Source organism: Lingula anatina, chromosome 1 (genome assembly GCF_051362555.1).
Source record: "Lingula anatina isolate TDL-2025a chromosome 1, LinAna3.0, whole genome shotgun sequence".
Lineage (NCBI taxonomy): Eukaryota > Metazoa > Brachiopoda > Lingulata > Lingulida > Lingulidae > Lingula > Lingula anatina.
Window position 1 is genome coordinate 27,776,978 of NC_141767.1, and position 107,300 is coordinate 27,884,277.

Genomic DNA, 107,300 nt, shown 5'->3' on the forward strand with positions numbered 1-107,300 from the left:
TGTCACAGATAACACGTACACTACATTCCACATTGATTAGGATTTACATGAATATTGGTTATATTTTTAAAAATAATGGCATGGTCTTGTATGAGGAATATTGAAGAAATGCTCGTAGGTTAATGGCTTGAACAAAAGGACTCAGGTCAGCTTTCTTGAAATGCGAAATATATGCAGTAACATGTATTTCTCTGTCAAAGTTACACGTGCAAATAAGCAGACGCTTTGTAATTGTAGTTTACAAAAAACAGCGCCAGGCTATTCATGAAAATAGGATATCATGAAAACCGGTTAGGTAAAGATTTGAATTTCATTTTTGATAGGAATGAATGTTTCAAGCCAAAACGGTAAGTTGAAAATGAGATAGTTCACCTCTATTTGCGCTTGATCTAATTTTTCTGTGATAATTTCGATGCAAATATGCCAGTGGTGTTTAAAGCCTAAAATAGACTGAAAGCTACCTGCAGAGCTACTACAAGATATACTCATTACCTTCGGACGGATACGAGAAACCCTAAGGAAAAATAATGAAAAAGCAGACGAAAATTATTGAGTAATCAGGTATCATTGCATCACTTTCATGATTAAAATATGAGACAGATCAGTTGAGAGCTACTACAAAATATACTAATTACTCTCGGAAGGATACGAGAAACCATACACTGTGAATGTATTGGATAGAACCCTGAGTTAGGAAACATAATGACATTGCAGACAAAAATGGTTGAGTAATCAGGCATCATTGCATCATTTTCTTGATTAAAACATTTCATGTTCACAATTTTTGTGACATAAGAATGAAAATACAGGGACTATTTATAACATAAAGACAAATCGTTCAACAATTTTGTGGGAGTTGAAGGTTATTCGACAGACAGTTGGTAACAGTTCATAACATAATCACTTTATTCACATAATATTGTTGAATACCTGGGGAAAGCCGAAACATGGCGGATTTTGTTGCTAAAATTATTCTGGTGCTTGCAAAGCATCAACTTATTCACAGGTACCTATAGCTGTTGCGCCCAATGGACCATAACACAACTAATTTACTCCCATGCAGTTAATGAATAAATTCATTTGTTTTTTATTTTAGGTATTTAGACGCTTCAGCTGACTGCCAACCTATCAGTTTTCGAACTGAAAAAAAAAAGGGAAAGCGTTTTTTAGACGAAGTTAGCTGCTACAAACATATCTTGTACATGTCTAATAACAATTTGTCTTTATGTTACTCTTTAAAAAAAAGGAATATTCAGGATAACAAAAAACGAACTTTGCAAACACAGCATTAATATAAAATTCAATTCGACCAAGTATTATTTCTGAGACAATCATTGGAAAGACATTTTTAAAAAAGCACAATTTTTTATTTATAAGGTATTTTTTTTTATTTGCAATCAAATATTCTCTTTATAAAAAAATCATATGGATAAACGTTTCAGCTGTTCATCTTATTGTAACAAAGGATTCCACACCTGAAGAATTGTCATAATGGCATGACCAAGTGTCAATTCAAAATTGAAAATTACTTTTATCAACCTAGAGGGCAATTTCCCCGGAAATGAACATTTAGACTTAAAAACAATATTGCCTGTTTTGAATATGAAGCTGTCAGCAGCATCTGTCGTCGCCGTCGTCAGTTTGATAGGACCATTTTTACTAAAGTTATGCTGTTTTTTTTCAACATATTTTATCCATTGTTATACAGATTAAATGAAAACGGTGTCATATTTTGCTTTAAAACTTACAGGACTGACTCATAGGACTAATATACAGATCAAGTTTGAAATTATAAGCTAGTTTGGTTCAGTTTTGATGAAGTTATGCCTTTTTTGTATATTAGTGGTTTTACCTCAGATTCAATTTTTAGGCAAGTGAACAGTCTCATTACTGAACTAATTTGATACTTAGAAGTATTCTTTTGACATTTTCTGCATCTTTACGATATTGTTAGTTGAAGTTAGAAAAATGATGGTAAACCTATTATTTTGTATTGTGTAATAAAGTGTCAAAAATGGAAATAAACTCATGTCATTGCAGTTTGTCAGATTCAATCCTTTACTTTGTTCAGAATATCAGAATGGGGGGCATTGGACATTTGAAATTGATATGTCCCCCATCTCAAAAACTTTCTTAGTTTATAATGTACAAATGGCAATAAATTGGTTATTTTGTTTAATGTTCAAAAGTGTTGAAAAGGAAAATAGACTCATTTCAGTACAATTATCTCATTTACATTTGGGCATTTTCAAGGTGTAACTTTAAAGTTCCACGGGCCTGAAGACCTTGCCAGTCAATTTCTAAATATTCATGTTACTTGCAGAGCATAATTAAAGATTGATGAAGATTATGCTGTTAAGAATTATGTAATAAGGCATCAAAATTGAAAACGCTATTTTGGGCACTGTTGCCATAGTGACCATTTAAGGAAAACCACGTCACCTACTCTTCGCAAACTTATATTTGAAAAAAACATTCTGATTGGTTATTATTATTATTACATTTCTTTTGGGGGGGGGGGGGGAGTTATACATTTTTTATGAAATTTTTATTTTTTACATATTGGCATTTTCTAAGGTGTGACTTTGAACCTCCAGGTGCTTGAAGACCTTTGCTGGTCACATTTTCTGAATATCCATGGTACTTATATTTTACTATTCTAAATCGATGGTCATTATGATGTTCAGTTTTATGTAATATTGTATCAGAATTGAAGAAAATCCTATTTTGGACACTGCCGCCGTTGCTTTTAATTCTCAAACTGACAAAAGAGTAACTTAGGACTAAAATGCAGCCCGAGTTGGAAAGGTAATATAATTGGCTTCTTTTTCTGAAAGTTATTCATTTTTTTTGAAATTTTCATTTTTCACATTTTGGCATTTTCAATGCGGGACGTAGAACTCCCATAGGCATCAAGCTGAATAGTAATAAATGTTCTAAATGTCTATGCTATTTATAGTAGATAATTTAAACTTGGTGGTAATTATACCATTAATCATTATCATTAAATATTGCACCAAAATTGATAACTCCAACCACAAATGTTATGAAAAGAAAACTTGTGTTACTCATTTTTTTAACTTACAAGAATGATTCTTAGGATTGACATACAGCTCAAATCGGAATTTTGTGAAATTTTCATTTTTCTCATTCTGGCATTTTTTAAGTGTGAACTTGAACTCTCATGGGCCTGAAGCCTTGGATTGTTACACATTTTACTTACATTGGTATTACCTGTTAAGTAATTTAAATTTGATGTTGACTTTGCATTTTGTATTATTGCTTCAGAATAGATAGTAGCCTGTTTGGTGCACTATTTTTTTTCTTTTTGTCTGTACATTTGGTTTTGCTGCCTTGTTATCGTAGAGATTTCTAGGGTCCTTGGTTTAATGGATAGTTTTTGAAAGATCAAAATGTCCAGATTTGGGCTTCTTATATCCATTTGATATTACACAAAACACTTTCATTTATAGAAAATTTATTATACAACATGAAGCTGCAGGTGAGATACAGCAAGACTGTCCCACCAGGGGGTGGTAATAGTCCTTCAGGTGTCAAGACAAGACCAGTTAGACATAAGATCATCTGCTAAACTATAATTCTCTGACTCTAAGTACCACAGCTACCAAGAACAACAGTAATAAATATTGTGTGAAAGTGAGATTCTATCTTTGCCGTCAAGTTCCACAGAATAATTTCATTTACGTTACAAAAAGGAGAAAACCTGTTTTTCTTTAACCTGGCATTTAACCTGGCATTGCCAAATCTGAAGGTAGTTTACATCAAGGGCACAGCCCCTTTCACTACAAATACGTATAAATGCAGGCATCTAAGAGGAGTCTTAAAATCACAAGTTTAAAAGCTTGTATTAAAAATATAATAAAATGTGCGCTGGATTTGCTAGAGCTTTACAAAATACAATACCATAACACATAAGATTCTATTCATGAATCCAACACAACACTAAGTCTCAAGTTTCCCATTTTACTTATGGGACAGGTAAGTAACAAAATATCCATATTTGGCTAATAAAATGCAATTGAAGTGCTACAATGTAACATTCTACACTTTTCTAGAAAGAAAAAAAACTCAATCCTACATTACAGCACCACATAATGGACCAGTTTTGAATTTTAACTTAAAGTGTTAATTCATCTGGCTACCATGTGAAATTACCTATAAATTAGGGACTGAGGTCCTCTTGATTTCAGCATGTAATTTATTGGAAATAGATTTCCTCCATCTTAGAATTCACCACACTATTGCACATAGAGTTGCTTCAACATGTTAAGAACTTGCTAGTCTATTGGCATAATAAACTACTTTAATAATCAAACTATGTTATTTCAAATCAAAATATGGCATTAACTTTAAAACCTTTTTTCTTCAAAACTGACATTTAAAATTTATCACAATTACTGCTGAAGTCAAAGTCAGCACTGGGCCTTTTATTAGCATTTCATGGACCACTCATTTTAACACTTAAGCTGCACTATTAATTACATTTACCAGTAGAAAATGCGAGTCATCCATAGCTTAGGTCACTGAGTAACAAACATCAGACATTTATCATACAAACACTAAGCTACTCACTGCACAGGACCAATGCAGTTGGACACTTACACTTTTACTCACCATCGTACATACACAGACAAGTATACATTATATAAAAAATTTAAACAATATAGGATTTTGAAATTGAAACACTGCACAGTCCGCTGTGTTAAACCATGCTTGGTAGAATATCTTACATTCACAAGAATATGTACACCAGTGTATCACCGAGCTAGGAGCCCACGACTATGAACTAGCATAGGTAGGAAGGACACACACTTGGAGGGCAAGTCACCATTCCTGAAACAGAATACATGTCCCCATCATCCCCCATTATACTAATTTCTACTACTTATGTGAACACTGTCCTATACTTTGAGATGACAGTTATTTCTTGGTAATTTTTCTTGCCTATGGTGAGATTTTTATAAATAGTAGGAAATGAAATGCAATGATGTTATGATGAAATATATAATATATATGTTTATGTACACTGTACAAACAGACAGAATACTGTAGCAAATGTTCAGACTGCTGTTGTTACTGAGTTGATGCCTATTTGTTTTCTTGGCCTCTAGCTATCATTAACCCCCCCTCTACAAGTAGTATACTATAAATGCAAGACAAAGTCCTACCATTAACAATTATTTGATTAGAAAAAAAAGTTCATTGAACAAGTGATGTCAAAAACACATCACATTTCATCATTCTGGAATTCTGGAAATTTGATTCATGTCCTGAAGATTGGAATATCATTCTAAGAATCCATTCATCTCGTCTGCCTCCTGTGTCCTTGTCTTTAGGGCCCAGAGATTCTGATCTGCAGACCACTCTGCTGCATGTTTATTTTCCATATTTAGTCAGGGGTCCTGGCATATTCTAGGCAGGTATCTTTAATGCCCCAGGCTGTGACCTTGACCTTTGATCGTGCCTCTGACCTTGAATGATCTGTCTAGATAGAGAGTCCTCAGCGATCAACCCTTTTGGTAGTATTTTTTCCCTAGAACAACTCACAGACATGTTATGCCCTGTTATCCAATTTGTCCAATCTAAATTGGTTTTCTGTGTCTGGGTCTGCTGCTACCATATTTGGGTCCGACAGCATTTGAAGCCCGTCAAAATCTAGTGGATCTAGCCCTACTTTAAGGGCTTCGTCAGATGGGAAAAAGTCGGAAGAGTCAAAAGTGTCTGCTGGCATGCCACCTATAGCAGTGCCTATATCCCTGGCAAAATCCTGGCGAGACAGACTTTCATCAGCACCTGAAGATTATTTAAAGACAAGACATACTTGAAGGCATGACAGAAAATTGCAAAAGTATTACTTTTGTGAAAAGACTTAATTTCTTGTTATATCTACAGGGTGACTCCCCCCTCCCACAAAAAAAAAAAAAAAAAAAAAAAAAATCCTACAAAAGTCTACCAAATTTCACAAAATTTGTTGAACTTTTAACTGCAATATGTGCATAATCGGTTTTCTTGCATAAAAGTTATGTTCTTTTTAAAAATATAACCCAAATGGCTTCTGAAGCATTGGATGTACATATGCATACGTTGCGAAAAAAATTGTCAATTTCTCAAACACACTCCCTTTGGGATTTCCTTGATTTTTGCTGTGATTGCTCCTCACAGTTCAACAATCATTTGGGGGTTTAATAAAATTTTTATGGATTCTTTTTTTGTGTTTCTAAATCATTCTGTGCAAAGAATGAATCAATTTATTATAAGAATTTCTACATGTTAAACTTTGTACGTCAAAACCCAACCTTTCTAACATGCACACACAGACATGCATGTGCACATAAACCCACACATCGTGTATATAAACACTGTCTGTACCTGTGAGTATGATATCTGGAATCATGTTGTTCTGCTGCCCTGTATACTGAGACTGGACCATATTCTGCACCTCTTGGTTATGTGGATTATTGTAATACCTAAATAAATATGGGACGTTTTATTACTTCTTATGGTGATAATTTTCACAAATAAAGAACCGTTCATACAGGCCTACCATCTGATCTCTAAATAAAAGAACCTGGAAAAATAAAGTGGCTTTTATATGGTTTACCAGTAATATGCCATAAAAACTTTTTCATGGGTGTTATACTATGTTTTTGCCTGTTTTTTCTCCATGTAAAACATATCCAAAACAGTAAATTGGTTATTGTGAGCACATCTAAAATAAATTCTAATATCCTAATATGTTTACCTTTTTTCAAGAGTTGTGATGCAAAATAGTAATATTTACTTATCAACTCATGAGAAACAAGAGGCCTTTCTTGATAAAACATATTTCATCAGTGTGTGGCATATTGACAGACATGAGCCTAGGTTTAAAAAAAATTGAATAAAAAAAAATGAGTAATTCTGCTTTGCCATGGAAAAAGTTCATGTCTGTATTGATTAAATGTCTCACCACACATAAACCAACCTGTTTTGTTGAAATTCTTGGCTACCATGAAGACCATGCATGTTTGCTTGTGAAAAATGCATGTTGTTTGACTGCTGATAGATGCCTCCATTATTCAAACTTGTGTTCATGCTGCCCACTGAAGTAGCCAGTGATGTCGGGAGATTGTCTTGAAGCTGAAAGAAACCAAATATCAAATTGACTCGGTGTAAAAAGTGAAATAACTCATTTCATAGTCTCATCAAAATAGACAATAAACTGCTCCATTTGTATGATAATTGTTTGGCTTTAAAACTATTGTATTTATAATAAAATAAGTAAATGAAAAAATATCAATAACAAAAAATGACAGACAAAAACTACAACTTCTGTCGAACATTCCCTTGTAAGAGAAAAGGGAAACTAGCTTCAATGCTATATAGTTTTACAAGGTACAGAACTGTGTTTGTCATAGACCCTGTTCCCATAGGCACCGTCAGTCTATATACATCAACCTAAGTCTGCGGGGACACTTGCTAAGTGCAATCAGCTTAACTGAATGACACGCCTCCTCAGTCTTCGTATAATTTCCAGCTTTTCTGAATTCTACTTAAGGCAGCGTGTTGCTCCGTTTAGCCGATGGCACTCAGCAAGAATCCCTGCTAATTTGCTCCTCACAGACCTATGTGTATATGGGAATGGGTCACAGGAACTCAAGACCAATATCCTGTCACATTTTCAACATAATTTACATTATTTATCAGTTTGTGTGCATGTAATCACGGAACCTATCTGTTCATCACTTATATCAGTTTCTAAGGAAAAAGGGAAAATTTTCCCCTTTGTAATTTTGTACAGAACAAGCGCAAACGATATCTCTCAAACCACTGCTCCATACTACTTAATATGCACTAAAGACTGACATAGAACACAAAACAAACACCAAACATAGACATTTGATTAGTGCCCTGGTTCAACCCTACCGAGTTTTCTTAATGCCGAATGCTTTCCCCCCCATCAAATGTCTCAAAATGTGGATTAATGTATACTATGTTAAGAGTCACAAATATTGCTTCTCTAATACAATCCTGAAAGTACAACATTCACCAATTAATGCCATCTAAAGAGGGTCAGAATATTCTTAGTCAACCCTACTACAGGGGAGGCTGGGTAATCATGCTGAGAAATGTCCCTGATAATCTCTTAATTTCTCTTTTATGTTTTCTCAAGAGTCATTTCATGCAAATTACTTTTTAACTTACAAAAAAAAAAAAAAAAAAAAAAAAAAAATTATATGGAGTTTCTTCTTAAATTCCTTTCAATTTCTTCACTCTTTTTTTTCTCAAACACACACACACGCGCGCACACACACACACACACACACACACACATGCACACAAGGAAAAATCAACAGCCATAATTTGAATGCAACTTGCACTGGTCTTCATTACAATCATACTATCCAGGTCTCTCAAAGGTTTATTACAGCAAAGTGTGTTGGGGTTTTTTAATCGTAGGCAGGCAGGAAATTACTTATGGCATGTCCACACCAGGGCTATTTTGGAACAGTCAAGGGCTAAATGACCCCACTTGCCCATTTCCATTTCAAGTTCTTCCTGATGTGAAAATGCCTACAGGACACCATGGGAGACTGGACAGGAATAATTTGACTTTTCAATACTAAAACCAAAATTTGTTTTCAAACCAAAGAAACACATAAGAGTTAAGTGTTGGAGAGATATGGGGGTAGACTGAAAATGAAAATAAGTAGACACCGGGGATCCTCTTATTCCTCCACCCTGCCCTACCAGACCAAAGTACATACCAAATCAAGTCCTAGCAAGCTTTCAATTGTTGCTTCTGACTGTGATTGCTGAGGTACAGAATGCGCTAGTTGAGACTGATTCTGTGCGTGTGATGGAGACCGCTAAACAACAAAGGAGAGAACACATACACACTATATTTCATAGTTTGAAGGCAAAACAGTTGTCACTAACAATTTGACACTATGTATATATATTCATATACATATTAACACATGCACACAGATGCATATGTGCTCACGTGTTGGCACTATTCGAAAATTAAACAAAGAAATGGAAAATAAATATGTATTAAATATTCTTTGCACATTGCTAGAGGAACCATTTGCCTTGGAGATACAAAAACTGTACCAAAACAATCATGCTGTGGACTTCATCAATGTATATGTATATATATATATATATATAATGGGATGAAGATGAATCATGCATCAGGTGTCAAACCAACAAACTAGGGTCAACCCTTTGATCATGCAAAACAAATAAAATTATGCTTCAAATTAAAAAATAAATAAATAAATCCAGAAACCATGAAATGAAGCATAGCCAAGGACACGAGTGTAAACAAAAGTAACAATGAAATTCCATATTAAAAGACCACTTACCATGTTAAATTGTTCAAACTGGTGCTGCAGTGCATTTGTCTGCTGTTGCTGCTGCAGGTAATATGCATCCATGGTAAATGGGGAGTTACTGTTGTTGCTGTTGGTGGTGGTTGGCACCCCGGGGGACTGCGTTGGTGATAATGACTGCTGTGACAGAGGAGATGTCGGGGAGGACGGCTGACTGCCTCGGTAACCTAACTGGAGGACAAAAATACAGACATAGTACACACAATTTTTAATTGTGACTGAAAATGTTCATTTTAAAAAGATTTTACAGTTGATTTTACTGGATTTTAAACTTTGCCTTGTAATATGCACTTATTATCTTAATATTTAAGCTGTTAATTTATTTCATTTCATTTATCTTATTTTGTTAATTTACCTTGTAAAGTCTACTGAACATTTTAAATGAATTCAAGTCATTTTAAGTCATTTGACTTACATAAAAATGTTAATATTATTATTTTCACAAGTATCAAAAGTACATCAAATATGACTTCAGAGATTAATTTTAATGAAAACATAAGGGCAACAGTATGTTTTTTAAAGAAGGCCCAATGGCCAGGCTGTTCCCTCTAAATTATGATATGTGCAGGACCAGATTTTGCATAAATACAACTGAGCAAAGTTGAAAAGGAACAAGTGGTAAAAAGCTTTATTTGCCACCAACTGTGTAGGTTAAAAAGATACACCATGAGGCAGCAAGCTGTATGTGAAATAAACCAGTGTCAAGCATGACTCGATGGTCGATACCTCATACACCTTATGGCGAGTGGTATACCCGATTTATATCACTGCAGATCAAAAAATGTTCACAACATCAACCTTTGTAAAAATGAAATCAAGTATTTCATATCATGAAAGAAAATGGAATCATAGGACCTCATTTTTCTGCAAATTTTGGGTCAGGAGTACATGTGGCCTTTCATTTCTCCTAACCAGGGGGGGGACAAAGCATGGTGAGTGCAAACATCAATAGTACTCAACAATCACACCAGATGTCACTACCTACCTGCTGGTGGTTTACCATACGTGTTTGACTGTGATTTTGCTGACTTGATGGAAGGTGATTCTGTTGTTGTTGCTGCTGCTGCTGTTGTTGTTGCTGAGACTGTTGTTGTTGTTGCTGCTGCTGCTGCTGTTCTTGTGACTGGTGATAAAGCTGGTATGTATGGTGTAATCGTGCATCCCATGAACCCTAAACAACAACAGGCTACAGCTCAAAACACAACACTCAAGCTACAACAAAAATGACTCGGAGAACAGTTTTTTTTTCTTCGAAAGTTTCTTCTTCAAATGTGAAAAGAGATAAAGATGAATCATTTAAATGAAACAGATGCCTGTAGTGCAGTTTTTTCCTCTTCTAAGTTTTTATTTCCAAGAAATTGCTTTTCACTGAATTTGATAGCTATTATATTATAAATGTTGAGACTTCTCTTAATTTAAGGTTTTTTTCCCATGTAATTTACTTATTCAAATGGAATTTTCCTCAGATTAATAGGATCAGGGCACTCAAGAGTGCAATAAACATAATTTCTAGATTCAATTTCTCTTCAGTTTGAAAATTGCCCATGTACTGAATCTCAACACAATGGCAAAAGTCGCCTTGCAAAGAGAAGTGTGAAGCTTATTAACTAGAACACCTGCACAACAGAAATGCACAATTAGCATAATAAGAACAATAATCCACTCAAGACTAACAACTAGACCAAACTGAAATCTAAAAGATGGTGATAACATGCTTACATCATCCAATCATACATGCAGCATGCAAATCTAACAGTAGGCATCCACAACATCAAGTGCTTTGGACTCGACTTGTTATATTTTCTTGAATATTCGTCACTATAGAATTAGCATTTGTGGAAACAGGAGATGGCGAGATGGGCATTTTCTTTTCTTTTTTGGGGTGGGTGAAAGGGGACTCAGTAATTAACAGCTGGCTGATTTCCCTTGGCAGTAGCTTTGGCAGGTAAAACCTATAGTCACTTTCATTTTAATATCATCATGTTCTCACTCAAGTGAAAAAAAAAAGAAAAGAAAAAAAAAAGTTTTTCTTACCTGTGGTGGCATGGAATGCCGCATGTGTGTGGGACTTCCCAGGATAAGCGGACTGGGTGTGTGAGTGGGACTTCTCCGCCTCTGTGCCGGGCTCTGCTGGGACGGGTGGACCATGCCCCCCATGGGGTGGACCGATGTAGGCGATAAGCTCCCCTGCTGGGAATAGTTTTGCGGTTGCTGCTGATCTTCGGCATCTAGTGGTGTAGTAAGTGGTGGTGGAAAGTGCAGGTTTGTTAGGTCTGGGAGAGAACCAGTGTTGTTGGAGAGAGGAATACTTGGTCCGCCAGGGTCCTGGTCTTGTGATGGGTATATACTGTTCGGGAGAAAAAAAATAAAAATGTGCATAAAAATTAAAATATCAATTTGCTGTTAATAGATATGGCTAAGTTTCAAGATTTACCATCTGAAACTTCACATGCAAGATGGACACCAAAAACTAAAATATAAATCTGAAAAAAAAAAAATTAAATAATCTAAGTTAACTTGTATACAGATAATTTGAGATCAAAAGAACTCAACTGATGACCAAAGGTTTTAATTTTTACAGAAACCCTCAAACATTTTTATCAGCATCACATTGAAAACCCATCATTAGAAAATGCAACCAGACATGTATCAACAGTAGTACTTCATTGCAGTACAGGAGCAACATATGTAAGATAAATGAGACCATCACATTCTTATTTCATTAAGCTGTCATAAAAAAGCCTATCAAGTTGATCACTTGAAAAATACTTATGTATAGTCTTAATTAAACAAACCCTTTGCCATGTGTCAATTGAAAGAGACTTTTTACATGCAATTTTATGCTTAGCAGTAAAGCTGCAGACAATGGGCAATAGCCCCGTTCCAGTGGACCTCCTCTGATGCAGCCCTTTCAGCACATTGCCACTTTAAAAGTGCAAAATCTAGGCAAAGCCAGATCAATACCTGCCTAGCAGAGCACACACATACACTTTACTATTCAAAAATAATATATATCCATACATAAATATCTTCCTAGACCTATACATGCAAAATTGTGAAATCGTGGCAAAGCAATTCATTTAACAGTGACAGTTTAATTGCTTACATAAGAAAGAAACAATAGGAATTATAACTAGTTATTCCCTTTTTGGTCATTAATTTTGTCAAACTGTTATCATCAAGTATTTTTTTCTGTGAATTTATAGATGATGATATAATTCATGTCAACAATCTATATAAATCCATATAATTACTTATATCAATCTACACATATCCAGATATCAGTAAGCATACTCAGTGGATTAGCTAGTACAGAACATAAAGGGTGTGTGTATATATTTGGAAATGAAATTCTTAAAAAGCTCCCCAGGATTTCAAAAGTACCAGGAATTACATGGGAATACATGGTAATGTTGCAACATGTGGCACACAACCCCAAATCCCATTTCTATTCAAATAAATCTGGCTAATAAACACATCACATGAGGGGTTGGGTCACCCCCATACAGTTAGTAAAGACCTGTCCTCCGCAAAATATTACTAGTTAGACGACGACATGTCAGCCACAGCATACGCACACTGCACAAAACGCTGAAGAAAAACTGGTATCAAAACAAAACAACATACCAAACAAACTTGGGAATTAATCTCTGAAAACAAGCTGAATGGTGGGTTAGAGTAGCATTAGTAAAAGGCAGCCAGTGTCACACACACACACACACACAAGCACACATTCTTTCCGAGTCAGGTATTCATATTAGGCTACTTCATTTAGATTTAAGCTTGGCCCTGTCTTAAATGGGTTAAAGAGAGCATTTAAAAAACAAAGACATTTGTTTTGAACTTAGTAAGCTACAACTGATCTATGAAACAAAAATTTGTCACAACCTTAAAGCTGCATTTGAGGTCAAAATTTTGCCACAAATCCCAACCGAATGCCATCATATAGTTTCAAAAAGTATAACTTAGAGAAATACCAAAGGGCATCATTTTATATTATCTGAGGGGTGCATTATGTAAACTTTGGTTGTTTGGGAACTCATTTAATAAGTGTGCAATTGTGCACGCAACTTCATCCATCCATGAGAGTGGTGATCATGCAATGCGTGCATAGTACTACCTCATTTAGCAGAGTTTTACAAACTGGAGGGACAAATAAGAAATGTAAGTCAATTTACAACTAAAAATTTGAAGAAGCAGATCTTTTATGGTTGATAGAGTGATTAATTGGGTTTATCGCTTGGTATGTCCAAGTTATTTTAGTCCTATAAGAAACTAGTGGAAATGCATTACTGGGAATCCACATTCTCTTTGAATGTTATTCAAGTAAGGACAGCTAGGGCACATTTAAGGGGGTATGGTAGGGGACTACATATAGTTCTAAAATATTAATTATTAGCAAAATGAATAAGAATTCTTGAAAATTTCATGACTGTTAAAGAGGTGGTTTAAGAGTCCAATTCCAGGGAAGAGGGCACGACCTGGATGTAACATGTTACCATGAAACAATCTGAGTTCTTATGTAGCTGAGGAAAGGTTTTTGAATTCTTTGAAACAGCTATCTGTATCCTTTTACTAATTAAAAAAGTAAAATGTGTATGTTTTGGACCAAATCTATGAAGCTAAGTTCTCTTGTTCAAAGTTTGGGGTACTTTTGCACAGCCTTCTTTTTCTTTTCAAATGGTCAAAAGTGACTTTATAAAATGACATCAATAAAAGAGGCAATAATATTTTAAATTACGTTCTTATGCTCAGATTGGTTGAACTTCCCTGTACTGATAACTTAACTCCCTCACTCTGATAAGTGAGTCATGTTGTATGCCAACTAAAAGCATTATAGGTACTACACGGAACCTTCGACCATCAGGACCAATCACCATCTATATATAATAAATATATTGTGTTGATATTATATGGATGGTATACAGGAACTATAGACACATACAGACACACACACACACACAAAGATGGAGGAAAAAGTTTATGAGTGAGAAAGAGAGGCAGAGAGCAAGAATACACGGTATATCATGAACTGCAAGTCAGTCATTTACCCTCTTAAATGCAATTTCCTTAAATGCCAATGGTTCCTGCAAAAAGGGAATGGGCAGGTTGCTGAGTACAAGACAAACAGGTTCCATATACAAAATATCAGCACAAAAGTAAAAAAATAAATATTTCATAAGAAAATAACCGTGCAATTTTGCAGGATCAAAAAGCTAAATGACTTCAATCAGAGGCAAAGATGTATGCAGAAAAAAATATTGGATTTATATAGCCATTGGTGTTAGACATGGATACAGAAGAGCATGACCGTATGGTTTATCTAACAAGCATAACACAATAAAAACCATAAATAAAAACAGTATAAACAAGTGGTATCAAAATAAATACTTCCATCATTTCAAGGAAACAAACAACATATTACATATTTTGTAGTGGCATTTATCGGTGTACTTACTTGATTCCAGGAACTTCACATGACTTAGGCCGTGACTGCGAACCAACCTGCAAGGATAATGATTGAAAATGATAAACATCATTTTTTTTTCTTCAATCATGTTCAGCACCTTGATTCTCATTGACAGATTCCCTCTTGCTTCAAAGTACTACTGCAAGTCATTTGTCTCACACAAATTCAAGAACCATAAATTTTACACACCATTTCAGTTTCCTCAAAAATTCCCATTTTCAAATAACACAGCTGGGATTTTGTCCAATTCTACCGGGAATACACATACCAACAAAAATTTATCTTTCATGCAGTAGTTTCACTTACCTTTTTCGGATCCCAATAATTTTTCATAGCTGGATTCTCCACTTGCATCTCTCCTATTACTTCCACTACTGAAACAAAGGTATAATTAGACACTGGGAAGGCAAAAGGAACCTGCTTATGAAAATGTAATATAATTTTTTTAATGCCCATTTGTTCCTAAAATATGGAGGATTATTAGCAACCACCTGTAAATTTTCCCCTAATGCTTTTTTTTTTTTTTTAAACAGTCAACCCCAACGTACACCTTATATGTTTTAGTAAGAGGTGAATACATTAGTAAAAATTAAAAAATAAATCAACTTTAGATTGATTTTTTCAGGCACCAAAATTCCAAGAAGCAAAAATCAAAGTAGATATATAAACCTGTTTTTTTTTATACTTTAAAGTGTAAGGTATATGTGACAGGATATAATCAGCCCAATGTTTTAAATGAACAGCCAAAGTAACATGAGCTTCTGTGCACAAAAAATAAGCATACTGAAATGCAAATTTCACATTTCCCAGTTACTTTTTCAATCAAAATGTCACCAATTTAGCCAAAGTAACTGATATTTTATCTTCTACTTTAAATGACAAAATGAAGAAATACTTTGGAGACATGCTTAAGTGTTATAGTGAACACACTAAAAATGTAAGTCAAGTTACTTAAAAGACACTACTACCTGACAAACATGCCATTAACCATACTGAAATAAAAATAAAAGAGATCTTCCATCTACTATTGAGTATCCACTAACATGCAATACTTGGAGTCAATATGAAATGAAAAATAGAATAGAAAAACAGAAAAGGTACCTTATGAAACAAAAAAATATCCACCATAACAACAAAGTATATCCATTGAACAACTGAACTACAAAATTAATCCACTGCTGCACAGATATGAACTTTAAATAAGGGCAAAGCCCCATCCACAAGGAAAAAAGTAATACAATTAGAGGTTGCTTCCAATGTTGAAAGGAAATGCACGCCAACTTAGCATTTCAAAAAGAAAAGTCTTTATCTAAGAACCCATGCCAAAAAAGAAAAAAAAAAAAAGGTTAAATTAAACAGTGGACTCAACACATAAAAAAAGTAATCCCAAAAGAAAAATAAGGTTAGAACGTTCAAAGCCATCTGGTGCATTTTGAGACTCTGGTAATGTAAAACCAGCCAGTGCTGAACTAGGATACAAGTCCAATAAAACAGCATGCCTTCAGTCTAATGCCAAAGGTGGAATTCCCAACACAAACTTTGTTCAATAAAGAATACATACACATCCGCACTGTGTTGGATTTACTGAAGTCAGTGGGGCTAACTTTGCACTGTTTGAACACATATGTACAGCACAGTGGCAAGTTAGACACAGAAGTTCTAACCTTCAGCAAAACTTGTTAGAAGTACTATGCCTAAATCTCAGTTTGAGGTATTTCCGAAGCTAGTTTAAAAATGACTCTATAACCATTTTATTCATCAAATAATCCTTTCATATATGCTACCTTTTCTTTCCATTTCCTTTTTTTTTTTGAAAATCAACCTGGACAATAATTACTTTAAAAGGCCTGATTAATTGACTTTGGCAGTTAAATAGGTAACTTATCCATTTCTGACAAAAGCATGAGATTAATGAAACTAACCTGGACCTTGTGGACAAGTGTGCCAAGAAGTTCAAGTAGGTGAATAAATAACATTTAGAGCAAAGGGCTGATGCAAAACAAAGGCTATTTGCATTGTTTTCTTTTGTATTTACAGTAAATAAATAAATAAATAAATAAATAAATAAATAAATAAATAAATAAATAAATAAAAATTATGACAATAATAAAAATAATAATAATAATAGCCTAATTTTCCTTTACAAAGTTTGTGTTGAGCCCACTGTACAACAATGTTCACCACTTCATTTCAACACATTTGCAATATTGAAAAATATCAACAATCATGGGTCATCAAAATTGATTCCTTTTTTTATTTATTCTTTTAATACTTTTTTCATTATTTATCTCTGACAAGTTGCATATGGTTATCGAATGTGACAAAAAATCTTTTTTTTTCTTAAAAGTACAAAAAACTCCATGATTTAATCAATGTCATCAAAAATAATCTAATTTATCATCCCCAGACACTCCTCGCCACCTGTCTACCATCTTGAGACAGTTTACAATAGTGCACAACTTAGAGGTTGATACCCTTTGTGATGGCAGAGTTTAAAGAACCAATACTCAAGTGTGGGTTAAGGACAATTTAATTTTACCAGATTGTTACATAGTTATGGCGAGTGTCAGAGAAGGATGTAACAAAGGTTGGTAAGCTTATACTCCCAGAAACATGTTAAGTATGAGTTTATTGCGAGTAAAATCTAAGGCTAGGCACCTATAATTTCAGTAACCCCCGAAAAAGTAGTGAACACTGTTTTCTACTATCACCACTTATGGGCGGGCAGAGATAAAAAAAAAAGATGTACAAGTAGTAATTCTAGCTCAGCAACAGGATCAAGCTATACCTCCAATCCCTGGACTGGTGTCTGCTTGAGGGTGGGGAAGAACAAGAAGGAAACTTTAAATTACATAGATTCTTTAAATCATCATGTTAGTAATATACCCAGAACACCATAAGAAATACAGGGCAAAAATTGTGCCAAAATTTGATGAAACAAGGTTTATTTTATTTCTTTTTTATTTATGTTTTTGTGAGCTGACATTAATGACGCTGAAACCAAAATTATTTAATATTTTCTGCATAAAAAAGTCTCTTCATTCCAACTTTCCTTGATATATTCTTCTTTCCACAACTGATACAATTTCTTGCTAAAATTCATCAAATATCCTATGCATAATACAACACTTCGACAGCTGCTATATTGTTGTTTTTCTTTTCTTCCGTTTCTTTTTCTCTACTTAGATAAGTTTTACTCCATGTGCTCTACCATACACATACAGTATGATCTACCCCGGGAAAAATTGTCAGTTGTATGAGATATCAGTACTGCACAATGCAAGTCACTTTCACACATAACCTCTTCAATCTTGCTTTATTAACATTGGATCAATCTATTGCAAATGATACTAAACACGGTTCCAAACAAAAAGAAAGAAATAACTGGTATTGTATTTTTTGTATTCTTCATTCCACACCACTGCTGGGTACTGAGAGTGAATATCAGAGTAAAACAGGCCAGCAAAAAGATTATAATTAAGAGCATCCTAATCATCACACTTAAAATACGACTTCCATATCTACCAAAACACAGGACTTGTCCTAAACTCTGATGGTCACGGTATTTACTCCTTACAACGACTGGGGACCAGTAACCATGCAGTTTGTAAGGCAATCTTACCGCAGAGATACTTCCTCTTGATAATAGTCACCACTGGGAAATTAACGGGGTTTTGTTTTTGTTTGATTTGGTAGAAATGGAGATCTGGTTAGCCCAGTTTATGTGCTGCCTGCTGGCATGGCAGAGAAAACTGGCTTACTTACTTCGCCTGTGCTGTGGAGGTGTGTTCGGACTGAGCTGCTCGGAAGGGGGTGCCATGGCACTTTGGTGGAGGGCAGAATCAGAGTTTGTCCTGAAAAAAATAAAATTACTTAAATAAATAATATAACAAACACAAGAATGCTTTAAATGAATCCCTTCCCTTGTTTTCATTTGGTATATAATGGTATGCAAAACAATGACTCCTTTGCTTTGTCTATGCGTAATTATCAATAACAATAAAATCCAATATAAAAATTGAGAATAATTCTGGCACCTTCTTCAGGAACTACAACAGCGTTGACAATACATTATGTAAGCAGTACAAGTGTGCACCTGCAGTGGTACAAACAAAAAGAGCTGAATGAATAGATGAACAGTTGGACAAAACATCAGGAGTTCTTATCTCTTTCACTTAGCAAAACATGAAATTCTGGTTTCAAACAAGTAGCTAAAATTTTCAGTTTAACAATCTGACAGTGAATTGAAATACAAGTTTAGCCACTTTAGGTGAGTTTTTAAGCTACTGGCAAAAAGGTTATGCACCATTTCTTTATAATAACTATATCTGGTCTGATCAGGTATATGCGGAAATGATCTGCCTCCCCTTTGGTGCCCCCCCCCCCCCTCCAAAGGTAAGTCTACCTACAATATAAGCTACTGTAACCTAGATTACCATCTAACCTAGAATACCAGCTAGGTTATCTTTAGCTCAGAGATCAATACTCAGGTTTTCCTGTTCCTGCAGTTGCCCCTTCAGCTGATATATTTCTGTTAGAGGCTATTTACAGAGATGCTATATATATTGGGAACTTATATATAAATATTGAAGGCAGCACAGCCAACCTATTAGTAAAAAAAATCGATCAATCCTTTTTTTTTCCTGGTTTCCTTATTCCCATGACCTTGGGAAATGCCTTCTGTCTAGGTCTCTCTTCCAGCACTGCCGTGTAGATAAGCAGAAAGCTGGGTACTGGTCTGCAGTATACTGTGCAGAAACCTAAGACCATGGGATTGCATTGTACAATACAATACTGGCTCAGTGGCACTATTATACCACACATAGACCGCATGGTGGTCATGTTTCGCAAGCTTTTTTTTTTAAATGTTACCTGTAAAAACATGGGCATAAGTGTTTCTAATTGATGTATCATTTTACGACTTGACATGCAAAACCAAAGCTGCTACAGCTAGAACAGTGAAATCAGATTTGATCAGATTTGTATTCTAGAAGCAAATGGAATTGATTAGAGACTGTAACATAATCAACAACTGCTGAAAATATATTTTGCTCAATCCACCCCAAAAAAACTTGAGCTTAGCAGCTACTTACACAATTCATCAAAACCACCCAGCCCATTTTTTTATCTTATCACTAACACAATATCTATCAAAACTGCCTGCATATATCAGTGTCATATCATTTAGTCAGGTGAGCAAATGTCAGCTAATGGACATTACTCTATCTAAACGTTCCTTGGCCTATAGAATACATCTATAAACTACACACCAGTGATAATATTGTTTTTGAAATTTGTAATTTTCCAGGAATTTCCCAGGTTTAAAATGGTGCATATATGTAGAATTTCTAGACAATCAAAATGAGAAAATCATGAGAAATGGAGTTTGGAGGAAAAAAATCCACGATCACCCTTTTTGAATTCAATAGCTGCCCCAGTGAGTGTGAACATGAATAAATAAATAAATCAACTGTTATCATTATATCATCAGCAAACTTATCTTTTTTGTTTATTTATTTTTTTCAAAAAAGTCTAAAAAATTACAATATCATTTACCATTAGTATGCTTCAACTTGAACATGTGGCCAACAAGCTTGGTTTTAAAGTAACCCTCACCCCCTCAAACTGAAATGTGACACCTCATGTTCTCAAAAAGAGAATCCAATTCATGTGACAGATGCGGCACATCCCCCTTCTATGTTCACATGATCTTATGATATTATTCTTTTTATGATATATAATCTTTATAAAAAGAATAAATCATTAATCACCGACTGATAGTGCTTACCTTCTCCATCCTTCGCCCATCTGTGGTGGGGTTAAATATGCGTTACCATATGGCGAATGATCCACCTGTACACTGGTTAAGGTCATAATTACACAACAATGATCAATGTTACAAATTAAAAAACTAGTACAATAGTACACGAAACAAAAGGATAGGATGTCAAAAAAAAATATGTACAACATGCATAAAGGTATCGATCTGGTCACCTTTTATCAAAAGAAAGCAATCCACTTCAACCACAGTAAAATTTAAGGTCAGGTGAGTTCATGGCTGCTTTATTTCCATGACAGAAGGTACATCTTACGGAACAAACTAGCAAATTGGCACACTTTACCATATACTGAATATGCTTTATTTCCCTTTGGCTTCTAAGTTTTTAGTGAGGAGGGAGGTCAGAGCTGCCATTTTTAGGGGTGTAGTTAGGTAGGCCTGCAGTCAATATCTTGGTCACACCAGATCATTACTGCACTGAATGTTTGATTAATGGTAAAACAAAGAAATTATTATTAATGCACTGATATGAAAAAATATATCCTTGTGTGAATCATAAATGATCATACTAAAATGCTGTTGTAAATGAAAAGATTAATTTACTACTTAATGATTTTGAAATATTTCACCTTATTATCTCTTTTTTTTTAAGAAAACTCCTCTACAAAATATCCTACAAAAGCTCAAATTTACCATATGCTGTACAATATTACTTACCAGACTTAACAGACTGCATATTTTAAAATAAGCTTTCGTTTCCCAGAGGGATTAATACAGACTTCCTTATATCAAGAACCTTTTAGAATCCAGTGTGAACAATCTATAATACTGTTAACCAGGTAGTTCAAATGGAAGCACGTCCTAGATAATTTGGTTTTTTTTTTTTCCAGAGAGGTCATGGGCACTCTTGAAGGCATAGTGTTTTTACCATCTCGAACCTTTAGGCAGTTGGACTATTATATGACAAAATCCATGAAGTTGCAAATAAATTTATCGTTCATCATATTAAGTGGAGTGTCTATACCTTAAATAACCACCTTAAATAGTTAATCATACATGCACTCCCAGCTGATATAAGGATTTGTGAACTCAAATGTATATCCTCTTTTTTTATTTGACATTGGCCAACGATTCTGTGTATAATTTCTTGTCAACCTCTAAATTTTTTTATCTGCTTTTATGCCAATAAATAGATAATCACCAATATAGGGCATTGGTATTACACAAAGATATATATCTATCATATAGGACAAGTAGCCTTATCTATGTTTATCTATTAATGTGTAGCTGTTAAATTATATGTACAACTATGCCCAGATTACAAAGGCGACACACATGAGTACTTTGAAGAAAATTTGTGAATTATTCAATGATGCACAGGAGTGGTGTTTTAAGAGAAGGCATATTAATGATACAGATAAATCATCAATTCTCTAGCTGTAAAACATCACTGAACTTTCCCTGATTACCCAATGTAAGATATTTCTTTACAATTTCCCTGTGATCTTAAATCTTTCCAAGTGTGTCCAATAACCCATTAAGTTCTGTCTTTGGCATACCTGCAGGAAGTTTGAATGCAATCTACAGTCCAAACATTGCAACTACAGAAGCATGTGCTGTCACTGGGCTATGAAATTGAAATTCTAGACATGAAGGTAAGTGTGTACACTGCATTTGAACATTGCCCTACTCGAACCTATATAACCTGAATAAATTTTGTGGTCACTTAAAAAGTTTCATCAATTTGGTCACTTAAAAAGTTTCATCAATTCAGTAAATATCAGCAATAAAATAATCTTTTTTCACAAACTTATTACAAGTTTCACGTCAGTGATTAAACTTGTAGTTAATTTGTGTCAGAAGTTTTTTTATTGCAAATCCTTTGGGTCCTAAAGTGTCCAAGTGATGTGAAGTCTACTGCATACAGAAAAGATAAACCTGTGATGACATATTCATACCATATCTTGGCATGTTCTCCTAATTGAAAAGGATATCGGTGGGAATGTGGCACATCAGGAGTGTAATTTGATATCAAAATGTATGTCATATTGTTATAATGAAAGATATTGTATTGGCTTGGTACTCTAGGGTGTTGCCAAGGGCTACACATTTTATACGTGTTACTTACAGAAGATCATTTCTTTACTGACCATCTTCAAAAAAAATGTTTTGGTTTTACCAACAATGTGGAAGAAAGGAGCACAAGAAGAGGGTCCATGTTTCTGAAAAGCCAGAGGGTACTTTACACTGAGGTGGTAAAGGCTTCAGACCAATTAGAAAATAAATGTCTAAATAATAGATAAATACAGGAATATTTCATACAAAACATGTATTTTTCAACATTTTTCAGATGGAAAAACCATAACCTGTGGAAGAAATGCTTGGCACCTGCACAAAATTTGTCAATTGTAATAGGGTAAATTCATAAATATTTTCCAACTTGTGAAATATTGGATGCAGACAGGTCTTTTGAAAACAGCTTCAGTACTCTTGGGTTAAATGTACTTTTGCCTTCTAGTAAAGGATACTCTAGGAAAAGTTCTCCTATGCATGGCTAATTCTCGTGATCTGCTCCTATTGTGCAGTCGGTCCACAATTGTTTGTCGTCCATGTTTCATTTCATCCAGGCTGTGGAGAGCACTCTAGAAGAAAAGATATAACAACTTCAGTGTTAATATTAGTCACATATTAAATCAAATTCAATTCCCTACAAGCACTGGTTAAACAATGTACAAGGAGACAAAGCTGAATGACAGACAAGATCATGGATGCAACTGACTTTTTTATATTGACCAATCTTCACTTTCAGCTTTCACTTCCAATACATTTTAAACTATCCTATTGAAAAGTTAAACTTATTGAAGAGAGGGGATGAAAGAGGAAGAGAGATTGAAACAGATCTTTATATCAACAAAAGAGAAAAACAATCTCATAATCAGATCATGAATTAGTATCTATGGCAACCTGGTTCCAAGCAAACTGCCACATACTCAGGTTAGCAAACATAGTGATATTGATAAAAATATAAACTGTTTCATAATGGTTTCTCAGACAGCAAAGGCAAGATAACCACGCTGAATTAGCTTAATCAAGGTAACCAAGGTCTATGCCATCCAGCAGGATGTTAGCAATGACTGCCAAGAAGCAGAGGCTATTAAAAAACAAGGAAGTGACTGACCACAAGTGAAATCAAGCTGAACAGGGACTCCTGTACTCTCATCAGTCATCCTGTATAGAGCAGGCACTGTTTCTTTAAACAATTATCTTTGTTTGAAATAATAATAATAATAATAATAATAATAATAATAATAATAATAATAATAATAATAATAATACATTGTGCTGCATCACTCAAAACAATTGGAAAACAGATACATCTACATCTAAACAAAAAAGTTAAATAAATGAGATCAGTGAGATCAGTGACATTCCAATATATCAATGTATCATGCTGAGTAAGAATAATGATATTATATGGCACCTGAAAAAATGACGTGGAGCAACATATCCTCTACATAAATTTATCCTTTTTTAATTTCCAAAATATTGGAAGCCTTTAAGAATCCTGCTCTGTTGCAAGGAAAATTTGTAAGATTTATGACCTGAAAACTGAGAAGTAGGTCACATTTGTAAACCAAATCAAACACACATACAGCGCAAAACAACTAACACTGAAGTGATAGGTTTACTTTTGTAACATACTTATTCATGCTTCAGTAGCAAAATACAAGACAAAATATACTGATGCCTTTAATGATCAATGCAGAGAACCAGAAACTTCTTTTTTAAAACATTTCCACTGTTAATATTTGTGGTTCTACTGCAGTGTGCTGGGTCTGGTGGCTTCAGCAATAAGAATACACTTAATATTTGATAGGTTTAAAGAAACTTTAAGATGGAAACCTGTGCCTTTTATTCCAAATATCAAAACACAATAGCTGAGACAATACCACTGAAGCCATTAACAAAAAAAAAACTTACATTAAGGCCAAGCTACTCAAACACTTACTAACAGTACTGTCAGTGAGGATTCAGAATAAAAGCACACCATTCCCTTAAGTATACTTTATCTCTTAGGGTATATATTCATTGAGAATTTCCAGGTTGTTATTTGAATAGAATTATGGTCTATATATTATTGGAAATCATTGTTGACAAATAAGATTACCGAAAGTTAGCTTTGGCTGGTGAATATGAATAAAACAGATTTTGATAAATCTTCTTTAAAGCATGTGAATTATAGCAGATGTTATCCAATGTTTTCCTGATAAATTTTCACATTAAATCCCATTTCTATACACAGATTTGCCATGGACATACTGCACAACCTAAGTGAACTTGGATTTTACCTACATCAATTTTATCTACATCAATAAATAATAAAGGTAACAATATAACCTTCATTTCTGTGGCTTTGATAATGTTGTATGTATAGCTACTGATTACATGTAGGTTCTTATTGCTGGCAGGCTACAATTATAAACTTACAAAGCAAAGTGGAAAAGACATACCCCCCCCCCCCAAAAAAAAAGGACAATGTACCAGTCCATGCCAGCATAGTTATGGTAGAAGATATGTGTGGGCGTGGCTCTTCCCTCACCTACCCTATTTTCCAGATACTAGTATAGCCTCATTAACATACTAACTACCTCTTTCCCAGGCTGAAAAAAACACCTTTGGGTACAGAAAATTGAGGAGGAGGAATTGTGGAGGGCTGGTTACAGGACCCAGGATGTTGATGTCTACAGAGCAGGACCCAGGAAGTTGATGTCTACAGAGCAGGTATCAGTGACTGGCAAACTTGACAGAACAAGTGTGTGGAATTGGAAGGGGACCATGTTGAAAAACATTCCAGAATAAAAACAAAATATTTTGTCCTTTTGGTGTCAGGCTCAAACCCTTTTGATATCCCCATGTAAGCCCCGTGCTCCAAAAATATTAAGAATGTCCAATATTGGGTTGTATATTCCATGAAAATGGTCAACCGGTGTGTGAAATGAATCAGTCAGACACATTGGTTCAATGGATATTTATAGAACATTACAACCAAGAATAATCCCTTAATCTACTGGACTGGGCTATTTTTAGCTGTCTTATCTATTTGCCAATGTATTATTAATATTATTTTGTTAGTGTAACCATTCATTCCTCTGGTTTTATCTGTATTTTAAAACCACCTTTTAGAATATGTTTTAAGCATGTGGTTATATCTGAAAAGGCATTATGATCTCTTGAATCTGTCAAGAACCCAAGTACTGAAATAGCAGGTGGTCTGATAAATACATGTTAACATGTATAGCTTAAAGGACTGCATATTATATTCTAGTTGGGTTTTACTTCCCAAGTGTGTGTCGCTTTACAAAAAAAAACAATAAACAAAATCACACAAAAAATTCACACAAAACATGATCAGAGAAATCAAATGAGATCATTTGCCTTTTTATCAATGAAAAATAGAAACCATTTGACACTATCGATTAGCCTTCATGTGAACCACACTTGACATGACTGTAATGGAAGAGCAAGTTCTAACATTAACTTTGTTCTTTTTGCCATATCACATCAAACGAAAAATGCACTTGATCTCCTTTCTAGGACCTTGAATTTGCATCAACTGACTTGCCCTGGGCTATTAACTTCTTGTAATGTCTTAACACAGTTACTGTATATAAGATTCAAATAATTGTTAAAACTGGCCTCATAAAAAACAAAACTGACTCTCCTTCTCAGTGCAGCACATATTGTACATAGTTATATGCAAGTGCACAGGATATAATACCCAATAAATGAGTTTGGTATAGTGCCAGCTAAATCCATTACAATCTTCAAATTCTGACATCAGGGACCTTGACAAAAGAACAAAAAATAAATAAATAAACTAGAGGATCAGAGAGGCGATACCGCCTCCGAATATTGTACCACCAGCTGGAGCAAGCGCATTCGTATAGACCCCCACATACACAAAATAAGGGACACAGCCACCAGTTTTGTGCTTGACAAGCTGTAAAAATGCAATCAACAAGAATTTTTAAACTATTGCAAAAAACATATATGGTACAATCAAATTTAAGTTCTTCGTAAGGTAGGTCAAGGGTCAATTTCAAGGTCACAGTAAATTGCCAGTATATGACTTCATATTCAAGTTCAAGAATAACTATGAACCTATCTCTGTCAAGTTTGAAGTTAAAAGAGAAAAAAAGTTCAGTTCATGATAAAAAGTAGGTCAAAGGTCAATTTCAAGGTCACACTTATATTGCCAGTATAGGACTTCCTATTCAAGTTTAATAATAACTATGGACCTATCTCTGTCAGTTTTGGAGATAAAACGGAAGCAAAATTTGCAAAATTCAGTTCATGGTGAAAAGTAGGTCAAAGGTCAATTTCAAGGTCACATTTAGATTGCCAGTATATGACTTTCTATTCAAGTTCAATAGTAACGATGGACCTATCTCTGCCAGTTTTGGAGATAAAAGGAAAGCAAAATTTGCAAAGTTCAGTTCATGGTGAAAAGTAGGTCAAAGGTCAATTTTAAGGTCACATTTATATTGCCAGTATATGACTTCCTATTCAAGTTCAATAGTAACTATGGACCTATCTCTGCCAGTTTTGGAGATAAAAGGGAAGCAAAATTTGCAAAGTTAAGTTCATGGTGAAAAGTAGGTCAAAGGTCAATTTTAAGGTCACATTTAGATTGCCAGTATATGACTTCCTATTCAAGTTCAATAGTAACTATGGACCTATCTCTGCCAGTTTTGGAGATAAAAGGGAAGCAAAATTTGCAAAGTTCAGTTCATGGTGAAAAGTAGGTCAAAGGTCAATTTTAAAGTCACATTTAGATTGCCAGTATATGACTTCCTATTCAAGTTCAATAGTAACTATGGACCTATCTCTGCCAGTTTTGGAGATAAAAGGGAAGCAAAATTTGCAAAGTTCAGTTCATGGTGAAAAGTAGGTCAAAGGTCAATTTTAAGGTCACATTTAGATTGCCAGTATATGACTTCCTATTCAATTTCAATAGTAACTATGGACCTATCTCTGCCAGTTTTGGAGATAAAAGGGAAGCAAAATTTGCAAAGTTCAGTTCATGGTGAAAAGTAGGTCAAAGGTCAATTTTAAGGTCACATTTAGATTGCCAGTATATGACTTCCTATTCAAGTTCAATAGTAACTATGGACCTATCAGTTCATGGTTAAAAGTAGGTCAAAGGTCAATTTTAAGGTCACATTTATATTGCCAGTATATGACTTCCTATTCAAGTTCAATAGTAACTATGGACCTATCTCTGCCAGTTTTGGAGATAAAAGGGAAGCAAAATTTGCAAAGTTCAGTTCATGGTGAAAAGTAGGTCAAAGGTCAATTTTAAGGTCACATTTAGATTGCCAGTATATGACTTCCTATTCAAGTTCAATAGTAACTATGGACCTATCTCTGCCAGTTTTGGAGATAAAAGGGAAGCAAAATTTGCAAAGTTCAGTTCATGGTGAAAAGTAGGTCAAAGGTCAATTTTAAGGTCACATTTAGATTGCCAGTATATGACTTCCTATTCAAGTTCAATAGTAACTATGGACCTATCTCTGCCAGTTTTGGAGATAAAAGGGAAGCAAAATTTGCAAAGTTCAGTTCATGGTGAAAAGTAGGTCAAAGGTCAATTTTAAGGTCACATTTAGATTGCCAGTATATGACTTCCTATTCAATTTCAATAGTAACTATGGACCTATCTCTGCCAGTTTTGGAGATAAAAGGGAAGCAAAATTTGCAAAGTTCAGTTCATGGTGAAAAGTAGGTCAAAGGTCAATTTTAAGGTCACATTTATATTGCCAGTATATGACTTCCTATTCAAGTTCAATAGTAACTATGAACCTATCTCTGCCAGTTTTGGAGATATAAGGGACTAAATGTTATAATTTTGGAGTTACCATAATGTGCCTTAAATTTCGTACAGAAAAAATTAATTAAAATAAAGAAAATGTCATTTTGGTCAAAATTCTTGAAATAGGAGGTGCTCTGAAGTTTCAGAAGTTCAAGTTTGATGAAATAATGTCATTTTTGAACACAAGTTGTCTGCTTTGCCAAGCCTTATGTTTTATTTTTCCAGAGTTCAAAATTTATTATCCATTACCGTACTGCACATTTTGCTTTTACCACCAATATGTACTTTTTGATACAGCGTAACTCGAAAACCGTATGGAATACAAAAAAACCCGAGACCACCTCCAGTATTGGGCTTTACATGCAAAGTTCAGTTCATGGTGAAAAGTAGGTCAAAGGTCAATTTTAAGGTCACATTTAATTGCCAGTATATGACTTCCTATTCAAGTTCAGTAGTAACTATGGACCTATCTCTGCCAGTTTTGGAGATAAAAGGGAAGCAAAATTTGCAAAGTTCAGTTCATGGTGAAAAGTAGGTCAAAGGTCAATTTTAAGGTCACATTTAGATTGCCAGTATATGACTTCCTATTCAAGTTCAATAGTAACTATGGACCTATCAGTTCATGGTGAAAAGTAGGTCAAAGGTCAATTTTAAGGTCACATTTATATTGCCAGTATATGACTTCCTATTCAAGTTCAATAGTAACTATGGACCTATCTCTGCCAGTTTTGGAGATAAAAGGGAAGCAAAATTTGCAAAGTTCAGTTCATGGTGAAAAGTAGGTCAAAGGTCAATTTTAAGGTCACATTTAGATTGCCAGTATATGACTTCCTATTCAAGTTCAATAGTAACTATGAACCTATCTCTGCCAGTTTTGGAGATATAAGGGACTAAATGTTATAATTTTGGAGTTACCATAATGTGCCTTAAATTTCGTACAGAAAAAATTAATTAAAATAAAGAAAATGTCATTTTGGTCAAAATTCTTGAAATAGGAGGTGCTCTGAAGTTTCAGAAGTTCAAGTTTGATGAAATAATGTCATTTTTGAACACAAGTTGTCTGCTTTGCCAAGCCTTATGTTTTATTTTTCCAGAGTTCAAAATTTATTATCCATTACCGTACTGCACATTTTGCTTTTACCACCAATATGTACTTTTTGATACAGCGTAACTCGAAAACCGTATGGAATACAAAAAAACCGAGACCACCTCCAGTATTAGGCTTTACATGCAAAGTTCAGTTCATGGTGAAAAGTAGGTCAAAGGTCAATTTTAAGGTCACATTTAGATTGCTGGTATATGACTTCCTATTCAAGTTCAATAGTAACTATGGACCTATCTCTGCCAGTTTTGGAGATAAAAGGGAAGCAAAATTTGCAAAGTTCAGTTCATGGTGAAAAGTAGGTCAAAGGTCAATTTTAAGGTCACATTTAGATTGTCAGTATATGACTTCCTATTCAAGTTCAATAGTAACTATGGACCTATCTCTGCCAGTTTTGGAGATATAAGGGACTAAATGTTATAATTTTGGAGTTACCATAATGTGCCTTAAATTTCGTACAGAAAAAATTAATTAAAATAAAGAAAATGTCATTTTGGTCAAAATTCTTGAAATAGGAGGTGCTCTGAAGTTTCAGAAGTTCAAGTTTGATGAAATAATGTCATTTTTGAACACATTGTCTGCTTTGCCAAGCCTTATGTTTTATTTTTCCAGAGTTCAAAATTTATTATCCATTACCGTACTGCACATTTTTGCTTACCACCAATATGTACTTTTTGATACAGCGTAACTCGAAAACCGTATGGAATACAAAAAAACCCGAGACCACCTCCAGTATTGGGCTTTACATGCAAAGTTCAGTTCATGGTGAAAAGTAGGTCAAAGGTCAATTTTAAGGTCACATTTAATTGCCAGTATATGACTTCCTATTCAAGTTCAGTAGTAACTATGGACCTATCTCTGCCAGTTTTGGAGATAAAAGGGAAGCAAAATTTGCAAAGTTCAGTTCATGGTGAAAAGTAGGTCAAAGGTCAATTTTAAGGTCACATTTAGATTGCCAGTATATGACTTCCTATTCAAGTTCAATAGTAACTATGGACCTATCAGTTCATGGTGAAAAGTAGGTCAAAGGTCAATTTTAAGGTCACATTTATATTGCCAGTATATGACTTCCTATTCAAGTTCAATAGTAACTATGGACCTATCTCTGCCAGTTTTGGAGATAAAAGGGAAGCAAAATTTGCAAAGTTCAGTTCATGGTGAAAAGTAGGTCAAAGGTCAATTTTAAGGTCACATTTAGATTGCCAGTATATGACTTCCTATTCAAGTTCAATAGTAACTATGAACCTATCTCTGCCAGTTTTGGAGATATAAGGGACTAAATGTTATAATTTTGGAGTTACCATAATGTGCCTTAAATTTCGTACAGAAAAAATTAATTAAAATAAAGAAAATGTCATTTTGGTCAAAATTCTTGAAATAGGAGGTGCTCTGAAGTTTCAGAAGTTCAAGTTTGATGAAATAATGTCATTTTTGAACACAAGTTGTCTGCTTTGCCAAGCCTTATGTTTTATTTTTCCAGAGTTCAAAATTTATTATCCATTACCGTACTGCACATTTTGCTTTTACCACCAATATGTACTTTTTGATACAGCGTAACTCGAAAACCGTATGGAATACAAAAAAACCGAGACCACCTCCAGTATTAGGCTTTACATGCAAAGTTCAGTTCATGGTGAAAAGTAGGTCAAAGGTCAATTTTAAGGTCACATTTAGATTGCCGGTATATGACTTCCTATTCAAGTTCAATAGTAACTATGGACCTATCTCTGCCAGTTTTGGAGATAAAAGGGAAGCAAAATTTGCAAAGTTCAGTTCATGGTGAAAAGTAGGTCAAAGGTCAATTTTAAGGTCACATTTAGATTGTCAGTATATGACTTCCTATTCAAGTTCAATAGTAACTATGGACCTATCTCTGCCAGTTTTGGAGATATAAGGGACTAAATGTTATAATTTTGGAGTTACCATAATGTGCCTTAAATTTCGTACAGAAAAAATTAATTAAAATAAAGAAAATGTCATTTTGGTCAAAATTCTTGAAATAGGAGGTGCTCTGAAGTTTCAGAAGTTCAAGTTTGATGAAATAATGTCATTTTTGAACACATTGTCTGCTTTGCCAAGCCTTATGTTTTATTTTTCCAGAGTTCAAAATTTATTATCCATTACCGTACTGCACATTTTTGCTTACCACCAATATGTACTTTTTGATACAGCGTAACTCGAAAACCGTATGGAATACAAAAAAACCCGAGACCACCTCCAGTATTGGGCTTTACATGCAAAGTTCAGTTCATGGTGAAAAGTAGGTCAAAGGTCAATTTTAAGGTCACATTTAATTGCCAGTATATGACTTCCTATTCAAGTTCAGTAGTAACTATGGACCTATCTCTGCCAGTTTTGGAGATAAAAGGGAAGCAAAATTTGCAAAGTTCAGTTCATGGTGAAAAGTAGGTCAAAGGTCAATTTTAAGGTCACATTTAGATTGCCAGTATATGACTTCCTATTCAAGTTCAATAGTAACTATGGACCTATCTCTGCCAGTTTTGGAGATAAAACGGAAGCAAATTTTGCAAAGTTCAGTTTATGGTGAAAAGTAGGTCAAAGGTCAATTTTAAGGTCACATTTAGATTGCCAGTATATGACTTCCTATTCAAGTTCAATAGTAACTACGGACCTATCTCAGCCAGTTTTGGAGATAAAAGGAAAGCAAAATTTGCAAAGTTCAGTTTATGGTGAAAAGTAGGTCAAAGGTCAATTTTAAGGTCACATATAGATTGCCAGTATATGACTTCCTATTCAAGTTCAATAGTAACTATGGGCCTATCTCTGCCAGTTTTGGAGATAAAAGGGAAGAAAAATTTGCAAAGTTCAGTTCATGGTGAAAAGTAGGTCAAAGGTCAATTTTAAGGTCACATATAGATTGCCAGTATATGACTTCCTATCCAACTTCAATAGTAACTATAGACCTATCTCTGCCAGTTTTGGAGATATAAGGGACTAAATGCTATAATTTTGGAGTTACCATAATGTGCCTTAAATTTCGTACAAAAAAAATTAATTAAAATAAAGAAAATGTCATTTTGGTCAAAATTCTTGAAATAGGAGGTGCTCTGAAGTTTCAGAAGTTCAAATTTGATGAAATTATGTCATTTTTGAACACAAGTTGTCTGCTTTGCCAAGCCTAATGTTTTATTTTTCCAGAGTTCAAAATTTATTATCCATTACCGTACTGCACATTTTGCTTTTACCACCAATATGTACTTTTTGATACAGCGTAACTCGAAAACCGTATGGAATACAAAAAAACCGAGACCACCTCCAGTGTTGGGCTTTACATGCTCTACAAAATGCAAAAAAGAATGGGTCTCTAGCATTAACGGTTCCCGAATTAGAGACAGTTTTCAGTTTCGGTATCTTATGGCCGCTACTCCCGTGAAAATGCACCGATTGACCCCAAATTCATGGAGATGAAAGATGACCTGAAGGGTAACACTTTCCAATAATATTATTGGTTAAGTCTGTGTGGTGTCTGAATAACAGGGCAAAAAAATTTTTTTTCGTAAAAAATGAAATTTTTTTGAAAATTTTGGCCCATTTGACCTTGAAGTAAAGGTCAAAGGTCAAATCCAAGGGTATATTTGAAATCTACACATATGACTTTTGGAAAGCCGTCTATAGAAATTTTTCCCATAACTCCTTCCGTAGGGTAGATAATTAGCATTTAATTTTGCCATTTTTAGACAAGGGTGCATTGCAATGAGTGCCACACCCAGACCCCAATACCGACAAAGCCCAAATTTTACGTGGAACGAGTTGAGATTATAGGTGACCTAAATCCATGAGATGGGTATGGGGGGCCTTACCGTCTAGGAGGAGAAGCGGTAACGGTAGCCGTCCGGCGGAGCCGGCGGAGCCGGCGGAACCGGCGGAGCCGGCGGAGCCGGCGGAACGATCCGGACGAGACCGAAACCATGTGTACCGCCAGCGCTAACGCTGGTGGTACAATAAATGAAACAACAGGATATATGTAAATTTTTTACATAAACTCAGCACCAGACTTTATCTCTCCAGGTTCAGTTTCAGTCTTCCTGATGATATAGTTTACATGACGCAGCACATTTCCACTGACAACAAGCATGGTAGCTGATCTTGAAAATGGAACGCTTAATTCATGTTAGAATTTGACAACTGCCAACAAGAAGGTCTCCAATGGGAAGAGCAATCACATCAAACACTGACTTGATACATATTAAGATTTTCCCATGTGCGCAGGCCAACCACTAGTAAGTACATCAGTATACACTGCTTGAGAGCCTAATCATTAACCTGACTGAAATGTACACAGCAGCCGTAGAAGAAATGCTAAGAGCTCCATGCTGTGCTGACGTCCCTGCCTCCGACATTGTGGCAAACTACAAACCTTTTACAACCACAACCTGTTGTCATAGACACAATATAGAGAGTTGGAAAGAAACATTCATGATTTATTTTGTGTGCTTGGCACCTCAAGCTGCTCTGGTGACTACGTTTAGGTAACACTACATACTTTCTGTCTTTTCAGTGACAGCAAAAACCTATTTCACCTTAGAATTAATATTCTATTTGAGTGCAGCTGTACTATATCACTGACAAAAAAAGGTACAACAGCACTACACAGGTAAAACAATCTATTCATCAATGCTCTGTACTTAGTCTGAACATTCATATTACACACTTCTTGAACCTTATTGCAATAATAACTAATCACCAGTACTTAACAAAACCTGAATTGCCCAAACATTCTGTAATACCTTTTTTAAAAAAACTGCTCATGTGGCTCATTAATAATGTTTTACCAAATACTCATAGTCAAAATTCTCCTTGAATAGTATAAATATTGCAACACACGATATTATGTAAAAACTTATGTCATCGCTATGCATCATCCTGCCGTCTGAATGGCTGCAATGTTTCAGTCAATAACTGTTTAATGAAGCATTAAATTACAGTTCATCTGGTCATTTATAACAGCAATATCTGTATTATATGACAAGTTTTATGAATGGCAAGTCTGTAAATGAAATAATCATCTGTAGCTTCCATAATGACCCTGAGAAACATGAAAAATATCTTTCATGTTGGTTTTCCATTAAAAACCCCAGTTTTGAAAGGCTCTGCTGTCACTGTCTACTCCAGAAAGGAACAATATTTGCAGGAAAATCCCAAACAATTATACCAACTGTCTCAAACACAGTGTCTCACTTGCTCCTTATCCTCATCCTCAGATTTCTGACATTTCACACTTCATACAGTTTAAGGATTTTTTGAGGTTAATTCACTAGTGTAACAGACTGGAACAACACAAGACACCGAGTAAATGAGCCTTCCACCACTAGCCTCTCTTTTAGGTTGTCCAGTTGGCATGTTCATGTTCACTTTTTTATATGACAAAGTAAACTATAAGGAGGTGTACAATGAGCTGACATGTAGTACTCTGAACAAGGTGCCAGATTTTGAAAGCTGACACTGCATCATGTCCATCTTTATATATGAGAGACAGATGACTTCTTATGAAGCCTCTTCAGTCAATTATCCTGATATGGAGCAGTATATTACAGGAGAATATTTGCTTTTGTTTATAGATAAAATAACATTGAAGAAAGATATTATAATATAATGGCCAACTGTGAGGTTTTACTTTTGTCAATTTCCTTGTATCATTTTGTCCTGTATGGGATATTGAATCTATAAAGTAACAATATAATTTGGCTGCATGTCTAGTGATTCGTCCTTCAAGTGCTTTGCCTACTGCTTTTGAACTGTCAACGTACAATTTCGAAGGCAACCTTAAAAAAACATCACCGATTAACAGGCTTAATTGCCACTTAACACATTTAATATTAGGTATGTCCCTGAGACAACCACTATAAGAGGGCATTCAGAGCAAGTTCATCTGTGGAATAACAGATTTGCGGACTAAATATGGCCGACCCACTTAAAAGTAGCGCGGACTACTCCTCTGATGGCCTCCCCATCTCCCAATGAGCTGTTGCTGCAGGGCCTTGCAATTAAACCTAGGAGCCAAGATTGAATCCCTTTAATAGGGCTTGTGGAGGAGAGGAAACCATCAGGGGATTAAGCTGCGCTGCTTTTAGTGGGGTCGGCCATTTTCAGTCAGCAGATCAGTTAGTCTGCAAATCATGTTCTGAATACGCTCTAAGGTTATTATCAAGGAAATGATTACAAGTGAGGACTTTTTTTCGAATTCACCATTTTTGAAATTTTATTCTTCCAAAAAGTATATGTTAGGCGGTAATTAACTTTCGTGCGCACTCGGCTGACAGCAATTAAGAGTGAACCCCTAGGAAGTTAATTCGATCCAGATAGATCGATCTAAATCTGTGGGAACCCAGTCTATGTTATGGGGCAATTCGTTCACCAAAAATACTCCAGGAAGGGCCATGATCAGAGCTCTGATACTTACATTTCATGTGTCAACATAAGACTATTCATTCACTCAAAACACTCTGAGTGAACTTTTAAGATAATTATGAATATTTCAACCCATGGGGATCACATAATACGAATAAATCTACAATATAAATCTTCCAGTGTATATTAATAGAATTTTTATAAACATTCCTAAACAATATAAGAATGGCTCTTTTATCAGATGGGACAAGATTAAACAGATTAACATAACATCATTTTTTTATACAAAATAATATTCCAGAGATAAGAGATTTCTTTTTCCATGGGATAAACTAACAAACAAATTCCTTCACAAAAATTTGACAGGTGTGAAAATGCAAACCAGTAATGTGCATTATTCTTTAGATGTAATAAAACAATCTCATTTTGTAGTGAAATATACCACCACATTCTTTCTATCTGCAAAAGCCATTCAAACAGTTAACCTGCAGCAAAGATTTCATAGTTCTAAGCAGACACTTTGCCCTTAGCAAATAAAATATACCTATAACTTTGTTAATGAAGTACCTGTCATGTGTAAAGAATAATAGATACTTCCTTGTCCATTTCCTAAATGAAGCTGATTACACCAGTAATGCCATTATCTCCAACTTTTGTCAACTCATATCTCTTGATATTTTTGAAGATATGGGAACATTATCTGATACATGGTGTGATTCAAGCACTTCAGTGTCTTCAATGCAATATCTTTAAATACTACTGTTTAAAGTTAAAAAATATATAGCTTTTCACTTTTGCAACTACCTGTTTATTTATCATCGCAAAAGGAATGCAACCATGTGCACAGTGTTTTTGAAGTACATCTGTAATTATATATGTATCTGTATCATCTGCACTTATTTATGGTCTGGTGGTAAGCAGGGCTCCTTTCAGCTTAGGACTCTGCATAGCTTATAATCAGAGGTATAAAAGCATACTTGAACCCCAAATCAAGAACATTTATGAAACTTAAATAAAGTGTATGGTCTGACTTTTTAAATGTCCTTATTTAGGATATCAACCAACCTTTAAAATCACAATGTTTTATTCGAAAAAAAAAATTGGGAAAAGATAAATCTCATTTACAAACGTATGGTGCACAGTAAATAGTCAGGATCAATTGTGCAGATGACACATTCTGCAAAAAAGAAAATGCTCAAGCCCTGATGTCAGACCTATCACACTCAACAATATATTTTCTGCCATCTGACTTAATCAATGACCCATAAACACTTATGAGGCTCACCTAACCAGGGCATTTATATGTGCTTAAAAGTTTGGAGAATTATTACCATTAATTGCAAGGCACACATACTGAATTATATAGCTGGATGAAAAACCATGGGAACATATAACCTAAATGGTGGTTGCCAGTCTTTTGAATTCAAGAGATTGTCTGACACCGAACAAGTGGAAATACCTACCTGCAGATCTATGGAATTCCCACCAGCTAGCTGGTTTACATTTGGTAAAGATCCACCCCTGTACGCTCCGAGATTAGGATGAGATATGTGTAAATGATGCTGTTTTTGAACTATTCCAACCCCCTGAAGTAAAATGACAAGAAACAGGTAACATGTAACTGTCATCCTTTAAATACGTTTTTTACATAAAAATAAAATGATAAATGATGCTGCAGAGCAGATATAGATAGTATTAGGCGTTGTAATATTTGTTATCAGCATATCACTGTGACTCTAACGCTTACCCTAGTTGCTCCAGTAACTTCTCTCATAATAGCTTCAAAGGCAGCCGTCTCCTCGGCTTGCTTTTGGTTGTGTAAAGCAATCTTTTCGCTAAATTTACGAGGATTCGCCATGATGGCTGAAAACGACAAGCTTGTTGTGATTCTGAAATGATGCAGGGGGTCCAGCATATTGACCAATCAGAGGCATCCATTTTGTCCCACGTGATTTCTCCCACTTCCCACATGGTGGCGGCAACTACTTCCGCGTGAATGTATCAAAACATTAACATGTGCTGATCTAGAATTGGGATGTGTACTAGAGTGGGCGTGGCGCGAATTAAGTGACTGACTGTGGTTACTCAGGTGTTATTTTTTGTTTTCATAAAGTCGTGATATCCGGTATGTTAAGGCAGCATTTATCCAATTTGAAAGCCAATTCAATTTCTATATTAATACCATTTACAAAAAAGTAAAAATGAATTTTGTTTTAGGATATGTGAACTTGTGAAATCTTGTGATATGGCTTCTAGACACCATCAAAATTAAACTTCATGATAACATCAGCACTTTCATTTGCATTATCAGAATATAAATGTCTGAAAAAATTTTTTTTTTGTTCTTAACCTTTTTTGAGCTCAAAATTTAAAAGTTTTACCACTGAAAATTCCAGTAATATTTTGTAAGAAGTTTATTTGAAAAAACATGGCCTGAATTTTAATCTTAGGTATTTCAACGTAAACAGAAATGGGCGTGGAAAGGTTCAAGTTTAACAATAGAGGAATGCCTGAAAATATCAAACATGGTACTTTTTAGAACTTTTGACAAAACATTCCTGTGCCACTTTTTTGTGACCAACAATTTTGATCACACAATTTTTAACAAATCTCCAAGTATAGCTTGTAAAAATAATCTAATTATATTAGCATTCAAATTTGACTGGCATTTTTACCATACAAAGCATTCAAGTAAATATGAGGTAAGATAGAAATATCACTTGGCACTTTCAGGCAGGTCACCAGAAGAGATATACATTGACATTTACACAATCTGTATTTAAAAACACCCATGTTATTTAAAAGCATTTCAGTGTTTTGGTTTTGCCTGATCCCTCACCCTTATATTCCACATGAAAAAGTTAAATTTGGTTCAAGAATCGTCTATTATATATCATCTTTAGTTAATTTATATCAATTTGAAAGAAAAACTGTCCACAAATAACCCTCGATTTATCAGGGCCTTGCTGCATCAGTCAATGAACCTATTCATTATAGACATTGTGGACAGGTAATGCAAGTATAGGTAAATCATTCTGACATCTGTGAAATCATTTCTGTTGATAAAAGCCATTTATCTCAAATGTTGAAAGGCACTCCCGCCTGTTATTTTTTCATGATATATACAACCAAACTAAGCAAAGTTACAGTACAAGCTTTTATTCTGGCTGATACAGAATGACATCTATATACAGTGTATTTATTAAAATAGATGTATGCACACTAAATAGAGATCATGCCCTTTAAGCAGGACCCAGCTAGTGGTTCAATATAGAAACAAGACTTAGAGGATCATACTAGAATAAAGTCCCCAGACAGTCAGAAAATCAATAAGTACTTCCTACAATCTGCACTATATTCTACAGCTACATTGTACTGATGTGATTGAAGACTTACTGCTGCAATGAAATTCAATTAAAACCTGACAATCTGCCAAAATGTGTTGCCTTTATCCCATACTTTTAGACGGTATCAATAATTTATTCTAAAAGTCTGCAGATTCTTTGTCAATTTCCGCACTTTGGTCCCTTTTCCACTTCCAAATATTATCAGCTCTAGAAAAGTATACAATTTCCAAATTTTTTACTATCAGATCATATATCCTGCAAAATGGTATTAATGATACAGATTAGGGAGCATCCTTTGGTTTAGACATGCAAAGGCAGTTACATCCTTTCGTGCACATGTCTTGAATGCCACGCTCGAAAGAACAATCCTTCCATTTCAATGCTTCTACTTCTCTTTACCATCAGTCAAAACTGATCCAGGTCAATCACAAGTTAATTACATGCCTTACTAGGAGTGGAGCATATTCATCTTGTCTTAGGTTTTACACATGTAGTATGTGGCTTATTCAAATCAATTCTCTCAACGGTCACATTCACTCAGACAACAACACAATAGTATTTAGATGGTAAGCGAGGAAAAAAAAAAAGAAAAAAACAATGTTAAATGGCTGTTTGGAGCAAAACTGGAGTAAAACCGTGTGAATGTATTTGTCAAATGTTTCATTTGTGCAACAGCTCTTTTCAATCATGTAACTTTAAGACAAGAATTCTCAGAAAAAAAGATGCTCCAAGTTGTCAACAATTAACTGATATCCAAAACATAATTAACTAGCAATGTTATACATGAATAGAGCTATGTGCTTCTTAAAGCACCAGCTTACTGTAGCACAACACATCTCCCACATAGGTTTTTAAGGACTACTTTAAAGATTTCACTGATTCTCTGAATATTACATAATTAAGCTTATAAAGCATTCTTACAGTATGACATAGACAACAAAAACTATTATATTAATCTTTCACTTAATGACAATGACAGTGAATCTCAATTATTCTATATGTTGAAAAACAGGTTTGAGTTATTGGAAAGCACAGAATCTAAAATTAAATATTTTCTGTTAGATGGAAAACAAACTAAGGATAAGTACAGAATTCAGCTACATACGTTTATAGGAAAACTTTACAGAACATTTGGAAATGTCTATCAATAAGCAATTAATGCCACAACAGATCTTTTCAAGTAAAAATAAATAAATAAACAGATACTTGCATTAAAGCAATACAACTGATTTGTGTAGAGCTGTAGATATATATCGCAGAATATTAGAAAAACTTGGCATCTGGTCCCAAATTGGATATCTTGATCAACTTTGTAACCTATTCCTATGTAGAGAATGCAACAGCTGATCAGTGAAACACCATGAATGAAGAAGAATCACTGCAGCAAGTCCAGTGTTATATACTCTGAACAAAAAATAAAAAATGAAAAACTTTTTACATGTCATGATCCCATAAACCAGACAAAGTTCCTTTCCTTACTTTTATCACCCACTGAATATTATCACAATATACCAACTCCAAAGTGATCACATAAAAAATTTGCGTAATCTGAACAACAAACCAAATGAGCACTACAATGAACTACAAAAATTTCCCCTATTATCTTCTCTGATGTGATATTCAAAAATAAAAAAAGAAAAACATATATATAAATATCATAATTTAATTAACTAAACATGCAGATCAGCATGCAATCTATCCCTATAAAAGTTATTATCCCGCCATATATTATTGCTACAAATACATGTACTCATATATACCATACATAGTTTGCCCTCTGATCCCAATTCTGCTCAATATCCTAAATACCTATAAAAGCAATCACGAGATTCAGTACATTATAGTACAAAGAATACATACAAATACATTTGCAATTCATCTAAAATATAACGGATATACAACTACTGTAATGGTATATCTGTTTTAATATCATAAGAATGTTTTACATCTATGTGGAATGGTACAAGCCTGTTTTTATGGAAATAAGATATATGGTTTTTTTTTTTACAAATAACAAAGCATCCATCATGCCTAGACAAGCATCTTAGAATCTTGACTCCATTCCTTTTATTCAGACCTGACAGTTATTTGTATGATCCATTGAGATGTCTTTTCTTTCATTTCAGATTTATTTCCCGTAAAATTTCTTGTTGAGCAGAAAAATGAGGAGATTTACATTGATCTTTGCCCTATCAAACATTTTCATGACTGCTACACCCTCGTACTGCAGCTGCAGAAGATCCTGAAGAAAAACAAGACAGGCTGGGTTAGCACCACAATCTTCACATTTAACATTTCAAAGATGAAACTTTTTATCTTTTATCTTTTGTTGCTTGGTAATTAAAAAAAGAAGAAAAAAAACGAAGTGAAACGATTGCATGTTCACAAAAATACTTCACTCCTTGACAACTGTTAATAATTTTAAAGCTTCTTTGAATTTCAAAAAGAAAGTGCCAACTTCAGTTTTATGTATAAAAAGGTTGGTATGTGTATAAAAAGTATAATACAATGATATATTCTCCAAATACAAATACCTCAATAAGACAGCTGCAAACTAACACTTCCTATGTTTTTCACTGCTTGCGTCTAGATAAAGTTTATTTTCTCTCACTTTAGAAAGACCTAAACAGAATGTCTTTTCTAAGGCTAAGCCCGGTTTTAAAGATTATTTAAAACATTTTCATTTCTTTTCAACCAAACAGAGAGTCCTACCTGGAAGACCAACTCTACATTGTCCAACTGGACACCTAGCAGTTTGGCATGAACATCAAATGTTCCAGGGACATCTGTTGAAGCCAGCTCAAATTGGACATTTTTGAACCTGAAAAGAGTGAAAAGTGATGATATATTTTAACTTTCAATTTTTCTCACGTCTTCATTGCATCTCCAATACGAAAATGATACCTGGATACTCAGTGGTTGTTAGAAATCCTTCTAACTTACATAGAATGTTATCCTAATATTCACAGATTGGTTTGTGATCCTTCAGACTGAATTAAAATGTTCACCAAACACTCATCGGTAAGTTAGTAATCTTATTAACCTAACTAAAATGTTAACTAAATACTCACTGGTTGGTTGGTAATCCTTCTATTTCCAACAGGACTCCCTTTTCATGCAACTTGGCAGCGCTGTATTTTATACTCTGATGTTTCACATCTGACTCATTTCCACCAAACAAACTGAATCTTTTAGAGGTTCTCCTAAAATAATAATAATTTTTTAAAAAAACGATAGCAACAATTAAGTAAAATATTTCAAGGAACAAAGAGAAATTCCCTAAATACTCAAAACTTAATTAGCAGGTCTGATTTAAACATTTTCAATTCAAAAACAAAACTGTGCAATTCCATAAATTAAAATATTGACTGAATTCTAGCTTTTATTAATTATTTGAAGAGAAAAATGTTTCAAATCTCAAAAAGTGCATAAAATATTTAAGAAAAAAAAAGTTTAACTATATTGCTATCCAATCAAACTATACATTTTCTTTATGCTATCTATGAGAAATGACACTTACTTTCCCTTCTTGTTCAAATTGTCAAGACATGTTGTTACATATTTATTGTAGTAGTCGATCTGTTCTTCAAAGAAAGCTCTCTTAGTATTCAAAGCCTTAAGGGTTTCTTTAATTCGCATCATCTCTTGCTTACGCCGCTGGCGATAGATTCTCTGGTTGCGAATGTCCTGGCAGAAAAAAAAAAAAAGAATTTACTTTTTGATAGATTCCAAAGTGAATGTTTTGATTCTTCCAGTTGTTTTAATAATAAGATAATGACAGAAATGAAATCAACTCTACTAATGGATCTTTCAGGTATGACACCCAAAGGCCTTGTAATAAGGTCAAAATGTTGTGATCTCCATTTCAAAATGATCCAGTAGAAGAATCTTTTTGGTAGATTGTTCATGAATGATAAGTGCTTCTGTTATTATATGCTTCGGGGAAAATCCTTGTATATGTAAACTTGTATTCTGTTAAGCCATTTTTTAAAGATTCGATGCAAATATAACTGCAACAGAATTTAAAAGAATACAACTACATATATATATATATATATATATATATATATATATATATATATATATATATATATATATATATATATATAAAAATTGCATGTGTGGTATTTATTTATTTTTAATTGTGTGTATAAATATATATTATTTCAGCAATGTCATTTATTTAACTCATACCTGTACTATCATATTGATGATGGCCTGATAGTGATCCTTATGGGACACAACATTAGCCAGCACTAGATTGTGAAGATTCTTTTTTATTTTTGCCTTCATAGCCTCCAAAGGAATCCTCGTGTCGTCCATTATTGACTTTTGTCGCAGCAAACCAGCATCCTTGGCAGTGGCTCTTTCGTCCACCTTATCTCTTTTCCTGATCAGAGCTGCATGCTCCTCCTCTTGCTCCTCAGTGGCTGGAGTGTTCAGAATCTTGGTCAGCGTCTCTCCAGGCTGACAGCGGATCACATCCACTATCATTCGTTTTGTTCTAGAAATAGACAAGACATTTCAAAACTAAGGTGTCACATGGTAATCTAGAAAGGGATTAAACTTTACCATCACAAATGTGTATACTTAACAAACATCTTTTTACCATCGCCTCTTGACAATCTTTTAATTCCTTTTTAAATTGGTAAAATTCTTGAATATGTTTATCTATATTCTCAAAGTTATGAACAGACTAACACCCCATTTCCATAGATTAGATCGACCTACTTTAGATCGACCTAACTCCCTGGGGGTTCACGCTAAATAGCTGTCAGCCGGGCGGACGCGAAAGTTAATTATCCCCTTACAGCTTGTAGTAGGCGGGACGGACATTTAAGTCGGATTATCTGAAAGTAATCTAGTGAGACTCCCCCCGGGGATAGATCGATCTAAAATCTATGGGAACAGAGCCTAACTCATTGAGAGCTTACCTTATCAGTAAATTCTTAGTGTCAGTCTGGTCAGTGTCTGGCACCTCAAACTTATTGGACAGGGTCAGCAGAATGGTTTGTTTTGCTAACTGGGCTTTGTTGGCGCTGTCAGTTTCACCTTCCCCTTAAATAAATGAAACAATATGTACGAGTACTAATCAAACATATAATGATCAGTCATATAACTTAACCCTGATTTCTTCTCAAAGTACTTTGTCACAGCTAAAACCTTTCCTTAGTGATGATCTTGAAAATGATATGAAATTCCTGTAAAACTTGCAACTTACTTCAAATACTGATGAGATCTCTTAAACATTTCTTAATATTTATCCTTAGATTTTAGTGTTTCATTCAAAACATAATACCACCTTGTGATGATTACATGATTTAAAAATAGTAGTTATTTTACCCTATCCTACTTCATAAAAAATACATGGCCTTTCACTGCATTTAATATTCATATATAAAACAATGAATTAAAAGTACATTTTAACTTATGCCACAGGTAAGCTCTCCAATCTACATAAAGCCTTGTCTTATCAGCATTGCTGCGATTTCAAAAAGCAATGACAAAAAAGCACACAATGCAACATTACAATCCTACTCTCTAATCTCATAACTTCTGTTATGTTTGCTATCAATTTATCTTTTAATCTATAACTTCAGTGAAGATATGTAATCTTTAACTGTCAGACTTTGTTCCTATTCAAATCCATGCTGTTAACAACCTTCTACCAAAGTGCACTGTTTAAGCAGATACGGACAACAATGGAATACCAAGGAAGTGGAATGTCTTGTCTAAGGACAGTTGATATGCCTTTATCTATTTCTGTTCAAAAGTTGCAAATGAGGCCCACTTCACTAAAGAACTTAATTACTTTTCATAAAAGAACTTAAGACCAAAAATTTGTTTATTTCGAGTCCTGACAAATCAGAAACAGTCCACTAAATTCATGACCCCTTCCACAAAAAAAAAAAAAAAAAAAAAAAAAAAGTTTGAAATGTCTAATGTTCTACACCAAAATATAAAATATTTAGTGCAGAAAGAAATAAAGGTAACCATCATCCCTGATCAAAGTGGAATAAAAAATTTAGTCTTCAAGTGAAGACCAACATTCAACCTCCATTCCTTTGTGAAATAGGGTTCTGGTATAAGACCACTTCCTCGTAACACTGTGTAATCACAGATTTAATGAGAATCATCTAAGATAGCTCAAAGTCTAGCAATATTTTGTGGGATTTGGAGGAGAGTGTGGTAAAAAATAATGTCTGAGTATTGAGTATGATGTGGCAACAAGTCAAAGCTGAGTGTATTCATCCACACATTTTTTCCCTCTTAGTATTGTAAGTTATAGTCTAGTGCTAAAAAAATGATTTCTCCATGTCTTGTGTGTTGTTTTTGTATTGCTTTCTTAGAAGACATTCATAGAGTTTCATCCTTTTTGCTAAAATGTTAACCACACATTCCCAATTCTTACACATTTTCTAGTCTCATATGACATCACACAGTGTTGACAGTCTCACTTTACGCTATCTCAGATGATTTACATTAGTTACACTAGTAAGGGTGGGAATGGTTTTTCAGGAATTAAAATTAAGCAGTCTTGTACCAGTACTTCATATACACCACATTCATGAATCCATGCAGATATAATAAGGGGGCTTCACTCTCGCTAAGGTAGTTTTCTGTTTGATCTCAGGTTTAGGCACAATATGCTGTATGTACTTTTTTCTTTAATGAATTTACACTGTATATAAAAGGTTGAATAAACTACAATGTTCATTGGTAAAGGGCATCCTTCAACTAAGGCTAATACATAACATTGAACATGCAACATTAAATCATCTACATAACATCACAAAAATAGTTAGTTGTTTGGCCTCAGTTCAAGTATTTCCACAATTAATTGTGGGAAAACAAACATAACATGGTACAGTATCCCAGAAACTACATTTACATACAAATCTAAAATAATTAAATAAATAAATAATTTAAAAGCTATATTTTTATGGAAGTGTGAAAACATATTTTTATTTAAAAAATCTTAGCCCATATAAAACATTTTTAATAATACTTCCCAAGCAATGAAGCTGCATTTTCTAGACAAGCAAAAGCTTAACAAGCAAACATTTCTTCAGGAAATGAGTATAGAAAAAGAAAGTATGGGTAACATTGGTACAGTGTATTATTCTAGGTTTGACAAAGAAGACAACATAAACAATGGTGAAAAATGAACAAGACAGGTGCTTCCATGCAATAAATTTTTAAAATTTAAAACAGGACATAAATGTGTAGTACCTGGTGCTTTCTTGCCTGAAATAAAACAAAATATCTTAAAAATAATTCTTACATAAAATTGAAATTCCCAAAAGCTGTAGCCATGATTATTTTGTGCATATGTTTCTAATAAATCCTTATACCTTCTCTAATTGCCAAAAGCATTGTTGACCCAGCAATTTTGCTAGACAAATCTTGAATTAACACCTGCTATTCTGGTCTCAATAGAGAATCCTTACATCAAGCATAAACCACATTACATAAATAAGAACCTGTCCTTAACTCCAATTAATAGGCCAAACAAAACTGTTATCATTACTACGAGCTGCAGTCTGTGAGCTTTCACCAATTTGCAAGATAATTAAATATACCACCAAGCCAGTTATATATGCCATTATTTCATAAGTATGCTGAAACAAGTTCCATTTTTAATACATATACATTGTGGTTTTGTGATTGTTTGCATGTGCAGGTGCACATCTGCATGTGCAGGCATGTTTGTGCATACATATGCATGGATGTCTCATCATCGTTACCTAAAAGCGCATCCATGTCAGGGTTCTCCCCCAGGTCCTCCAAAAGTTCATGGATAGGGTCATTATGATCAGGAGCTATGGCATCTTGGTGCTCCAGCAACAGCTGAAAGTTCAGAAAACAATCATGGTCAGTTACACACATACAATACTTCTACCCATGGAACCATTTGCTGGATAGAACTTCCACTCAAATCTAATAATATTTTCTCTACAGTTAATCCTGTAATGACGGAGCATCCTCCCTCTCCAGGTGGTATTAGTACTATGTCCAAAACCTTTTTTCCTCATTTTTTATTGTACATATAACATAACCAACTGTACAGTAAAAGCCACAGACATTAAAATATACCTAAAGCAGTCTATTTATACAAGGGAGAGTGACACAAAAGAACTTAAAAGTTATGTATCATAAATGAAAATTACCAAACACAAGCTGAAAATATTTCATACCATCAGCTTACCAAAAAAATCAGGTGTACTTAAATATAAATCAGTAACTTAGTAGTAATCCACTTGATTAAATATATTTGATTTGTTTCACAGATTGACTGATATTGACATTGTTTTGTGATGAAAAGCTAAAGAGCAACTTTGAACATGTTTCTTTCTTTTTTTTTTTTGTAAAACTGGACCCAGCTGGTAATACAGAACCACAAATCATGTATAATTATAATATAACAAAAATTGTTTGGTCACTTACCTGGTGAGTGTTGATAATTTCTTGGATGGAGATAAATATGACTGGTTTGGACACCATGGTAACATCAGTGAACTGGTTCATGTTGAACCTCTCCTCTGGCTCCTCTACACCACACGCCTTGGCAAAGTACACTCTGTGAGGAGACAGAAACAGAGAAGAAAACATCAGTTTTAAGCTTATTCACAGCTAATGTTTGCTCAAATTGCTTTGAATTACCTGGACCCAGTGTTATCCCCAGAGAAAATCTTTTAAAATATAATATCAAAAATTTGCTATCAAAATCACTTATTTCTTTATAATATAAAAAAAAAATTTAAAAAAAAAAAAAAAAAAAAAACGTAGTTGTAGTTGATAATACCCACATTTGATACTAATTCAAATGAAACTGTAGAAAAATCAAAATATCAGCTTACTTAAACTTCTCATGTGCATCTCTGATATACGAGTTCAATCCTGCCAAGTGAGCACTATCTCCACCAAACTGAAATGCAAAGATGAGAAGTAAGTCAGGTATATCTATGTCATAATTTCTGTATCGTTTTCGATTTTTCTCAACATCTCTTACCCATTTTACAAACCTAGACTTACAAGAACATCAACAGAATAAACAACTTTTCAGTGTTAGAAATTATAACCTTTTTCTAAAAGGGAACATGAGCATTCAAGCATTCATATACTATAAATATCTGCATATGTGCTGTGCACAAAAATGCATCAAATTTCAAATAAATATGCGCATATCATGCTTCAAAGAAGTATACACACCCCTTTGTTGGAAGCAGCAAATTGCAGAATTTTGGCAATAGATCCCAAATTTCTTCTCTGGTCATTGGTCAGTCCTTTGTCCACTCCCACGTCAATAATGTCAAATGCATCAGGAGCCACAATGGCAGAGTTGATGTAGCGGTAATAAATAAGATTGCCAACAATCTGAAAAAATGAAGAAAGATAAACACAATTTTTTAATGTTTTAGAATCAAAATGTGCACTGATGTGTTTTAGATTCAAATAATGGTCACAGGGGATGCACATGCATCTGGATTTGATTGTGACAGATGAAGAGAAATATTCAATCTAGTAACTGTGTATAACATGTACTTTCAAGTGCATTTGATCAACTTAGACCTCAGTACTCACTTTCAGAACATCTTTTTCAGCTGCCTCTGGAAACTTGTTATGGAGTGCGTCTTTCATGACCTTGGCCATGTAGCGCATACCATAGCTAAAAATGAATGGTCAAAGTTGAATGTGATATATATATATATATATATATATATATATATATATATATATATATATATATATATATATATATATATATAGATAGATGAAGTTGACATACAATAATAGGCCACATTCAAAATCAATATGAAATGAAACTAGAGTGCATGAAATTCTGGAAAAGCTAAAATAAAACCTATTGAGATTCCCAAAAATTCTTTTGGGAAACAGGGTCCCCCTAGATGTGTTAGTATGGCTTACGGTATTTTATCTAGATTTGCCAAGATGTGCTGCAGGAACATATCAGTTGCCACCCTCAGATCTGCCACAGACTGCTCCAGCCTGGTTCTCACTTCCTCATGTTCCAGGGCCTGCTCTGTGGTCACATCATATGGCAAGCCACTGTGAAAAGAAAAAAAAAAAAAGAAACAATTTCATTCAAGTACAATTTCCTTCTGAGCAACTATGTAGTACCATTATTAAATAGAAAAAGGTTTATCGCTTTTCAACTTTTAGATTAAATCCAATTTTTCATTTGTTCTTTTGCCCACCTAGTTTCCCCAGTTTCTGTCTCCATTTGGTTCACCCATGCCTTGTACACCTCAGTTGGATTGGTATTTATGGCCAGCTTACGGTCCTCGATCACCTTAGTTACCAGTGGGTTCAGCAGCTCTCGGAGAGAAGAGCAGTAACCTCTAGCATTTCTATGGAAAAAAAGAGAACATTCATGAAATCAATATTCATATCGATTATTAGAATTATGGTAAGAAATCTCAAGTTACACATATCCTCTTTGAGGATGTGTGTTACATTTCCAGGATGGAGACTGTTAACATTTTTGAAAGCATACCAAAATCTAATGCAAAATACATGACAGACAAGGTAGGATGCTGCTCAAATATCATTCAATAACACAACCAGCTCTCCAAATGCATATAACTGAATGAAATTTAATGAAAATGCACGTCACTAATAGGGAACTCACCTGTTGAATGACACAATCATTTTGACTACCAGTGGGTTACCCGTAGCAATATCACTCATCTTGTCCACTTTGGATCTAGAATACAAAAAAGACAAAAAATCACACTCAACCACACAAAAAGATTTCTTCAAGTATTAGAGATTATGAATACATATCTTGTATATCAAAACTGAATATGAGGAAGAATACACGTAGCTACACCACATAGATTACTCCCGGTAGATTGTTATTATACATCTTACTATACTTACACGAAGCACAAATACAACAAAGACATAGTTGCAACCATGCACATTCCTCACAGAGACATCATATTCATGCTTTTTTCTAAGACTAATAATTCTTTTGAGCATACTATATCTAAAGAGAATTAGTGTCCAGAAAATAATTTGCTCCTAATGTATGATAAAAAGTCATGCATAAATCAAGTCACTGTTAAATTAAAATTCCACAGATGTTAATTCGTGCAACTTAAAACTTAAAACAGAAGCAGAAATGCCTGTATTCCCTTGCAAACTAATATGCAAAGCCGGCATTCTGTATGACAGCCTGAAAAAGCCATGTCTGATGCCTTCTTGATAATATTTTTTTTAAATCCAAGCAACCACATAGCAACATACAATTGAAGAAGACAACAAAATCTATTACTATTTCATTACAAATCAGCTAAGTTATCACCAGCACTACTTTCATTCACACAGGCTATTTTGAAATGTGTTAGTTTAATTAATATTTCCTTAATATATGGACATTCTATCTACAAACCAAAAGACAATGAACTCAGTGAGATCAGGTTCTACAAGACAAACATCCATTATGCACATTTGAACACAATCTACAAACAGAAAGTGACAAATATCACAAGTCGGATCTGAAAACACCTGCAAACTAAATCTAAGGAATGTGAAACAAAACATGAAGAAAAAAAGTCACTCACAAAATGCAAGAAGCTTATAAAGAGCAGCTAAAATAAACAAAATACTTACGATCCTCGTCTAAAGAGAATGCACAGAAAAACAAATGTTTAAATAATCAGATAAGAGAGTCAACAAATGTATGTGCACGAAATCATTTTTCAACAAAGCAAAATTGCACATTAAAATGTACCCCATCTAAATCCCAACTGACTAAATGGAAATGATAGACAAAATCAAGAACTGTTCAAGTGCAAACACTCCCCTCTCAATGTCTTATGTGCAATAAAGCAAACAGGCAGCCTCACAATTTTTCAACATTCAACCTGAACATCCATTTTGATTTATTTCACTGATAACATCAACTTTTAGCCAAAAGTCTTGCTCACTTATTTGAGTTCGAAAGTGTCAAAGCTTCATATAAGGAGAGGGGTCTACTGAGAAAGCATGCATCAATAGTAAAAATGCACAAAAGTGTGAAATTCCTGCTGTAGACACTGCTAGGTTGACATTTGCAATTTATATTTATCAAAGCATATTCAAAAGGATGGGCATTAACTAAGCTGTATTGCATATTACCCCAAATCCACATCCAACATTTCAAATACCTTGAACCAGGTAATTATATAAGCACATGAAAACCTCAGACACACAAAATATAGCAAAATTTACAATAAATACCTTATTTCCTCTTCTAACGCAGTCTTGAACAACTTGAGCAGCAGATACTCCTCCCGCTGGTTAGATGCATAGTTATACAGTGTAAGAATAACCGACTCCATGAATTTGGTGGTCCGGCTCTGTGGCATCTCAAAGATCAACTTAGCCAGGTAAGTTGGGTTGGTTTGTAACAGGTAGAACAAGTGCTGGTAGGCCTCGAGTCTTTCCCTGCTCTCTTTGCTCAGAGACTTCAGCCCTTTGCTCACTGCACCTGCAGGGTTTTCTTTGTAGTCTTTGAGTTTTCGGTCATGTGAGATTACATCCTGAAAAAGGAGATTTTCATTTTTAAAAATGCGTAAGTTAAAATTTGCACTTCTCATGCATCCCATTTCTGCAAGCATCTGGAGCCAATTCCTAAATGCAAACATAAAGCGTATTATATTCAACATCACACAAAAGATATCTATAAATTGGCAAATCATCACAAAAGTTGCCAAATGAAACCAGAATCAACAACCTCTAGCCCTGCCATGCGCCAAATCCACCGCTGAAGCCTAATAACAGAGTTACTGAAAACTGAAAAACATTAAAAAAAAGATAAATTAATCAAATAATGATATATGCATGTCAGAATCATTTGCCATGTTGATACACCATGCAGCTATACCTGCTGCCTCTGTGTTAGAAATGGAGCAATGAGGAGAAAAGATGCTGAAGCCATGGCTGGGACTATTGTCTGTAAATACAATCATTATCTACAACTGTAACCTAAAGGTAAACAGTAGAAAAAACACTGCTACATAGATAGAATACCGGAATGTGTATCAATAGAACAAAATGGCCACCAAATTTTGCTCACAACAACAATATAGAATCCTTCCCTATGTATTATAACAGACAAATATCAAAATAAATTCCATCTTATCCTCTTACCTGTAGTGTTATTCTGTTCTTCACTAAAAGTCCAATCTTAATGTCCATCTGGTCCAAGTCCTGCTCCAGCTGTTGATTAGAGCGGATAGCTGTCACCACTTGCTGGCGCAGATTCTGGAGTTCTGAAGATAAAGAAATAACATTATACGAAGATATTGTAGGAATTCTACCTTGCACAAATGACAATCACTACACTTTATAAAACAGATATATTCAATTTAAGCATCACAGCAATTATTTTCCCAGTCAAAAAGGGGTGAAGAACTCTATCTGATAAACCCTTTTTTCTATTTCTAACTCATCAATTTATAAACAAATTACTGATCCATGTTTTGCGTAAATTTGTTATATTACCAATCTCTTCACTGTAGTCTATATCACTCTGGTCCAGCAAGTGGACAAATTTTCTGACCACACCAACAGGAGGATTCTCAGAGTGCACTGAAATCAAATCATCAAGGTCAATTCATTTTACTGATAGACAAGTGAAACGAAGCAAAACTAAAATCAGAAAATATCTTAACATGAAGATGTTGCTGCCACTACTTTCAAATTGTCTGCAAATCTTAAATTTTCTAAATGTCATAGTAGATCACATATTCTTTGTGTTAAAATTGAATGTATGTTTGTAATTTGGAAAGAGAGAGAACTTACTGAGTTTATTATAGTCCTGTCTGGCCATACTAGATCTCCAGGCTGCTTGAATTTGGACGATCTTGGGTTCCTGAATTCGATTTAAAAATAATGAACAAACTGAACAATTATCTACAGTATATTTTAGTGATATAAAAAACTGTTTTAAGACATGTTATACAAACTCAAACAGAAGACTTTTAAGTTTTAGTAATGCAACCAAAAAACTTGAAGCGCTGACAGTTTTTTTATTCAATACTATTAGAATTTGTACACAAGCCCTCCTCACATTTTTCTTGTAATAGTCTTTCTGTTTTTGGTATTTCTTTCTGGCTTGGTGCATTCTCACTGCAGCTTGAATCTGAAGCAAAAAGACATTATAAATGCTCTATCTACAATGGACTTTGATTTCAAAGTTGCTCATGACTCTTTTTTTCCATATTTTATTTTTGCTAAACTTTCTTTTGAGACTAGCTGAAATCTATTACACCAAAGCGAACATGGTAAAGTATCATTTTGATAAAGACCCACCTTTACAGCAGCTGGTTCTCCCTCCTTCAGTTCAGCTAGCCTTGTCTGGTACTTCTGTTTCTGCTTGTTACCCCTGTACCAGGCCTAGAAATCCAGAGATTTTATTCCATTTATATTTAAACTAGAAATCAAATTCATTAAAACGGTGCTGTAATGTTCCCAAAAAAGTTTGAATCAAAATATATAAACACTGTGGCTCCTGGTGCTCTACAACTTTCTAAAAATCATTGAAAAGCATAGGCAAAAAACAACATGAACTCCACACTTGACCTTGAATACATTGCACCTTGTTTATGAATAGACAAACAACCAAACAGATCATCTTACCTGAATCTTGGTAATGGCAGGCAGTTGTGTTTTCATGAAGTCCAACCTATCATTATACTGTTTCCGTACCAAGTACCCTCTGATCTGAGCCTGGATCTTTACAATGAATGGTTCATTGGCCGCAAATAACAACTCTCTATTATGCCCTGCTGTAACTTCTGTTACAATGTTCTGAAATTCAATATCACAAGCATGTTATCATTTCTATGAATTTAAAGTTACATTAGTTGAGATGAAAGAAAACAACTAGTTTTTTTCACACATAAACACACATAACAACTTGTCGGCATATTTCACAAACAAAACTCAAGAGCACAAAAACCTCAAGGTAGATTCCATTAGTGTCACTTAGAATACACATGACAATTTCTTTAAAATTTCAATCCTATATTTTTACCTGAATCTCTTCTCTGGTAAGTAAGAGGTGATCTTTGACCACCCCCTCTGGCCTCTCCCAGGCATACTGCAGAGTGTCGGTATTAAAGTAGAACTTGCTGCCATCTTTCAATCTGTTCATCATCCAACCACTGCCTGTGTCACCTGGATTAAAGTAGAAAAATAAAATTTTAAGTTTATTTAAGATATATGTGATATGAAACGTATGTTTTGTTCAAAACTACTTATACCATCATATATGAAGAGTCACATACTTGTAAACAGTCATTTAAAAGAAGTAAATGTACTGATATTTGTTGACTGGGCAGTAGATAATCAGTACAAACTCACAACATTTTAATGTTATTTTAGACACTATACTTACCTGATCCTGCCTTGTTATTCTTAGCTTCTTGCATTTTACTGAGATATCCCTCATCACACTCTGCAGTGAGACTGTGCAGAGTCACGTCAGGGTTGTTTAATGTGTTCATCAAGTTCTTTGGATCTCCATCTTCTATGGCAATGTTAATAGCAGCTACGCCAACTGACACTGGAGATAGATAGAGAACAGGTAAGCTACTCTTAAAATATTAATCAGTACAGAATATTCATATTTCGGGCAACCATTCTAACACAACGAGTGGCTATATGTCAGTCTTAGTAAAAATCTTGAGAAACATCAACAATTATTTTGCTTGCTTTAGCCACAGTTGAACTTACTTTTCTGTCCTTCCTCTGCATTTCTATTAGCTTTTGAAACAGTTGTTTGGATGTCTTCATACCAAAGCTGTGCACCATCATCATCCATTTCCTACAAAGAGAAAGGCAAATCAACTCCCCGAAAGAGACCATGTTATGTGACAAAAAGGAGAAAACAGACATTTAATAAATTTACATCATTAATTTTCAAGTGATTATTTTTTCCATTTCCTGGTACTGACTTTTACAAAACATTGCCTCCAGTATCAAGCAATGAACAACTTGTGTCTAAAATTACTACACACCTTCGCTTTCTGTTTCTTCTCCTTGGCCAGCAGGTTCTGGTAATGCAGTGCCTGGGGAGCCTCCACCCCCTTCAACTGAGCACTGGGCGCCAGGAGGGCCTGCAAGGTGCCTTCTGCATCCCCTCGCTCAATGGCGTCATTGATCAAACCTACTGCTATAATTCCTTAAAGAAAACGATGTTGACAGAATAAGTGACTTACAACTTTAATTCAGAGTACTATGAATTTTTTCCTTTGATTATGAAGGTAATGGCTCCTCTTCTTTGATTAAGAAAGTAATGATGGAGTGCACTTGAGTTTAATCTGTTGTACTTACTTTCATGTTCTTCTTGAACCTGGCTATTTACATTGTCCACACACTCTTGTATCTCAAAGTGAGTCAACAACTCATTAGGAGCCTAAAAGAAATATAATTTGAGGGAACTCAAATACAAAGTGTGGCACACCAAAATTATTATGATACAACTAGTGCAAGAATGGATTTGTACTTATTGTCTAATACATGGTGTTCAGTATATGTGAAGAAAGCTGCAGAATTTTGAAGTCACATATGAGAAGGTTTGGGCATTTTCAAATAAAGAAAATCTTTCACTAATGAATTGGCTAAATGATGTTTTACTGATGACAATGCAGATGTCTGGCCCCATTATCAAAACTTAAATGCGTCAAAGCATTTAGAGTATTGGCTTCACTTTAGCTTACATCAGCCTTCTCTCTCTTTGCTTCCTTCAGATTCTCTTGATATTTGGTCTGGTTGTTTTCATCCAGGAACTGAATATGTGCATTCTTGTCCATCAAAGCAGTGAAGGTGAGAGGAGGATCTCCAGATTCCACGGCCTGGTTGATTTTGGCAATGCTTGACAGCACTATGAATTGAAAAGGAAAGTATTATACTGAGCAACTAATTTGTATCATTGAAAGGAGAACAAAATATTCACTACCTGTTTATCAAAGTGTTTTGCTTTTTAATGAATTAATTATGATATAATCTTCCCACCAAATTATAGTGCTTTCTGATACAGTAACTTTGAAACACAGACTCAACTTACCTCTCACTCCTCCAAAGATCTCCTCATAATCTAAGTCACCCTAGCAAAGAGAAACAATCCCTTGATAAGATTCATATGAAGCACTGAGAATTAATGCAATGCATAAAATTTTAAAAATCCCTTACTCAATGCCCAGTGATGGAAGTTGTGTTAATAGATGTCATACTGTACAAACTGCCAGTACCTCAGTCAAAATCAAGCTGGTTTGTTGACAGCCAGTGTTTTTTATTATTAGTATTATTATTACCATTAATTTAACTTTTAAATTCTTTAACCTCTTCAAACTTTATTTGTATTTATAATATAGTCTGGACTATTTTAGTTCATATGACATAGAATACCTCCCTAAGTAGTAACATATCTGTAATATGTGATTTTACCTGTTTCTCTTCCTTGATGTTCACAAACTCTTCAAAGTAAAGATTAGCTGCAAAGTCGTGCACTGGTGGTAGCATGGCTGCAGGGTTGGCTAGGGCCTTCATCAAAGCCTGGGGATCTTCTCCAGACAGAGCACTGTTGATGCCTTGGACTGCTACCATTTCTGATGAGGAAAGTGAAATAATTCTACTAAGTCTGTTTGGGAAGAATTATGGTTGGTATGAAGTTAGTCTGACAAAAACTGAAATTTCTTCAATGTGCATGTAATGCTCAGATGATAAAGTTTAGTAATAGCTTGATTTGTGTGCTGAAAAAAAAAGAACAAGGGCTCATCTTTTAAACTCATCTGCAAGGATTGAAAGAAAACAAAAATAAACAAGGCAGCAAAGCTGTCAAATGTACAGACAACAAACAGGAAATAGCTATGCACAAAATAGGCTACTGTCAATTCTGATGCAAAAGTACATTATGTTAAACTGCAAATTCAACATCAAATTTTAATTATCCTCAACAGGTAATACCAATGTAATTAAAATATGTGACAAGTTTACACTTTGAAAATGTATAACTTCCAGAAAAAGAAGTCACTTAGACTGCTTTTCCAACTCAGACTGCATTTTAGTCCTGTATTTCTTTTTTGAAAGTTCCGCAATCATAAGTAACATGGTTTTCCCATAATGGTCATCATGGCAGCAGCACCCAAAATTGTGTTTTCTTCTATTCTGATGCAATATTACATAATGGATTTTATTTATTGACTACAGTTCAGCTTTTAACACAATTGTGCCAAAAAAAACTATATTTGAAACTTTTAAACCATCTTAAGCTACCTGTTTTTATTTGTGACTGGATTTTAGACTTTCTTTTAGATAGAAGACAATCTGTTAAAGTCGGCTCATTTAGCTCAAAAATAACAGTCTTAAATACCGGTGCACCACAGGGATGCGTCCTTTCACCTTGTCTTTACTCCCTTTTTACTTACGATTGCACTAGTGTAAGCGATGGGACTTTTCTCATGAAATTTGCGGACGATACTACGCTGGTGGGGCTAGTCACTGATAATGACGAGAGTACATATAGAGAATCTGTTGAGTCGTTGTTAAGCTGGTGCGAGAGTAATGATCTTATCTTGAACGTAGCTAAAACCAAAGAAATGATAGTGGATTTTAGAAGGAATCAGAATGTAAAGGTACCACTCACCATTGGTAATGATGAAGTTAGTAGGGTAGAGGAATTTAAACTACTTGGTATACACCTTAACAGTAAATTGAATTGGAAAGATAACACCGTAAAGAGTGTAAAGAAGGCACGGCAAAGACTGTATTTTTTAAGATCATTGAGAACTTTTACTGATAGTGTGCCTATTTTAGTCAATTTTTATAGGTGTGTAATTGAAAGCATTCTAGCGTACGGAATTATAATATGGTATAGCGGAACAGCTGGGGAGGAAAGGAAGAAATTAGCAAACGTTGTAAAAACTGCAAGCAGGATTATCGGACAAGATCTCCCCAAGCTGGATGATATTTTTAAGGACAGGATGGAGAAAAGAATTGTCAACACCATAAAAGACGCTTTCCATCCTGCATCCTCTCTTTTTACTTTTTTACCAAGCAACAGTAGACTTTTAACTTTTAAAGGCAGTAAACGCTTTTTAAACAGCTTTTATCCAAGTGCAGTGACGCATTTTAATTTGATCTCAAAGCTAAATTCTTAATTTTATTTATTTATTATTTTATTATTTTACTCTGTATATTGCTCCAATGGAAAATGATTTCCGATTTTTTATAATTGGCTAAATAAACTCTTATCTTATGGTTAACAGCATAATGACCGTCAATTTTTAATAATAAAATATATGTATCATGGATTTTCAGAAAATGTGACTAGCATGGGTCTTCAAGCCCGTGGAACTTCAAAGTCACGCCTTGAAAATGCCAATATGTGAAAAATTAAATTTTCACAAAATAACTGTTTAACTGGCAGTAAGAATTACCAAACAGACTGTATTTCCTACTGAAGCTGTATTTTAGTCCCATGTTTCTTTCCTGTAAGTTTGAGAACAGTAAATGACATGGTTTTTCTTAAATGGTCATCATGGGAGCAGTGCCCAAAATAGTTTTTTTTTTCAAATTTTGATGCAATATTACATAATGTTTAACAGCATAATGACCATCAACTTTAATAATAAAATATTAGTATTATGGATATTCAGAAAATGTGACTAGCAAAGGTCTTCAGGCTCATGGAACTTCAAAGTCACAACTTGAAAATGCCAAAATGTAAACGAGACAGCACTGTTCTGAAATGTTTTTTTTTCCATTTTTAACAATTTTTAACATAAAACAAAGTTAACAGTTTTCTGCCGTTTTTATATTATCAACTAAGAAAATTGATGAGATGGGAAAAATATCAACAGAGCAGTGTTAAATGTCCAATCTCTTCCATTCTGAGATTCTGAACATAGTGAATGATTGAATCTGACAAACTGCAATGATATGAGTTTATTTCCATTTTTGAAACTTTATTACACAATACACGATAACAAGTTTACCATCATTTTTACATAATCAACTAATAATGTTGTAAAATTGCAGGAAATGCCAAACAAACACTTTAACGTATCTTATTAGTTCAATAATGAAACTGTTTACATGCCTAAGAATTAAATCTGAGGAAATGTGAAAAAACTGCATTTCTTTAAAATAATGGCCCGATTATGCTGATTTTTGAACTCAACCTGCGTTTTAGCAGAAATGACAACTCCTGTGAGTTTAATGACAATTGGCCTATCTGTTTTTCTTATATTGTGTTTACAGTGTTGCATATATGCTTAAAAGTGAAAAAAAAAGCATAACTACCAAAATAGTGGTCCGATCATGCCGGTTTTCGAACTTGACCTGCGTTATAGTAAGATTGATTACTCCTGTGAGTTTCATGACAAAAAGCTTATCGGTTTTCCTTGAAATGTGTTTACAGTGTTGCATATATGCTGAAAAGTGAAAAAACAGCATAACTTCTACATTAATGGCCCGATCATGCTGATTTTCGAACTTGACCTGCATTTTATGAATATTCATCAGCTCTGTAAATATACAGCCAAAAAGTAAAACTGCCTTCCACTTATCATGTTTACAATGAAAGTGCATGGCGCCAGCGACAGCGACAGTGACGGCAACGACGGCGACGACAGATGCAGGTGATGGCAATATGTACAGACACATCTGTACATATTAACTGTACTGTTTGAGAACAGTAAGTGACATGGTTTTTCTTAAATGGTCATCATGGGAGCAGTGCCCAAAACAGTTTTTTTTCAAATTTTGATGCAATATTACATAATGTTTAACAGCATAATGATCATCAATTTTTAATAATAAAATATTAGTATCATGGACAAATAGTAAACGTGACTAACATAGGTTTTTAGGCCGATGGAACTTCAAAGTCACGCCTTAAAAATGCCAAAATGTAAACAAGACTGCACTGTTCTGAAATGGGTTTATTTCCATTTTTAACACTTTTTTAACATAAAACAAAATTAATAGGTTACTGCCATTTTTAAAAGATCAACTAAGAAAATTGATGAGATGGAAAAAATATCAATAGAACAGTGTTAAATGTCCAATTTCTTCCATTCTGAGATTCTGAACATAGTGAATGATTGAATCTGACAAACTGCAATGATATGTGTTTATTTCCATTTTTGACACTTTATTACACAATACACGATAACAAGTTTACCATCATTTTTACATAATCAACTAACAATGTTGTAAAGATTCAGGAAATGTCAAAGAAACACTTTTACGTATCTTATTACTTAAATAATAAGGCTATTAACATGCCTAAGAATTAAATCTGAGGAAATCTGAGGAAATGTAAAAAAACAGCATAACTTCTAAAATAATGCCCCGATTATGCTGATTTTCGAACTCAACCTGCATTTTAGTAAGACTGACCGTTCCTGTGAGTTTAATGACAATTGGGCTTTCTGTTTTTCTTATATTGTGTTTACAGTGTTGCATATATGCTGAACAATGAAAAAACCCCATAACTACTAAAATAGTGGCCCGATCATGCTGATTTTCGAACTTGACCTGCGTTTTAGTAAGATTGATTACTCCTGTCAGTTTCATGACAACAGGCCTAATGGTTTTCCTTAAAATGTGTTTACAAGGTTGCATATATGCTGAAAAGTGAAAAAAACAGCATAACTTCTACAATAATGGCCCGATCATGCTGATTTTCGAACTTGACCTACGTTTTATGAATATTCATCAGCTCTGTAAATATAAAGCCAAAAATTAAAACTGCCTTCCACTTATCGTGTTTACAAGGAAAGTGCACGGCGACGGCATCGGCATCAGCATCGCCATCGGCATCGGCGACGACAGACGCAGGTGATGGCAATATGTACAGACACATCTGTGTCTGTACATAAAAATGAACACATCTAATAGATATATTAAAAATCAAAGAACTTTATATGATGATTCTTACTTTGATACTCTGAGTCTGCTTCTTTGTTGGCTTCATAGATGGCATTCTGAACCTCATCCTTGTCTAAGATCACCTCTTCTCCATTGTTATTGTTCTAAAATTAAAGCACACATCTTATGTTAGCAAAAATAATACAAAAGATAATGTCAAGGACATGACTGTTTGTTTCAACAATGTTATTCATCTCAACAGATTCATTGCCGCTAGTTCTTGTAGACAAGTTGTGTTCAATGGTTTCAATGCTATGTGAATTCAGAAATTTCCTCACTTTTACAGTATTGACTAAAATCATATGCAATTGTTCAAAACAAGGCAAACACAACTTTTTCTGTAAAAATAAAAGAAAAAAAAGTCACCATTTTTGTTTCTCTGTCATTGATAAGTCTGGCCATATAAAACTCCTTTTTGTCTGGACTGACATCTCTCAGATTGAGCAGAGGTGACTGAAGCAGTTTCATCAAAGCATCCATATCTTGTTTGTTCAGGGCATCATTAAGCCTGTCCAGTGTCCTGATGGCTGGAAATTCAAGACGCAAATATGATATTAAGTATCACCTTTTAACTGTTTTGATACAATAGATGTTTTGTTTTTAAAAGCAAGGATTTACATTAAAAACTTGAGTGGCCCCTCTTGCTTAAGCTCCATGGCTATACTTAACCTTTGGGGCAGCTAAAGTATGGCAACCTAAAAATCACACACTTGAATGGATTTTAAATGAATTCCATCTTTTAATACTATACACACTAATCGCCTTGTCAAAGATATGAAAACATCTTTCAGAATAGCACACAATCAACTGTCACCATATAATCATAAAACTCCTGACCATGTGAAAACTGCCCTCAACCATAAACTCATAAGGCAACAGTAGTACAACTATAAACTGAATACCTGTTGTTGATGTGTGTCCTTTTTTCTTGAAAGCTTTGTACATATAATATAATATTATCCACGGAACATGATAATAATAATAATAATAAAGATTTTTTTGTATATGCACACACTTTTTCTCTATTTTTTTTTTTTTTTTTTGCTATTTCCACAAACTATAATTTGCTATACAAAACCAAGAACTAAATTTCCTGGATACTGACAAAATACTTGGAATAACTTGACACTTGTAGATAACAGAAATGTAACTGATTATTTCTATATTTTCCTTCTGTCTACAATTACTGTTATCAGCACTCTAACAGTAGACAAAGACAAATTCATGTGTCTGTGGGATGACTTACTGTTCACTTTGTTTAAATTCCCTTGGATCTCTGCTTGAGTCAATAACTCATCATACACATCAGCTTCATAATCAGGGTCTAGGGACTGAAAGCAGATTTCACAATCAGGTAAAATCTTTTCCAGAAATGGTTAAATGATAAACCATTAATTCCAGGGGCATAAAAGGAGTTACAAAAAATTACTTTTTCATATGAAAGTGAGAGCACTTCAAACTGAATTAAACTAATGATATAAATATATGTAAAGCAAAACAGAAGTTCACTAATATAAACCAGTATGCATGTTCCATGGAACGTTTAATTTAAACATGTGATATGCAAGTTGATGAGTAATTAATGAAACATTTCCTTCACAACAATTTTTGGAACACTTCCTTTTCAACAATTTTTGGAACATTTCCTTCTAAACGATTTTATCCCCTACCTCATTTACAGCATTTCAGCTTTAATATGTAGTCATCTATTCAACACCTAAAGGAATGATATACCTAAAACAAATAAACACTCCACTGAGAGACAATAGGATACTGTACCCTGTTTCTAGCATTTTCAGCTTTGGTATGTTTGGCAGCATGCAGTATCTCCTGGTAGTCCTCAATGTGTTGAGGTATGACAGCAGTCAGGTGAGCCGCGGGGTTCTGCAGGGCAGAGAGGGTCCCCTTCACCACCTGGTGGTCTATGGCCTCATTGATGGCAATTACAGCAGCATGCACTGGAAACATAGTAAACAGTAATGTTAACAATAATGGCAAAAGTCAAAAGTCTCTACATACTTTTTCAATTTCAGAAACTCATTTGTCAAAATGTTTGAAGTATTTTCTTAATTGATTCTTAATTGTTGCCAGAGCTTACTTGTGTTCTGCACACAAAAAGTTCATTTTAATAAAACACAAACAATTTTGATACATCTATGACAACATCACACATACTGAAGTTTATGAATTAAATAAATTTGAGAAGACTCAAAAAGTTGTCAACAATCATTGCGAAACTATAAACTATAATCTCTACTACTCACATGCGGCTTCATCTACTGGCATCTAATGAAAGAAGAAAAAGAAAACTTGAGAAGAACATGCACACACATTAATTAATTAATCAATGGAAATCAGACACTGATACAACATTTAAGACAAAAATTATTTGAGAAAATAATGCACAGATTGTGCTCATTAGGCAATTGTTAGTCACCTAATTCTAATAAAAGTTTTACTGCCTTTAGTGCTTAATTCAGACCTGCAATCACCAAGAAAACCTATTCTTTCTTACTGAAACTTTTATATGCCAAACTTTGCAATAAGGGCTAATGCTTTATACTGCACTTGGCATTTATAGTAAGGTAAACTGCAGTAAGAACAGTGTGTGTGCTGACCGCCCTCTTTTCTTACCCCCCCCCCCTTTTACCCTTTTCCTTTTCCCCCCAAATTAGTAACTTTTTTATTTATTTGTTTGATACTTTCTACAAAATCCTAAGCTACAAGGAAATTGCCACCATAATCTACCAGGAAATGCCATCTCATAATCAAACATCCTCACTGCGCTATACTTTTTCAATTATACTTTAGCCCTGCAAAACCAGCATTCAGACAATGACTCATTTAAATCCTTTTCACAAATAACATTAATTGTGATATAAGGAATCCAGGTATCAAGTTAAGGTAGTAATATGATCAATAATTTAACACTGCATGTAGAATTTTAAGTACAGTATCTTCTATATATTATTCTCACTCCTGAACTAGCCACTAGTAATCCCATCAGAACACAGTGAAAAAGTGGGCAAATTATATCGAAATGGAAAGAAAAATTTACTAGAAACGTGTGATCATAGGAGTTTTGAAATTGCAGCACCAATTTATGGTCAAATTTTATCAGCAAGTCAAATGCCTTTCTTCATAACAACTATGATAGTTTAAAGAGAAATTTAAAAACCTCTGAAGAATAATTTGGGAGATAAATATCTCTTCTAGGTTTTATACCTATTTAAAATCAATTTTCTTCATGGTTATAGGTAACAGGTTTATAAGTCATAATATTTGTAAACTGCACTGAGATATCTGTGAGGTCTGTTTTGAGAATTTTTTTTATAATTAATAATTATCATTATTGATAATATGACAGGACAGACACGCACACATACACACACACCTTATTTTTAGATCTCTTCTGTATCTGAGAAAATATGCCATGAAATCTAAAAAGACCCCCATTTCATACTTAGAAACAACAGCTGGCAATTCCCTGTTACATTACCAGCAATATTTTTAGACTGTAATGCAATGCAGCCATAACACCATCTGTTACACAGACTCAGTATGATGAACAGCAGGACATTGTCTATTCCGTGAACTTATTGAAAATAAAGCTTTGATGCACAGTGACTAGCTACATATATATATTTAATACCAGGAATAATATATTCATTATTCTATTAAAATGCTTAATGCTCAACCACTAGTTCAAATACGTCTTGCCTATATGAAATTTTTTGTGCGAATGCCTCTAAAATAAACTATAAACATTTCCCAATTACAACCTCATCACAATCAATCAATATAGTCAACATTTATCAAATGGCATGCCCCTCTATGACCTTGGTCAGAAAACAGACTTTCTGATACATCATGCTACACACAAATTAGGGTCAATCAACTGAAGTTACTGGCATAATCTTCACTGAGTATTGGAATATACCTCATTAGCCAGGATTCCACCAATCTTACTGAATGCAGGCATCTGAATACCATACTTTTCCAATTCCTTTCGCATCGCGCTTATTTCTTCCTCTGAAATAAAAATTTTATAAAGGGTTGGAGTTTAACGATTGACAAATAGTATAGAATTCCTTCTTTGGGTAAGAATCAAAAAGAGCTTTATACCAATCGGTTTCTCCTCATCTACAACAGTTTTTCAAACAGATACATAAAACAATCCTATTGCTCCTTTTTTCATGTTACCACTAACATCTTTTCTTGTAACCTAATACCCAAATCAAAGAAAGATTAAATATTAATAATTATTCATGGGTCTTTGCACCTTATTTTCAACATAAGGTTAACTTTTCTATATGTAGCTTGAGCTTGTTGTTTTACCTGTAAACTTGATCTTGCCGTAAAGATCCTGAATCTGAGGCGCCAATCCCAGCTTGAACATGTACAAACTGAAAAAATAAAGAGGAATTGAAATACTTATACAAAACTTGTTGAACAGTTTGGACCAATTAATTATATAATTTGCAATAAGAACAAACTTAACTTTATGCAGTCCAGCTGTTTTGATTGTAAATATATATATTTTTTTTTCTTGAACTAAATGTATATTGTGAGCATTTGTAACAACCATGAAGATATGAGAGTGATCAACTTTTTAATCAACCAGATCCCTGTAGGAACCCTACCTAAGAGCATGTATACAGTAGATAACACGGGGCATGTTCTTTCTGTCATAAATGTCTGTGGTTTCTGGGTAGAATATCTGAAATAAAGCAGACAATTAAAACTCATTATTCAATCCAGTGCACATTTTTTTCTTTAAATTTTGTTTTTGAAAAATTGTATTTCATACAAAAAATCATGCATTGATTAGTTTTTTATATACATTTATTTCAACCTGGTTTCGCAATTTGTGATTTCTGGAGGGAAATGGACACAATAACAATTATTTAACAAGGTCATTATGTCATCATTAATTGTTCTGGAAAAAGGTACCAGACCATTATATTGGTCCATGTATTAAAAGTCAAGAAGGATCATCAGCTATGAAACTGTGCCCGCAGACTTCCAAATGTACTTTAAGTGCATGTCTCTAGTCATATATCTACACAAAAACACCAATCCCTCTTAAGGATAAAATAAAAAAACAATTCTTAAAAAAACAGTAAGTCGACAGAGAAAACAAGGACAAAGAATAAAGCAGTCCTAGATCCAAGCCTGTAGCTAGCCGACTGGAAAGAAATCTGACTGTTGGCTACCACACTGACAATAGCCCCAGTGTTTGCAAGCTATGTGATAGTTATTGATCTTTCTCACCCCTTGGGACAAGGGGTTAATTTACCAGTTGCACCCATATTAATCCAGCATAAAGTGTACCTGTCTGGCAATACTCTGGACTTCTTAAGTCAAGAACACAGGTTTCATATTCGCATGTTTATGTAGCATGAAGGCATTTTTCCAAACAGGACTGGCTCAATTTTATATGATTAATATTTTGAGATCTAACATTAACATAGGTGAAAGTTTGAAAAAATGAAAAAAAACTGTAGACACAGCTTGCAATTTCTCATCACATTAAGGCCATGTGAAAAAACATTTAAAATGAAATCTGAAAGTCCTGAAATCAGGTATAATTCTGAAAACTTTCACCAATGAATTATGAGCTATAAAAACATTATGCTGACATTTCTTTTTATAGAATGATTACTTTTATTAATGCATCTGTTATAACTTGAGCTCATGTTGCATAATTAATTAGTTATTCTATAGATAGATACATACATATTGCTTTGAAAAACAAAAATTCTGCAAAAAAATTGGGCTTGCTATTATTTTATTTTTTTTCAGCCAAATGCAGTTCAATATGTTTCACTTCCCATGGTAAAATTTGAATATATGTTTATGTTTTTTTGCCAAAATTCATCAGATGGAGTGAGCCAAGTAATCCGTTTCTTTCTGTCTCCTTCAGTACACCTACACTTCTTAAATGATATAACCACCGTAGTCATTTGTAATGGCACCGTCTCACATGTGACCCTGAATCATTTTAAAATTGCAGGTATACATAATGCATGTCATTTCAAAGGCATTATCTCTAAAAAAGCTTATGATGACATTTGACTAGATAGATACCATCAGAGGTTTTGGCATTGGGGGGGAGGGGGGGGTCAAAAAATTATCTAAGCAAAACACTACACTAAGACCTCTCTCTAAGTACAATGCAATCCGACACCCACTTCTCTTTTTTTTATTTCTGTCCTTTCTTCACACAAAACCAATTTAATCAGTTCTGATCTAAACTTACACCTGACCCATGACAAACATGACTACAACTACTCAAAACACATTTATGTGTTGAGATAACTCATCTTAATGGGTATGTGTTGACTTGACTGAACGGGATCAAGACTGTATAAATATCTGAGCAATGGTACTTCAGGTAGTTTTCTTTGAGGAAGAGGGCAGAAAGAAGTATTAGTAGAAGTACGGGAAGGTGACATATTTATATATATGCAGTTTCACATTCCTCTAGGTTCAACAGGTTGTAAGGCAAGGGACAGCTTAGGCTACATGTTTACAGACGGGCATTACAGTAGCCGACTACTTATATGCTCATCTTGGTAAATGGGTTTCTGTCTTCTTGGAGTCTTTTACCTAATACATTCTTATTTATCCTTATTCCATGGCAGTTTGTTTGTTTGTTTGTTTGTTTTTGCCCATCCAGACTTTCTCTAAACTGACTCAAATTTAGCCAATGGCAACAAAAGATGCATCAATGTTGGTATAAATCTTATATGGGGCCTTTTACATTCTAGCAAATGAGAAATGTTGCAACTGAGGTTTTTTGATGACATACCAGTTATAGATGAAATAGGATCTACATTTTGACCCATTTCTGCAATGAGTCACTTTACATCATACTGTTTTAAAAGACAGGAGACTCAAGGTCTGAAGTGGTTACCTTTCTTCTCTCCACTGGTTAACCACGAATACAAATTCCATTGTTTACAATATGGACAAAACCAAAATTGTCATGGACAAATACATGAATATAACCAGTATTCCATAAAACTTTTTTTTTCATGTCAGAGCTGCCAGAAATAAGCATAAGTGAAATAAAATGAGCTCATTTCTCCCTCAAATACCTGAATATTCCAAATTAGCAACAATTCAGTGAATTATTTCAACCAAACTGTCATTCTGCTTCGGGTTATTATATCAGCCACTGAATTCCACATGTATAGACAGCCACCGTGAACATAAAACATTTATGCTGTTGCAGCATACTTTTCATGGCTGCAGGTGATCACCATTTTATATATAGCTTTAGTTTGATATTATTTTTTGATATCATTTTTGGTCACTGATCAATGTGAATATTCCTATCACAATGCCAGTCACAAAGTTTTTTCCCATCACAAGTGTAACACTGGATGTTGTTTTTAAGCACATTAATAGCGCAGCACTGCAATTAATTCACAGTGGTTGTCAAAAACAAAGTGAATCTTTTTTATGAGCACGGGGAACTTATTTTAGTATGAACTTTGCTCTTGGGAGGGAGTATTTCCTCTCACACGTAAGTCTGTTGATTCATACTGATTATGAGAGGAAGAAAAATTTGTAGGACGCCTAGCAGAATAACCCTTCCATTATAAATCTTAAATCATATAAAGGAGAATCCATCTCACACACACTTGGAACCAAAATATCTACCATATTATCTAGATCTACACTTCTGATACTAAGGTGATTACAAGATAAATATTCAATGACAGACAATCTTCCATTTGTAAGAAAAGGTCTCTGGCAGCAGCATATCCCTATATCATACATCATCAATGAGTGCACTGGATAACAATATACTAGTACTGATGTGCAAATCTAAAAGGCTACCTACTATTCCTTGGATAATAACTTTCTTTTATCTCTCAGCCACATATTTATTTATTAGATATTTACAAAAGAAAAAGAAGAAGAAAAGGAGAAATGATGGTTTCAGAGAAGATTTATTGGCTTTTATATGCCCCATATCTACTGGTTTGGGCATTTTGCTTGAGATCTGTTATCCTGGCAACCGCATACTAAAAAGGGACATTAGTTAAATACCAGCTAATGTCTATCATTAAGATGGACGTGGAATGTAGATCTCAAAATCTTTTCCTGCATATCTCTACTGCTTATGTCTTATTTGGGTTTTTTCTTCAACTCGAGCAGATTTTGTATGGAATATCAAACCCATTATTTGTGCTACAGAGCATGAAATGCACGTGACAACAAAACATTCCTAATCACAATATCTGTAATTTTCTTTGGTGAAAAATATGCAACAGGTATACTATAAATTATAAAGGAACCTGCTATATATTTATCTCACTCTGAGGTATTTGAAGAACAATTATTATGACACACTTTTCAAATCATAAAAAAATGTGCAAACATTCAAATCAACCAGATAACATCAACTACACTGAAAGCAATATTGAAATGAAGAAACAATGAAATATTTCACCAGTTCTCCAAATAAACTAAAACGTGCATTCTTGTATTAAGGACATTCCCCTTGTGATTACTGTCACATGTTCTGCACACCAATGACAAAATACAAGCTGTTACACTTTAGCCTTAACCTCCATCATCCATAAATTCAGTGTGTATCTGCCCATACGTATCACGGTTTTGAAAACCTTATGATACCAAAGTTATAAGTGAAGACAACAATACAGTACATTGGTTGCATAGATGGCTGGCCAGATTAGGATAACATTCCGCGCCTATTAGAGTGTAAAATTTAATGTCAATAATAGATGCATCTCTTTTAATTAAGTTTTTAGGTGACGTTATCAGACAGCATGTGTATTTCAATTTCACTTTCTTCTTTTACAAATGTCCCTCACTCCACCCCCCATCCCCAAAACAAACACACTCAAAAACACATCAAATGCACTATGGTCAACCAGCCCTATTCCTCCTTTTACTCTTTCTATGTTGCTGATTATAATTATTAATATACATATATATCATTCAAAACCTGATATTAGATGTTATAGCTGATCAGTCTACCTATATTCCAATCCCCTTCAGCAGCATCACTAGCATTTAGAACCAAATTTTACTCTTCAAAATGCCCCTAGTTAAACGGTGTTTAAGCACAGGAATGCCTTATTGTTACTAAACATCAGTGATTCAAATTCTAATTTTTTCCACTGGTTATACAAGCTTATAGTTCAGAAGAGTACCTCCCACCAGGATTTAAATTTCCCAGCCTGAAAAATTGGAAGCTTAAATATTGCCTCATCTTTGGTGTGCTAATCTGTGTACATCTACATACTCATTAAGCTGCTGACATACAATATATGAATCATAACTGATAGAAGCCTAATTCTCTGCCACAGATAGTTCAGCTTGTCTCTAGAACTAAAATAATAATATGAAAATCCTCAAATTTCTCCAATTTACTCATCTTACATAAATAAATGAATGTGAGTCTATCACTGAGGTTTTGATATCAGAAATATATGAAAAACTGATAATACATTTTAACCCAAGCACTAGAACGAGTTCAAAGAAAATAAAGAGCAGGGGGCCAATATGAAATTACGTTTAGACCTATTTTACTATGAACAGAAAATGGGGACGCTGTTCAGGTACAATAAACCTGTTCTGAAAAGATAGAGATGGATTTTATTCCTATTTATAAGGTTACAGGGCAGCAAGCACATTGAATGGAAGCCGCATGCCACTGTTAACCTTCACTTCAGTTACCACTGGGGTGATAAAGTGTACTAAAGATGACCAATTCAGCGGGATACTATCTACTATAAGCTATAGCATAGTGGCAGGGTGTTACTGATGCAGATACTAGATGTCCAGTAGCTGTGAGAGATCAGAAGTAATAACATGGTGCCAGCCAGTGCCACATTTTAGCACCAATATTTGCCCTCTTTCTTTCTAGATAACCTATGCTGATAGGTCTCCATTTTTTTTGGTAATAAGTAGTTTTGAACAAAACATAGGTTTCATGTCACAAGTAAAAGAAAAGAAATACATCTGCCAAGCAGTGGCAGATATCTATTTTGGAAAATCATGATTCAATTTTTCAAAAGAAATTATTGCTGATATGAATGGTACAAAGTCGCTCCATTTGGTGTCACAAAAAACAATACTTTGCTGACCTAAATATGCACAGACTTAATTATCTAACTTATTGTAGTTGAATCATTAAACTTTATCATGTTAATGTGACTCATTTACAGCATTTAAATTCTGAAACGACCAGGGTTAACATGCATGCTTCTTCTTTAAACTCTAACAATTATCCAATACTAACCTAATACTTAATTCAAAGAAAACAGTTGTAAACCACTGAAATTTGGTAATAAAATTCTTAATCTCTTGTTTGGCAGAGAAAGAAAGGCCAATTCAGAATATCTTTTAAATCACACCAATTATGCATGTTTTTTCCCCCAATAAAAACAACTTCAGTTAAATATGTGCTGCATATAACAAGGCACTCACTGGTTGACCTCTTTTGATTATGGAAAGGGAGATGTTTCCATTTGATTTGAATGAATTGCAATCTAAACTTAAAATTTGACTTGTTTCAAATTCAGTCTCTATGTAATAAATAGAACATCTTTTAAAATAACCACTGGTAGTACTCCAAACTATAAGCATTTGCAAAGATCATCTGACAATGTCACGATCTTAGGTCTGTTAAGACAAAGTAATAAAGAAAGTGCTGCATTCAGAGGTTTGGGGAAAGAGAGAGTAAGAGAGAGATTGAGGGTGATGACTTACATTTGGTAGTCCCAGTTCCTCCAAGGCTCTCAACCAGTGGTTGATATTGTCTGTGTGTCGGAAATGTAATCCCCGGACCTATGTAAAAAAAAAAACATTCCAACAGATTATTGATATGAAATATTAAGTATCTATAATCATTTATTATTAAAGTGAGGATTATAAATTTATTAAGCGACTGATTTTTATACATTAATAAAAAATACTCCACCTTGTATCTCTCTTGATCTTTATCATAGATTTTCTTTAAAGGCACCAAATCTGGTTTCATAAAATGTGCCAATTTTGCCAAGTATACTCCATTTCTCAGTCCTTCTTCTACCTCAGTGGTAGCTGGCAACTGATCATTGATACAGGCTTCTATCCATCTAAAGAAAAAAGAGACAAAAAATTAAATTTCAGAATCATTCTTATGAACAGACAGCCAGAGAGAGAGAGAGAGAGAGAGAGAAAGAGGGAGAAACAGAGGAAGGGAGACAGAGAAATGGCATTTGAATAAATATCTTGAAAAATGTAAGGCTAAAAGTGGGAAAACACTTGAAGCAAATTGTGATCACTTCAGATTTCAATGCACCACTGATAGGAAACATTCAATATAGACTGAACTAGTGACATCATGGGGCCCTTTTGTTTATGACATATGACTGACTCCACTTTTTATTTTTTATTTATAAAATCATATTCTGTGAGCTTGACCTAATTCTTTGCAGCATCATATAATGCTTAAAATGCAATGAAATGATAAAGGTCCACTGCACACTTCTAAACTCTTTAAAACAATGGTTTTCTGTTCTGACCAAACTGAAATATTAATGATAATATGTTACCTGAAAATTGGCCCTTACCATGCTGCTTAGCCTTCTACAGGTACTATAGAAATACAATTTGCTCTTACTGTATGTATAGTTCAAATGCCACATATTTAACCCAAATAAAAATAAGGTGATAATTGAGATTTTCGGATTTAAACAATAGTGGTTTACACATATTCATTTATCCAATGCACAAATATCTTTTGTAAGAATTTTCAGTCATGGCTTTGTTGATTTTACCTTGCAAACACCCACAAGAGTATTAAAGCACGTTCGGATCCTGCAAGTCAGTAACAACAAGCATGCAAGAATGTCATCATTGTTCATCATAGCTGCTATCAGGACTCACTCCAATATATATACATTTTGTATTTAAGCCAAATTTCCACTTTCTAACTAACATGCTGGCAAAAACAGTAAAACATTTTTATTTAGAAAAAAAGCTAATTATACTTGAAAACAAAGAAATCAATTAAAGGACACAGGATCTAATACCAGAAAGTTTTTATGTCAATTGAATCATATAATTAGACTACTTAAAATGAGGAAGGGAAATTCCATTTAACTGATGCACAGGATATCAGCTTACTTTTGAAGTAAAAAAAGACATCCTCTAAATAGACACATTCTGAACATATTATAGTTTCAATGTTCATTCATTTCTTTCATGATATATTTCTGGATTCCAGCAGACTTCCTGATCTGAGCTGCGCATAATGAAAAATGTCACATGAAAACACCAAAGACCAGAAGTTTTCAAAACAAAACCCTATGTCTTCTGAATGATATTAATCTTTATGCAAAAGCACCTATCACAATATGATGTATCATGTATTTATAGCCCAATGTGCATTTCATTAGCTTATTAAGCAAAACATATAATGTGCCATATGATAGCAAACCTGACTAGGTCAGGCAGTATAGAGGCAATGTCTGCATATTATACGAGATGGCAAGCCCTGTTACATGCATTACAATAAAGACTTTTTAAGCTGTGATGCTGTGATCACAACTGTTTGTGTATTCAGCAGACTTCCTAGACCTCTAGAGCCAATGAATCACATACAGACCCACCCACATAATAATAGAAAACCACATCATCTGAATAAATCTCAAAAAAGGTTCAACAAAGCAAAAAGTTATCTTTCCAATCATTTGGTGTTAAAATAGAAGAAAAGACTTATGCTAGACAATGCAAAAAAAGTATAAATATAAGGTCTTATAATTTTTAGGGCTCTTTTTCTTGAATAATATCATACTAGTAAGTAGTCCAATCATTTCATCTGGTAGTCAAAATTCAAGTAGACCTGAAGATAAACTACAAAGTTTAAAACATATACACATTTACACACACATATACATGCACACACGCATGCACGCACACACACACACACACACTCTCACCACTGCTTTCAGACAAAAGTAGGACAAAAATAAAAGTTTATCTGACTGCATATTACAGACTTAATTTGCACATCCTGTTGCCTTGAAGATACCAGCATGTGGACACCAATCATTTGCATGATATATTTCTGATATTGCTGGTACTGAGTCACCATTTTTATTTTCATCAGAGAATTTAAACAAATCTATTTCTCATTATGGAATGAATTTTTTTTTCGCATACATCAAATCTATTTGGAAATTTTACAGCTTCATTATTACCTGTTTGCAACAAACTGTTTCTGACAATAACAAAATTAAATACTTTATACTGCCCTGAATCCTCTAAATCTGTGTGTTCTTTTGGGTATTTGGTGATGAATACTGCACGAGAGGGTTTATTATGTAAAAAAAGTGAGTCATATACATTTTCCAGCCTCAAATTGCCAGTCATGTATGTGAATTAATATGGTCTGGCTGCTGTGTGAATTTTTTTCAAAATAAACAACACATTATATCATATGCATACTGTTCAACAAAATTTAACAGTATATAATTCTTTTTGCCAACCAACAGGGAAAAATGCAATGTAGGACGCTGCTCATTTTACTTCATAACAACACATCATTTCATATCAACATCAATCTTTTACATTGAGTATTACAAGATCCAATATAGGAAAATACTTAAGCTCTGCCACTGTGTGTTTGGGATGAAAACTAATGTTAATTATACTCTAAATGTACCTGATGCACTTACAATAATTACAAGTATTCCCAACTGACAGGGACATACAGGTGGTACTGATAAGAAATCTACAGAATACTATGCGTTAACAGTGGGAAACCAACAATGTGATGTGGTCAGATAAAACACTATCAGAATATTCAAGTAAATGATTGATAAAATGAAAATTCTAGTTGAATGTCACAAACAATATAGCACTGCAATGGACAGTCAACTTAATGGGTTTCAATAACTCAATACTTGTATGCTATTAATCTTCAGGGGAATGGGTTCATACAGATTCTTTGCTGTAATAAAAAATGCATTACTCCACCAATAATTTTGGCTGCTGTGAACATTTAAGCACCAGTGTCATATGAAACAAGTTGACTAGAATAGTTTTCTCAAAGAAAGAGTGACATATTGATAAAATGCAAAAGTATTTACTTTCGATAGCCATTCAGCGAAAAATGGAACTCTGGGTCTCATTTTACAAAACCAATGACATCATATTAAATAAAGACCTCTGTTCTAATTATAGGACTATGCCTTCTATTTCTAGGACATAGCTACAGTATGATTTCAAAAGCCTGTTTACATATAAAATGACCACTATGGCTTCTGACAACAAAGCTATGCAACTAATGGGGCAATCATTTAAAACTTAAATAGCCTCAGAGAGTTTAAGTGTCACATGAATTGTTCAATTAAGTATTACATACTTAAGATATGAATGTTCTGAGATGACTGACCTATTCTCATTTCTGTCAACCATTAACACATTCTTAAAACATAAGACATCATTATACAGACACAAATCTGCTAAATATCTGATAACAAGAACAATTATCAAATGAAGCTATTAGTTAACAATCTGCTATAGAACAAAGGTTGTTTATTGTCTTCTTACCTTTGAAACTAAAGCTGAGTGTCATTTTAATTCTCCATTGTTAAACTAGAAAAATAATTCCCAAAGGAATTTTTTAATAAGTGCTTTATTCAATTCTACTTAATTGCCATTTAATATGAGAATGATAGAGAATGTCCACCTGAATGAGAATGTCCACCTGTAGGAAGAAGATGGGCCTCAAATAGTTTTACTTAAAAGCTGCATCATGCATAATACAACAGCAGTGGTTATTATCTACCAAAAGCAGAAACCACCTACGCTGTGTGACTCACACATGTAACAGCCTTGCAACATGGCACAAGGCTGGGAAAGGAAGCTCAACAGCCAAAGCCTACACTGCTACACAGAAAAAAAATATTATCTCAGGAAAATTAAAGTTCAGTTGTTGCTTCTCAACAGTTCGCACAAGTGCTTCAACAATTCACACAAGTGTAATGATGGTATTAATCATTTGCATCAGTTGAATAAATGTAAAAAAAGCATTCTCATAGAAAGGTCAAATACAGCCACTGCATTCGGTGAGACTGACATTTATGTGTTTTAACGGAATTTATGGTGGTTTAATTGTACTCACACTTTGGCTTCCTCCAAATGGCACAAGTATTCGTAGGCAATGTTCTCTTGCCGCTTCTCGTCCATCTCCTCTGCCGAGATTCGCTCATGGCCCTCTTCGACGTCTGAAAATAAAACAAACACACTGCAAAACTGTAAAGCAATCTACGGTAGTGCTGTGAAATAAATAACACTGAAATTGTAGCTTCAATCTGCATGGTGAATGTGTCATAGACTGAATGAAAAGGCGACCCACTTCCATAGGAAGCTCTGTGTTGTCCCCAGTCGACTTGGTCCTCCATTTTATGCGTTATATTAATCCGTTAATTTATAGATCCACACTTTGCGAAGTGTCTTCGTGGTGAGTTTTTAAAATACCATCTGAAAGTCACCATTCACTCCATAAGAAGTAAGTAAACAAGACTTTTCCTGGCGCGGCTCGAATTTTGAAACGGATAAGTAGAGCATTCTGGGATGTCAGGTGGCTGCTTTCGTCCTTCACATTGACCTTATATGTTCGCCAGCAGATGGCACTACATGCTTGTTGGTTTACAAATGGCGACAGTTCCTTAGCTGCATGTCAACAAGAAGGTGAGAAAATCCATATTTTCCTCTTTGAATTGTAATGTACACGATCAATATACGGCATCAAACCCATTGTTAAATGTGAATGAAGCACGTAGTTGACGTAATGTGCTAACTATGCTTTACTCATTCTATTGATAGTAGCATAAATTACGTTATTTTCCCCTTTTTTTAGAAATAACGTCACACTGACAGTGACAGTCAGTGAGTGAGATTGTGCCGTAGCACTAATATTTCTACTTGTTTAAAGTGCAAAGATCAAACTTAGTAATATTTTTGGCCAATGATAATTTATTGGGATGATATTTTGTCATATACAATACAATAGCAAAGTTAAACTGTGATCTTTGACAAATAATTTTGTTATTTGTCCTTGTAGTGATGGAATCATCTATGCAAATTGCTGCATTGAAACATTTTTGTGGATTTGTAGGTGAATAAATTTCATGAAATTGTCAATTCTATCAATAATTTTTTAAGTGTTTTTTTCTGTCTCAAAGCCAATGATCAACTCCCTTTTTATCTGCTTCCATTGTTTATGGTGCAATCATGGATATTTAAAGATAATTACACAATAAACGTAAAAAAAGAAAGTAAAAAAAAAAATCAACTCAGCTGCATTATTATCTGTTGAATTATCTTTTCTTTTCGTTATATTACTTACTTACTAATTGTAAGTTAAATGTCATAAAAACAATTATAATGTTTTATTGACCTAGTATGTATAAACAACATAGATTGGTTGCTGTTGGAGCTCTTAAAGAGAAATATATAGTTAAAAATGTGAAAATAAAATAATTAATTACATATTGCCTTTAATTAGAGTTAAAATTTTGGGTTCAAATGAGAAACAGCTTGAAAAACAGGCTTGTATAAACTATGTATGAACTCAAACATTGAATTATGGCTGGAATTTACTCTTTCGCATTTAATGTCTTCTGCAAAGTACGTACTTTTGGAGTTGTTGTTTTAAATTAGTATTCATTAAAAAGTTTTATGATCTTTTTTTTTTTTTTTTTGACTACGGTCTACAACAAATACTAGTATGCCGTTACCAGTAGAATTCCCCTACATTTTTTTGTTTAACTCTGCTATATTTTATTTACAGTGACCAATGGTGATATATGTACAGTAGGCAGATTTTTCACTGCAATCAGCACGGGTCAGCATGCAGCACCAAGTGAAAGAGCTTCCTGCCATTCGTGGAGCTAGGAGTCCTGATACCAGGATCCAGTATCGAGAAACAGATGCCAGGAGTCCACATTACAGAGACCAACCACAGTACGGTGGTTACGATTTAGTGGATAATAGATCTGCATCCCGCGTGGAACACTTAGAGGAAAGACTGGCCCATCAGGAAAGAACAACACAGGCATTGCTTGAAAAAGCTGTGCGTATTAAGGAAGACATTCTTGACAATACCAGTTACACTCATGGAACATGGCAAAATGAAAAAAGAGCCAGAGAGCTGCTGCAGGATCATATCAGGACCATTACTGATGTTGTCAAGAAACTGGATTGGGATATCAAGGTGATGATTTTGAATACTAACTAAGTTACAGTAGATCTAAATGAGTAGTCAGGTTTCTGCTGTCAGAATACGTAGGTATCATTAGTGCATAGAAAATTTTTTGCAAAACTTTTCTACATTTTCATGTTATATGCAGCTTTTTCATTGTCAAAAAAAAAAAAAAAAAAAAAAAAAAATGAAGTATGTGCTCCTAAAGGAAAAATATAAAAAAGAAAGTTGTTTGAAATTATATCTGTTCTGCTGTATTCATGGAAATACAATTAACAAGTCCTCTTACTCATATTTTAGATTGTAGAGGACCAGCTTCGTATGAAAGACTCTTCAACATCTCAAGCATCAGCAGCCGTTAAGAACCTAGAGGTGCATCATGTGGCAGGGTTGACAGACCTACGAGGGCGAGTAGCAAGATGTGATGCATCTATAGCAAAGCTAGCATCAGACAGTAAAGCTTGCTTTGAGTCCATTAAGAGTTTGAATACTGAGCATCAAAACTTGAACACTAAACTGATGGAGAAGTTACAGGATATTGAAAATAAGGTGCTGAACTGGTGATTACCAATTATGGTAATCAATTATTTTTTATATGCGTCAGATGAATATTTGAATACTTTTGGCTTTTTAGACATACATTTCTTTTTTTTCGTGTAAAATGTAGTCTTTTTAAATGCACATAATTTTATTAATTGTGACAAAATGTGCCTGACATTTAATTTAGAATATCAACATTTGATTGGTGTTTATTGAAATCCTGCTGCCGACACCATGTGCTTGCATGCCCACTGACCTGATGATGATGAACATATTTATTAGAAAAAAATTATGTAGATAATATCTTGTTGTTAGTTGACAATCTAGCAATGAGAAAACCTCAAACATTTTCTCATTTAAAGCAAAACCATGGACATTTTGTTTTGAATGACGGTATTCAATCAGTATAGATTGATGGTTACTGATATGATGATACATGTTAAGTTAGAAGTTGGGTGTTCTTTATCTGAAAACTAACTCTTCATGTCCCAGCACAATCATAACCTTGTACAACTTTTTGTGTGTCTTATATTTCAGATGGCTGAAATAAATAACAGACTGGATAAGGTCAATATAGAACACACCCTGAAGATAAAACACATGGAAGGGGATTCCAGTCAACAGCTCAGCCACCTTGACACCAAGACTCGGGCTTTGTTTGAGGAGCTGAGACATACGCTTACTGCCAGCAAGGCAGTAGAGGAGGCCGAGAGGGAGAAGATGGAATCCAGGTTGTTCACTCACTTAGACAGATCATCAACTTCAAGAGATGGAAGGCTGGTAATGAAATCAATTAACTGTTGCTGTAATATTTTGTGTCTTTTTCAAGGCAAAATACAACCAAAGAGGATTTCCTTCATTCAGTTGTTTTAACAGAATGTCTTTGAAAGTAACATTTTTGTGCCAGTTAACTTTTGGACTATACAAACCTCAGTCCTGAAATCTACATACTTTTTTCTTTTTGCAAATCATCTCCATCATTTTCCGATCCATGAATCTCATGGATCTGAGAATATGATATGATCTATAATGTAATATAAAAAAGAAAAAAAGCTTGATCATTCAATATGTAGTTAAAATGTAATCTTGAATATGTTACATGTTTGAAGATTTTTCTTATTTTCTCAGGATAAAATGGAGAAAAAGGTAGATGAGTGGTTTCATGTAGTAGAAAAAAAGTTGCAGAAGATGGAAGATGAGATGATCAGGGACAGAGAACGGACAATAAAAACAGAACAGGTGATCACATTTTTTTTTTATTCCAGTTTGTTGATGAAGTAAAAATTATTATTGCACTCTTTCCTATTGCTTAAAGGTTTTTGTGAAGGGAGTAATGTATATATGCAAAAATTTTAATTAATATATTTACCTTCCCTTTTATTCCCAAATGGCAATTTATGAAGAAAGCTACACTTTTTTTCGCCTTTTCTTTTTCTGTCCATATCTTCAATATTTTTAGTCAATTCAAACATTTTTAAGTACAGTCTTGTTGAACATTTTTCTTTTGGATTATTTTTGCTGTGTTATTTTGTATTTAACCAACAAACATTTACCTCTTTTCATTATTTAGGCTTTTGAAAGCAGATTCAGTCAGCATGTGGATGTATCTATAAGAAAACAAAATGAAGAAATATCAAAAGTGAAGAAAGAGTGCAGAGAAGCATTTGCTACTCTTCATGAAAGCATTGTGAGCATGAAGTCTGTACAAGATGGAAAAAGAAAACTTTTAGAGGAACAGATTAGAAAGGAAATAGGACAAATAAGAAAAATGGTGGTTTTGTTATAGTGCCATCTCTCTGTAGTTAATACTTTTGTTTTAATGATTTTTAATCTCACATATTTTTATGTATGATTTACTTACATTATCAAACATAAAAATACTTCAGCATCACCAATATTTTTTATGTTGTAGTTCAAAAACAGAAGTTCACTTCCATGCATTTTCGTAAATATTGCATTTTTGAGACTTTTATTATTTCAATTGAGTGTTCCATTGTGCCAAGTCTTCTAGGTAGGAAGCATTGTGTTTAATACATATAAACTGGCTTCCATATCCCTTGCTTCTTTGCAAAACTTATCACCTGAAAAGATACTATAAATTCTAGTGTAGATTTCAGTGAGAAAAGAATATTTGAATTCATCTGCTTTAAGTTTTATAAAGTACAATCTGTGAAAATACTTGAAAAAACCCCAAATATACTTATTCTTGACTACTATGTAGGTTAATACAGCAGGTATATGCAACGTCTTCCAAGTCATTAAAGGCAATGGGATGCAAATTTGTGACAGTTTTGTGATACTGCAGTAGACAGTATGGTATTCAAATATGCCATCTTTTTACAACATATAAGCTTCTTTACTGTGATTACTGTAATTGTTGTGTGGGATATATAATATGGAAAGGTTTTTCTAGAAACTCTTTTTTTTTTAATGAATGAAGCAGGTAGAGTTGCTTTTAAGAATAAGAGGAAAAGTATTGAAAACACAACCTGTACATGCTACATGCTTAAATGAAGAATTTTGTGTAAATATTTTTCTGCCTTTGTCTTTACATTTAAATGTCCGCATTCAACAGGTACATTTTAAGAAGGGGGTATATCACTTTCAATTTATAAATATTCCATAACTGCTTACAATATTTGGAGAAGCAGAGATCAATTTTTTTCTAAGTAGATACTTTCAAAAGCTGCATCTGTTATTAAATATTTTTATGGTTTCCAGCTGGTCTGATCTCAATTAAAATACATTCTAAACAATGAAAATAACCTTATAAGTTGCCACTGCTTATTCAGTGTTAGATTTAAGATTACAAACATAAACAATATATTTTAATATGTGTAACAGGGAGGAGGAGGATTTTTGATACAAGTTCTTCCAGTCCATTCACAATGACCCCAGCTCTCGTTTATTTCTCAAGATTTTATGTAGTCCAAAACAACCAGTACGTATCAGAATCGTCAACAGGAGTGCTAACGCATGTATTTTCGTGCTAATTCAGATACTGCTGTAGGTGATAAAAACTCAAATACTTCATGAACCTATAATGACCAGTTTCCTACAAAATGGCCCTCAACAGGATTGTGGTCATTTATGTACATTTTGAAAAAGAAGCCCTCTAGAAATGTTTAACACTACTGTTAAAATTGCTGGATCACTAGTTGAAACTACAGAACCGTAAAAATATACTGGCTACTTTGCTATTCTGGCTCTCTCCTGTTCAAAATTACATCAAATGAAAAAAAAACGTTTTTGACTTGAAACAATGCTTTTATTGTTAAATATATTTACAGGACACAAACATTTTCATGCATTAAAAACATATAATTTTGAGATTAAAGGTGCTTGAAAGCTTACAAAATACATTTGCAGGATCTACCGTTCAAGGCAAATAAATAAATAAATAAATAAATAAAAATGAATAAAAAAAGACATTTCCCCCCTCCAAAACTTTAGTGAAGATATGCGCTTTCCAACAGAATTTTACATTTGACTGAAGCAACTTGGTGAAAGAATGCTATGAAATAGAATTTATGGCATATTAATATAATTCTATCCTATAAAATGCAAAATAAAAATGCATTTTTAATCTACCATTACAATTAAAAAAAACCTACAAATTAATTCAACATGCATTTTACAAACATCATAACAGTTGGCAGCAAACGAATCATTTATAAAACTCCATTTATCAATTAATAGAAAAATGTTTCATTGTGACCATACCCAAGATAAATATTTGCTACTAACACTGTAAATAAATAGCGCATGGCATGATAAAAATAGATTTTTTTCACAGATTCACATTTCTCTTTAAATGGATTTCTTTTATACATAAATTAGGTAATCTTTACTACATCAAACCAGCTGACAAATTGACTGCCCAGTACCTGCACCAATATGTTAAGTATACACGTGCTTATAAACGTAGAAAACAGAGATTAATACTTCAACTTCCACTTTTTAGTAAACCCATGTGGGACTGAATAGATAACAACTAATACAGTTTAAAAATAAAGAAAAAAATCCTGTAAATTTAATGAAAATTGCTAGACAAATTGTAATTACTGAATACCTGCACCTAAACTAACAGATAAAAATTTTCTAGTAATTGCAGTAAATGGGTTTTCAGGGGCGGATTGAAGCCGTCTTCTGGGTCTTCCGGAAAATGGTCAGATTTTCAAGTTTACATTGACAGGCATCTAATTTTTTCTGTCGAAAGACTTTCAAAAATGAAGGATGGATCAACAAAGATAATTTTGAAGACTGTCAGAAAATATCTCTGCATCTGCCCGTTTTTATAACTGAAAGTGTATATGAACACCATACATCTATGTAATCAAGTATCACAAGTTAAGAGGAAAGCAGAACTTCCAGATATCCTGGTAACCAAGTAATGGCTCCGTCTCCTGCTCCAGCGATAAGGACATGCAGGTTATGACTACAGTCACTACAATATTTGTATTGAATTGTACATAAAAAAGTAACACTAACTTTTACCTTATATCTACGTGGCTAGATTATTCAATTTATGAAATCTGTGAAACCTCCTTTGTCTGGCTTTTAGTTGACAACATTATGCTCTTAAATATGAAACCATTTTTAAAAAAAATAGAATTACCTTTTTTTAAAGATGTAATGCTAAATTCTTGATTATCTTATTTACACTGTAAGATAAAACAAGCTGCACATATGATTTGATGACAAAATACTTTCACAATTGGTATAAAAAAACTGCAATAGTATGGGTAGGTTATTCTTGCAGTATAATTTTATGACTCAATAATAATAACTGAATTGAACACACTTAAACCAGGGTAATATATTATGACTTAATCAGCAATGTTCGGCAGGTCTTTTAAACAAAGTCTATCGATGTAAATCATGTGGATGATAATTTCAACTGTATCAAAATAGTAAGTAGAACACAATATTTCTTTGTTGCTTTGGCTAGCAATGTATCTCCTTCTAGGACTTGAGTTTTGATACTATACTCTGTATCCTTGTCCAGATCCTTGCAGGGTTAGGTAAGGTACCTCACCAGAGCGACAGAACAGAACGCATGAGCAAATCAATCCAATAACCTGGAAACAATTCAATTAAGCCAATAATTCAATTAATTCAATAAGGACACAGTATAATTTCAGTGATAGTGTAACAATAAAATTCCTGTTAACTTCTGTACTGAAATTTCATAAATATGTGGACAGCAACAACTCACAGTTCCAAATAAAATCTCATAGGTTGCATATAAAAAACAAAAGAAACTTCTCCAATCCATTTTCCAGTATTGTATCATTGTATCAAAAACATTTTTCACTCTACTTACCAATATAACTGCAAATATAATAGCAACAACAGCAAGTACAGCCAAAGAGTCTCGCAGCAAGTCTTCCAGTTTGTCATAGCAACCCTATTAAGAAAATTTTTAATATATGTGAGCTCAATGTGACATCATATACAATGCAAACATCTTATTCTTAGACATTACAATGGTTACGCACTCTGCATAATTTTAAAATAAATTTTCTATGATTTGATGCCATTCAAAGAAAATGCTTTGTCATGATGGAAGTGCTGTGGAATATTTTTCTTCAGACATTACCTCTTCATAAATGTATGGATTGTCCACATAACCAGATATTTTTGTGGTGCAGTTATTTTTGTCCCTGCAGCAGCTTTCTGGTACACTGTGATTCTGACGGTAAAACTCAAATCTCTCCCAATCTGTGTAGTTGTGGCGACCACAGCACATCAGCTACAATAGGAGTCGAACATTAGCTAGAACATTAGCTTATTGGGTAAATTGTACAACAGAACAATAAGTTTTTTTTTTTTCAAATCTCAATAGTTCTCAAAAATTAATTTGACGTTGATGTTACACAGATACATTATTTGTACTAGAGCCAAAATGCAGGTGTATCTTTAAGATTCATCACAATGCTTTGCCTTACCTGATCCTGCAAATAGTCCATCTCATCTCTATAAGTGGCATCATTGGTGTAGTTCTTCATTACTGCATCAAAGCCATCTTTCAGGGCATCACTCACCTGTAATCAACCCATGAAAAGGTGATCATAACTGTAAATGGGGGAGAAAGACATTATTTTGAACTTTTATTTGCTTATATGTCCCGGTGAGTTAAAACAAAAATAGACCATTACAAAACCTAAGAGCAAAAATGAAAACACTTGTAACTCAGGTTTATCTATATACTATATAATAAATAATGAAAATTTATTTATGAACTTCGTAAATGATCATCCAGTAACATTTTCAACATTTTCTTCTCAAAGTATATTTCAGAAAGTGCTTCCTTACATCTGCCCTGTACACATATGCTAGTGTGCCAGCAACTACTTCCGCAACTAGAATTACCAGAATCAAACTGAAGAACTGAAAATCAAAAACAGTATTTTAAGTCAGGTAAAATGGAAGTTATCAGTGAACTGTGCAAGTCTTCTATAATAAATAATTATAAATGGTAAAAGAAATTAAAATGAGTCAAAATGCTGCACATCACTACCTTGACATAATTGATCCCCTAACCTTCAAATTGCAATGGAAGAGCAGAATATAAAATAGTGCAACTACATTCCAAAATGGCATCTATCACAAAAAATTTCAAAATCTGGGTTTCCACAGACTTACTGTTGCCAGTAGACACTTGTGTTCTTTGCAGGCAGCAATACATCCCAGCAGACCCACCAAGAACATGAACACACCTGCTGCAAGGGTGATCACTGCAGGAACCAGCGTGTATTTCTGGTCTGCCAAGTCATCATAGTGTTTGTATGTGACAAAGATGTAAGACCCAAGGTAAAATAATCCTGCTGCTGCTGCCTGGAAATATACAGAGAGAACAATACAGTTAGGATGCAATAAATGTCATTTTAGGGTAACAAAATAGTCTCTACTGCAGTTACCTGTATTCACAAGAATGGCAATTAAAGCTAATAACATACTGCTGTCATTACTCATGTAAGCAGACCTTGAGTACGTGCAGTTGCATCTAGAAATATTCATCAGAATGGCATTTACTTGTGTTGCAACTTTCTGCAGTGCCTCATCAAAAATGCCTAAGTGTGCACTTTTGTAGCCTTTTGTCATGTATCAATTTCAATTTTGAAATTTCTGCCAAATAAATACATGTTTTTCAATTGAAAATGAAAGAGGAAATGAAAACCTGACTAGCTTTCAGCTTCTGAACTAAATGTTTGTGAATCATCAAATTACCTATGATTCTTAGACATTAAAATGTAGACAAGATCTAGATAAATATAGCATTAACAACAATAACAATAATTAGGGACCTTTCAGGAAAAATGCAAACATGTGTATGTATATGTATGGTGAGAGAGAGAGAGAGAGTGAGAGTGAGTTAAGATCTTGAATTTGGTTTATTTTATAATAAGTTACTTTTGGTCCAATTCTATAAAAAGCTGCTTTTAAAGCATGTGAATTGTGGGCCAACTTCATACTCTCACTGTGAAATCAAACTAAAAATTCAATCCCAACAACATGTAAATGTCACATTCGTACAAATTACCCCTAAGGTAAAAATTGTTCTATGAGAATCAGATTTCTATCAGTTTTTACAGTGCTTTCTGCTTTTCAACAATGCAACGGAAACACTGCCCTGTATTGAGACATGAATGACACTACTGGTACCACATGGAAATTTTGATGATCTAGGATGATCAAGGTCAAAAGTGAGAAATTGTACGGAAAAACTACTATATGCGGCTTTTAACAAGCATAACAGCATGTATTTGTGAAACAAAATTCACTTACTGTACAAGGAAATCTTAGTCCATTTCATATGCATGTTACCCTGCATTATAAAATCTTAAAACCAAAAAACTTAACTCTGTTTATACTTATTCCTACTTTCTGTGACAATAGGTAAGGGTTAAATTTAAAGGTGACCAATTTTGACTCATTCTTGAGAATCTAGTCTTCAATCAAATTGGCATTTATTAAAACATGCATGCAACGTTATGATCTAAACGAGCTACCTCAAAATTTGTTAAGGTATAATAACACTTTTGATTGCTCTTTCACTTGTTTGTAGTCCTGAGTTAGTGTTTTGACATTTTATTGAACTTACTACCAATCAAGTTGTCACACTAATAACACTAGTAACAGGCTGTGTTTACAAATTTACTTCACACAATTTTCAGCACAGAATTGAAAATCATACTCTTAGGTCTAGCACCTACCCAAAAAATCAAACTCAAAATAATTAAAACACTTTTGGCTGTAACACTGCAGGCGCCCATGATGTTTTGGAATTCCGCTGAAGACTGTTCTTCAAAAAATCACGTCTATTTCACCACAAGACCCAGTTTTCAATGCGCGGTTTCAACTTGTTGCTGACACATTAGCCACTGTCCCGTGACTTTGACGTATCACGTGATAATTACTCTCTATTTCTAAAAAATATATAATTTCCAACGACTTGACAAGCTAATATATTTCATTACTATGATATTATAGTAAATAATATTTGAAGGTTTGGTTTATTTGGTTTATTCAAACTCTCTTGGGGGAACTCTTTGCTATTATCATGATTTTTTTCATTTATATTGAGAGTATGTATGGGTTCGCCCTAACTTCTTCACGTTTTCCACCTTGGCGGCCATATTGGCAGAATAGCTGGGGTCTTTCAGAAGCCGGCACGATGCTTTCTGCAAAGATTACAACATCACTGGCCAGGCATTTGCCACGGACACTATCTCAGGTAGATGCGGGTTTTACTGCGAATGATGATTTAATGTGTCAACCATTAATTTAATGAGCAACCTCTTGTGCCACTTTCAAAAACAGCCGAGAAAAATACTGGCCACAGTGTCACGACTTGGTCGGGGCATTTATTATGATATTCAAACAGACGCGCATTGCATGTGTGTCATTAAACTGTCTTTGTTTGGACCGCTGCTGTTTTTTTCATGATCTTGGACATGCCATGCTAGATGTTGCAAATAAGCTATGATTAGCGAAATATCTGCTAAAAGGCGGTCCCGAGAAGAAAATGAAGTTTGATTCAGCCCTCACATTGAAAGTACAGTCATCTGATACTTAATCAACTGCATATTCAGATAATACATGCATAAGTTACAACAGCTATATAATGGAAAAAAGATAGAGATAGTGAAATATTAAATAAGAATATTATAGAGAAATGTACCGTCTCCCCCCTCCCCCAGTTTACACTTGCAAGTCTTGGATTTTTCCTCATCAATTCAATTATATGTTAACTTTGCTCAGTGTCTCTGCTATTTCAATTATTTTTGCAATTTACTTACTTTTTGGTGTTCATTCCTGAGAAAGGTATACTGCATTTATAAATTCTTCAAATTGTAATGAATGACATAGTGCAGATCTTCAGTGATATCCAGAAGCTCACGTGAACTGCCTTCTCATGTTTTTGGGTAGACCTAGCCTTTCTCAGAAGCTTGTTAAATATGCATTACGTTACCACTGAACAGTATGTGTAATTTAGTTATAAAAGTGAAAATGTTTACTTTTGGTGAGCTCATCTCTGAAAAAGGAAAAAAATGTTATTCATAACTGTACTTTTTATCTTGCTCATTTGTTAAAAGTTAATTAAAATCAAATTGCATTCAAAATAATTAACTTTAACAAAGAACTTTTTTCAGGTATTGCATTTATATTTTATAATAAGATATTGATGATATTGTGCATTTTAATTTTTCTTCAGGCCACAAAGAATGTTTTAGCAGCTGGCCTGGTTTCATCAAGACACAGTATTTGCACAACACACAAAAAATGTGCTGCAGGTGGTAAGTTGACTATAATTAGTAATATGTTCAGCTAGTGTTAATGCATATAAGAATTGGGCGGTGTTAGTTCAAACCATAGCAGATTTACAATATTTGCATGTTTTGCCTTTGTACACATTGTGCAGGTCTCTTTCCTTTCCCAATTTTCTTTTTGTTAAACTTTGGGTATTAAAGCAGAGATGATTGCAGTATTCTTTTATCTGTAAATGTTGTATTTTGATTTGCTAAGGCATAAATGTAGGGATTAATATTTAACATTCATCATCAGACTGCTGAAGGAAGGAGACGACTACAACCATGATAAATCAAGAACACGAAGATACCAATTTATATTACATATATTGATTTCAATTATTGTATTGTCTCATATCTTAACATGCTGTGTTTTTACATCTGAAGGGAGTGCTACTTCATATTTGACCCTTTATGAACAAGGCAAACTATAAGTTATTTCATTTTTGTGCTAGGTTCCACGGAAGTCTCCTCTTTGCTGGAAGACCGCATCATGGGCCAGTCCACCATGGCCAATGTAGAGGAGACTGGACGAGTCTTGTCCATTGGTGACGGTATTGCCCGTGTTTATGGATTGAAACAATGTCAGGCAGAAGAAATGGTGGAGTTTTCATGTGGTCTAAAGGTACTGAAGGAATAACTTTGTATAAAGTTTACAAGATGACCATTATGATTTACAAACCATTTGGAGTAGTAGAGAGAGACTCGTTTATACACCCTTCTATAAAAAGTATGCTCCAAAATTGACGTTGCCTTCTGATTTTTGGCTGTGATAATAGGTTTTGCACATGTTAAAGAGAGAAGGGTGTCTTCAAATTTGTTTTGACAACGATCTTTTGGTTTTTCAAGGAAAGATGAAATGAATTAGTGGGAAATTGAAAGTTCAGTTTACAGTTTTTGATGCAGAATTCTATTTTATGTTAGGGCATGTCCTTAAACTTGGAGCCAGACAATGTAGGTGTTGTGGTGTTTGGTAATGACAGATATATCAAAGAAGGAGATGTGGTGAAAAGAACTGGAGCTATTGTGGATGTTCCCATTGGAGAAGAACTTCTAGGAAGAGTAGTCGATGCTTTGGGCAATAGTATCGATGGAAAGGTAATGTTGTAAAGAATATAAACGTGGACAATTTGAGAAAATATTGAACCCCCTTAATAACAATTATGGTGTCAGTCTGCCTTGTTATCAACAGCTTTGTTTTAGGGTATTGAAACGGACAAAGTTAGAAATAAGATATTTGTTTTTAATATATTTTAAAAGAAAATGAAATGGATGTCCTGAAGATACACATTTCTATATTTAGCACTTGACTTCCAGGGTCCAATTCAATCTAAGAAGCGTGCCAGAGTGGGTCTAAAAGCCCCTGGTATCATTCCCCGTACCTCTGTCAAGGAGCCCATGCAGACTGGAATCAAAGCTGTTGACAGTCTGGTGCCAATTGGGCGTGGTCAGCGTGAACTGATTATTGGTGACAGACAGACGGGGTAAGAAGTTTTTTATGCATTTTACACTTTTGTTTTTGAAAAATTTGAATGGTTCCCAATGTTGACAAAAAATTACAATAGAAAATGTCGAATGAATCAAAATATTTTTGTTTGTTTGTTTAGGAAAACTGCCATTGCTATTGATACAATCATCAACCAGAAGCGCTTCAATGAGGGCAGCAATGAAAAGAACAAACTGTACTGTATCTATGTTGCTATCGGCCAGAAGAGATCCACTGTTGCACAGCTAGTTAAGAGGCTTACTGATGCAGGTAAGGGATAGATTTTTTTTTTTACAGAATAACTTAATGTAGACATTCCAAAGAATATTGGCACTTTGCTCTTTTTTACTGACAATACATATAAAAAGGTTCGTTTAAAGAATAAGCAATTTCATCGTCAATGTTTTCATTTGATAGTGGTTTGAAGTGCATATTACACAAAATAAACCCATTTCTAAAAAATTATTGTATTTTACTGGTAGATGCCATGAAGTACACCATTGTGGTCAGTGCCACTGCCTCTGATGCTGCTCCACTGCAATACCTGGCCCCATACTCTGGATGTGCTATGGGAGAGTACTTCAGGGATAATGGCAAACATGCCTTGATCATCTATGATGATTTGTCAAAGCAGGTGAGAAATCATTCACATTTGTGTTATTGGTAAACTGTTGTCATTAACAGAATCACAGGAGGATGTAATAACAAGGGTATAAATCCCATGAGTAAAAAGTACACTGAGGAAAATATTTTTACACATTTTCTGTATCTATAGTTTTCTTACCTAGCTAAAATTCCTCCTTGAATTAAGATTGATGTTGGTGGCATAGATAATGAAAAGACAGTGAAATTTTCTTTGTTACTCTCTTCAGGCTGTTGCCTACCGTCAGATGTCTCTGCTTTTGCGTCGTCCTCCAGGACGTGAGGCTTACCCAGGAGATGTGTTTTACCTGCATTCACGTCTGTTGGAGAGAGCTGCTAAGATGAATGACAACTTTGGTGGTGGTTCTCTGACTGCATTACCAGTTATTGAGACCCAGGCTGGTGATGTGTCTGCTTACATCCCAACCAATGTGATTTCCATTACTGACGGGCAGATTTTCTTGGAGAATGAGCTGTTCTACAAGGGTATTCGCCCTGCCATTAATGTGGGTCTGTCTGTAAGTCGTGTAGGCTCTGCAGCCCAGACCAAGGCCATGAAACAGGTAATTTGAACTATAAGAAATGGGATTAGTGTGTTGAATGATGGCTTAAAAATAATATGAAATGGATGAATTTAAATTATTAGTCTGGATGAATAAAAATATTAATGGTATAGTTACTGAATTGTTGGTTATTTAAACTTTTGTATTTTATTAATTTCCTTATGCTCTTTATGTTCACACAAAAGCACACAACTATGAATTTATAAAATTAGTCAAAAAAGAATAGAAATCGGTGGATCAGAACAATTTGTCAATATGAAAAATTGTATCTATTTTAGGTGGCTGGTAGGATGAAGCTGGAATTGGCCCAGTACCGTGAGGTTGCAGCCTTTGCTCAGTTTGGTTCTGATTTAGACCAGTCTACACAGAACTTGTTGAATAGAGGTGTGAGGTTGACAGAATTGTTGAAACAGGGACAATATGGTGAGTTTGAGCAAGGTGACATGTAATGTAGGATATATATATATATATAAAGATTGTTTCGCATATTGGATAGTGCATTTTGTCTCTTCACAAATTAATTTAGTCATATCAATAAATGTAATATGTATGTGTATAGCAATGTATATTGGGAAGAGTATTAATTTTTTTGTTTATGATTGTGTACATAAAGGTAAACTGGATATTTTTCTAGTGCCCATGGCCATTGAAGAGCAGGTAGCAGTCATCTATGCTGGTGTGAGAGGACATCTTGATAAAATGGATCCATCTAGAATCACGGCTTTTGAGGAGGAATTCCTTGCTCACATTCGTGCCACACAGAAAGAGCTCCTAACTGTCATTAAAAATGAAGGCCGAATCACTGATGCCACAGATGCAAAGTTAAAAGATGTAGTCACAAGTTTCTTAGCAGGGTTTAAGTAGTAAAATATATATTGAACTATGTTTATTGATTTGCTTTAATAGAAAATTGGAAAAGTACAAGTTCAAGAGGGAAAACAATACAGATGTGATGTACCATTGGTTTGAGTGATCTTGCTTTGCACAAACATGGATATAAAATTCACAAATCCACAAAACTTGGAAATAAAAACTATTTAGACTCTGCATAGAAGAAATCTTTGACAAGTGGGCAAAGATCTACCTTAGTATAAGTGTGGTCCAGTTGTATGTTACAAAAATGATGTGCCGTTCTTAATAAAATTGTTAACCAACACAATAAGCTGGTGCTCAATTCTTTTGAGATATTTTCCTGCAGAAAATAGAATTGTCAACAGTTGCCAATGTATATATTTAGGATTGGAGACGGTCAAATGAGGAAAATACTGCAGTTGGGCATCAGTCTGTTGGAAATGGTATTGAAGAGAATAAAATGAAGTTTAAAAAATGTCTACTAGTAAGTGTTAGAAAATGGCATTCACAATGGAGAAGTTTCAACTTCAATTCTTGTTATTAAAAAGATCGATATTCTGCTACAGCAGTTTAATGGTTTGATGAAATCTTTCAAATTTAGCTTTGGTATTGATCTGCAAGATACAAAACTGCAACAAGTTAACTTTTACACAACTAAATCGTGTCACATTTGGCCCAATTTTGGGGTTTGGTGTATTTTTGCAGGTATGGCATTAGTCACAAGGTAATGGTTTTAACCTTGTCAAACTGTCATTAAAGCTGCACTACTCTTGCAACTTGGTGCTTGGAATATGTTAAAATTAAATAACATTAAAAGAAGAAAATATTAAGACCAAGTCTTCTGGACTACTGGATAGAGTGTATTGCATGATTGAGATAAAAAATAGCTACAAAATCGGGGCTGCTGCAGCTCTTCGTAAAGTGTTTTCTGTCTCATCATTTGATCATAGAGTGCATCTAAAACCAAAGGATAAAAAGTAGTAAAAGAAATACCAGGTGTAAACTTCAGAGCTGACCTTTGCCAATATTTCCCCCATCCAATGGAGAATATGTGATAATATTTATTGCAAATGAAGAATATGAGATAACTTTCTGTCAAGGGTAAAAACAAGCGGAAAAACTACCACAAATATAAGTTGCAAGAGAAATAACGTAGATTCAGTGCATAATATTTAAAAGTACTCTCTATGGTATTTACCTACCAAAATGAATTTTCTTGGGGGGGGATGATCTACTCATGAGTCGATGCTCGACTCATCTGCTCTTGGAAACCATGTTTTATATTTTCAGTTTTAAGTTTCAAATTGTGACAGATCAGTAGCTTCACACAGAAAATATACCTTGGGGGAAATTTTCACACTTGTACAATATACTATCAATCTATAATATTACAAGTACACAAAGTTTAACTTCTGAATACGCCATTTCCATTTTACTGGTTGGTCCATGATTGGCTCATAAATATTTTAAAAATCAATTAAAAATTATTATCGGGATTAATTTTCCGAAATTCATTTACCAGTAGGAGGTGTATAATAATAACAACGTGTGTTAGGTTTGGCATGAGCACACTTCTACAAATAGATTCTCATCAGTGCACTCACAAGTACTGTGCATTGAAATTTTTTACCTCAAAGAACCAGTTAATGCTAACTGGCAATTTGCTGTTGCTTTTAATATGCCTGTGTGTGTCATAATTCCATCAATATGTTCAACAATTGTAGTTATACATACCAAGGAGGTAGCCAGGCTTCTCTGATCTTTTATTCGTTATTTTCCCTTTGTACAAATCCTCTTACATAATTTCCAAATGTTGCATAGCTTAAATGTTTTATCAAAGCATTTAAAACAAAGTTGCTTAAAAATGAATAAATATAAAATGGGATAATATATACAGTCGTTACAGAAGTATAAATGTTACGAAAATGACTTGTATTTTTACAGGAGTATTAATACTAATATCTGTATACCCTGCTTTTTCAGCGAGAACCAAAACAATTACTGGACCTTACTGGGTTTTTGTCATGGCTTTAAGAGTACCCTCAACCAGGGTTACACATTAATTTTTTAATATATATTCATGGCTTTTTCTCCAATTCTATCCACTTTTCTGTACATAATATCCAAGTGATAATTAGTTTACAGGGTAAGTCACTGTTTATGTTACTACTCAGGCACTGGCACTTGACAAGACACTGACAAGTCCCTCTGACAGTAATCAAGGGCAGTCAATTGTTCTACTGTGCAGTGTGACCAATACGCAGTTTAAGGAAAACCTTTCTAATGACTTGTTTGCAATACAGATTTTGGATTGAGCATTTAGCACCTAGGTGTTAGATGTGCGAAAACAACAGAATTTACCTGTGGGCAACAATTATTTGTTCAATCTGTTCTGTTACTTTAGCATGCGAGAATTTAAGCATAGAGGTGACTTCATCACTCAGCTGGCCTCTGATAGAGAGTAGTTCTAATCAATGTAATATAATGAACAAAATCAAATATCTTTCATTACGAATTTGGTGTCGGGGATCACAGTCATGTATAATGTACATACCACAGCATTTTCTTTGTTTTTATCCATTTAATAAATTTTCAAAATGTGTCTTAAATAAACCAACAGACCTAATAAAGTAAACAAAAGGCACTCACTGGTTCATTCATTACCTAAAAATATTGTTGTACAACGCTTCAAGAGTAAAGTTTTAAATCCGAAAAAAAAAAGAAAATAGAAAAAGAGTTCATTAATAATGCAAAACAATCCATCTGAGATAGAACAAAGCTTACTTTGACAATAGATCATAAAGTAAGATTGTTCAAAGACAAAAATATTTCAATTGTGTACAAATACACAAGGTCTTCCATGCAAACATATAAAACTATCTCCTAAAATATATCCAAGTTTTTGCCTTAACAACTTAAGTTTGCTGGGCAAAAAAAGGCTATTCATCAGAAATTATTAACTGTCAGTCCAATGTCTGCCAAATATGATACTTAAATGTAAATGAAAACAAACTCTGAAACCCTCATCATCTGCATTGTTTTAGATGGCAAAAAAGGAATAACATATGGTGTCTTACTTTGCATGTGAGGTCACTGCAAAAGCAATAGCTTAATGCAATTATACACCATTTACAGCAAATACTAAAATAAGCACAGCATTGGACTGGTGTGCACAGTATATACACTTGTGATAAAAAGGTATCCCACTTTGCAATAAACTTCAGAAATTTTATCAAAACTTCCAAGAAAATTTTTCAAGTAACAACAGGTTAACCAGAATGCAGACTTATACTCAAATGAATACATTAAAAATTTGTCACACAGTTCTGAGAAATAGAGGCTAAACATGCATTTCTTTTACATGTTTATATTTACACTATTTACAGTATTGCTATTGAACTGTGATTTGTGAATCGTACAATGCAAAAACAACTAATCTGTACATGTCTAACAAACTAATTCAACTATTTTTACACAGTGGTTTTGTATCATCAATCCATTGAGCTAGCTAGTTAAGTAGCAGTAGTTGTTTGAACTTCAGTTCTATACTTGGTATAGACAGTTTTTAAACAAAAAATTAAAATTGTTTATGAACTTTCTGTCCTTTTAAATACATTTATCCTCTGAAAAAAGTTTTGTATTCGTCTTGCCCTGTTTCTTTTTCTGTTTCTTTTTTCTAAAGCAATCATTGCCTCTTTTTCCTTTCTCCTTATTTCTCTAATAAGCGAAGAGAAAGTATCATCAACATTAGTCCTTAAGGCAGCTGAGGTTTCATAAAATGGACAATCAAACTGCTGGGCTAGTTGACGCCCTTCTTCAGTGCTAACCTGTGAAAGAGAGTAAAATGTCACTCTTTTCAATGGTAGTCTATAATTAATGTCACAAATTCCACATCAAGTGAGATCAAATGACCACATTACTAAGTATGCAATGTGAACAAGGCCTTCTATCTTATTACATTCTTTAATTTTTTCTGTTACTTCTCAGTATAAAATGAAGTTGAAATTAGAGGCTGGCATGAACATTAAGTGATCAATATCAGTTTTCCTAAATACATCCAAATATAAAAGTGCTACTTTTTAAGTCTCTGAACACTGGTCACAGAAAAAATTACGTTAAATTCTATGGATTATTTTATACTTGGCAAATAAACATGATGATACATACTTTTCTCAATTCTTCCAGATCACATTTGTTAGCAGCTAAAACACAAGGGATATCATCCCTATTTCTAACTCTGTCGATCAGCTGTTTGTAAGCAATAGCCTCTTCAAAACTACGTCTTTCTATCATGGAGTAACAAATAATGAAGCCTTCTCCTTCTCGCATGTACTGGTCTCTCATAGCAGTGAACTCTGGCTATTGATGAGAAGAAAAAAACATTTTATAGCTACTCGCAGTTAACTAGCTCTAACATTATAATATCCTTAAAGTGTGCATCAATTTGTAAAATTAATAATTAAATTAACAAATATTAGACTGGGTTCCCATGCCTGGATTGATCCATCTGGATCGGTCTAACTCCCCAGGGAGATAGATAAATCCAAATATCTGTGGGAATGTTCCCTTAAATATCAAAATGATGGTAATGTCTTGTGCTTTGGACTTATAATGCTTTATACAAGGCTAATAATGCTTTATGTCAATTATATTAGTCTTATATTAAAATATATCTACATTCAATTTTTTAAAAAAAGACTACTTTTATGGTTGAACTTATGTACATACCTGTCCAGCAGTGTCCAGTATATCTAGCTGTGCAGCCTCCCCATCAATAACAGCTTGATGCTGATAAGCATCCTCTGAAAACAGTACAACAATATAGTATTGTAACTTCACAGTTATAATTGAATTGTCCTCTCACTCAACAAAAGTAGCAGCCTCTTCATTTCAGTGCTTTTCAAAGTAATACACATGGCCATACTGTATCATCAAAGAGGTTGAACTCCTAAGGAGGAGGTATGTAGAGCACAATTTTGGTATTTTGTCTCTTTCACACAGAGTACATTTGACATAATATGTGAACAGAGTAACTATATCTGGCTTTCTTTGTCCAAATTGTGCTCATGAAATATAACACATGTGCTGGGCTTATTACAGGTATGCCCTTATTTGGTGAGCATTTCTAAATCTAAGTTTTGACCTTCAGCAGATGTTCATCAATGAAATGTGATCTAAACTTTCTTAATATAAATCACACACACACACACACACACACACACACACACACACACACACACACACTTACCTATGGTTGGATCATGATAATCCAAAAAGCGATGGCAGACAAACTGCATAGTTAAAGCTAAATAAAAAAAGAAATAAGGCATGAATGATTAGAACGTGTATAATTGCAAGTTCATACTGTAATATGCTACATATGTACCACATGAATCATATTTTTCTTTTCAAATAAAAAAATCAGAAGGAAGTAACTACCACAACAAAGTTATTTGTTTTACTTTACTTACATTTATGTCATTTAAAAAATGTAGACATTTCAGTCTTCCATTCAACAATAAAAGACATGTCACAGGTCGATCTCTCAGGATATATTGTGAAACATCAACCACTCGTGAAATTCCATCAAATTTGATTTAGTTTCAAAATATACAATGAGTTCATAACAAAAGCTTACGTATAATAAAAGAAGCACTTTGTAATACCACAGAGCATGTTGTGGCTGACTAATTACTGGGGCAGTACATCACCGTTGGTGATGAAATCCATTGGTTTTAGTGATTCTAACAACTGGAAGAGTTTCTGGGAAGTAGCACAGAACGGAAGCATAAATAAATAAATTAAACCAAATAAATAAACTGTTTGCATTTCACACCAAAATGAATCTTACCACCAGAGAATTGGGGTGAAATGGATGCTAATATTTTGAGTGAAGTCAAGTTTTAAAAGAGAATCAATGAAAAGAAATTGAAGCTTGAGTTTCATGATTCAAAATATGGCCTTCAAAATATTTTTCTTTCAAAAATAAAAATTAATTTCGTTCGTCAGTACTGTAGTTTTCAAATATTTTTTGGTCAGCTGTTATGGTTAAAACGTCCTTTAAATATCATTTTTCATATCAGTGTAACCGCCTACATACATACATAATTTTAGCCTTCCTCTTAGTCATATTTTCTGTCACAAGGCAAAATGTTACTACGATGTGAATTCACTTTACTTTACCTATTCTATTATAATCCATAAACTGACTTATTTTCCTTTAAGTGGGATAACAAACCTTCAGCTAAATGTCTGAATGTTTACGTATGCGTAGAAACTAAAGGTATTTTCAGAATTTAATCCAAATTATTAGACCAGTGACTGATAAGATAAACTTTCTCATTGCGCCCTTCTCATTGTCAGATCTAAGTATAATTTCGTCTTACCGCTCTTTCCAACACCTCCATCTCCCAATATTACAACTTTGTACACTCGTACACCTGGTTTCTGTTGTGAGTTAGTCGCTTGTGGTGCGCTCATTGTACGGTTTGTTGAATCTTATCAATTGCGTTACAGTTATTAGCTACATTTATACACCAAGTCTATTTTTGACAAACACAATAACCGGAAACGATACTACTTTTGACTGAAGGTGTCGCTTTATTACAAGAGAGCCTAATGTTACTGAATAAGTAACGTCAACTCCAGACGCAGAGTGCTATCTGGTTTGTCTTTTCACGTCCCCACACAGCGTTATTCCCCCACAACGTTACATATCACTGCATTGTTACTTCCCAAGGAATATTATTATTATTGATATTGGCCTACCCATATGTTCAGCACTCCCCCACAACTTTGCTCCGTCCCATTGGTCTTTGAATCAGCCCGTTTGAATGGCGATTACCACTTTTGGTTCCCAGTGTTTACAGTAAGGTTTTTAAATGACCATGTCGCGTGTTTACAAGCTGGGAGTAACAATATGGGGGAGTTACGGTGCGGTGACGTAAGGATGTATTAACGTACCCGAGTAAAAAGAGAACGAATCAGTTATTGATCACAACCTCTACACATAATCAAGGTTATACAACACAAAGCTCTAGCTTAAATAGCTGTGTGGTTTCGCTGTCGTGTGTCTCTGAAGGAATCGAAACAAGGTCATAACATCGGTGATTTCACGCTCAGCTGATGACAGGATTTCCTTACACATTGTTGTTTTGTGAAAACCATACTGTATTTCAGATATTTAAATCCCGGAATTGAACGATTTGTATAGTTTACGTATATGGGAGAAAATACTGTGTAGGCCTACCGAAGTTGAAAAGGGACACGATAGTAACGCACAACAACCCGTTTTCTTCACCCATCAGAATTTGTGACGAAGAGCAATTTTTTGTTTTTCTCTAGTGTGTGTGCCGTAAATTATCCCTGATATGACAAAAAAAAAAAAAAAAAAAAAAAAAAAAAAAAAAAAAAACATTTTTCTGAGAGCGTTCTTTTCCATAACGTAGCCTACAGCAGCAAAACAGTTTGAGCGTCATTTTTCAAATAAGATTTCAAAAGTTTAAAATACACAGCAATGTTTGGAAACACAAAATTGTTTGTTATAATTGTAATCCAACTGTAATCCAACACATGGGAATAGAGGGCCTGTTTTGACAAAATTTCAAAGATGATAACCCATTGTTGTTACCCAGTATCGTGGACGTGCAGATATAGGCCTACATATCACATATAGGCCTACCAGTATAACGAACATACCCATTCTGTAAAAATAATAATAATAATAATAATAATAATAATAATAATAATAATAATTAATTAATTAATTAATTAATAATAATAAAAGATTATTAGGACTTGTTTCCATCCCACACAAATCAAGTAAGATTCTGAGTAGTAACCATTCTTTCTCTGTGTCTTAAACAGGTTTCTAGGTATTGCGCTACGGTAGCGACAATGTCCATCTCTTTAGAACCCATAAGCAAAATAAATAATTCTTTTTCACTGAACCCTTCAAGTGATATAACATACTCTAGCTTCATACTCATTTGGAGAATGAGAAGCAATAAGAGCAAGCGTCCGGTCAATATAGGCCTACATGTACCTATTGGCCTAACAGCTGGCCATACATATCTTTAACATGATATCAATGAAAATCATGCCTTATTTTAGGGATTTTATTACGACTGCAAATGACCAGCGGACAATACACGAGGCCCATATTTAGGCTACAATGATATGAATAATGCTGAGTTTGGGATATTTTCTCCACCAATGTGACAACACCTCACATAAGTAGGCCTAAAATTTTCATCCCCATTTTAGCCACCCCCACCCCCCGCCCCACAGCACAAATTGGACCGTTTCAGACTTTGTAATGCTTTCAATTTGATGAAACGGATTTAAACTTGGGATGTAGCTCATTCTCCGTCCACGAATTAATAACTTATTACTGACAAGACTGTAGGAAGACGTTGACAGTTGCCTCCATCAATCTTTATCTCGAATGACGTGCAATACCTATGCTATTAGCTTATAAACGTGCTCGGTTGAGAAGTTATGGACTTGTTATGCATTGCCAGCTGCCAAAGCTTAAATGCCAACAAATGACAGAAATGTCTGCACGCTGTGAGACTAAAAGACTACAAATTAATTTAGCAATATACTGCTATGAATGTATATTTGTACTTTATCAAAGCGCCAACGAACATGATGTATGAGCTGTGAAAAATGAGGATTTTGAAACAGTTATCTTAAGCGAAAAGTTCAGTTGGGGATTTCAAAGATCAAATCTATGAATGGCGAGTAATAAATAAGCCTACTTTCAAGTATTAAAATAAGCTCAAGTCGATTGACTGGACTCGGTGACGATTGAGCGATATCTTTATCCGATCAGATTAGTTTTCAAATTGGCTAGGTGACAAAGAGAGATCGCTTCAGTACAATGCTACAAGATTTTTTAATCTGTAGCTAAAATGATGGGCAGAACATCTTTAACTTAAACGTCAACCCTCCACTAGGCTTTGTCCCCCCCCCCCCCCCCCCAAAAAAAAAAAAAAAAAAACAAATCTGACAAAAAATCTGAGAGAGACAACTTTAATTAGGTGCAGAGGACCTAGACATGCTTGGTTGTGATAACGGGCATCGTATGAGAAGAACACAGGCTAGGCAAGAGACCAGAGGAAGAGGGGAGGGGGGTCTAGAATTAAAAATAAACATTATGCCAAAACGTCCCGTCCTTTAGACTACTTTCAATACGAAAATGACAGTTAGTCTTAAACTTCTAATGTGACGAAACCAATAGAAGAAAGAAAATCTTCATCTTATAATACCCAGAACAATAACTCTTCACATCAGCCTAGATTAATCTCGCTTACAGACCATATGTTTGCTTTCGGAAATCAAACCAACCAATTTTGTATTTACGCGTGTTGTCGCCCTTTTTAAAATTACCATGAAGTTGAGTTTCTAACACAATTGTTTATATTAGAACCAAAGCTGTCAAAGTTCTCCTAACTAAGATTTTTTAATGTGTTTAATTTCTTTAACTAAGCATCGTTATCTTTACCTTAGTGCCCAATAACAATTCTGATAAAAATACTGTATGGCAGTGAGTTTAAAGTTTTCTTTTTAAGAAATAAATTTAACATTTGCCCTATTTAACGTTAATTTTTTTGTTTTATATATCTCACGGTAGAGCATCAAGTTCGATTTATATAAAAAATAAAAAATCGTCAATTCACAATCATAGGAAATGAAAAGTGGCTTTCACGGGTAACGGAAATACCCAGTGGGACCCTCTAGACGGAATTTCGATCTGCCTGGTTTTGGTGGTTTGCTTCTCAAGACAACTGTGACATACGTGTGTAACTATGTACATAAACGTTTGGAGGTCTGTAATTTAGGGTCAGACCAGCAAAATTTGAAACTATTAAAACTGAAATGCCGCTATTATTACGACAAAACCACATATCCTTATCACGATACAATCTGTTCGGTCTGTTGTCGTGATAACTAGAACCAACCTCCATATGCATCATAAACATGCCTCTACCGTTGCAAGCAACAGTACATGTAACTGGAAACGATAGAGGCTTATACTGTTGATAAAGGTTAGTTCCAAGTAATCTCTGCATCTCGGTGTTTATTGGTCTGTGCTTCCGAACGAATTAGATTTATTAGTAGACGTACTTGTTTTTAACATTCATGTTGACAACACCAAGTCACGCATAGTGACGTTTATTAGTGAACGTAAAGACCTGTGTGCAAGCGATACTCTTGTAAGTATGCCTATGAGGTCGACATTTTACAGATATGGCGTTTAAAAAGCCATTGACTCTATATATACCGTCATGCAAAAGAAGTATTTGCTTCAGATGTTTGATATTTGATTTATTAATGTAATTTGAATGTTACACATTTGGACAAACCTAAGGATGTGCGCCGAGACCAACAAGGGATTTGGAAAATAAAGCAATACATTAATGCAGTCAATCACAGTCACTCTATTTCATTTGGCTTCACTTTTCTGAACTTCAGTTCTTTTTTCGTTGCAAATACGTAATGTAAATAACGTTGAATGATTGAATGTTTTTTAAATTATCTTAATTTGATGGCTGTACCCCTTTAAAGTAAATGCTGGCAACATGACTGAGAAGTTTCATAAATGAAAGAATCGTGCAGCTTATATGCACTTTTGAAATGCCATAGCTTACTGACACGCAAAACAAAACTTTGGTTTACTGCAGTATTTACTGTAGCAAACAAACGTAGAAGTGAACGGAGTGCATGCGTGACGGACTATCTGTTGGTGCCAGCTAGACTAGCCAGGTTAATCATTCAATCTATTGTCGTTTTAGGTCTATAAACAATAGTCCATATCTCCCAGTTTACGTGTATGGCACTTTTTACTCCAAATTTGTTTAAACCAACATCAATCATTTTTTTCCTTCTGGTCAGCACTGCTAATAAGCTGACTCAAAGTAGCTCCGCGGTCTAGGGATAAAATGTAATATATCACAGTCATTTGGGATATGCTTGCAATCATTTGATAATGTGTCCAGGATTTTATTTCTGAACGATCTTTACTCAAAGGAATCAAAGTGTAATATGCAGGTAAATTAGAAGTTCGTCAGCTGACATGTAGGATCTTTGAGTGTGAAATCAGGTAAGATATGATAAGATGAATTTGTGTGATGTAACGGGACAGGATGACGCCCAGACTTGGGAACATGCCAAGAGCTCCCATTACAGATAACACAAAATAAACCAACATGACCCTCCTTCCTTCCTGAATTGTGTCTGTAAATCTGCTACCCTTATTGAGACGAACGAAGCTATTTATTTATTTATTTATTTATTTATACATGTCTTTTTTTTCTTTTGCAAAAAAAAAAAAAAAAACGTTTAGAAGCTTGTCGTAAAATTCAAAGGGTTTATTTTAGATGCTTTTTTATCAAATGGCTCATATTTATTTACTCTCCGATATATTGTTAAAAAGTGTATTGTTTCTGAATAGACTATTTTTTCTGCCTGTTTTTCTAGCTATAATTTATCCCGTCATGAATTACAGCTCGAAAAACATGTTTGGTTTCTTAACTTTGGCTTTTTCACTTTTTTTATTATCATTAAACAGGAGACAACGAAAAATTTATTTCAGTAGTTTTATTTTTGTCATTATTTATTTATTTATTTATTTATTTAGTGTGTGTGCGTGTGTGTGTGTGTGTGCGTGTGTGTGTGTGTGTAATTTTTATGACCTAAAAGGAGCAGGGTTGAGAACAGGAGAAACAGGGGGATATCGTTCTCATTCACTGCAACGTATTCTATGAAGCTATCATAGGGCTTACTTTTTTAAGTCGAGTAATACAACAGTCACAATGTCCAATATCAGTTTACATATCCAATATTGTATCAGTTTAAATTGGTAAAAAAATCTGATCGCTTTACGAGTAAATAATCGTCACTTGTTTGCCATATTCTTAGAATAGTGCTTATTATGCAGTTTTTTTAAATGAATATGAACGAAGAGTCAAAAGTGCGATATATTGGGGTCTTTGTTAAGATGCTATTTTCAAATATCAGCTTTTAAGGTCGTTGACAAGACATCCTCCCACATTTTAAGAACGTTAGGTTACAAATTAAAGCTACAGGTGTCCGTAATATAAGTACGTGTTTGTGGGCTGCTAATTGGGTTCTGGATGTTAAGTGTCATGTGTCATAGACTTCCATGTTTTCAGAGGTTTTTCGTTATTGCTTTCAATCTGGTTTTGATAGGTTGACTTATTTAGCATAAATTACCAGGAATCATTAAATTAAGGACTCCGGATATTCTGATTAAGTTGTCCAACTTATCACACCGTGACGTCAAGTGGTGCAGGAAATAAAGTTGGCTGGTTATTTTGAGTTGGGGGTACGCTGGAGCCGAAGCGCAAGGGAGAGGTGGTTTTTATCAAGTTTTATGGTAAGTCTAATACTTTATCCGTTAATGGTGAATAGATTTTAAGGGAAGTGTTATCATTCCTACCAAATACAGCTATGACAAAGCACTTTAACGGTATAATAATCTTCTAGTCCAAAAACCATTCGGTCAAAATGTTTTAATGGCACGGTATACTGGTTCTTATGTACCGTGTCCCTTTTTTGACCAACGAATAAATTCACATCGTCATCATATCATATAACGATTGTGCTTTATTTATTTAATATTAGGTTGTCTTTATAAAGATTTCATAACACACGTAAGATGTACAAAAATAAGCCACAAGCATAAATTCTGTAAAATAGTTTCATCAGAAGCAGATAGATAGTTTTAAATTCAGTTGTGTTTATGCTTGATTAATCCAAATATCCTTTCTTCTCATTAAAAACTCTATTATGATATAAGGTATAACCTGTAAGACTGCAGAAATATCTATCATTTGCACAACATTGTTCCTAAACGTCTTCCAAAACCTGGTTCTTAACGAACATGCCCTTTTCACCCAGAAGGGACCACAGGGGAGTAACAAAGGTCGTAAAACCATCCATTTATTGGAAATTTTCTCAATGGGTAAGCCTTGAATCAAATTGATCGAACCTGTTGAACTTTCCATTTAAGAATGTAATCACTGGGCAGCAATCTTCTGTGGAGCTTCGATATTTGTGGCGCTTCTTTCCGTGATGAACTGTCTGATAGAAGAACAGACGATAAAAAGCAAAAGGCAGGATATTCGATATATATTCATAGTGTCGATATTATTGCAGAATATTGGCATTTTTTTTATCCATGTATACTATTGATAGCCTGTGAATCTACGTAGTTATGAACAGTAAGACAAAGAGACATTCCTATCCATGCGTATTTTGTGCTTCTTCTTCATTTGTTACACTGTACTTATACACATATCCGAATCCAATGTAACTGCTTAAGAAATAAATGAATCTTATATTGATACAAATGTGTTTGTATCAGACAAGCATGGTTTTTGCTCGTGTTAAAGATAATCTTCATGTAGCTATTTTCATGGTCTGTGTATTCTTTTGCCGTTTCTCAGGGCCTATGATAAAACTACGTCACAAACACGTACACAATGTTATTTGAAACAAGGTGATTAAAACGTTGTTTTCGTGACAGGCGTTCATTTGACAAGCAATATCAAATGCATCTATCATGTAGCTTTCAACAAAATTCTAATAAATGCCTTTTTTTCATATCTGCTGTTGTTCTGAATCTCAGCTACAAGTTTGGGCTTTAAGTCTTGCTAACAAAATTAATTGGACAGATCTTGGTATTTGATGCCACTGAATTCATTAAAATATTCAATATCAAATCAATGATATTCCAAACCGAATGGATGTTTATCTTATTCGTGCCATATTTAACTAAAGTGAGTGACAGCAAATTGGAAAAAACTTGTAATATTACGCACGCGTGAGCCTTCTGAAATCTCACAACACATCCATATCAAGGAGTGACCTAAAGATCTGTATGCAAACTTTAATCTCAAAGCATAATCAAAAGTCTTCACAGCTGAATTTCCATCAAAACATTCATATCAAGTTTTTTAACAATGTAATTATCGCTAACGACGGGCAACTGTCAGTGTCTTTTCGAATGTCTGAGTGTTTCATGAACGCTCTTTCACCAACACTTGTATGGTAGTTTATAAGGTTCCTGCTTTCAACATCAAGCGTACACGGCGTATGGGCACCATTAATTTTGTGACAGGATAATAAACTTAGATGGAAGTACAGACAATACAAATATAGTCTAAGTGTGACACTTGAAGCACCGTTTTGGGATACCACAGAGGTACATTCGTTGGTATGTTACTGCGTTGTCTGAATTATTTTTTAAAACGCCATATCGCACTGTTCAGTCCCAGTTCGCCTGTTGATGAGCCAGATATTCGATGTAGGGTCAAAAAACGGATTTTCCTGGGGTAAAGAACGATTTTCCCATACTTACCAATGGTTAATGAATTCCATTCCGTCCATGTTTTTTTCTCTAATTTTTTTTTTTTTTGTTATGATCTCTTAAGAGATTATTACAGAGGTATAGCCATCTATGAAGGTGCACGTCATCTGATGGAAAGCACAGATTCCAGAATAATTGCGATAACCGCTGCTTTGGTGGTAAAATGCAATTTATTATAATTCGGTGAGCTGCTTACAATGTTTTTATTGTGAAATATGAATCTCATACAAACAGTTGTTATCCCTTTAACATAGCGCACTTGGCACTGCCGGGCCAATCAAAGCTTGGCATGCAATGGCAATACCGACTTGACTCAGCTTTATTAAATGACGCTTGTCAAGAACTGACAGGGCACTGAATTATTAAAAAAAGACAGGACAATCTGTTGCACAATGAAATGCCACAATTAAACGCCCTTAGATAGTCCAGATGGTATGATCAGTTGATCTGACCTTTTAACTCGACTTCTTTAAGGT

General features: G+C 34.3%; 6 protein-coding genes across 21 annotated transcripts; 2 read left to right on the forward strand and 4 right to left on the reverse strand.

Moving 5' to 3' along the window:
- Positions 1–3,461: 3,461 nt before the first annotated feature.
- Positions 3,462–37,921, reverse strand: LOC106162653 (CREB-regulated transcription coactivator 1). Of its 12 annotated transcripts, none has more exons than XM_024074536.2 (16): positions 37,736–37,921; positions 37,452–37,574; positions 23,176–23,289; positions 20,657–20,721; positions 18,634–18,722; positions 17,657–17,677; positions 15,175–15,239; positions 14,857–14,903; positions 14,450–14,485; positions 11,433–11,745; positions 10,384–10,569; positions 9,372–9,569; positions 8,769–8,870; positions 6,986–7,140; positions 6,391–6,488; positions 3,462–5,814 (listed from the first exon to the last, which is right to left on the reverse strand). In XM_024074536.2, the coding sequence occupies exons 1-16, from the start codon at positions 37,901–37,903 to the stop codon at positions 5,576–5,578; spliced, it is 2,019 nt and encodes a 672-aa protein (XP_023930304.2). In that variant the 5' UTR covers positions 37,904–37,921; the 3' UTR covers positions 3,462–5,575. The 12 variants fall into 12 exon arrangements, with proteins under 12 accessions (XP_023930304.2, XP_013395469.2, XP_013395461.2 ...); XM_013540015.2 differs by having other exon boundaries at positions 15,175–15,242; XM_013540007.2 differs by having other exon boundaries at positions 17,657–17,680.
- Positions 37,922–39,131: 1,210 nt separating this feature from the next.
- Positions 39,132–76,854, reverse strand: LOC106174445 (ras GTPase-activating-like protein IQGAP1). Of its 4 annotated transcripts, XM_087001706.1 has the most exons (43): positions 76,681–76,854; positions 76,447–76,549; positions 72,253–72,409; positions 72,042–72,119; positions 65,930–66,006; positions 65,625–65,692; positions 65,227–65,318; positions 63,551–63,572; positions 63,066–63,244; positions 62,533–62,617; positions 61,653–61,813; positions 61,297–61,390; positions 56,799–56,959; positions 56,419–56,458; positions 56,072–56,235; positions 55,686–55,767; positions 55,370–55,533; positions 55,086–55,176; positions 54,748–54,915; positions 54,385–54,527; positions 53,988–54,158; positions 53,661–53,744; positions 53,419–53,490; positions 53,151–53,220; positions 52,851–52,937; positions 52,497–52,618; positions 51,585–51,886; positions 50,976–50,984; positions 49,990–50,064; positions 49,556–49,708; positions 49,266–49,406; positions 48,921–49,005; positions 48,549–48,713; positions 48,197–48,264; positions 47,784–47,916; positions 47,084–47,186; positions 46,569–46,583; positions 44,270–44,393; positions 43,530–43,839; positions 42,856–43,022; positions 42,407–42,538; positions 42,048–42,156; positions 39,132–41,577 (listed from the first exon to the last, which is right to left on the reverse strand). In XM_087001706.1, exons 1-43 carry the CDS (start codon positions 76,724–76,726, stop codon positions 41,464–41,466), a joined length of 4,986 nt encoding a protein of 1,661 aa, XP_086857832.1. In that variant the 5' UTR covers positions 76,727–76,854; the 3' UTR covers positions 39,132–41,463. The 4 variants fall into 4 exon arrangements, with proteins under 4 accessions (XP_086857832.1, XP_086857833.1, XP_086857834.1 ...); XM_087001707.1 differs by lacking the exon at positions 50,976–50,984; XM_087001708.1 differs by lacking the exon at positions 46,569–46,583.
- Positions 76,855–76,865: 11 nt separating this feature from the next.
- Positions 76,866–81,848, forward strand: LOC106174461 (protein FAM81A). The gene is made up of 6 exons (XM_013556030.2): positions 76,866–77,015; positions 78,118–78,540; positions 78,829–79,077; positions 79,606–79,848; positions 80,197–80,307; positions 80,639–81,848. The coding sequence occupies exons 2-6, from the start codon at positions 78,178–78,180 to the stop codon at positions 80,852–80,854; spliced, it is 1,182 nt and encodes a 393-aa protein (XP_013411484.1). The 5' UTR covers positions 76,866–77,015; positions 78,118–78,177; the 3' UTR covers positions 80,855–81,848.
- A 466-nt stretch (positions 81,849–82,314) lies between these two features.
- LOC106174466 (tetraspanin-3) lies at positions 82,315–87,476 on the reverse strand. Its single transcript, XM_013556038.2, has 7 exons — positions 87,288–87,476; positions 85,717–85,908; positions 85,387–85,461; positions 85,020–85,115; positions 84,671–84,823; positions 84,395–84,478; positions 82,315–84,149 (listed from the first exon to the last, which is right to left on the reverse strand). Exons 1-7 carry the CDS (start codon positions 87,345–87,347, stop codon positions 84,054–84,056), a joined length of 756 nt encoding a protein of 251 aa, XP_013411492.2. The 5' UTR covers positions 87,348–87,476; the 3' UTR covers positions 82,315–84,053.
- A 173-nt stretch (positions 87,477–87,649) lies between these two features.
- Positions 87,650–92,903, forward strand: LOC106174465 (ATP synthase F(1) complex subunit alpha, mitochondrial). Its single transcript, XM_013556037.2, has 10 exons — positions 87,650–87,808; positions 88,790–88,871; positions 89,339–89,508; positions 89,808–89,981; positions 90,201–90,367; positions 90,491–90,639; positions 90,852–91,003; positions 91,242–91,574; positions 91,853–91,997; positions 92,209–92,903. The coding sequence occupies exons 1-10, from the start codon at positions 87,662–87,664 to the stop codon at positions 92,436–92,438; spliced, it is 1,749 nt and encodes a 582-aa protein (XP_013411491.2). The 5' UTR covers positions 87,650–87,661; the 3' UTR covers positions 92,439–92,903.
- A 1,269-nt stretch (positions 92,904–94,172) lies between these two features.
- Positions 94,173–99,352, reverse strand: LOC106174470 (GTP-binding protein Rit1). 2 transcript variants are annotated; one of them, XM_013556045.3, is made up of 5 exons: positions 99,195–99,352; positions 97,675–97,731; positions 97,155–97,228; positions 96,594–96,785; positions 94,173–96,253 (listed from the first exon to the last, which is right to left on the reverse strand). In XM_013556045.3, exons 1-5 carry the CDS (start codon positions 99,196–99,198, stop codon positions 96,014–96,016), a joined length of 567 nt encoding a protein of 188 aa, XP_013411499.1. In that variant the 5' UTR covers positions 99,199–99,352; the 3' UTR covers positions 94,173–96,013. The 2 variants fall into 2 exon arrangements, with proteins under 2 accessions (XP_013411499.1, XP_013411498.1); XM_013556044.3 differs by lacking the exon at positions 99,195–99,352 and adding an exon at positions 98,813–99,018.
- Between the last annotated feature and the right edge of the window lie 7,948 nt (positions 99,353–107,300).

Bases quoted from the DNA above. Each gene is read 5' to 3' on its own strand.
- LOC106162653 (XM_013539998.2), bottom strand. From the start codon at position 37,903: ATGCTGGACCCCCTGCATCATTTCAGAATCACAACAAGCTTGTCGTTT. The intron at 23,290-37,451 runs GTAGGTATTTCC...CTTTTCTTCTAG, and splicing joins GGAATTCCATAGATCTGCAG to AGTGCTCTCCACAGCCTGGA. The intron at 14,486-14,856 runs GTAAGTACACCG...CCCTTTTTGCAG, and splicing joins TGTGAAGTTCCTGGAATCAA to GAACCATTGGCATTTAAGGA.
- LOC106174445 (XM_087001706.1), bottom strand. From the start codon at position 76,726: ATGGAGGACCAAGTCGACTGGGGACAACACAGAGCTTCCTATGGAA. The intron at 63,245-63,550 runs GTGAGTAGTAGA...CTATGTTTCCAG, and splicing joins GCCAGTAGATGAAGCCGCAT to TGCATGCTGCTGTAATTGCC. The intron at 56,459-56,798 runs GTAAAATCACAT...TCTCTTTGCTAG, and splicing joins ACATCAAGGAAGAGAAACAG to GGTGACTTAGATTATGAGGA.
- LOC106174461 (XM_013556030.2), top strand. From the start codon at position 78,178: ATGCAGCACCAAGTGAAAGAGCTTCCTGCCATTCGTGGAGCTAGGAGT. The intron at 79,078-79,605 runs GTGCTGAACTGG...CTTATATTTCAG, and splicing joins TACAGGATATTGAAAATAAG to ATGGCTGAAATAAATAACAG. The intron at 79,849-80,196 runs GTAATGAAATCA...TTATTTTCTCAG, and splicing joins CTTCAAGAGATGGAAGGCTG to GATAAAATGGAGAAAAAGGT.
- LOC106174466 (XM_013556038.2), bottom strand. From the start codon at position 87,347: ATGGGCGCCTGCAGTGTTACAGCCAAAAGTGTTTTAATTATTTTGAGT. The intron at 85,116-85,386 runs GTAAGGAAGCAC...GGTTGATTACAG, and splicing joins CATATGTGTACAGGGCAGAT to GTGAGTGATGCCCTGAAAGA. The intron at 84,479-84,670 runs GTAATGTCTGAA...TTTTCTTAATAG, and splicing joins ATCCATACATTTATGAAGAG to GGTTGCTATGACAAACTGGA.
- LOC106174465 (XM_013556037.2), top strand. From the start codon at position 87,662: ATGTATGGGTTCGCCCTAACTTCTTCACGTTTTCCACCTTGGCGGCCA. The intron at 90,368-90,490 runs GTAAGAAGTTTT...TTGTTTGTTTAG, and splicing joins ATTGGTGACAGACAGACGGG to GAAAACTGCCATTGCTATTG. The intron at 91,998-92,208 runs GTGAGTTTGAGC...ATATTTTTCTAG, and splicing joins GTTGAAACAGGGACAATATG to TGCCCATGGCCATTGAAGAG.
- LOC106174470 (XM_013556044.3), bottom strand. From the start codon at position 98,906: ATGAGCGCACCACAAGCGACTAACTCACAACAGAAACCAGGTGTACGA. The intron at 97,732-98,812 runs GTAAGACGAAAT...TTTTTTATTTAG, and splicing joins TGGAGGTGTTGGAAAGAGCG to CTTTAACTATGCAGTTTGTC. The intron at 97,229-97,674 runs GTAAGTGTGTGT...TACTGTTTTCAG, and splicing joins TTATCATGATCCAACCATAG to AGGATGCTTATCAGCATCAA.